The sequence below is a fragment of the Cervus elaphus genome, chromosome 20, assembly GCF_910594005.1.
Source record: "Cervus elaphus chromosome 20, mCerEla1.1, whole genome shotgun sequence".
Taxonomy (NCBI): Eukaryota; Metazoa; Chordata; class Mammalia; order Artiodactyla; family Cervidae; genus Cervus; species Cervus elaphus.
Window position 1 is genome coordinate 137,263,320 of NC_057834.1, and position 138,161 is coordinate 137,401,480.

At 56.3% G+C, this 138,161-nt stretch overlaps 5 protein-coding genes across 11 annotated transcripts; 4 read left to right on the forward strand and 1 right to left on the reverse strand.

The window, feature by feature from the left end:
- Window positions 1–9,746: 9,746 nt before the first annotated feature.
- Window positions 9,747–41,162, forward strand: SCLY (selenocysteine lyase). 3 transcript variants are annotated; one of them, XM_043877518.1, is made up of 12 exons: window positions 9,748–9,905; window positions 12,685–12,800; window positions 17,438–17,538; window positions 22,809–22,989; window positions 27,078–27,205; window positions 27,388–27,552; window positions 28,629–28,735; window positions 34,834–34,870; window positions 37,432–37,515; window positions 38,052–38,151; window positions 39,420–39,495; window positions 40,240–41,162. In XM_043877518.1, the coding sequence occupies exons 1-12, from the start codon at window positions 9,841–9,843 to the stop codon at window positions 40,391–40,393; spliced, it is 1,314 nt and encodes a 437-aa protein (XP_043733453.1). In that variant the 5' UTR covers window positions 9,748–9,840; the 3' UTR covers window positions 40,394–41,162. The 3 variants fall into 3 exon arrangements, with proteins under 3 accessions (XP_043733455.1, XP_043733453.1, XP_043733454.1); XM_043877519.1 differs by having other exon boundaries at window positions 12,688–12,800; XM_043877520.1 differs by lacking the exons at window positions 37,432–37,515; window positions 38,052–38,151; window positions 39,420–39,495; window positions 40,240–41,162 and adding an exon at window positions 35,953–37,415 and having other exon boundaries at window positions 9,747–9,905.
- A 950-nt stretch (window positions 41,163–42,112) lies between these two features.
- Window positions 42,113–64,443, forward strand: ESPNL (espin like). 2 transcript variants are annotated; one of them, XM_043877371.1, is made up of 9 exons: window positions 42,113–42,487; window positions 43,605–43,795; window positions 45,261–45,447; window positions 47,699–47,881; window positions 51,687–51,818; window positions 57,849–57,963; window positions 58,966–59,078; window positions 59,913–60,110; window positions 62,440–64,443. In XM_043877371.1, the coding sequence occupies exons 1-9, from the start codon at window positions 42,155–42,157 to the stop codon at window positions 64,027–64,029; spliced, it is 3,042 nt and encodes a 1,013-aa protein (XP_043733306.1). In that variant the 5' UTR covers window positions 42,113–42,154; the 3' UTR covers window positions 64,030–64,443. The 2 variants fall into 2 exon arrangements, with proteins under 2 accessions (XP_043733306.1, XP_043733305.1); XM_043877370.1 differs by lacking the exons at window positions 42,113–42,487; window positions 43,605–43,795; window positions 45,261–45,447; window positions 47,699–47,881 and adding an exon at window positions 52,338–52,409 and having other exon boundaries at window positions 51,505–51,818.
- Window positions 64,444–70,951: 6,508 nt separating this feature from the next.
- Window positions 70,952–84,650, forward strand: KLHL30 (kelch like family member 30). Its single transcript, XM_043878070.1, has 8 exons — window positions 70,952–71,060; window positions 72,818–73,634; window positions 75,676–75,814; window positions 77,656–77,742; window positions 78,265–78,420; window positions 80,041–80,229; window positions 81,183–81,328; window positions 82,557–84,650. Exons 2-8 carry the CDS (start codon window positions 72,861–72,863, stop codon window positions 82,806–82,808), a joined length of 1,743 nt encoding a protein of 580 aa, XP_043734005.1. The 5' UTR covers window positions 70,952–71,060; window positions 72,818–72,860; the 3' UTR covers window positions 82,809–84,650.
- Window positions 84,651–90,857: 6,207 nt separating this feature from the next.
- ERFE (erythroferrone) lies at window positions 90,858–100,482 on the forward strand. 3 transcript variants are annotated; one of them, XM_043876364.1, is made up of 8 exons: window positions 90,858–91,066; window positions 93,443–93,568; window positions 94,639–94,741; window positions 96,194–96,441; window positions 96,525–96,633; window positions 96,731–96,821; window positions 97,548–97,626; window positions 98,751–100,482. In XM_043876364.1, exons 1-8 carry the CDS (start codon window positions 90,896–90,898, stop codon window positions 98,847–98,849), a joined length of 1,026 nt encoding a protein of 341 aa, XP_043732299.1. In that variant the 5' UTR covers window positions 90,858–90,895; the 3' UTR covers window positions 98,850–100,482. The 3 variants fall into 3 exon arrangements, 2 of the variants coding, with proteins under 2 accessions (XP_043732299.1, XP_043732298.1); XM_043876363.1 differs by having other exon boundaries at window positions 96,525–96,629; XR_006335639.1 differs by having other exon boundaries at window positions 96,525–96,629; window positions 96,731–97,626; window positions 98,751–98,785.
- Window positions 100,483–101,808: 1,326 nt separating this feature from the next.
- On the reverse strand, window positions 101,809–127,227 carry LOC122676790 (ILK associated serine/threonine phosphatase). Of its 2 annotated transcripts, XM_043876365.1 has the most exons (12): window positions 127,033–127,227; window positions 119,916–119,981; window positions 119,397–119,453; window positions 116,353–116,472; window positions 114,947–115,073; window positions 113,749–113,855; window positions 113,311–113,404; window positions 112,941–113,028; window positions 111,472–111,593; window positions 105,118–105,237; window positions 103,535–103,616; window positions 101,809–102,056 (listed from the first exon to the last, which is right to left on the reverse strand). In XM_043876365.1, the coding sequence occupies exons 1-12, from the start codon at window positions 127,085–127,087 to the stop codon at window positions 101,916–101,918; spliced, it is 1,179 nt and encodes a 392-aa protein (XP_043732300.1). In that variant the 5' UTR covers window positions 127,088–127,227; the 3' UTR covers window positions 101,809–101,915. The 2 variants fall into 2 exon arrangements, with proteins under 2 accessions (XP_043732300.1, XP_043732301.1); XM_043876366.1 differs by lacking the exon at window positions 119,916–119,981 and having other exon boundaries at window positions 127,033–127,189.
- Between the last annotated feature and the right edge of the window lie 10,934 nt (window positions 127,228–138,161).

Consider the following 138,161-nt stretch of genomic DNA (forward strand, 5'->3'; position numbering starts at 1 on the left):
CCGCCATGTCTGGTGCACGGAGCAGGGGTGGGGGGTTGGGGGTGGCATCTCTGACCAGGCCTGTCAGGACAAGGGTCCTGGGAGAGGCACCCCAGTCACATACTTCTAACTGGAGCCCAGTGTCACGGGAGCTCCCCCACAGACCACAGAGCCACCCTTTGCTAGGTGGGTCAGGAGAGCAGCAGCTGGCGGTCCACACGCCCCGGGACACACTGCTCCCTGCCAGCTCCTGCCCGACTCCCTAGGTCACACCCCTAGCTGTCCAGGCAGCCCGCCTGGTGATGCAGATGGAGGTGGAAGAAATGAAACATGAGTGATGCGGGACAAAGACCACTCGCTGGACAGTGTGAAAGGGATAAGGCTCCCTGTCGGTTCTGACACACAGGTCTGCTCATCAGGGGTCAAGCAGTTCTTCAGAAGGGACACTCCCACATTCTGGATCATCCCTTTCTGTCCGGTGGTCCGCCCTCAGAGGCACCTTGCCCCCCACCCCATCTTGTTAAAGAGCCCACCCACTTGGGCCCTCTCCGTGGCCCATGGTGCCATCCTGGGTGCCTGCCCAGCGGGCCCTGTGGCAGCTTTTGGTGGCTGTGGGACACTGACCTCCGGGACGTCTGGTTTCTTGGTGTCTTTTTCACACCCTTAGGCCACAGTAACATTTCTGGCCGTAGTTCCTGTGCCCACCAACCCAGGACAGTTGGTGATGTCTGCTCTGCCAGGGGGTGGGGCTGCTGGGCCTCTGGGCACCCCGACCGCCCTGGAGCCAGCTGGGGTGGTGCTGTGTCCCCATGCCGCTGCTACTTAGAACTGCACGCTTCAGCTGCGTGGTTTTCGGGCACACTTTACATGGAGACGGCTCCAGGGTAGCCCTGTCAGGAGAAGCTCGCACCTCCCCCCACTTCCCTTCCCTTGGACAGACTGCCTGCCAGCTGCCTCTGGGAGGAGCCAGGGCCAGCGTTACTCAGGTGCTGAGCACTGTCCTCCTGGCTGGGTCTCTCCCTGCAGCCCGGGACATCGCGTGTCCTGCATGTGCTTTTCAGCTGCTGTGTCTGTGTTGTTGCCCAATGCCAGCCTCAGGGAGCAGGGTCTTGGGTAACTTCATGAGATGCCCTGCTTTACCCACCCTCCTCTCCAAGCCCTGAAAGCCTCAGAGGCCTGCCTGTCTGACCTCAGGCACTCAGACTAAGCTGGGTGGTGCATGTGCCTGGGTGGAGAAGTCTGCAGTACAAGATTTGTGGGAAGACTGTGCTATTCAGACTATTTGCAGTAGCTAACACTTTGAATGTCATCTTTGAAAGGAAGGCGTCCCTTCATATTTGCCAGTCTCAGTGTTCCATGTGTATTTTCCTCCGCCCTTGTTCCATTCCTGGGGACACGCAGGAAGACTTCACAGCTCCAGGAGGTAGCAGGCCTTCCCCACAGTGTGGCTACAACCAGGCTGGTCTCAGCAGAGTCCCAAGTCCACCCTCAGGACATCTGGTGGCAGAGGCAGCAGAAACAGATTGAACCGACCTGCTGGGCTCTGAAGCTTAGCAAAAACATCTGAGGCCAAACTCACAGGTGGTGGTGACCACCATGATGTGTCATGAGTCTTCAGGGGACAAGCCTGGGTTGCTCTGTTACCCCCACCCTTCTTTCTTTAAAGAACTGCTGTGGGAAAAAAATTCCTGTTGCCATCAGACCTTTTGCTGATTTGATGATCAAATCAAGCAGAATTTTTTTCATATAAGAAGTCCAACAAGGCATTAACCACCAACTGCAGGTTTCAGTTCAGTTCAGTCGCTCAGTCGTGTCCGACTCTTTGCGACCCCATGAGTCGCAGCACGCCAGGCCTCCCTGTCCATCACCAACTCCTGGAGTTTACTCAAACTCAACAAGATCCTTTCGCAGCGGCTACAGTCTGTTCCAGGGTCATTTCACGTCCATCCACTTAAAAATGTTTAATCTTGGAAAGTCAGGTTTGCTACAAGTTCATTTTCTTCATAAAGTGTGTGTAGTAAAATGCTATTGACACATAGCAAAATAATGTTTTCCTTTTCCTTTGCCGAAGAACTTGGAAAATGGGGAAACTGGTCACACCTATCCTTCCCTGCTCCTACAGCCCTGCCTCAAACAAATCCAGCAGATTGGAGGGGCCAGTTCAGAGGAATCCACATCACCTGCTGAAGTTCTCGCTCATGCCCTGGGGTTCCACGGGTTACCAAAGTGACTTACCAAAAGAATTGTGGTTGGGCAAATGTTCTTCAAAAAACCCAGATATGGAGGCATTTGGGGACCTTGCACTGTTGAGAATATCTGTTTCCTTGTGTCAAGCTGTATAAAGAACTGAATTATCTCTTTTTTAAAATCCATCTTAGGGCTCTTTGACTTTGATCACCAGTCACGCTGGGCCAGAGTTCTTCCGGTAAATTCACTGGTGTTTTGGTTGCCTTTTTTTAAACTTATGGGCAGTTATAAGAAATCATCGGTGCTGCAAGAGTTCCCAGTGCTGGAGGAGAGACTACGGACAAGCCTGTGCTCTGCACACTGGGCCAGATGGTGGTCGGGGGCCCGGGGGAGGGTTGGCCTCCCCACAGCTCATGGCCCAGGATGCTCTCTCCTGCACGACCCTGGGGAGGCCCTGCAGTCACTCCCACAGGCCACTCATGGTGCTTGATGGCGAAAGATCATTTTACTTAACCATTCATTATCTGACACCTCTTTCTGAAACGTATTCCGGGACTTCCTTGGTGCTCCAGTGGTGACGACTCCACGCTCCCAGTGCAAGGGGCCTGGGTTCAATCCCTGGTCAGGGAACTAGATCTCACATGCTGCAACTAAAGGTCCTGCATGCCACAATGAAGTTCAGAGATCCCACGTTCTGCAGCTAGGACCCAGTGCAGCCAAATAAAAAAATAAAAATAGAATTTACTCCAACATCAATAGCCCTATTCATCTGTGTCCTCCCGTCCCCTCACCTGGATGAGGGTGGGTGCCATGAGCTGGGTGCAGCACTCGGGAGAAAGAGCCTTGCTTCCTGCTCCCACACGGCTTCGTCCTCAAGTTAGAGTCTGAGAAATGACGCCCGTGTCCCAGGTGAGCGCAGTGGCACTGCCACGTGCCTGGCGGGACCAGTGACCAAGGTATGACAGACCGCAGTCCCCGCACAACAGCAGCGGGGTGGGGGGCCAGCCGCACACCTGCTGAGACTGGAGCAGACACGGGGCAGCCCTCGGGGCTTCCTACAGCTTTCCCGAGCCACATCTTCCCACACCTCCAGAGGAGGCACCGGCCTGGCACCCTGAGCCCGCGGCCACTGGGCCTGTCTTCCCTGCCAGCCGCCGCGCCCAGGACCCCAGCTTTCCTGCCGTAGGGAGGCCCGTCCACCCCCAGCCTCAGCGTCCCTCCTGGGGCTTCCTTCTGGATTCAGTTCAGGTGGTGCCCCCTGTGCGGCCGGTCTCACAGGCCAGTGGACAGTCCTGCGGTGTCCTCACCTCGCCTAGGCTTCCAGAAGCACCGGGGGAGGTCTGCACCTGCCCGCGTGTCTATTTCTGCCTGTCCGGGCATCGGTCAGTGCCTGGAGCACAGGTCCTCGTCTTCGCCGCTAGCAGTGACTGAGTCAGTTCTTACGAGTAGGTGCAGCGGGAGCTTGAGAGCATGAGTCTGCCAGAGGCAAGCCTGCTCAGGACAGGCCCCTGCCTGGGGCGGGAAACGCCGGCCAGCCCAGCCCACCCGGGCTGACAGACCCCCACCCCTCAGTGACAGGCGCAGCGTCTCAAGTTTGCTTTGCTTGAGTAAATGGGCCTCTGGAAAAATCCTGCTGAGAAAGAAGGAATAATATCCAGCAGACTTGGGATAAACATGATGCTGGGAACCAAGTGTAGGATTTAAAGAAACTTTTCCAGGGAGCAAAAAGATCCACATGCTTAGGAAAATGCACCTTTGACCCCAAATCAAAAAGTTCTAAGGTGACCTAGTGGTTAAGAATCCACTTACCAGTGCATGGGACACAGGTTCAATCCCCAATCTGGGAAGAGTCTACACGCAGCAGAGCCACTCAACCGTTGCCCCACAAATACCGAGCCAGCGCTCCAGGGCCCACAGACCACAGCTGCTGACTGAGCCCATGCACCACAACTGCTGAAGCTCCCACGCCTAGAGCCACTGCTCCACAGGAGAAGCCGCTGCAGTGAGAAGTCTGCACGCTGCAACTAGAGAAAGCCCACATGCAGCAAGGAAGACCCAGCACAGCCCAAAACTAGATTTTAAAAAAGTAATAATAAACGCACAACGGTGCAGGGCAGGATCGATGCTGGGAAAACAGATCAGTGATGTGGAGACAAACTTGGTGAACTCTCCAGGAAAGGACAATAAAGAGACAAAGGTCATCTGTAGAGAGGGCAACAGGGCAGAGGAGGCTCGTGCACTGGCTAAGATGGATTAACCTCCTCGGTGCCAGGAACAGGGACAAAGGTCAAAAATACACTCTTTACCATAAAGCACAGTATCTCAGTCATTCGAGAAATACAAGCAGGGCCACTTCACACCCAGGAAGACAGCTAAAATAAAATGTAAAAAACAGACATCAGGTGTTGCTGGGGATGCTGAGAAATTGGAATCCTCATACACTACAGATGAGAATGGCAAATGGGGCAGCTCCTTTTAAAAACATTCTGGAAGTTCTTCAGGCTACATATACAGGAACCACACTGAGACTTCCCTGGTGGCCCAGTGGTGAAGAATGTGCCTGTCAATGCAGGGGTCTCGGGTTCGATCCCTGGTTGGGGAACTAAGATCCCACATGCCAAGGGGCAACAAAGTCTGTACAGCAACCACTGAGCCTGCAGCTCTAGAGCCTGAGCGTAGCAACTAGAGAAAGCCCATGCACCGCAACAAAGACTATTTATCATCGTCAAAAACTGGATACAGGGTAAATGCTCGTCAAGTGATGAATGGGAAAATGAAATGTGGAATCCCCGGGGAAAGGAACAGTGAACATCAACAAAAAGGAATTACTTATGCCATGCTACAACATGGGTTGAAACCTTGAAAACAGTATCCTAGCTGAAAGAAGCTAGACACAAAAGGCCACATGCTTTATGATTCCATTTATATGAAATACCCAGACACGGCAAATCTAGAGATAGAAAGAGATAGAAAGTAGCTAGTTGTTGCTAGGGCTGTGGGGAAGAGGAAATGAGTACAGTGTTTCTTGTTGGGGGTGATGAAAATGTGCTGGGATTAGATGTACTTAGTTGCATAACCTATGAATACTATACACTTTAAAAGGGTTAATTTTATGGTATATGGATCTATCTCTTTTTAAACATTACGAAGAAATTAAGGTATAATACTGGAAAATGTTCAAATTATCCACAGGAAGACAAGCAAAGAGCTGAGAACCAGATGAAACAAATAGAAAATAAATAATAAAATGGTAGATTTAAGATTTATTACCACTTAATAATTATATGTAAATAGTCTAATACACTAAAAGACAAAGATTTGCCGAGTGGATTACTCTGGTTTGGGGAGATGTTACCATTGTGGAAAACTGAGTAAAGGACTTCGCATCATTTTTACAACTGCATGTAAACCTATAAGGGTCCCAATAAAATTTTTAAGTAAACTATACACCCAGCACCCAAGAAGGTAAAATTTACAATGCCTAGTATACAACACAAAACTTCAAGGTATCCAAGAAGCAAGTAAATAACATCCATGGTCAGAGGGGAGGAAAAAATCAGTCTATAGAAACAGAGTCTTATCAAATATGATAGCATTAATAGATCAGAGAGTTAAAACAACTCAAGATGATCAAGAAAAGACTACTCATGTTAAGGAGAGATGTGGAAAATATAAGACACAAATTCAGTTTTCTGAAGAAAAACACACGATGAAAAGTATACTGGAGGGGTTTAACAACAGGTTACATATTGCTGAAGAAAAGATTTATGAACTTGAAGACAGCAATAAAAAAATGAAAACTGGTGGGTGGCGGTACATCTAAGGAAAAAACACTCAGAACTTGGGTGAGCTGTGGGCAAACTTCATGCAGCCCAATAAACTTGTAATTGGAGTTCCCAAAGGAGCAGGGGAGAGGGAAAATTATTTGAAGATTTAATTACTAAAAGATTTCCAAGTTTATAAACACTCCAAGCCAACGGATACCAGGTCAACAACTTCAAAGCACAAGAACGTGAGGAAAACTACATCAAATCACATTCTACATTGTTTAAAATCAGTACCAGAGCAAAAATATTAAAAGCAGTCAAGAAATAAAGACACATAATGCATAAAGGAACGTAGAAAAGGGTGATTGCAGGTTTCCCGTTGGAAAGAATGTGAGCAAGGAAAACAGTGGAGAAAAAAAACTTTATTGATAGAAAAATCTCAAGTGAGAATTCTGTATCTGGGGAAGGTATCAAAGCTGAAGGCAAAATAAAGATGTTTCTCATACATACAAAAGCTGAAAGTCATGCCAGCAGATGAACACTGCAAGGAACTTTGAACAAAGTCCTCAGACATGATATCAAGTGGGAATATAGAACCACATAAGGGTTACACTAAGTTGACGCTTAGGCCAGATGTGGCTCCCAGTTGGACTGGCCAGTGCATTGTAGGGTGGTTAACGCATATATGGCCTTACGAGCTATTAACAGATCCCAGAAGCACCGACCACAGTGATGACAGCCAACGTTTTAGACATTGTTAAATGTCCCCTGGAGGGGAAAGAACCACTCCTGGTTGAGAATCACTTTTCATATTTTGCATCTGTGTTTTTGACCAATAATCTGAGAGAATTCCTCTGCTTAGGCATTTAATGCATTAATTCACTCTTTATGCCTGTTCTATTCAGCCTATTCATTGATTTTTTCAAAAACTGACTTTATTTTTCAGAGCAGTTTTAAAGGTTCCCAGAGAAATTGAGCAGAACAGAGTTCCCGTATCACCCTGTCCCCTACATGTCTAACCTCCTCTACTACTGACATCACACAGATGTAAGGCATTTGTTACAACTGCTGAACCTACACGGAAACATCACTGACATTCACAGTCCCTAGCTGACACTGGGGTCCACTCTTGGTGTCTGACATTATATGAGTTTCCACAAATGTATGATAACATGCATCTATTGTTATACTATCATGTACAGTGGTTGTACTGCCCTAAACATTCTCTGTGCTCTGCCTGTTCATGCTCGCCTGACTCCCTATCCCTGGCAACTCTACTGAGTGTTTCTCAAGCTTTCTTTTTTAAAATTTTAATTTCTGTGTGTGACGGTGGCAGGCCCTAACCTCGGTCCAAGGCTGGGGTTGCCTCACGCTGGCTCTCCCACTGCGGCACACGGGCTCAGCAGCTGCAGAGCTCGGCCCCAGTGGCTCCAGTTCACGTGGCATCCTAGTTTCCCCACCAGCGATCAGACTCACATCCCCCTGCGTTGCAAGGCGGATTCTTAACCACCGCACCACCGAGGAAGTCCCCTCTATTGAGTTTTTAAATCTCAATTATTATAGTTTCCATCCAGTTGGTTTTTTTAACTGTTGCTTTTTCTTATGACTGCCTTTTTAAAGAAACAAGATGCTCCCTTGACTCCTTAAAGGGGACGACAGAGGATGAGATGGTTGGATGGCATCACCGACTCGATGGACATGAGTTTGAGAAAGTTCTGGGAGTTGGTGATGGACACAGAAGCCTGAGTGAGCTGCAGTCCATGGGGTCGCAAAGAGTTGGACACAACTGAGTGACTGAACTGACTCCTTGGAGACCTTTCCTCTCTGAGGACTTACTCTGCTCTATGACTTTTTCCCCTTAGGTATGAGCTCTGTTTGCTGCATTTACTATTTCACTGCCACAGAGATGGCATTTCCTCAAATATTTGATCTTTACTGGGCACTGATTTCATAATTATCCTCTGCCGGCATCTGCTGCGTGTGTGACCAGCCCACTCGGAATCATGTGGCTGCTACCGCTTTTAGGATGAGTGGAGTCCAGGCCATGGTCCTGAGTGTGGGGCACTCTCACCTCTTGACTCCACCACTACCGTCGATGTATCCACCTGGAAACACAAACCCTCTAACTACTGCCTAACTGGTCCACGGAGGGCTGGATCAGTCCCCTTGTGGGTAGTCCCTGGCCCCTCCAGCTCCCATCCTGACAGCCTTCCATACAGATACAGAGAATGAAACCTGCCCCCGACCTGTCAACTTCCCCACCCACCTCTGCTCTTAACCTCCTACCTGCTCGCTGCCTCCAGGACTTTTTACCTCTTCATCTTCAGCCTTCTTGTTAGCTGCCTTCCTTCAGCCCCTTCATCCTGTGCCCCTTCTTACCTCCTTCCTCAGCCTTCTGAAGAGCTGGCTGCATCCTCCACCTCTTCCTGTCTCCTTGCTTCCTCAGTGCTGCACTCTCACCCTCCCCTGCTGCTCTCCTGAAATTCCTTTCACAAAATCAGGAGTATCTCCTGCCTGTTATATACAGTAGACACTTCAGACTTCCTCTCAACTACCTGTGCTCTTGACACTCTTCATTCTGTTTCCTCTTCTTTTCACTGGCCGTGAGCTTCTGTATATCTATTTGCTTCTTAAATTTTCATGTGTCTTTTGCTCCAGACTGCATTTGGCAAGACATGAGCTCGGTTTGCATGCAGGAATGAAAGGAAATAAAGAATCCAGAAAGGAAAGAGGCTTGCTGAGCTGCAAAAGACAACTTCTGGACCCTGCCAGGAGATAACATTGAACAAATCTACAGAAATCCAACTAAAATTCAATTTCTTGGCAAAGCACCCCTGCGTTCAATTCTGGCTCCATTCCTCCGCGTGTGAACGTGGGCAAGATGCTGGCCTTTCCTCTACCTGAACGTCCTCGCGTGTAAGGTGGAGCTGCCAGGTACCCACTGGATAAAGGTGATGCCAAGACGAAACTAGTGAACACACGAAAGGCGCTTGGAATACCGCCTGGCACACGCTCGGTGCTCAAACTCAGAAACTGTTAACTTGCCAAAAGGGCAAGAGACGGTGGGCGGCTCGTTAGCATTCAGGAATCTGCATCCTCGCCCTCACCGCTTTCGCAACCGACTCGCGTTACGGTTGACGGGATGCACGAACGCTAGACACTCCCATCCGACAGGTCGTGCTCCGCCGGCCTGGGCGCCTTCCCGTCCGGGTACCGGCGCTGCTCCTCCCCTCGCTCCCGCGTGCCCGGCGGCGCCCCCGCTGCCTAGGCCCTCCAGACGCCCTGCCCCGCGCCCCGGGCGGTGTCCCTCGGGTCTCGCCTGGTCCCTCAGACCCACCCTTGCGAGAAGAGCCCGAAGTCACCCGCGCAGAGGGTCGGGTCACCGAGGAGGCGAAAGGTACGGCCTACCGGCCTCGGCTGACGGCGGCTCCACCTCCAGCCGAGCGGACGTAGGCGGACCGGCGACTGGAGCCCCGCCGGCCCGGGTCGGGCACCTCCTCCTTGCGCGCCGCCGCCGTGACCACGCCCCCACGGCGCGCTTGAAGCCCCGCCCCCAGCCTGTCTCTTCAGAGCGCGCGTCAGGGGACCCTGTCTCCCCGCGGAGCGCCCCTCCTTGCGCGCCTCGCTCGCCCGCGCACCGCCGACGTGACCACGCCCCCGTGACGCGCTTGAAGCCCCGCCCCCAGCCCTTCTCCTCAGCGCGCGCGACCAGGGTACCCACCTCCCCGCGGGAGCGCCGCTGCAGCGCGAGGATTGGCCGAAGCTGCGCGGCTCAGCCAATCCGCACGGCCCCGGCGCCCGCGGCCCCGCCCCCTCCCGGCGGCGCTCCGAACCGTGACAGGCTCTGCCGGTTTGGGCCTCGCCTGAGGGGGCTGGCTGGCTGGAAGCGGGCCGCGGTGGGGTCAGGATGGAGGCGGCTGGGGCGCGGAGCAGGGACTCGCGGGGTCGAGCGGAGAAGAGCCCGCCCGAGAGGTGCGCTCCTTGAGGGGAAGGTGGGGAGAGCCGTCGGCGCGCTCCTCCAAGAAGCCCTCCAGGCGCCGCGTGGCGGTGGCGGCGGCGGCGGGTGGTCATTCCCCGAGGGGCGGTGGGCCGCCGGCCGCTCTCGGCGGAACGGGGCTTTCCCGGGGAGCGGGGCGCCAGCTGGCCTGTCACTCCCGCGCGGGAGGGTCCGTGCAGGATGCGACGATGACCGCCGGGAGGACGAGCGGCGCAACGGCGGGGCCTGGGAAGGGCTCCGGAGAGGTGACGCTCGGGCCGAAAACCGCAGGGACACTCAGGAGTCCGCAGCACGGGTTCTAGGAACGAGCCCGCGCGGTCCCGGGAGGGCCTGGGGCAACTGTCCACCGGCAGGATCCGGGGAAGACCTGGCGCGTATTGTCACTGCGATGGTGCTCCTGGAAGTTTGAGCAGATTTAATTTAATTATATTATAAGGGAAGTGATGTAATTTAATTACATTATAGGTTGGTGTTGTATATTTTACAGGACTCCTGGCTGCTTGGTAGGGAGTCAGGGTTTGCAGCAATCAGGAAAACCCGTTAGGAATTTTTTGCAATCATCTGGGAGGCAGAGGTGGTGTGGACCTCAGCGGGCGCAGGCGTGGCGGAGAAGCGAAAGTACCTGACAAAACCTGCCCGACTTGCTGATGCCTGCTCGAAGCGGGGGGGTGGGGGTGAGGGAAGGAGTCGGGGGGTGGGAGTGTTAAAAAAAGAAGCTCCCAGGCTTGAGCAGCTGGCAGAGTGGGGAGCAAGACTGGGAGATACCTCAGTCCACCGATGCTGGGAACTTCTTGCCCTGGGGGTGGGGGGGCCGGCGGGAAATGCTTTGGGTGTGTTTGAGAGAGTCTTCATCCTGAATCCAGGAATTTGTTAAATACTTTCGCAGGGGAGTGGGTAATCCTCTCTACCGAATGTGAGAAATGGGTTTGTATCTTTAACATTTGGGTCTAGGCCTAAATCTGACTGCTCTTTCTTTCGGTTTCATTTGTCTGGGCCGGAGAAAAGGGAGCTAAGAAGGAAAACGTACTGACTGAAGGCAGAGATTCACGATGCCTTTTCGTTTTTCAGTTACGAATCTAACAGACTTTACTTTTCCCATGCAATATTGATAACACTTTAAAGAAGCAGCACATCCTGGGGCAGAGTAATCTACCATGCGTTCGTCTGAAATTCAAGCTATGAATTAACTCAGCCAAGCAGAAGATTGAAGAGCTGTGGTCACTAGTAGTTTGAGGAACTTCAAAACACTTACTGGAAGTGAGAGCAGAGTTAGGGACACAAGCAGATTTAATTCTCAGAAGCAGGGATTCCTAATCCTAGGGTGGTCAAGAAATGCTGGTCATATTTCCCAAGCCCCAAAGCCCTGTACTTGGGCATCTTAGAGGCAAGATGTTGCATTCAAACACTCCATGGATTTTTAAAAATGTGTTTAGCAGCCACCATTGGTAATTGTGTTTGAATTTACGTGTGAATTGGCTTGAACACTATTGTTGACTTAAAAATCAGGTAAAATAATGAATAGTATCTGACAGGATTGTCTGCTATATACATTCATGAACGTTTCTGAGATTTTTAAGAAATTTTTATTGGAGTTGATTTTCAGTACTGTGTTAGTTTCAGTTGTACAGCAAAGTGAATCAGTTATATGTATACATGTGTCCATTCCTTTTTTTTAAGGTTCTTTTCCCATATAAGCCATTACAGAGTATTAAGTAGAGTTCCCTGTGCTTGAAAGTTTTTGATTCTGATAAATACACACACACACACACACACACACACACACAGAGGTAAATTTCACCTAGGAATCTTTCAGGGGCTGCGCACTTTCTTATGACATTTGTCACCTTATATGTCAAGCCCCTACTGTGTGCCAGCCGTTGTCCTCAGTGTTGGCGACACACCTGGGAGGAATATGGGAGCTCGTGGAGCTGCTGTTCGGTTACATTCTTTCAAGGCAGAGAATTAACAAGGAGCAAGACTCATGTGTTAGATGATGGGGTGCTGCGGAGAAGCAGGGGGACATAGAGCCCTGGGGAGGAGGGCAGGGATGGCTGCAGTTTCATTTAGAAACTAGCCTCATGAGGTCAAGTTGGAGCAAAGACCTAAAAAGTAAGGCAGTGGTGGAGGGCATCGTCATTACAGGCAAAGAAAACAGAAAATGCAAAGAGAGAAGTCCCTGAGACTGCAGTGCAGGGGACACAGAGGGGCCGTGAGAGGAACCGTGGGAGCCTAGGTCACCCGAGCCTCACGGCCATCACAGACACCACCGGGAAATACAGGAAAACTGCCGGTGAAGTGGTGAAGTTCAAACACCAGGGGAAAAGCCCTCAGGAATGTGCGACTCCCTGGGCCTGCAAGGTTCCCCCCTTGCATTAGAAGGAAGCAGCATGGGATGGAAAGAAGCTCTAGAAGTCTAAGTGGACAGTCTCCCAGCAGTGATAAAGGAAACTAGCAAATACTCCTCCTCCTATAAGCTACTTCAGTCATGTCCGACTCTGCGACCCTACGAACTGTAGCCCACCAGGCTCCTCTGTCCATGGGATTCTCCAGACAAGAACACTAGATAATCAGAAATCATGTATACATTTTCCGAAAGTGATGCACATGTGGGCATTCCTAAGCACACAGTGTAATTGCAGAAAAGCCCCCAACCTTGACATTGTTTGCTCCTGCTGACAACATAGACTGAGTGCAGCTGTTTTTCCACATTTCATCTTCTTGTCCTGAAGAGGCACATCTTTGTTTTCTCTCCAGCAGGAAAGTGTATATGGACTATAATGCAACCACCCCCCTGGAGCCAGAAGTGATTGAGGCCATGACAGAGGCCATGCGGGAAGCCTGGGGAAATCCCAGTAGCTCTTACCCAGCAGGTAATTCTAGAAGACATGCCCAGATCTGAGATGAGGGGGAGAGGCACTCTTGCAGGAACTCTACACCATATGGCATGACTCGGTTTTGAGTGGATTTTCTGTTAACCGCATGTCTTTAGCTGTAATTCTGGATAGTTTTTTTTTTTTCTGAAAAGACCAAATTTGAGCTTTGTTGATACCATAATCTTTCATCTTTAACATGCTCTCCTGTACCCCTTTCCCAGATGAAAAAGATGTATTAAGAGCTGCTTGTAGGGAACCTCCCTGGTGGTCCACTGGTTAAGACTCTGTGCTCCCAATGCAGGGGGGCATGGGTTTGATCCCTGGTCAGGGAACTAAGACCCTGTTTACTGCAAGGCGCAACTGAAAAAAAAAAGTTGTTTGTAATAACAGTATTTATTAAGACCCTGTCACGTATCTGTCTCTGTCGATCCTTACAAAATTTGCAAACTAGATCTTTTACATAATCAGGATCACATAGAATCCTGGCCTCCTTTTTTAAAAATAAAAATTACTTTAAAGTTCTTTCAGTTTAGTTCAGTCGCTCAGTCACATCCGACTCTTTGCAACCCCATGGACTGCAGCACACCAGGCTTCCCTGTCCATAACCAACTCCTGGAGCTTACTCAAACTCATGTCCATCGAGTTGGTGATGCCATCCAACCATCTCATCCTCTGTCATCCCCTTCTCCTCATGCCTTCAATCTTTCCCAGCATCAGGGTCTTTTCCAATGAGTCCATTCTTCGCATAGATGGCCAAAGTATTGATAGCCAGCATCAGTCCTCGCAATGAATATTCAGGATTGACTGGTTGGATCTCCTTGCAGTCTGAGGGACTCTCAAGAGTCTTCTCCAACGCCACAGTTCAAAAGCATCAATTCTTTGGCACTCAGCTTTCTTTACAGTTCAACTCTCACATCCATACATGACTACTGGAAAAACCATAGCTTTTATTAGATGGTGGACCTTTGTTGGCAAAGTAATGTCTCTGCTTTTTAGAATGCTGTCTAGGTTGGTCATTACTTTTCTTCCAAGAAGCAAGCATCTGTTAATTTCATAGCTGCAGTCACCATCTGCTGTGATTTTGGAGCCCCCCAAAAATAAAATCTGACACTGTTTCCATTGTTTCCCCATCTATTTGCCATAAAGTGATGGGTCTGGATGCCATGATCTTAGTTTTCTGAATGTTGAGTTTTAAGCCAACATTTTTACTCTCTTTCACTTTCATCAGGAGGTTCTTTAGTTCTTCACTTTCTGCCACAAGGGTGGTATCATCTACATATCTGAGGTTATTGATATTTTTCCCGGCAATCTTGATTCCAGCATGTGCTTCATCCAGTCTGGCATTTCTCATGATGTACTCTGCATATACGTTAAATAAGCAGGGTGACAATTTACAGCATTAATGTATTCCTTTCCTGATTTGGAACCAGTTTGTTGTTCCATGCTGTTGCTTCTTGACCTGCATACAGATTTCTCAGGAGGCAGATCAGGTGGTCTGGAATTCTCATCTCTTTAAGAATTTTCCACAGTCTGTTGGAAACATGTTTCTCATTTATTGTTGATTCCATGTAGAGCTTTAAGTTAGAGGTTCTGCAAAATAATTTGCTTTAGATCAGTAGTTACTTGGCTGAGTCACGTTTTATTTTGCAGATGGTGAGCTGAAGCTGTGCCTTCTTATTTAGTTTTATCAGGGATGCATGCTGTGTGCGTGCTAAGTTGCTCAGGAGTTTCCGACTCTTTGTGACCACATGGACTACAGCCTGCCACGCTCCTCGGTTCATGGGATAGGGCTTAACAATTGTTGTTGTTGTTCAGTTGCTGAGTCATGTCCAACTCTTTGAGACCCCATGGACTGATGGACTACACACTATGCAGCCTGTGGAATTCTCCAGGCGAGAATACTGGACTGGGTTGCCATTCCCTTCTCCAGGGGATCTTCCCAACCCAGGGATGGAACCCAGGTCTCCTGCATTGCAGGTGGATTCTTCACCAGCTGAGCCACAAGGGAAGCCCAAGAATACTGGAATGTATAGCCTATCCCTTCTCCAGCGGATCTTCCCGACCCAGGAATTGAACCAGGATCTCCTGCATTGCAGGCCGATTCTTTACCAGCTGAGCTATCAGGGAAGCCACTGTCTCCCGGAGTTTGTTCAAACCCATGTTCATTGAGTCGGTGATTCTATCTAACCAGCTCATCCTCTGCTGTCCCCTTCTCCTTTTGCCTTCAGTCTTTCCCAGCATCAGGGTTTTTTCCATTGAGTCGGCTCTTTGCATCAGGTGGCCACAGTATTGGAGCTTTAGCTTCAGCATCAGTCCCTCCAGTGAATATTCAGGGTTGGTTTCCTTTAGAATTGACTTAGCAGTGTTGTTTTAGTCACTAAGTCATGTCCGACTCTTTGCAACCCCATGGACTGTAGCCGGCCAGGCTCCTCAGTCCATGAAATTTTTCAGGCAAGAGTACTGGAGTGGGTTGCTGTTTCCTGTTGCAGATCTTCCTGACCAAGCGATGGAACCTGGGTCTCCTGCATTGGCAGACAGGTTCTTTACTGCTGAGCCACCAGGGAAGCCTCTGACTTAGCAATACTTGTGTACAGATTTACAGGCTTCTGTGGGTTTTCATGTCCATTTGCTTAGTAAACTTGGTAACTAAAAGCCTTTTCAAAATTAGATCGTAGTCATTCATTAACTTCATTGTTGGTTTATTTTGTACATGTATTCTGGTTAATCTTTTGGACTTTGCCTTGTAGCTAATCTTCCTCTAGAGAAACTGAACTTTCTGGTGCATAAAACTGGAGAATGTGGAAAACAATTGAGTGCTAATAAAAAGCATTTGTCATGAAGAAGTTTAGGAATAACCCTCAGGAAGAGGCTCTCGTCCTGCCCTGTGAGCGGTGGGCATTTTCTGTGTTTGTATAAACATGGAATCTTACCAGTTTTTCATCTGGCTTCTTTTGGTCAGCATAGTTACCTTGAGACTGACCTGTGTGATTGTCAGCAGCTGGTCTGTCTGCCCTGCCAGGTGGTGGTCTATTATGCTGTGCTCATGTTCTCATCTGCTGATGGGTGTGTGAGCCGTTCCCGGTTCTTGGCGGTTGTAAATGACACTGCTGTGAATGTCGATGTACGAGTCATGGTCATCGCCTCTTTTTTCTTGGGTAAACAATGTTTATACCATAAACACCTAGGAGTGGAATGGTGGGATCGGATGGGAAGTGGAGGTTAGACTTCTTAAGAAACCGCTGCCCTCTCTCCAAAACGCTTGTACCATTTTGTGTTCCCACTGGCGTGATGAGAGTTGCATTTCCTCCACAACCTCCTGACCACTTGGACTGGCCAGTCTTTTCATTTTAGCTGTTCTAATAGGCACATGACGGTAGAGAGGTAGCCCCACGAATCCTTACATAGAAGGGTCTCCAAGACTTTGTCGATAAGTGGAAGGGGGAGTTTTTGCAAACCAGTATGTAAATTATGAAACCCAGCTCTGAAAAGGGAAAAGAAAAGAAATGCTTAGACGAAGGTCTGTCAGTGGGTCGATAAAGGCTGCGGGCTGCCGCACACCACATGGGCCACAGGATTGCTGTGGGGAGGGGAGGTGGGGTAGGCAAAGGACCAGCCCAGCAGCTCCTCTGAGGGGCTTCTCAACAGAATCCTGGGGCAGGATGGGGAGGGAGTGGGTGGACGAGCCTAGAGGCATGCCCGAGGGCTCACGGTGTCCGTGGTGCTCCTGCCCATGTTGACTGATGCTGATCACAGTCTTTCAAGTATCCCTAATTGAACTGACTGGGTCTCCTAAACACTGCAGACTTTCCTAACTTGTAATGAAAACTTAACGCAGTAGTCTTAGGGAGTGTGTGGATGACTTTGTATATGTATTTTAACTGCATCTTTTTACATTTTTATCTTTATGTGTGTTTTCTATTTACATATTTATTATAGCGGTACCTGCTCAAAAAAGTATTTTTATAAATAAGACTGAATGGTCAAAAGGTCTGGAGGCTACTGGTCTGTAGTCGAAGTATGAATGGTCATGGACATCTCCAGAATTCCTGCCCTGAGCCCTTCTTTCTCCACCACGTGAAGCTCAGTTCCTGTTTCCTGCTCTCCCATGAAACTAGGGGTAGCTGGGCTCCGAGCCCAGGTTTGGAAGCAAATGGGTCCCTGGGGCAGTGACCTCTCTAGTGACTGAGGGGACCTACACTGTGACATATGCTGCTGGACTTTGTGTTGAGCAGTCATGGGTTCTATTTCTGCTTATTTTTGTTGTTTTGCAGCATGCTCTATTACTCCACCCTTTCCTTCTCCCATCTTCCCAAATGGGAAGCGGGGCAGATGGCCACAGATCCTCTCGCGTAGCGTCGGGTAAGAAGAAAGCCACTCTCAGAATTTTAGGGCTCCGGCCTCCTCCCCTGGCTGTCTCTAGCTCCTCCCAAGTTCCTTGAGTCTCAGTAGTTTCCCCTGATTAGCTGTCCCTTCACCACATGATATCTAGGCTGTCACTTACGTTAGTGAACACGTGTTGTCCTAGAACTGCCCACTAGGCCATCCTGCTCCCTCATGTCTGGTCGCTCCTTTAAATGTGTGTTGATTGGATTTGGTGGAGCCAAGTTACTGAATTTCCACTTTGGTTCCTCCAGGAAGGAAGGCCAAGGAGATTATCAACACAGCCCGGGAGAACCTCGCCAAGATGATAGGTGGGCAGCCTCAGGACGTGATCTTCACTTCGGGGGGCACCGAGGTAAACAGTTCAAAGTTTTGTGTTCTTTTAGCTGTCAGTTATTTTTTAAAAAGTATGAGGTGGTGCCCTCTTGATATTATTGTCTTTTAAAGAGTAATGCTTTGTCCTGGTATTTTGCAAATTAGCCTGATATTATTAGGCAGTATTTATCCTGTAAGTGAATTCCAGGGGGCTGATAGGATATTTGTTACCTAACGTATGAATTAACTTGCTTTGCATTGCTGTCTCAATAAAGAGAGTGTCTCCTTCATTTTGCCCTGGAATCATTCCTTTATATCCCTAAGTTTACCTTATTAAGAGGTTTGCAGTCAGAATGGCCATCATCAAAACATCTATAAACAACAAATGCTGGGGAGGGTATGGAGAAAAGGGAGCCCTCCTACATGGTTGGTGGAAATGTAAATTGATGCAGCCACTATGGAGAACAGTATGTGTGTGCTTAGTCACTCGGTCATGTCCAACTCTTTGGGACCCCATGGACTGTAGCCCGCCAGGCTCTTCTGTCCATAGAATTCTTCAGGCAAGAATACTGGAGTGGGTAACCATTCCCTTCTCCAGAAGATCTTCCTAACCCAGGGATTAAACCCAGGTCTCTCACATTGCAGGTGGATTCTTTACCATCTGAGCTACCAGGGAAGCCCTATGGAGGTGCCTTAAAAATTAAAAATAGAGTTCCCATATGATTCAGCAATCCCACTCCTGGGCATATACCCAGAAAAGATGAAAACCCTAATTCAAAAAGATACGTGCACCCTAGTGTTCATAGCAGCACTATTTACAATAGCCAAGACATGGAAGCAACCTAAATGTCCATCAACAGATGAGTGAATAAAGAAGATATGTCTATGGCTGATTCATATCAATGTATGACAAAACCCACTGAAAAAATAAATAAATAAATAAAGGGGAAAAAAAAACAAAAAATAAAAAATAAATAATTAATTAATTAAAAAAGAAGATATGGTACATATATATGATACATGCTGAGGGAAGTAACTCAGAGAAAGACAAGTATTATATGACATCTCTTGTACGGGGAATCTTTTTAAAAAAATGATACAAGTGAACTGATTTATAAAAGAGAAGTAGACTCTCAGAAAAGAAGCCATGGTTACCAAGGGGAAGCGGGGCAAGGAGAGAGAAATTAGGAATTTGGGGTTAACATATACACACCACTACATATGAAACAGATAAACAACCAAGACCTGGGCACAGCACAGGCAGCTATAGGCAGTGTCCAGTAATAACTTGTATGGAAAAGAATCTGCGAAAGAATGTGTGTGTAACAGAATCACTGCTGCACACCTGAAACTGACACAACATTGTAAATCAACCGTGCTCCGATTAAAAAAGAAAAACGGGTGTGAGGTTTGACCCATTTGAAAGGTATTCCTTTTTAAATTGATAGGAGATTCTCAATGATGGTTTGATGGCATCAAGGCCTCTACTCAGTCAGTCTTACCATCTCATTTCCGGAAAGGAAGGTCCCTCACAGGTGATGTTACTGTCCATATTTTAAAAAAAAGAATCTGTAGCTAGATTATTAGTAAGTAAATTTAGCAAAGTTATTAGATTAAAAAAAAATCAAGTGTATTTTTATGTACCATCAACAGCGCATATTTATCAGAGTACCAAAAAATATCAAATACTTAGGAAATAAATCTAGTAAAAAAGATTTTGTAAACCACTCCCCACCCCAATACATATACACATTGGGAAAGGAATAGAATTTATTACCGAGAGCCTTCAAAGAAGTTCTGAATAACGGAGCATATATCATGTTCACAGAGGGGAAGACTCAATATAACTGTGTCAGCTCTTTAAGTCTATGGATTCAGTGCAACGTCGGTCAGAATTCTGACTCCTTTTTTCATGGCGCCTCACCACATGGAAATATAAAATGCCAAGAATAGCCAAGACTTCTTTAGAATGCAGTGAATTGCTCTATGAATTAAGACAGACGGTCTTAGGGCAATGAGAGACACTGGTCCAGAAACAGGTCCATACCTGAATGGGCCCCTGTCACATGACGAGCCCTGGCCCTTGTGACGCTGAAGAGTGATAGATTTCCTAAATAAAATACAGAAACCTTTAACTATAAAAGATTGATAAATTCTCCCATCACCACAAAACAAACTGTAGCTCATCAGTGAACCCTGAAGGAAATCAGAAGACCAGCCAGGCATTGGGAGATGTTTGCAGCAAGTAACTGACAAAAGACTCGCATCCAGAATACACCTGCAGACAACCCAGTAGAAAACGGGCAAGAGACGTTAAACCCTGCACCGAGGAGACGCCCCTGTGGTTTCTACATGGGAAAAGGTTCTCAGCCTCATAATTGGTCAGGATCAAAGGTAAACAGCAACATGGGTGCCTCTGCCTACCTGTCAGGATGGAAGAAGCAAGAGGGCCAATGGCAGGAGGTATCGAGCACAGGGCAGATGGGGGTGCAAGCTGGAAACCACGCTGGAAGGTGGGTGAGCGCCGCCTGGCAAAGCTGAGGCCATGTGCCCTGTCAGCCAGCTGCTCCGCTCGGGGACATGCCCGAGAAGAACAGGGCGTGTGGACACCAAGGGCAGGTGGGACCGCTCGTGGAGCCTTCCTGACAGCTGGAGACCAGGGATCACCCACACATCCCTCCAAACAGCACTGACGCGTGCTCACGTCTCTGGGGGCAGTCCCAGGTGGAGGGTACCAGCCGGTGCCCTGCAGCAGCTGGAGGACTCCCAGGCGCGGCTCGGAGGGTGCCAGCCTGAGACTAGCTGACCCCGGCCGGAGGGGCCGGGTTAGGGGCGCGGGGCGCTGACAGGCCCCTGGGCAGTGACCACCCCCACACACCGGGTCCAGACTCCTGATGGCCCGCATGGAGCCGTCTTGATCTCGTCTGGGGCCAGGTGCCAAGCAGCCTGTTGGCCTGAGGGCACGTAGTGCATTTTCAGTTGTGACCAGCTGGTTCCCACAGAGGCTGCCGCCTTCCCAGCGCCTCCAGGGCGCGCAGCACAGAGTCCTGCACCCCTCAGTACCTGCAGGTGGAGCCAGTGTGGGAGGGCCCGGCACCTTCGTCTGTTCTCGGTGGGTCGGATCAGCTCTGACCTGAGGTGTGCAGCCCCCAGGGGCCCCCCTTTCTGGACCAGGAATCACTGTGTGGGCAGCAGTGTTCTCAGAAGGGGGTGGGGCTCTATAAAGAACCACCCGCCACTCAGAGAAGCGCATCCAAGCTGTCCATCCTGACCCTCTCCTCCTCATCACCCAGGTTGATGCGTCTCGAGTCTTGGGGTCCCTGCATCGGCTGCCTTGTTCTCCCCCAGGGCCCCCTATTTACACGCTCAGAGCCTTTGCAGTCCCCGCCGGGTGACAGTGTGAGGGCTCCTCGCCACCGAGCAAGCACAGCCCCCGCCTTCCCGCAGGTGGTGCCTTCGGATACCTGAATAGGTTGGATGTTCAGTTGAGAAAAAGATCAGTTCAGTTCAATTCCATTCATATGAAGGTCCCAAAGAGGCAAAATAAGCAAAATTGGTTAGGAATGCTTACACAGGAAGGAAACATGTAAAGACAAGCAGGAAAATGATTACTATACAAATCAGGGTGGCAGTTAGCTGGGGTGGGGGAGGTGGTGATTGAGAGCAAGTGGGGGGGTCCCTGAGTGGGGGCTGTGTTTTTTTGTCTTGATCCAGGTTACTGTTACTCAGATGTTCACTGTCATACTTTCTCATTAAACTTACGTTTCTGTGCTCTTCTGTATGTATGCTAAATTTAACAAGAGTGAAGTGAAAGTCGCTCAGTTGTGTCCAACTCTTTGTGACCCCTTGGACTATACCGTCCATGGAATTCTACAGGCCAGAATACTGGAGTGGGTAGCTGTTCCCGTCTCCAGGGGATCTTCCCAACCCAGGGATCCAACCCAGGTCTCCTGCATTGCAGGTGGATTCTTTACCAGCTGAGCTACCAGGGAAGCCCAAGAATCCTGGAATGGGTAGCCTATCCCTTCCCCAGCGGATCTTCCCAAGCCAGGAATCAAACCAGGGTCTCCTGCATTGCAGGCAGATTCTTTTTTTTTTTTTTTGCAGGCAGATTCTTTACCAGCTAAGCTACCAGGGAAGCCCATATATAATAATAATGAGAACAATAATACTGTTAATAATAATAAGAGAAAAAGATTTAACACAAAAATCTCCCACCCCATCTCCTCAGTTATCCACTTCCTGTCCCCACAGGAGGCCAGTACTGTTAGTTTCTGTCGAGTCCTGCAGAGACAGTCTCTGCCTTAAATGCAGCTAAAGGGAAAGGGAGGTCACTCAGTCGTGCTTGACTCTTTACGACCCCATGGACAGTAGCCTGCACCAAGCTCCTCCATCCGTGGGATCTTCTAGGCAAGAATACTGGAGTGGGTTGCCGTTTCCTTCTCCAGGGAATCTCCCCGACCCAGGGACCGAACCCAGGTCTCCCGCATTGTAGACAGACACTTTACCGTCTGAGCCACCAGGGAAGTCCAAATGCAGCTAAAGGTGTAGATAATTCTTATCTTCTCTCCTTCCTTTTTTACCTCTTCAAGGAAGGATGTGGCGGGGAGGGGTGTATGTGTGAATGTGTATGTGTCTTGCCCTTTTTATACAGACTGGAGGATGCTGCGTCCAATGCATGCTACCTTCTTTCATTTAACAAGTGCTTTTGAGATCTTTGGCGTCAGCCTGTGGAGTGGTCCCTCGATGCTGTTACATCTGCTTGGTGTCCACCTAACAATGTGTAATTATTTACCAAGCCCCCTTATTGATAGACATTGAAGCTTCTAAGATTTTGCTGCTTCATCTTTGTACACTTGATCAACTTCACGTCCATCGCTTTGCTTCTATGCAAGCGCAGCTGTAGGATCAAGTCCAGGAAGTAGACCTCCTGGGTCAGAGGGCTTATTTGATGAATGCACCAGGCGGCCCTTAACAGGGGTTACGTCAGTTCACACTCCCACCAGCGAGGGGTGCCTGGGCAAAATATGCTTTTTTAACAGATTTAGAAAATTTTAAATGTATAATGTTGCTTAACAACAGTAACAAAAATCAGAATCCACCAGAAGTGAATTCTGACATTTCTGAAAGTTGAAAACCCCCAGATCTTTGTAGTTGGGTCTTTCAGAAGGTGCAGCTCAGGAGCTGAATTTCTTTGAGACCATTTTTTTCCACGTTAGTCACAAAAGAAACTACAAATAAGAGCTATTGTTACTCGATGGCTCCCCTTGGGTGGTTACTGTAAGTAACCTTTCTGCTCTGTCTCTGCAGTCAAATAATTTAGTAATCCAGTCCATGGTGAAGCACTTCCACAAAGTCCACGCCGCCAACGGGGACACGGGCGGGCGTCCCAGCCCAGTGGACGGGGCCCTGCCCCACATCATCACCTGCACCGTGGAGCACGACTCCATCCGCCTGCCGCTGGAGCACCTGGGGGAGGAGCACGTGGCCGGTGAGTGACCGCTGGCCCCCCGGGGGCCACGTGAACCACCTGCCCTCCCGCACCCGCCCGCCGGGCTGTGCTGCGGTACAACGCTTACACGGCCTGTGCTTCCAGATTTTCCCTGAGGGACAAAGTGATGATCAGTGTGTGGAACCGGTCATTTATCACCAAATGACACATAGACTTTTGTGTGTGATCTCACACACACACACACACACACACACACACACACACACACACCACCATGATCAGTGTGTGGAAAGGGTCATTGATCACCAAATGATGCATACTCTTGTGTATGATCACACACACAGACACACACACACACCATGATAATCAGTGTGTGGAACTGGTCATTGATCACCAAATGATGCATAGACTCTTGTGTGTGATCTGACACACACACACACCCAGAGACACCACCATAATCAGTGTGTGTAACCAATCATTTATCACCAAATGATGCATAGACTCTTGTGTATGATCTCACACACAGACACACACATACACCACGATAATCAGTATGTGGGACTGGTCATTGATCACCAAATGATACATAGACTCTTGTGTATGATCATACACACATACATACCATGATAATCAGTGTGTGGAACTGGTCATTGATCACCAAATGATGCATAGATTCTTGTGTATGATCTCTCTCACACACACACACACACACACACCCCATGATAATCAGTATGTGGAACTGGTCATTGATCACCAAATGATGCATAGATTCTTGTGTATGATCTCACACACAGACACACACACACACCATGATAATCAGTGTGTGGAACAGATCATTTATCACTGAATGATACATAGACTCTTGTGTATGATCACACACACACACACACACCCCCCATGATTATCGGTGTGTGGAACTGGTCATTTATCACCGGATGATGCATAGACTCTTGTGTGTGATCACACACACACACCCCATGATTATCAGTGTGTGGAACTGGTCATTTATCACCAAATGATGCATAGACTCTTATGTGTGATCACACACACACACACACACCACCTCCTGGTTGCCAACTTGCTTACTCTCCTGTAGTCCAGTGCCTCATAAGACCTGAAGACCTGGAAAGAATTACCACTTTGCCCAATCCAGAGCCCAGCTCACCATGAACTCTGCGTTCTTTAAATGGTATGGTGGTAGTTTACTCAGTCAGTCGTGTCCAATTCTTTGCATCCCCATGGACTGTCTTGCCAGGCTCCTCTCTCTGTGGAATTCTCTAGGCAAGAATACTAGAATGGGTTGCCATTTCCTCCTCTAGGGGATTTTCCCGACCCAGGGATCAAATTCGCATCTGCTGCAACGCAGGCAGATTCTTTACCACCGAGCCACCAGGGAAGCCCCTTGTGTATGATAAGTAAATGCATATTTAGTAGCACGCCTATAAACGCTAACTCGTGCTTTTCATTGTTTGATTTTAATAATTAAATCTTGGCTTCCCTCCCTCTGGTAGAAAGGAAAAGGATCCAGTAGACATGACTTCTGGTGGTAAAAACAAGAATAAGTGCACTCCTGCTGGGAGCCCTTCTCTCAGCACAGAGGAGGCTTGGGCCTCCCAGGTGAGGGGCAGGGGTGGTCCGGAGCCCCCCAGGAGGTGCCCCTGCCAGGGAGTCTGAGGGTAGGTAGGGCTTGCCCAGCAGTGGCAGTGGCCGGGGTCACTTCCGGTCCTTCCTTCACTTTTCCTGTGATGCGGCATCCTGAGACACAGGGTGTCGAGACTAGTTTTTCAAAAACTAATTTATAAAAGTCATCGTTCTCAGAACAGCTGAGCTTGAACTCTGCCTGGAATAAGACAGTGCTCTTCTGTTCGGCGTTCGCCTTATTACCTGATCTGCCTGGAAACCCGAGGGGAAGCAGGGAAAGTGTTTGTATCTTAAGGATAAGGAGTGGGACAGAACTGCTTGGTCGGACCGTGGGCCTTATTACTGGTTTTCACTTTGTGATCTCTCCTGAGTGGACCACTTTAACTCAAGCAAGTCAGGTCCGACTTTCTTCTTTAAACTGTAATTCCTTTTCATCCCTGTCTCACTTGTAACAGGGAAAGGCAATGTAATACATTGTCATTGGTTACTATTACATGTTACCTCGTTTAAAATTACACAAGTTTTTACAAAGTACAGACACACAGGGATGGAAATAAAGATCTGCAGAAAGGCTTCAAGGAAAAGCAAAGGTTCTTCCCCAAAGCGCTAGTCCTGAGGCAGCCGCCCCTCGAGTTTGCTTTCAATTTTTCTCCCACTCAGTATTATCATTTTAGCTGCTTCCACTTTAATACTTACTTGCTTACAAACATAATCTCCATTTCTTGGTTTATCACTCGAGCACCTGTCTGTTGACGCCCAAGTGTGAAACGGGGACTTGACCTTGCCTGTCTCCCACCCCTCCACCCGGACAATGTCCCAGCGGGTTTGTTTCTGTTAACATCCGCTTTATGGAGACAGAACTCACACACTATACCCTGAACCCATTTGAAGTGTACATTTCAGTCGTTTTAAAGTGTATTCACAGAGTTGTGTGACCATGACCACGATCAGTTATGATGCCTTTCACGTCCCACAGAGGACCTCGTTACTTGTAGCTGAAACTGTTTCCCTCACCCCTGGACAAGCTGGTCCATAGTCGTCTCTGGAGATTTGCCCATTCTGACTCCCATGTGAAGGGAATCACAGGATACGTGGTCTTTGTCATTGGCTTCTTTCAGTTAGCACTGTGTCTTCAAGGTTCATCCGCATCATATCCTGTGCCAATCTTTACTCCCTTTTTACGGATGAATGATATTCACATTTTATCTGTTCGTCGCTGATGAACATTTGATATTAATATGATGAATAATGCCATTGGGAGCATTTGTATAGAGGTGTTTGTCTGGATATATGTTTTTGTTTCTCTTGAGTATCTGCCAGGAGTGGAACTGCTGGGTCATGTGGTAATTCTGTGTTTCACCTTTCCAAGGCTCTACTTGTTTAACTCTAACCTTTGTATTCCACCTGAGTTGCACCATTTTACATTCCCACCGTGGTGCCTGGGGTGGGGTTGGGCTTCCGATTTCTCTGGGTCCTTGCCAACGTTTGTCTGCTGTCAGTGTTTTTTATTACAGCTGTCCTAGCAGGTATGCAGGCGGCTCTAATGGGTGGGTTTTGATCTGCATCTCCCTGAGGGTTGATGATGATGAGTGGGTGCTCCTGTACGTAGTAAAGAGACAAAACTCCCGGCTAGAGTAGCCTTTCCTTTGCTCCCCTCTGAGCCCCACAGTGGAGGCACCAGCAGCACCCATTTCTTGCTGCCCCCCCGCCCCCACCCCCACCCCGGGAGCCTGCCTGGCCAGGCCAGCGCCTCTGCCGCCCACTTCTGGGAGTGGGGTGGGGGTCCTTGGGTGTCAGAACCTAGTCCACTGCCTGCCCTGGCAGTCGGCACTCCCCCAGCTCTCCGCGTGTGCACCCTGAACTCAGCTGACCTCTAGGTCCTTTCCTACTCTTTACAGAGTTAGTTTTCACCTGTCTACAACCTGGGTGGGTTTTCCCTGTTGGCATTAATCTGATGCCACCATCTCTCTGTATTCTGGGCATGGCTCAGAATTCCTCGTCCACAAGGTGCTGCCCATGTTGAGAAATATATCCGTCCTCTCATTTCAGTGGGACCTTGAGGGGAAAGCAGGTGTGTTGTCTTCAGCATTTTGCACCCGAAACTTGGGCTTAGTCACCCTGCCTGTCTTCCACCTGCAGTAGCAGGGGTCTAAGTGCCGAGTACACAGGAGGGGCTTAAGGAAGGTTGGGTCAGCACTGAGTGAGTGAAGGTCACGTTGCTGGCACCTCAAGATGCTTTTGTGAACTGAGGTGTCTCAGCTGCTCACAGGTCCCTCAGAGGAGATCAGAGGGTCCCCAGAGAGATCCCGCCACTGAGGCTCATTGGTGAAGCCTGCAAGCCATTGTCTGTGGGCCTGGTGACAAAGGGTGGCTCATATTCCTTTAGAGTCTTCTGAACCTTTACAATAAATTGCTTTTTTCACTGTGTCCCGTTCCACAGAGGAGGCCTTGTTGGGCTGACCTCATATTTGTGTCTTACTCCTCAGAGGTCACCTTTGTCCCCGTGTCCAAGGTGAACGGGCAGGTGGAGGCTGAGGACATCCTGGCGGCCGTTCGCCCGGCCACGTGCTTGGTGACAATCATGCTGGCCAACAACGAGACAGGTGTCATCATGGTGAGTCGCTGTCCTCCTGGGGAGACCGATGGGGACGCGGGCTTCCGGCCCAGCCTCCCCTTTTCCTCTGTTCTTTTGTCTGGGAACTTCTGCTGCACCCTCGTTCACGGCTCCTCATTTCTTTGATTCCATTTCTGTGGAATCAGAGTGACCCAGCCCGCTGTCTGCTCTTCCCTCTCCAGCCCGTGCCTGAGATCAGCCGGCGAGTCCGAGCCCTGAACCAGCAGCGGGCAGCGGGGGGGCTGCCGGGGGTGCTTGTGCACACGGACGCCGCCCAGGCCTTGGGGAAGCGGCGCGTGGACGTGCGGGACCTGGGCGTGGACTTCCTGACCATCGTGGGGCACAAGGTGTGTCCGCCTGGCCCCCTGCCCTCCTGCAGGGAGACTCCTCGACACCCGTGAGGCTCACCCCTGAGCAGAGCCCAAGGCACCACTCACCCTCCCTCACCTGGCGTGCCTGGCATGCCTGCCCAGCGAGGCCCTGGGTCAAGGTGCCAGGCGGACTGTGGCCCTGTGGCCAGGCAAGCTGTGGAGGGGTTGGGGAGGGTGGGGAGGTGGGGAGGGAGGGGGTGGAGGGGTGATCTCAGGTGGGCTTAGCCCGGGACGAGTGTCCTCTGCAGCTTCCCAGGTGGTGCAAGCAGTAAAGAATCTGCCTGCCAATGCCAGAGATGTAAGAGACACGGGTTTGATCCCCGGGTCAGGAAGATCCCCTGGAGGAGGACATGGCAGCCCACTCCAGTATTCTTGCCTGGAGAATCCCATAGAGGAGCTGGGCGGGCTGCAGTCCATGGGGTCAACAAGGAGTCGTACTCGGCTGGGTGACTGAGCAGCGGCGGAGTGTTCTCTGCGCTCCCAGCCCACCCCCACCCCCACCCAGGGACGGAAGACGCAGGGCTCATCAGTGAGGGCTCGTCTAATCTGACTCACAGGGCAGCTCAGACAGTGAAGGTGTGGTTTTAGCGACCCTCAGCTCTAGGCTGTGCTGGGGAATTCTGATAGTTAGCAGTGAAGACCCTTCTGAAGCTCTTGCGTCTCTCTCCAGCAGCCAAGAGAACTGGGAGTATTTTCAGTACTTTCTTCCCAGCTGGTTCCCAAGGGAGTGAGTGTGCCCATGTGACACACCGGCATGTGAAACTTCCCCCAAACGAGGCTGTGAGAGCGGGAGCCGCCCACAGGATAGCTCTCGGCCACCTCTGGCTCCAGCCCGTCCGTCAGCCTCCCCCGTGGCTGGCAGGTGCTCTCTGCCCCTGAGCTGGGGCCCAGCATCAGTGCCTGCCCCGCACCCATGTCTGGACGGGTCCCGGCCACGAGACCGCAGAGAGCAGGGCCCTCACGTTACAGAGCATCTCCGTGTCGCTCTCAGCACGTGCAGGAGAAGGTCCCCGAAGGTTCTTGTTGGATAAGTAACTGGCTTTTCCTTGCAGTTCTACGGCCCCAGGATCGGTGCGCTCTACGTCCGAGGGCTCGGTGAGCACACCCCTCTGTACCCAATGCTGTTTGGAGGCGGACAAGAGCGGAACTTCAGGCCAGGGTAAGGCAGGAGGTGAACGAGCTGTCTGCCCACTGGCCACGCCGTGGCCCTTCCGCCTCTTGGAAGTGCTGTGATAGACCCTCCACTGAGTCCGACATGGCTCCACTGGCTGACTCTGCATGTGGGACTCACACGCATGCCGTCTTGCTGGGGAGGAGTCAAAGCAGATGAAGCAATCTGTCTCGTGGCTGCTTCAGTGAGCCCAGTTCCTTCTGTTATTTGGGCCCGGCCGACAATAGAGGGGCCGCTGCATACCCCCCCAGCCTTGGCTGAGATGTGCTGCCCCCTCTTGACTGTGGGGGTGCACAGGGCCACGTGGAAGCACCTGGCTTCCTTTCTGAAAGCTCCTGTGTCCTCATGACTTGCAGGCAATGGAGGTGGGGCCAGCACCACACGTGTTGTCAGCAATGTGATAACAAGAGGGAGAGACCACACATGCGCTGGGTCCCTGGGGTTTCTTTTGCCTCCTTTATTCCAGAACTAAAGCAGAAGAAGCCAGCGACTAGAAACACCAGAAAGGGCTGATGAAGAAAGCCCAACAGCCCGCTCCCCAGCTGGTGGCAGGGAAAGAACAACCTAGCAAGACGGAAGGCTTCTAGACAACACATGCTGTCCTCCCACTGCCACCATGGACACCTGCCTCCACCCGCACCCACACCACGGAGGTGCCAGGGGCCCAGACTTCCACCCACACACGCTGTGACAGGAGCCCACAGCCTCCAGTGCCAGACAGGGCCCAGTGAGGAGCCAGGACGTCTGCCGCGCCACAGTGACGCACCCCCACCACGGTGTCAGCGGGGACCACATGGGGACCTGGGCTTCGGCCCACATCCATCACTGGCAAGGTGCCTGCTCCTCTCGGATGTTGACTAGGACTGAGCTGGGAGCCCGGACGTCTACCCCTGCCTGACAGTGATGAGCAGGGTCAGAAAGTGCCAGCTACTACAGAAGGGTTAACAGACATCAAGAATCATAAAATAACATGCAGACATTCAGGTTTCAGTTTAGAATTGCTCATCATATTAAGAACCAGAAAGACCTTAAACCAAAGAAAGGAAACTATCAATAGATGCCGACACTGAGGTGATAAAGATATTCAAATTGTCTAACAAGAGATTTTAAGGCAAAAACAATAAAAATGCTTTAGTGACCAATTATGAACACACTTGAAACAGAAGAAATAAAAAGTGTCAGCAAAGAAGAAGAAAATACAGAGAAGAGCTAAACTGAAATTTTAGAACAAACAGTTTCAACAACCAAAGTAAAAAGGCCATGGACAGGCTCACCAGCAGAATGGGGGCAACAGAAGAAAGACTCGGTGAACTGAAAGAACAGAATTAACCAATATAAAAAACAGAGAGGAATTAGACTGGAAAAAAATTGAGCAGAGCCTCAGGGACCTGTGGAACCAACAGAAAATCTAACATTCATTTCATTGAGGTCTGAGAGGGCGAGGAGAAGGAGGATGGGATGAAAAAGAACTTGGCAAAGAGACAAACTCAGAGATTCAAGAAGCTGAACAAAACCCAACCAGGGTAAACCAAAAGAAATATAAGACATAAAAAATAAACTTCCATAAGTGAAAGACAAAGGAAAAATCCTGAATACAGCCAGAGGAAAAAATAAACAACTCCTTACCTATAGGGAAAAAATAATTCAAATGACAGTGGATTACTCATCAGAAATCACAGAGGCCCAAGGAAGTAAGGCAAAATTTTCCAAGTGCTCAAAGAAAAGGCAGGCCTGTCAATCCAGAGTCATGTACACAGCAGAAATATCCTCAGGAACAAAGAAGGAATCAAGATGTTTTCAGATGAAAGAGAAAACTAACAGAATTTGTCACCAGAAAACCTATGCTAAAAATGACTAAAGAAGTTCTTTACACAGAAAGGAAACAGTAAAAGAAGGAAACTTGGAACAGCAGAGAGAAAAGAGCATGATAAGCAAGAAAATAGGTAAATAAAATAGACTTTCCTTCTCCTCTTGAGTTTTCTAAATTATGTTTGGTAGCCTAAGCAAAAATCATAGCACTGTCTGATGTGGTTCAAAATGTATGTGCAGGGAGCTTGGCTAGTGGTCCAGTGGTTAAGAATCCATCTGCCAATGCAGGGGACATGGGTTTGATCCCTGGTCCAGGGAGATACCCCATGCTGTGGGGCAACCAACCCCATGTGCCACAACTCCTGAGCCTGCATGTTGCAGCCACTGAAACCCACACTCCCGAGAGCCCGTGCTCCACAGCAAGAGAAACCGTCCCAGGGAGGAGCCCAGGCGCTGCGGCAGAGCGCAGACCCTGCTCGCTGCAGAGAAACCGTCCCAGGGAGGAGCCCAGGCGCTGCGGCAGAGTGCAGCCCCTGCTCGCTGCAGCTGGAGAGCAGCCCCTGTGCAGCAACAGAGACCTGGCGCAGCCAAAAACAAATAATTTTTTTTTTAATTTAAGTGGAAAAAATATTTACGATGATTATTTTGTGAATGGGGACGAATAACAGATGTATAAAGAGGTACATTTTCTATTCTTTACTTGAACTTCTGAAAACTGTTTAAGTAACTCACAGAAAAGTAGAAAAAAGAAAACAGAGGAAAAAATAGAACAAACTGAAACAATAAAATGGCAGACTGAAGCCTGAACATCAACTATTACGTTGAGTGTAAATGGAATAAATGTATCAATTAAAAGGCAGAGGTTGGCAGAATAAATTTTTGAAAACTGGCCTAACCATATGCTGTCTCTAAGAAACTCACTTCAAATATAGCAAGTTGGGAAAAAGTGTTTCATGTTAATCTGAATCTAAGGAAAGCAGGACTGTCTACATAACATTAGATAAAGGAGACTCCAGGGCAAAGAAAATTACCAGAGGGTGAAAGGAATAAAGAGTCAGTTCACCAAGAAGACATGGCAATCCTAATGTGGATGCACAAACAGTACAGCTTCAAAATGTGTGAGAAACAAAACCTGAACTGAAAGGAAAAGTAGACAAACCCACAATTACAGATGGACACTTCAACACCCATCCCTCAACAATGGGTAGACAACTAGACAAAAATTGGCCAGGACACAGAAGAACTCAGTAACACCTATCAACAGGATCTAATCAACATATTTGGACCTCTTTACCCAACAACAGTAAGATACCCATTCTCTTCAAATGCCACGGAAAGGACACGAAGATAAGTTCATATTCTGTGCCATCAAACAAACCTCAGCCATTGAAAGAACTGAAATTACACAGAATGTTTTCTTTAACCACAGTGGAATCAAACTAGAAATCAATAACAGGAAGATAATAAGAAAATCTCCAAACACTTAGAAACAACACACTTATGAGTAATCCATGGGGCAAATTACTGAAATGAAGGAAAATACACTTACCAAAATTTGTGAGACATGGTTAAAGCAAGGCTGAGAGGAAACGTGCAGCACTAAGTGCATATGTTAGATAAAGTGAAGCATCTCAGGTCAGTAAGCTCCCATCTGAAGAGCCTAGAAACTGTAGAGCAAAACAAACCCAAAGCAAACAGAAAGAATTAAATGATAAAGATGTGAACAGAAATCAGTGAAATTATGAACAAAAGTCACTTTTAAAAATCTATGAATTGAAGATCTGGCTCTTTGAAGACATCAATAAAATTGACAAATGTTTAATTTAGCAAGACTGATCAAAAAAAGAGAGAAGAAACAAATTGCCATTATCAAGAATGAAACAAGATATCACTGTGGGCCCTGCAAACATCAAAAAGAATAATGGAATGCTGTGAAGAACCCCACATACATGAATTTGATATGAAGAGTGGACTACTTCATCAAAAAATATAAGCTACTGTAATTCCCCTAATATGAGGTAGCCTTTCAACATACGCTGCTGGAACACCTAGACATCCCAGGTAAAGATAGAAATCAGCCCAAGTCTCACACCTTATGAAATGTAACTGAAAATAGATCATGAACTGAAATGTAAAACATAAAACCATAAAAATTTTAGGAGAAAATCTTCAAAAACTAGAGCTAAGCATAGAGTTCTTTCTTAGACTCGACACCACAAGCATCCATAAAAGGAAAAATTGATGAACTTCATCTAAACTTTTGTCCTGAAAAATGCTTTGTTAAGAGGATGAAAAGACAAGCTATACATTAGGAAAAAATATTTTCAAATGACACATCTGCCAAAGGGCTGGTCCCTAGAATACATAAACAAAAAACAAAATATGCAACTACTACACAACCTAGGAGTTTCACTCCTGGACATTCATCCCAGAGAAATGAAGACTTGTGTTCACAAGCAAAGCCTGTACCCAAAAGTGTTTAGCAGCTTTATTCATCACAGCCACAAACTGCAAGCCACTCAGATGTCCTTTAACGAGCGAGCAGTTAAACAGCAGGGGCACATGCATGCTATGGAACTCCTCTCAGGGCTGAGGGGGAAGGAACCACGGACACACACAACAGCTCGGAGGAACCTCCAGAGGACTTTGGCAAACGAAAATAGCCAAGCCCTCCAAGTTATAAACTCTGTGATATCAGTTTACATGACAAAATTTGAAACGTCCTCTGGGGTTAAGGAGGGAATGGGGCTGAGGGTGTGGGTGATGAAGAGTGGGCATGGTTACAGAAGGGCTGCGGCAGGGTCTTTGTGGCGGTGGCCACATCTCTATCTTGTCAGTGTCCAGGCTGAGATTCTGGCCTGCAGTGTTATTAACACCTGGGGAAACTGAGTACAGGATACACAGAGTGCCTCTGTGCTGTTTTTTCCAATGACATGTGAATCTATGTTCTCTCAAAATAAAAAGATTAATTAAAAAGAAAGGAGGGAGAGAGGGGAAACGAAAAAAAGGAAGAAGGACATCCCTGGTCGTCCGGTGGTTAAGAATCCACCTTGCAGAGCAGGGGACGTGGGTTCGATCCCTGGTAGGGGCACTGGGATCTCACACGCCACAGGGCAGCTAAGCCCGCGCACCACAACTCGATCCCACCTGCCACAAGTAAGATCTGACGCAGCCAAATAAATAGATGCTAGGAAAAAGGTGGGGAGAGAGAAGAAGCGGAACAGCAGCTGTGCCAGAGTCATACAGGCAGCTCCGTGGGTGGGCAGGTGTGGGAGCAGGTTTGCATGACTCTGGGTGGGGGTGGAGGGCTGGGCTCGTGCGGGGCCGGCTCCAGGTCCTACAGGGGCCTGGCCTTGTCGCCCTGCCCAAACCCCCAGGCAGTCCCAGCTCACAGAACTTGAGCGATGCGTCAGGTCCGACCATGTCATCCTACAGAGGAGGGCGACATTAGAGGTCTCACAGCCCCGGACGGAGCCCAGAGCCCCTGGATCGTCCCTGTCCCCCCCGCCCCGCCCCCTCCGGGTGTCAGAGCCTGTCTCGGGGACAGGCCTGACCAGTGAACTTGTCCAGGCAAGGTCAGTGGGACCTTATTTCCTGTACTGTCAGCGCTGTTCATCTGAGTTCATTTATCTTGCTGTTAGTAAACAAGCAGGAAACAGCTCCAGAGGTTTAAGAGAACTTCATTTAGCCAAAGCAGAAAGTTAAGTTACTGTTTTGGTTTTTCCTGAAATAGAGTGAAGCATTGTAGTTTTAGTTTGTTAGATCAACACGTGGGAACCACTGGTCTTCGGGGGTTTTCCTGTCCCCTGCACAGCCACACACGTGCACGCACGCATACACACACACACACACAACACCCCACATCTCTAGTCACCAAAGATTCACCCCATATTACAGCTGAGAGGCTGCAGGGAGCGGGGCGGGGACTGAGCCCCTGGACCTTGGCCGGGTTTGGCAGGGGGACCGAAGAGACAGGCTCTGGGGCCTGCAGCCAGAGGGGGGTTTCCTGCGGGGAGGGGAAGGGTCCAGACAGAGCTGTCACTTGGCCAGCCAGTGACAGCCAGGGCAGACTGCCCAGAGTGCACCGCATCTGCTCTCCCCAGGCCACAGCCACAGAGGGTTTGGGGGGGGCGGTTGGCAGCTGCCCTCGTTTAGGAAAGATGTTGGCCTGACTGTCTTTAATTGAACACCTGACTTTCATATGGCTGGGATTTCTTCCAGGAATGTTGGTTAATTACTTTGCATGGAAACGGGACTGAATCCCTTGTCTTTTACAGGACAGAGAACACCCCGATGATTGCTGGCCTTGGGAAGGTAAGCCCTGGGGACCTTGGACGGATGAAGCTCGCTTTGTCCATCAGCATGCAAGGGAACCTCAGTCTTCCTCCTGCGTTTCTTCCTCACTCTCACCCCATGTGCGGGGGCGGGGTCCCCACCCAGCGCACCTGTGGCACCAGCCAGGGGTCCTGCAATTCAGCCCATCCTGACACTATCCACCCTCAGGATGAGGGCTTGGTCCCACAAGACCCCCCCACCCCCGACAACCTCAGATGCCAACTGTCACCTGTGCTTGTGACCAACTGGCTGTGAATCAGAGATTCCCACGACCCACTCCTCGAGTTCAGTGAGTCTGCTAGAACAGCTCACAGAACTCAGAGGACTAGACCACTGACCCCAATAAACAGTTTATCATGAAAGGGTGTGATAAAGGACACAGGTGGACACTCTGAAGGGCAGGATGTGGGAAGGGGCATCCATGCCCTTGCCCGCACCCCCCTCCCAGCACCTCTGTGTTCAGCAACCTGGAAGCTCTCTGAAGCCATCATCCTCCCGGGGTTTTACGGAGGCTTCACTCAATCATTAACTTCGTTTCCAGCCCCTCTCCCCTCTCTGGAGGTGGGGCCGGGGCACTGAAAACCCCACGCTTCTAATCCTGGTTCTGTGACCAGCCCCCACCTGGAAGCCCACCCAGAGTCACCTCATTAGAGCAGGAAGCACTCCTGTCATCCAGGAAACTCCAAGGGACTTGGGAGCTCGGCATCGGGAACCAGAGTCCAAGGCCAATAATTAGAATAACGGCAGCTCCGTCATGCCGTGATGACTCGGGAAACTCCTGGGTCTCCGTCTCTGCAGGGCCAGGGCAGACCACTGGGTGTGTTCTGTGGGCTCACAGCAGTTTCCCAGCCGCTCCAATAGGCGGCCCAGGCTTCAGAGGAGGTCACGTTCATGATCCCAATAAACGGACCAGTGTATTAATAAGAGAAACCTCGAATTTTATTTATCAACCTGGAGACATGCTTTTTAGGATCCGTGGAGTGGGTTTCATGTACCTAGCATTTGAAAGGAAAAGGCTCTCTTTTCAAGTCTTATAAGAAACAGTGATATCATTCCCACAGGTTTGCTCTTCCCTGGATCCAGTTGCCCCCCCAACCCCACCCCCACCCCCCCAAGCCTGGCTGCCCACCCCCGAAGACGGGGACACAGTGCAGCCTCTTAAGGAGGCTCCTTCAGAGGACCAGACAGCGGCCCAGCAGCAGCCATGGCCCCTCTGACCCTGCTGTCACTCGGGGCGGGGGGCCCACCATCATCGCCCCTCACTCAGCCTGGACCCCCTCGGTGCACTCCGGCCAGGACTCCCGCCCCCCACACACTGCTCACCTTCCCCGGGAGGTGTGTATGTCCTCACCCACCGAGGCCAAGTCCAGGTTTCCCGGCTGCTCTCCGCCCCTTCCCCGTGTGGCTGAAGGCAGGCCCCTCCTGCTGTCGCCCCCTTCCCACCCCCCCACATCCTCTCATTCCTCTTCCGGTGTCCTCTGCCCCCAGTGGAGTGACCTGCACGCACCCTCCCGCCCCTCCTCCTGAGGTCTGCTGCTTGCTCTGCTCCCCTGAAGCCTCAGAGAAGGTCCCCATTTGCCTTGTGACTTCCAGAGAACGTGGGGCAAGTTCTCCACCCCCGCCCCAGCCGGGCTCATTCTCTGCTTCCTCTCCAGCCAGCCTCCTCTCCCAGCGAGGTGCTCACCCCCCGGGGGCTCTAACGTCAGCCTGGGCTCCGGTCTTCCACCTGCCATCGCAGGGCAGACCCTGACCTCTGGGGAGACCCACGTCCCCACCTGCTTCCTCAGCCCACGGCGTGTCCTGGTCTCTCTCCCTGGGGTGCCCCTTGTCACCTGGGCTCTTGCTGAGAAACCCAGGAGGGGCCCTTGGTCCTCCCTGTCCTCGCCCCCTGCACCTGACGCAGCAGCCGGCCCCGTCCGTCCAGCCTCCGCCACGGATGAAGGCCTGCCCCTTGTCCACCTCCACCAAGCCTAGGCCAGGTCACCCCCACCTTTTGTGTGGACGCCTCATGCATGCTCCACATGGCACCCAGCTGTGAACACACAGATCGGGCGGCTCAGACCCAGCTTCAGCATCCAGGTTTCGGCTCAGAGCCCGCTGTCGCGAGGCCTCCAGGCACCGTGCTCTCGCTCACGCCATTCCAGGAGCACTCGCCCTTCCCTCCTCAGGGCTCCACCCAGACGCCCTTTCCCAGGCTCCACGCTCTCTTCAAAGCACCCACCCGAGGTCAGACACAGCCGCCTCTTCCTCCGTCCTGTCCATCTGTCTCTAGAGTGGGCCGGGAGAGCCTCCGGTCACTGACTGGGGACTCCACAGTGCCCGGGGCATCAGGAAGCCTGACAGCTGTCAGATGCCAGCCAACAAGCGAAAGGCGGGCAGTCGGCACGCGGCTTGTGTCCGTGAAGTCCCGGGGAAGCAGCAGTTGGAGGCGACGTCGCCTCTGCCCTCAGGAAGCAGCCCCTCCGCTGCTGTCTGCGCCCCCCACCCCATCTTACCATAACTGGGGTGCTTCGTCACCCCACGCCCTCCTGTGTCCGCAGGCGGCCAAGCTGGTAGCAGAGAACTGCGAGGCCTATGAGGCCCACATGCGGGGTGTGCGCGACTACCTGGAGGAGAGGCTGGCGGTGAGTGCTCGCGCCCGGAGCCCTGACAGGCCGGGCCCAGACCCCCGGGGGTCACGGATGCGTGACCGAAACATACCAGGGACAAGACACTTGATGCTCCTGTGAAGACGATCCAAGTGTCCTCAGAATCTTTCTCTTCCAATTTACCTTGCCTTCCGCACTCAGTCTCCCTGAGTATTATAAGGAGATACTTACAGATAAAGCAATTCTGTGGGGCTTCCCTGGGGCTCCATGATAAAGAACCTGCCTGCCAGTGCAGGAGACGTGGGTTCCATCCCTGGGTCAGGAAGATCCCCTGGAGAAGGACATAGCAACCCACTCCAGTATCCTTGCCTGGAGAATCCCAGGGACAGAGGAGCCTGGCGGGCTACAGTCCGTGGGGTCACAGAGAGTCGGAGAGGACTTAGCTACTAAACAACAAGAAAAAACAATCATTCTGTGTTGAGGGTGAGGCTTTGTTTTCCAGAAAGTCTGAAGTTCAAACAGATGTGAAGAGGGGGACTTCGAAGACACGACACACTTTGTACATTTTTCAGGCTGAATTTGGTAAGAGAATCCATCTGAACAGCCAGTTTCCAGGCGCCGAGCGGCTCCCCAACACCTGTAACTTCTCCATCCGGGGACCCCAGCTCCAAGGTGAGGAGGGAGCAGGCTGGGCCGCGCCGGGCCTGGCTCGGGCCATCGGCGGGCTGGTCGGGGGCTGGGGGCAGGTTCGCCCCGCCGGGTGCAGTCTGAGGGGCTCTGACCACAGCTGCTGACCGGCTCAGGGTGCTGCGACCGCAGACGCAGAGGCGCTCAGCACGCACAGGGGCCCGCCCCAAAGGTGGAAGGGAAGGTCAGATGAGCAAAAGATTAGGCCACTGGGCCCAGCTTTGTCCACAACTTTTACAGAACGCTGTGTGAGGGTGGGGGAAGGAGATGCGGGCTACTAAACCCCGGCTGGGAAGGAGGCTGAAGTGCAGGTATGCGGGCTTCCTCTGTTGCTGCCATCCCCGCGGCCCAGGCCGGAAACCCTGGGGCTCAGGTTCAGGTTCGGATGATGCATCTCCCAGACGCCCGAGTCCCTGAGGCTGGAGTCCAGGGCAGAGCACCCTGTTTGTCTGGGAGGGGTTCCGGGGACCTGAGAGCACGGGGTGGTTTTAACTTCTTAGACGAGGTCATTGCCTCAAGGGTCTCCTGGGTCACTCCGGGGAACGAGGCAGCGTGTTCGGACCATGAAGGGGCCCTGGGGCAGCCATCACTGGACTGAACGCATCCTCTCTGGGAAGGAGGCTGTGGGAGGGGAGTTCCTCAAGTACCTTTCCCCCTTTTCTGGGGCAGACTTTATATTCCCTGAGGGCCTGTGTTAATTTAAATGAGACAGGCTCCTCGTTCTAAGTAAATCAGCTGTCACCGGTGTGTTTTTCTTTTGGCCACACCATGCGGCTTGTGAGACCTTAGTTCCCCAACCAGGGACCGAACCTGGGCCCTGGCAGTGAAAGCGTGGAGTTCTAGCCACTGGACCGCTGGGAAATTCCATCAGTGTGTTTTTTTTTAAATCTCCGTGCTTGTGAAGGAAGAAGGCTTAACAAGGCCTTAACAAAGGCAGCTCCCAGAGCTCCACCAGTAACACACAGAGACGTCAGGACGGACACTCTTACCAGGACAACACGGCACTCAGTAGGCAGCTGGTCAGGATGCTAGCCTGTCAGGGTACCGCGTCCTCGAGGCTGGTTTCAGGAGGCAGAAGGAGGCAGGAGGAAGCGCTTCCGCTGGGTCCCGCGGGGCCTCCCACCTGCGGTCAGAGGGGCCTGTGCCCTGGGATTTGCCAGGTGGCACCAGGGAGGGGCCTCCAAACTGGCAGCCGGGATGAGAGGCGGCCGCCGCCTGGCCTGCCCTCAGGGACCTGCGCTCTGTCTCCTCAGGCCGCGCAGTGCTAGCGCAGTGCCGGACGCTGCTGGCCAGCGTGGGGGCCGCCTGCCACTCGGATCTTGGGGACCGGTGAGTGCTCCGCACGGATATGGCCGCGGTATCTGGGGCGCGTCCCTGCTCCAGGCGCCGGGGAGCTCTGCGGCCTGGCAGGGACTGGGGTGGGGGGGCGGTGAGCAGGCATTGCGGGCGCTCGGGAGGCGGGCGATGGGGGGGAGCTGCAGCCTGGGGGTGCTGGGGCTGGCCCAGGAGATGGGGCAGCATCTCAGCGTGGGGCAGCCTGGAGGCACAGGGTCGGCGGCAGGCACCCACTTAGGCCTCAAGACAATTGGGAGCAGATTTGAGTTCAGATCTCTCCCCCTGCCAGGAGCAGGCTGAGGCGGGGGCGGTGGAAGGGGTGGGCTGATGTGGGGGCTCAGGCTCTGGGAGCAGCCAGGCGGGAGGATAGAAGGGGGTCTGCTTTCTTGGGTGGGGGCCTGCAGGTGGGAGGGCAGCCAGACGAGGCGGCCTGGGCTCAGGAGAGCGCAGGGATGAGGTCCTGACAAGCAGGGGCCCTCACTGGAGGGAGGCCGGGCGCCGGGGCCGTGAGAGACCATACAGCTCTGACCAGGGGCCGCAGCCTCCCGCGGTGCAGCAGGCCAGCCCCCAGCCTCCGCGGCGGCCACGCAGCCCCGCTAAGACCCGAGCCCGTTAAACGCCGCGGGGACGGAGGCCTCTCCCAGGGAGGGGGCCGTGGCTGCCTCCAGGGTGGAGTCTGCGGCTGCAGGGCAGGGGGCCCCCCTGCTGGCAGCGAGGCTGACCGCCTCCCACCCGCAGGCCGTCCCCGGTGCTGCTGAGCTGCGGCGTCCCCTTCGACGTGGCCAGGAACGCCATCCGGCTGAGCGTGGGCCGCAGCAGCACCCGGACTGAGGTGGACCTCGTTGTGCAGGACCTGAAGCAGGCAGTGGCCCGGCTGGAGGGCCAGGCCTAGTGCCCGCGGGAGCCCCTCCTTGTGCCGACACTGCCGCCCCACAGCACCTGGGGAAGGGGAAGTGCCGTGGCCGCCTCCCTGCTCCCCTCTGGGAGGAAGGGTGAGCTTGTCACGGGCACCCCCTTCCTGGAAGGTGGCATTTTTATCTGAAAGATACAATCCTAGCATTTATCACCGGCTGCTACCATGAACATAGGAAGCGTGATTTTCAGGGGCCGTCCTGGCCTCCCCGCACTTGTCTGCAGAGAGGGCAGTGTCGCCTCACCCCCAGACCCTCCTCAAGACCTTTCCAGAGGCGGGGGCTGGCTGCTGCGGTCAGGCCCCCTCCCCACGGGGCACCCCGCACTTCCCGCCCTGCCCATTCCGCTGGTCACCTGCTGGTCCCTCGGCCGTCGGCCACTGGGCGCCTCCCCACCGGCCCCCGGGTCCCTGCCGCCCCTTCCCTCTGATCACCTGCTCAGGGTTTCGGCTCCTCCATCAGCCGTGGGCGCCCTGTGAATCTGAGTCATCCCCGGACAGGCAAGCCTCCATCCCTCACGCCGTCCCCCCCAGGTGTGTTCTGGAGGGTTCTCGGATCTCCACAGATGCTCTGGGGTGTCTGATTCACGGCAAATGTTATCTGTGGAGACATTTATATAGGAGTGATTTTTTTAATTGAACAACACATTTAATGTGTGATTAAAAGGAGCAGAGAACTTCATGATGACATTGAGAATACAACTGTCAGAAATGAGATGAACTAATAAAAGATGCCGATGCTTGTTTTGGACACTTTGTGGTTTTTCTAGTTTTCGCTTTGTTGGGGGCAGCGGGTGTCTGTGCCGGCTTCGGGATGGGGTCAGACCCACCGGTCACTGAATAATCCCACATTATCTCCAGGACTCCAGCTTGAGATCATGTCTGCGGGAGCCCCACAAGGCAGCTCCCTGACACGAGTGAGCATCCAGCGGGCTCCAGGCAGAGGCCAGGGCGCCCCGAGCTCACCAGCACGCACTGTGGGTGTCCAGCCCCACTGCAGATAACGGCCTGGGAAAAGATGCTGGGCATCTCTGAAAGATGGGCTTGGGACCATGAACTCCGGCCCCTGTGGTTGGAGGGTGGGCTGAGGAGGGCACCTGAGGCCCTCAGCCTCCTCTCAGAGGCCTTCCTGTCCAGGGCCAGACCCTGGGCCCATCACTGGTCTGCAGAGCCACTGCCACTCAGAGGCGCATGGAGCCCCCAGTGCCAGCCGAGGCCAGGCTCCAGGAGAGCGTGGCCAGGGCGTAGCGGGCCCAGGTACCTGTGGGCGACATGGCTCAAACGCTTAGACTCCAGCACCTGGTGTAAGACGCCCAGAAAGGGCTTCCCTTGGACGCGTCTGCCCTCCTGGGGAAAGGGTCTGTCTCCCAGGAGGCCTGTGCACGGCCCTCGGAGGCTGTCCCTGGCCCAGAGGAAGCAGACTCTCGGGAGCCGACCACTTCCTGGAAAGGACACTAACTGTGAATACCCACTTGATGTGGGAAGTCTGTCCCAGCCCTCGAGCCACGTGAGGGGAGGCATGGTCCAGCCACAGGACAGTGCCCACCTCCTACCCGAACATGATGCGGGTGCTTCCCCTGCTCTGGGTGCCCCGGGAGCGGCTGGGGCAGGGCTGCAAGGCCAGGTCCCCAAGGCCTGTTCCCCCCCACCACCCCCGCCGCTTCCCATCTGCCCTGTGCGCGCTTATCGGGTAACCGGAGCTGCCAGCTGCGTCCCCGCCTGAAACAGGAAGCCCGGGCCTGCATGAGCCTCAGAGAGCCGGCTGGGTGGCCGGGGCGGAGGATGGAGGAGCAGCGGGCGCTCGTGGCCGCCAAGGACGGGGACCTGGCCACCCTGGAGCTGCTGCTGGAGGCAGGCGCCCTGGGCCCGCGCGTCACTGACGCCCTGGGGGCCGGCCTGGTGCACCACGCCGCCCGGGCCGGCCACCTGGCCTGCGTCAGGTTCCTGGTGCAGCGGGCCAAGGTGCCCGGCAACCAGCGCGCCCACAACGGGGCCACCCCCGCTCACGACGCCGCGGCCACCGGCGGCCTGGCGGAGCTGGGCTGGCTGGTGCGCCACGGTGGCTGCGGTCTTCAGGTGAGCGGGGCCCGCGTCCATGGGGAGGCGTGAGCGAGAGCCGGGTCTGGAGCCCCAGGCTTCCCCAGGGCCCTGGGCTGCTGCTCTCCACACACAGCGGCGTGTCTCCACCCCACGCCTCTCCCCAGCCCCAAACAAGGCCCCCGGAAGCCACAGACACCTCCTGAGCCGCCTGGTACTCCCCAGCGCCCAGCACAGAGCGGCCCCTCTCGTCCTTTCACCCCACGGCCCCCACTCAAGAGTACCCGGCCTTGCCAGTGTGGGGTCTCCTGGGGTCTCCTTCTTATCAGGCCTGATCCACGGGGCCTGCTTCCAAAGGGTCTAGAAAAGGGTCTGGGCAAACCACCCCAGCAGGCACTGGGGCTCAGGAGATGCTGGCCCACCCCGGGTGCTCAGGGACCCCGGTGGGGGCTCCGGGGCTCAGTGATGGTCTCCCCGCGGACATTTCTCCTGCCCGCCTCTCCCTGCCGGCCCCGTGGGTGTGGGTGAGCCAGCTGTGATGGAGAGAGAACTCCCTCCCGGAGCCCAGAGCTGGGTGGGCGTCTCTGTGAGGCGCTGGGTCCCAGGAGAGGGAAGACCCACGGGTCACACAGCCTGAGTGTCCAACAGCCGCAGCCCCGCCGTCCTCAGGGGCTCTTCCCACAGCCCCGAGGGCGGGAGCAGGGCTGGTCCAGAGCCTGGGAGAACGCCCAGGTGTGCGGATGCCTGCGGGAGAGAAGCTCCCCAGCAAGAGGACTCGGGGCGTGGGGTGGGCGCTCAGTGAGGGCGGGGCAGAGACCCCTGGATCACCCCTGGACACGAGGCAGGCTGCCCACCCTAGGCGAGCAGGTTGGGCTAGTGGAGCCTCCCCGATGGCGAGCAGAGAGAGGGAAGGGCAGGACTGCAGCCTGGGGGGGCTCGCATGTGCAGGATCAGGGGTTTGGACCCAAAAGACCTGCCTGGTCCCGGCCCTGCTGGTGACACCAAGCCGGTGGCCTGGCTCAGTCCAGGAGACCCCTTCGCACCCTCGCGCTGGAGCCAGGTGGAGGGGTGGGAGCTCTCCGGCGGGTCCTGAGCGGCTGCCCGGCAGGCCCGGGCCGGCCCGCCGCCTGCTCACCGGCCGCCTGCGCCCCGGTAGGACCAAGACGCGTCGGGCGTCTCCCCGCTGCACCTGGCCGCCCGCTTCGGACACCCGGCGCTGGTGGAGTGGCTGCTCCGCGAGGGCCACGCGGCCACCCTGGAGACCCTGGAGGGGGCCTTGCCGCTGCACCACGCCGCAGTCAGCGGGGACCTGACCTGCCTGAAGCTCCTGACCGCCGCCCACCGCAGGTGAGGGGCTGCGGCGCCGCCTGGCGGAGCGGCCGGGGGAGGGGGCGCGGGCTGCGGGGACGAGGCCGAGCGAGGCGGAGGGGGAGGGGCGGGGGCGGGTGGGCGGAAGGGGGTAGGGGGAAGGGAAGGGGGACGGGCCCCCGGGAGGGGCGGAGAGGGTAGGGGAGGGCGAGGGGGGAGGGGGACGCGCTCGCGGCCTGGGGGCGTCTCAAGGCCTAATGTCCCCCGCTGGGCTGCGAAGGTCGCTGCTCACGCCTCCCGAAGCGAGCAGAGTGAGCACTGGGCTTGGGGGCAGTGGATTCTCCCTCCACACGCCCGGTCCCACTGCCCCGAGTAGGCGGATGGGCGAGGTGGACAGGCAGGGAGGGGACCGGCTCAGCTAAGGCGGGGGCGGGGGGCAGCAGACCACCGCCTCTTCCCAGCCGTGGGCACGGCTGCGGTCCTGGCCCCACAGAAGACACCCGGGCGTATACCTGGCCGTCAGGGGGTGCGGCGTCTGTGGCCTGCCGCCCGCACCGTCTGTCCGCAGGACGGCTGTCCTGGCTGGGAGCGGGACTCTGTCCACCCCTCACCCGACCTGGCCTTTCTCCCGCGAGCGTCTGCCTCTGACCACACCTCTTCTCCTGCGGGGCTCTTGTTAGCTGGCCGGCCGTCCTAGTCACCCCGTGACAATGCTGCTGTTCCTGGGCCTTCCCGTCCTGATCTCTCCCCCAAGGCCTTTGAGACTCCCTTCTGCGCGTCCTCCCCAAAGAGTCCACACCGGCTGCCCCGGGCCTGGCCGCCCGCAGAGTGTGTCAGACTGGCAGTTTTAGAAGTACTTTCTGTCATTTGAAAACCGGGAGATTTCACATTAAAACATCCACATGCACAGGGATGGTCCGCTGCCCCAGGGCCCACATGCCCACCGGCAGAGACCGCAGGAGCTGGAGCGGAAGTCTTTGTCAACAGGGCTTGCGGGCCCGTTTGGGGGAGGGGGCTGCCGCTCCCTGCAGCGATTTGCAGGGCACCGAGAACTCACCTGGCCCCGCGACCACATGGAGGCAAGGCTGGCTGCGGAAACCTGACGACCCTGCCCATTCGGTCCACACGGGGACCTGGAATACCGGCACCAGGCCAAGCGCCCCGAAAGGCTAGTGTCCTGCTCACAAGGGCCCCCTGCACGGAGCAGGCCCCGGGTCCAGAGGTTCCCTGAGCTGCCCACGGCGGCCCCGCTGGGCCATTCACCCTAAGAGGAGACCCCTGTCGGCCAACCCCCTGCGGCGCTCACAGCTTGATGGCAGTGGGGGGAGCTGGATTCCTTGGGCCGCGCGCAACCTGGGCCACTGCCGTCTAAGCCCCTCAGCGGGTAAGGGGGTGGCCGCAAAGAGCCAGGTGCCGGGCCTCCGCGCCCGATCTGGGCCCTAGGCCAGAGCGGCTCCCCGAGACCCCCGGCCGAGCGCGCTCTGAAGTCCGGCCTCCCCCGCAGCGGCGTGAACCAGCGGACGCGCAGCGGCGCCTCCCCGCTCTACCTGGCCTGCCAGGAGGGCCACCTGCACCTGGCGCAGTTCCTGGTGAAGGACTGCGGCGCCGACGTGCACCTGCGCGCCCTCGACGGCATGAGCGCGCTGCACGCCGCCGCCGCCGGCGGCCACTACTCGCTCGTCGTCTGGCTGGTAAGGGGGCGCCGGGGTGTGCGCGCGGGGCGTGGGGGGGGCGTCCGCGGAAGCTGGCACCTGCTCCCGCCTAGCAAGCGGGGCCAGCTGGGGCCGAGGCGCCACCCCCTGGGTCTCGGATCGCCCACAGGAAGTTCAGGGACCACGGGGTGGTGGGCGGATCAGAAGTGCTTCCCCCAGCCTTAGAGCACCCACATGCCAGGCCCAGTCTAGGGCGCAGGGGGAGCTTTGACTAGGGATGGCCCTGGACTGGACCCTCCCCGGCAGGACTCCCCTAGGAGTCCTGGTGGGTGTCCCGTTCTCAGGGTGGGTTGCACAGGCAGTGCCTGGCCCTGCTGTTTGCCCACGTGTCCATGCCCTGCTACCCAGACCCTGGGGCAGGCCCCACGAGCCCCACCCTTCTTCCCTTCTGAACCATGGAGGCATCATCTGGGCCTCTTTCCAGAAGAAACACACAGTGACCTAGATGGGGGGAGGATGCCTTCTTCCAAGGCTTTTTCCAGGGCTGGCGACTTCCGCCTCCGCCCTGGAAAACCAGGCCTGTGGGGTGTCCCGGCGCTCTGAGGGTTACAGAGCGGGTGTTCATTACCCGGTCAGGGGTCAGATTGGGGAGGTCGCTCTGGGGAGGAGCAGGGGGGCAAGAGGTGGCTGGGGAGGGACTCAGTCCTGCTGCTCCACTTGTGCCTGGCACATGGTAAGAGCTGTGGGGATGCTGAGTGAGGGAAGGAAGGAAGGAGCGACTTCCTCTGGCCTCCAGCCACTCACCTTGGCCTCAGAAGCCCGCAGCAGTTGCCTCCAGCCTCCCTTCACCACCGCCTCTCCCAGGCTGGCCCTTTACCCCTGGAGCACCCGCCGGCACCCACCTTTGCACCGGCCGTGCCCCCCACCAGCTGCCCTTCTGCAGCTGCTCCCACGGGGCCAGCCCCACTCGTAGGAGAAATCTGCCGGCGTGGGCCCCGCCCTGGCCCTCATGTGGAGCTGTGCTTCCGTCCTCTGGCCTGTAGTTCAGATGGTGAATGAGAGAAACGTGCCTGTTCCCAGACCTGGACTCCCGGCGCTGCGGGGGCCGGGTCTGGCCGCGGGGGCACAAAGGCAGCGGGCACTCAGCACACACGGTGGGAGTGAGTCGGCGGGACTCGGGACGCGCGGCATCTCAGAGCAGTGGGGATGCCCGGGAGCGGCGGGAGGGCAGGCGGGAGCGAAGAACGTCCACCCAGCCCCCCGGGCAGCCCCACGGGGCTCATCCCAGGAAGAAGCAGCTGTGGCTGAGGGTCCCAGGGCCAGAAAGGCTCTTCCAGATGGGCTTCCCCACCCCCGCCTCCTGCAGGGTGGACCCTGGGGAGAGGGGCGGAGTCCAGCCTGGCTGACCCACTCAGGGATGGGGCCGCGCTCCCCTGGGGTAGCTGGCTGATGGCAGGCGCTCTCCTCCCAGCTCACTGTCCTTTTTCTAACAGACACGTTTGAATGTTGGATCAGCCAGCATTTGGCTGCAGTGACTGGGGAACTAAACCACCGAAAAGTTATCCCTTCCATATAGAAACACGGCAGGCCATCCACACCCGGTCACATCCTTGCTGTTCTCCTGGCCTCGCCTTCATGGAGAAGGTTGGCCACGTTCAAAGTAGGAAGGGGGAGAAAAAGGGGGTGACGCCATGTCCACCAGCCCTTCCGTCGGGAAGGCAGAAGAGCCCCTTCCGGCATTGCATTGGCAGGGGTCACGTGGCTGCCCTGGGGGCACGTGGTCAGGGCTGGGGGCCGGCGAGGGCTGTGAGGAGGGCTGGCCGGAAGGCTGCCGGTGCGGGGCCCAGGCCACAGGATGACCGGGCTCACGTCCAGCGTGCTGAGGACGGCTGCACAGGGCCTGCCCCCAGCACCCTGCGTCTTGGCACTGGAGCTGTGACGGTCAGGATGCAAACAGGCCTGGTGCCAGGAGGTCCCTCTCTTCATCAGCAAACACCTGTTTACTGGCCCTGGGGTGCTGCCCAAAGGCGTTCTTTATTTGAAGTGGGAACACCCCTGGAGGTGTTCAGCTTAAGATCTGGGCTGGGGCAGGTTTGGGGACTGTGGAATCTCGCAGTAAAACCACCGAGCTTAAAAAAAAAAAAAAAGAAAACCACCGAGCTTGCTGCGCCTCCAGGCTGCCTGGGGCGCACAAGAGGAGCCAGCCATGTCCCCAGGGCCCCCTTCCCCGGGGGGGAGTGGCTGCCCCCGTCCGGCCTCAGCTGGCCTGTCCCCCTTCCTCCACCCACAGGTCACCTTCACGGACATCAGCCTGACAGCTCGGGATGACGAGGGGGCCACCGTCCTGCACTTCGCTGCTCGGGGCGGCCACACGCCCATTCTGGACCGGCTCTTGTTGATGGGCGCCCCCATAATGAGAGACTCCTGGGGGGGGACACCCCTCCACGATGCAGCGGAGAATGGGCAGATGGAGGTAAGGCAGTGGGGGTCACGGGGTGGGCAGGGGAGCCTCCAAGAGCTGGCAGTCGTGGACTGCTTCCTGTGACTGTCACTGAACCCTCAACACAACCCTGTAGCATACATCTTATTATCCCCTTTTACCGAGCCTCAGCAGGGCAGCCATTGCCCAGAATGCAGACTCAGACCTCTCTGGGAATAAGGCCCAGGCTCTGCCCTCAGTGGGGGACCCGTCCCTTCGCTTGGAGCCCCCCCGGGTGCCGGCTCAGGGTTTGGTCTTCCTGCCAGTCCTCCCAGGAGGGGGTCTGCTGGCCCCCTGCTCTGAGCAGCCTGGGAGCAGAGCCCCCGGGGGGTGTGAGGTCAGCCCCTTTGCTGTGATCCAGATAAACCTAGGGGCGCACGTGGCCCAGGAAACAGCATCTGGGAACCTGGAGTAGGCAGGGTCGGTGTTCCGATACTTGAAATCCAGGCCTGGGAGTGGACCCGGCCGTGAGCCGCTGGCCCCTGCACTGGCACGACCTGCCCGCGGACCTCCTGCGAAGGCAAGGCTGTGTCTGAGCAGAGTGTGTCTGAGGGGAGCACGTGGGATGACTCCTCTGCCCGCCCTCCCCGGAACCACCCAGCAGGGCTCCAAAGTGGGTCAGTGCATCTGCGACGTCTCCTGGGCCTGCCCGCGGCCTTCCCACAGGCCCGCGGGCCCCGGAGAGGCTAGTCTAGGGCGGGTGTTTTATCAAGGTGCAGCCCGCTATCCCATTTTGGACTTCGGTTCTGGACAGCAGTTTCCAGCTGGAACCCCAAGTGTTCCTGGGCCCAGGTGGCCCATGAGCAGCCCAGGGCAGCCAGCCAGAGACCTGGGAAGGCAAGCGGTCCTTTTGACAAGTCAGAGAGATGTGTGGTGCCCCCATGCCCAGCAGCAAGGCCGAACACTTCTTCCTGACTTTCAGGAGCCCTGAGGGCCCCCTCCTGCTCCCCCCACCCCCCAGCCACACCCCCTCCTCTCACCCTGCAGGCCAGCACTCAGCCCCATGGGCTCACCAAGCAGATGATGTGGGTGGTGTCCAGAGGGGCCTGGGCGGGGAGGCCGCGGGTGGCCAGAAGGGCCCTGAGCCAGCACGGTGCGGCTCAGACAGCATCCCGCCCCCACTGGCCACTGCCTCCACAACCCGAGGGTGGCCTGAGCAGTGTCCTGCCACCTTTATTTTGAAGCGGCAATATCTGTTTTCAAGTGAAGTATTCTATAGGCATCCAGGAGGTTCAACAGATGAGCCAAGGATTCACGAGCTCCTTACCCTCCTCCCCCGGTGGGAAAGGAAAGGAACTCAAGCCTCAGAGCCGAGAACCGCCCTGCGTTTCCGTCTCTGTGTTGTGGAAATCCCTCTTCCCTTGGCTGTACTGGGTCTTCCTTGTGGCCCCCCACCCCTCCGGCTTCCTCCGCTTGTGGCGAGTGGGAGTGGGTCCTCGTTGGGGTGCAGGGACTTACCGTCATCGCGGTGGCTTCTCTGCTGCGGGCCCGGGCTCTAGCGCTTGCTGGCTTCAGGACTGGCAGCACACGGGCTCAGTACTTGCGGCACACAGGCTTAGTTGTCCTGCGACATGAAGGGTCTTCCCGGACCAGGCATCGAACCCACGTCCCCCTGCCTTGGCAGGTGGGTCTGTAACCACCGGACCACCAGGGAAGCCCCACGATAACTTCTCCACGCCATCTACGATCCAGCCTAATATCCGTCTCAAATCCATGTCTCTGGTTGTGCTATAACCAGCACGGAAGCAGAGTCCACACATTATTGATCACCTGTAGGGTCTTAAATTTGTTAACAGTTCCGGAAAATTATGATCATCCAGGAAATATAATCCCCACACCCCACTCTGTATTTTATTTTACTTTTTTTGTAAATTAATTTATTTATTTTAATTGGAGGCTAATTACAATATTGTAGTGGTTTTTGCCATACACTGACATGAATCAGCCATGGGTGTACATGTGTCCCCATCCTCAACCTCCCTCCCACCTCCCTCCCCATCCCATCCCTCAGGGTCATCCCAGTGCACCAGCCCTGAGCACCCTGTCTCATGCATCCAACCTGGGCTGGCGATCTATTTCACATACAGCAATATACATATTTCAATGCTATTCTCTCAAATCATCCCACCCTCGCCTTCTCCCACAGAGTCCAACCGTCTGTTCTTTACATCTGTGTCTCTTTTGCTGTCTCACATATAGGGTCATCGTTACCATCTTTCTAAATTCCATATATATGCGTTAATATCCTGTATTGGTGTTTTTCTTTCTGACTTACTTCAGTTTGTATTATAGGCTCCAGTTTCATCCACCTTGTTAGAAATGATTCAAATGCGTTCTTTTTAACAGTTGAATAATATTCCATGGTGTATATGTACCACAGCTTTCTTATCCATTCATCCACCAATGGACATCTAGGTTGCTTCCACGTCCTGGCTATTGTAAACAGTGCTGCGATGAGCATTGGGGTACACGTGTCCTTTCTATTCTGGTTTCCTCGGTGTGTATGCCCAGCAGTGGGATTGCTGGGTCGTATGGCAGTTCTATTTCTGGTTTTTTAAGGAATCTCCACATGTTCTCCATAATGGCCGTACTAGTTTGCACTCCCACCAACAGTGTGAGAGGGTTCCCTTTTCTCCACACCCTCTCCAGCATTTATTGCTTGTAGACTTTGGATAGCAGCCATTCTGACCGGTGTGGGATGGTACCTCATTGTGGCTTTGGTTTGCATTTCTCTGATAATGCCCACTCCGTATTTTAAAATAGATTCTTATTTTAGAAGAATTTAGAATCGTTTCAGAGTTGTAGAAAAGCGGAGGCACTGGCACAGACCGTCCTGCTCGAGTCCACATCCGCCTTCCCGCCCCTGCTCACAGGTGCCCGCTCTGGTGGCCATCACTGCGGTGAAGTCCTCCTCTCCCTGTCCTCAGGGCCGCTGCCCCAGACCCGTCTGGGCTCAGGCCCCACACCCAGTGCCCCCGCTCTCTTGTGACCGCTGCCCCCCAGGCTCTAGATAGATGGCCCGCTCCTGCGCCCCCCACCCCACCGCAGCCTCCATCACAAAGGGCCTTCATGCGCCCAGGCGCCTCTCGCTTTCCACGCTCCAGCCTCCTCTGCTCCCCGCTGCTGAGCGTCTGCCTTCCTCTCCTTCCGGTCCCTGGGGCCCAGCCGGGAGGGAAACTGGGGGCCCAGCGCCGGCTTGGCCAGGGGAGGGGGAGTGTGAGGCCAGAGCAGGAGCCAGACGCTCAGAGATGGAGACATCGGGGATGGAGTGAGGATCCCAGGAGCTCACCCCGGACCTGGAGCCAAGAGGAGGGGCTCGCTGAGCGCCAGGCCTGGCCGGGAGGCCAGGGAGCAGGCAGGGCAAGGTGGGCGAGGTGGGCAAGGTGGGTAAGGTGGGCGAGGGTACAGCCCGGAGACCTGGGGGCGGAGCCGTCGTCTTTAGCCTCTGCACCCCAGTTTCTTTGTGTGAGAATGGACACTCCTCCAGGACCTGCTGTAAAGATGGAAACCGGCTCTGTATTTAAACCCGAGGCCTGGGCTACAGGGGCAAAGTCAGGGTCAGGCAGCCTGGCTGGGATCCCACTGTGCCGCCTGCTTACTGTCTGGGCCCTCGGCGAGCCCCTGAGCGAGGGCGCCTGGGGCTCCTATGCCGGACTCATGGTGCTGGCGCCTGCAGGATCGCATGCTGCCGGCTCAGGGCGGCCCGGGTCAGGGCGGGAGCTCAGGCCTCGCTGTCTCAGCTCGGGGGTGCGGGGAGCTGGCGGTGCTCACGTGTGTCTGCCCCCCATGCCCCCCGCAGTGCTGCCAGACCCTGCTGTCCCACCGCGTGGACCCCGCCCTGCGGGATGAGGATGGCTACACGGCCGCGGAGCTGGCGGAGTACCACGGCCACCGCGACTGTGCCCAGTACCTGCGAGACAGCACCCGGCCGGTGAGCCGCGCGGCCCCTTCCCTCCCGGCCCCCCTGCGGGGAGCTCACCCGGCCGGCCTCCCTGTGGTCGGGAGGGAGGAGGGGAGGGCCTGGTCTCAGGGCTACAAGGGGGACCAGGGCTGGGCTGCGGCTGGAGCTCCGCGGAGATCTGCCCGCCTTGCAGGCCACAGAGCCCACGCTCACACTCAGGCCAGGCGGCTGGGTCGGGCTGAGGACACTCGGGGGTGGGAGTGGGGTCCCTCCCGGGTTCTCGGGGGCGTGACCCCAGGAGGCGGGCCAGCCCTGTGCAGCCCAGAAGGGACAGTTTCAGGCGGGCTCCCAGCTGGGCACGTGACCTCACCCAGCCTGGCCTCTGCAAGGGCAGGGACCCCGTGTGCCGGCCCCCAGCCCGTGCCTGGCCGTGTGTCTGCTGAATGAATGAAGCCGTGAGCATGCAGGTGTGCGGGAGCAGGCCTGCTCCATCGGTCCCGCCCCTCAAGGCCCCGGGCGGTGACTGACGCCTCGTCCCAACCTGCACAGATTTTGCCGCAGTCTTCTGTATTGGCCACCCCTTTGGAAGGTGTCCCTGGGACCGGCTGGCTGCCCCCTCAGGTGAGAGCTCTGAGGCCCACAGGGGCACCGTGCTCCCCACACCGGGTCCCAACCCAGGGCTGCTGCACCTCCCTTTCCCTTGGGGCATCTCCCCCAGAGTGTCCAGGACAACGGAGGCAGAGCTATCTTCCTCCGCGGCCCTGGGCCAGCGGGCTGGTCCTCACCTGGCCACCACCGAGACAGCCTGTCTCCACCGCCGAACACCCACGCCAGGGTGGCCAGGTTGGGGGCTGGGGGTGCTTCAGGGCACATGCGCTGGAGTCCTGGTTTGTCTCGGTATCCTAGTTTCAGACACAGGAGCTGCAGTCACTGCTTGAAGCAACCTGTTTACTAAAGTTTACTGATCCTTCTGTTGGCTATGGGCTTCCCTGATAGCTCAGCTGGTAAAGAATCTGCCTGTAATGCAGGAGACCCCGGTTCGATCCCTGGGTTGGGAAGATCCCTGGAGAAGGGAAAGGCTACCCACTCCAGTATTCTGGCCTGGAGAATTCCATGGACTGTATAGTCCATGGGGTCACAAAGAGTCAGACACGACTTTCAGACTTTCTTTCGATTGGCTATTGCTTGACAAGAGTTGTCTTTCTGGCTTGGGTTCCAGAAGTTGGGGGAACTCTGCGGGTTTCTGGTGTGGTGGACGGAGCTCTGTAGTCCGCAGGTTGGGGACGGCCTGGCCACCTGGTCCCTGGCCTGTGTGAGCCCTGGAGCCTGCTGTGGTCGGGGCTGGGCGACCCCTCTGCTGGCAGGGGCAGGTGCCTCCTGGCCCCTGTCCGGGGGTCCCTGGCTCGCCTCCAGCCCACGCAGCGGTGCCCACAGCCGGGCCTTCTGTCCGATCAGGACCTCTGTGCCCAGCCCCGCCTCCCCAGGCCCAGGCACACCAGCCCACCCCTCCTGGACGCTCTGCCTGGCTCTCTTATGGCTGGGGACTGTGGACGCCCTGCTGACCCCTCCACTGGGGGCTGAGGGACCAGCCCATGTCAGGTTTCCTGGGGTTCCTTCTGGTGCTGGCGGTCTCCCCTGGTGTCACCACAGGCTACGAGGCAGCGATCCTCTGCTCAGGATTCCCCACGCCAGCCTGGGAGGTCCGTGTAGCCTCCACACCCAGCCTGCAGGCCCACAGTGTCCAGCCCATCCACCTGCCCCGCCTGTGTGGCGGAGGGACAGGGTCGTCAGACTATGAGCTTGTCCCCATGAGCTGCTGCACCCGGGGCTGGCTGGAGTTGCCCCTGACCCCCCACATTCAGTCTCGGCCCCGCAGGAGGGCAGGCCGTCAGCTGGGGCCGCCAGGCTGGGGGAGGCGGGGGCCCGATGCAATATTGATGGAAACACAATATCCAGAGGTCGCCTGCGCAGCCTCTTCCCGTGTCAAGCTCAGAGGAGGTGGTGAAAGGCTGCCTTTTCCTGTCAATCCTGCCACCTGCCTCTGCTCCCAGGGCGTCGTGGGTCCCGGGAGAGGCAGTCTGGGAGGTGAGGCTGGGCAGGTGCTCCCCCGGCCGCCTGGACCACCCCACCTCCACCCTGGCCACGTCTTTCTCCTCCCTGGGCCTGGGGTCACCTCTGCACAGTGAGGAGGGCTTGGGCAGTGGCTAGAGGGGGCCCCCTGCTCCCCAGACCTCCAGGGCGTGGGCCAGGCTGCTGCAGCTAGGAGCAGCCATCCAGAGGGGTGAGCACAGCCCTCCACGCAGGGGGGAGCCCAGCCTCTCAGCTCGCCACTCCCCCACCCCTGTGCTCACCTCCACCAGAGTTGGAGCGACCCTTCTTGGCCGAGTGACACCCCCAAGTCATGAGCACCCGTGAGCCCCGGGTCTCTCATCTGTGTGACGGAACCGAGGAGCCTCGCTGGGGGTTAGAGGTGTGCCTTGAGCAACCGGTTTAGTGGCTAATTGCGCACCCCTGGGTCCAGAGGTGCCCTCAGACCCCTTCACTGTCCAGATGGGGAAACAGAGACCCAGAGAGGGCAAGGGGCTCCCCGAGGCAGACTGCTCTCCTCGGGGGAAGGGCAGCCGTAACCCAATCTCAGCCGTGGTGCCTGGGTGTCCAGCACCCATCCGTGGGTCATGATTTTCTCGGCCCGGGTGGCGTTACAGGCCTGTAACCCAGCTCGCCACAGCGGTCCTCCATGTATAATGCATGGCGGGCGTGGCACTGCTCAAATCTCATCAGAAACACAGAAAAAGAGACACCAGACCACAGGAAGGTCACCAACCCAAGGCCGGCTGACCACCAACCTTGGGCACGCCCAGCTGTCAGGACCCCAGAGGTCGGCAGCACTCCCCCAGGTCCCGTAGACTCGTCCAGGGCCTGGATACTCCCATCACTGGGGGCCGCCACAGCAGACCCCCGTGCTGGTTAAAATTCAGAGATCCTTGTGACACTGTGCTAACAGCAGCAAGGAGGTCTGTGCAGCGGTGCGCCAGGCCCTGCCAGGGGCTCCCGGTAAGTCCCAGCCAAGGCAGAGAAACTCAGGCCCAGGGGACACTGAGCGACTCCCCAGGGCTTCTCCTCGGGGAGAACTGGAGCAGAATTCGGCCTCAGGGACCCATGGCATGCGGCCTCCCAGGCTGCGGGTGCGGTGGTCTGGGGCCAAGGTCCGTTCCCCTGGGCCCTGGACCAATGTCCTGCCTTTTCCTTCTTCCTTCCACCCTAGCTGAGCCGTGCACTCTGCCGGGAGTGGAAGGCCCTTTCGCCTCACCCCAGATTCAGCCGGGGGTGCAGGGGTATGGTGAGCCCCAAGGGCTTCTAGGCAGGGGCGGCCGGGGAGGCTCTGGCAGGCTCAGCGCCTGGGGCTCAGCCCCACTCTGTCCGTCAGACCGTCAGCACCAGGTTCTCCAGCCGTCGGGTCTGGGGTCTGACTGGACCCTCCAGGCTCCTAAGCCACCTATGCCTGCGTTGTGGACGCGGGAAGACAGGAGATTCCCAGGTCTGCGGCACACGGCAGGGAGCAGGCGTCGTGTTTTGTCAGATTCCGCCCCCCCCCCACCCCGTAGTCCCGGGGTGACCGACCTGGGCGCGGATGGCTGCTACACACAGCTTTGTGTCACAGCCGAGAACCCCTAGCCGGGGCGCCCCCTAATTTGTAGCCAGCGTGAGCAGCCTGGTCTTCCTTCTGGGTCCCCTGTGCCAAGGCAGGTAGGTGAACAGCAGCCAGGGCTTGGCATCCTTGGCAGGGGTACCAGGGACCCCACTGGTGCCGCGCTTCCCCTAGAGGCCCACCCGCCTGCCTCTCCCTCCACAGCTGGTGGTCCTGGACTGAAGGGGCAGCAACTCGAGGGGCTCAGTCCTTGGGCTCCTCCAGGGGCAGGATCAAGGGGGCGGGGGTCTGAAGTAGGATTCTGGTCCCATCCCTGTCCCCACCATGGACCCCTGAGAAAGCACCCTGCCTCCCCGAATCTGTTTGCCCAGCTGTGCCTGAGGGCTGCCCTGGTGGACCCCTCTCTGCCGTCTCTTTTGTACAACCAAGGAGCTCTGGTCTTCCCCTCCCTCTCCAGAGGGTCTGCTCCCCTGGCCCCTGTCCAGGGGAGGGTTAAGGCCTGGTGGTAAGGGATCCCATGCCAGCCCAAAGCCCGCTGGGCCACCTGACACCTCCGCCTTCAAATATTAATGCGACGCCTCTTGCTCCCGGGGGCGGGCGCTGTGACAGCCCCGACGGCTCCAGACTGCTCAGCTCCCTGTGCTCACAGCCCAGTGCCTACTTCCAAAGGTCCTCTCGGGCTGGGGGCTGGGAGACGCTCCTGCCAAGGCTGGGCTCCTGGGCTCCCGGGACCAGTTTCTGCAGAGAGAGGTAGGAGGTGCCGGCGACGGGCAGATAAGCACTCGGGCCCCAGGCTCCCCTCCCGGTGGCCCTGGAGTGCAGAGGGTCCCGGGATGTGACCGAGGGCCCTGCAGCAGTGGCTGTAGCCACTGGGGTTCTTCTGAGGGGTCCCCCAGGCCACGGCGGCCACCCGACACCTGCGCCTCCTCGTCCGGGGGGGAGGGACCCGGCCCACCTGCAGGGGAGCTGGGGACACTCAGGTGGCCCAGGGACTTAACCCCAGCAGCGCCAGCTACGTCGTCAAGGGCAGGGCTCCGCGCGAAGCAGACACGTGGGCTTCTTGTTAGAAACCGATCAAGGATTTCAGGGCAGGGACAGGAGAGGATATTGAATGAAGCCGTGGCTCAAGCCACTCACTTGACACTGGGGCCAGCACTGGGCCCAAACCACACGTCCCTGTGGGGCAGGTTTGATCCAGCTCCTTTGCCCGGCCCGGGGCTCTGTCCAGCGCCAGCGTGGGGGCCCCAAGGCCCTTGCCCACCATCGCTGCCCACGGGAGGGAGCAGGCTGAGGCACTTCGGTCTGACGGTCAAGGGTGAGTGCCCAGCGGGCCCGCCATGGGTGGCCTTCTCTGCTGGAGCCCCGAGCTGGGGCGGTCGTGTGCTTTCAGGCATCAGGGCGACCAGGGGGGCAGCTGGGAGACAAGCCACCTGCAAGACGGGGTCGGCCCGCCTGCGATGCTCAGCTTTAAAACGCAGCAAGCCTGGCTCTGGAGTACTTGGAGGACGGCTCACGTCCTCATGGAGAGCTTCTCTGCCACCTGAGGAGGGGCTTGGGAAGGCAGGTGGCGAGGGCAGTCCTGCACACAGTGGCCTGAGCGCCCCAGTCTCTTCTGGGCCAGCCCGTCTGTCAGCCCGGCCAGCCGTCTTGGCTCCTGCTGGTCAGAGGCCAGAGCGGGGGCCTCACAGGGCTGAGCTGGGGACGGGGGACAGGGTTGGGCTGCCTCCAGGTCTAAGATTCTTCCTGGCTGCCCACCCGTCAGTGTTGGGCACAAGGGGGACGGTGGGGGTGCCCCAGACCTGGGGCAGATGTGGGGTTGCAACGTGGGGGCCCCTGCAGCCCAGACGTGGGCCTCCCTGGCCCCAGGATCCCCGGGACTGCGGGGTGGGTCCTGGGCACCGCGCCACTGCTCTGAGGTGCGGGGCTGAGAACACGTCCAGGTTCACTGGGATTCCCTGTGTGCCCGGGGCTGAGCGCGGGCGCAGGTCCAGGCAGTCTGTCTCAGCGCCGTCAGGGGACAGTCGGCAAGGTGTGTGTGTGTGTGTGTACACGTGTGCCCGCAAGTGTGCGTGTGTACACGTGTCCCCTGTAAGGCCAAGGAGTGCTGAGCCTGAGGGGGACGCCAGCCCCTGACCCGGAGCCGAGTTAAGCTGCCTCCAGAGGGCGCTCACGAGCTGGGCCTCCAGATGGGGGCTCACCCAGTGGGGGTGGGGGTGCGTGCCCCCGGGGTGGAGAGACATGGGGGGCATAACCTCCAGGGGTACCGCCCCTCGCCCCCACACACTTCCCTCTCCCAGCCCCACCTCGGAGACCAGGCCAGGGCTGGGTGCCCCCACCCCGGCCTGGCAGCCCAGGTCAAGGCCCCCGCCCCGCCCCCCGGCCTCCCGCTGACCAGGCCTGTCCGTCCCCAGGTGCCACTCCTGATGACCCCCCCGCCCCCGCCATTCCCCCCTCCTCCGCTGTCGGCTGCCAGACATCCCCCGGAGGATGGCAGAAGTGGAGGCACAGGCCTTGGGAGCCCCACCCGTGAGTAAACGCGTCCCTGGGAGGGGGGCTGGCCCAGGCCAGGGGTGCAGGGACTGGGCCCTGCTGGCCTCCGCCTCCCCCTGAGGTCCTCCGAGGGGGCTTGGGGTGTGGGGAGCAGCAAGGGTGGACAGCTGGCACAGAGGGCACCGAGGCCCGGGCTGGGGCCAGCCCCCCAGCTCTCCCGGGATTCTGTCATCGCCCTGCCACCTTGCTAAAGTGAGGACAGAATGCTCCATGACCACATTTAAGCTGCCTCCTGCCCAGTCCTCAGCGTCTCTGTGAGCCTCAAGCCCCCGCAGCCCAGCTCCCCTGCTGCTGGGGTCCCAGGTAGTCCGTCCTTCTCTGGGCCTCTGCTCGTCCAGAGGGACCGCGGAGGTCGGCTCTCTCCACTGCTATTCCTGAGACTCCTGCAGGGGGCAGGGGGGTGGTCCTCAAACCGCAGGTCACCACCAGCTAGGGGGACTGGGACCAGCATTTATCAAAACGAAGTAGAATGGGATAGCATGAAAAATGTCAGCAGGCCCCATGTGTCGTGAGGGTACGTGTGCTTCGTGGAATGGGTGGTAGTTATGTAGCCACGCATAGGTAGGGGTGTGTGTGTGTGTGTGCATGCGCACACACACGTGCAGTGGAGAGGGGAGTCATAAAAGGACAGGTCTGCTCTGATGGGGCTGCCTTTGGTCCCCAGACTACCAAACACTACACCCTTTCTAGCTCCTTCCAGGCCGTAGGAGAGTGGGGAGGGGGGACAGGCCATGGCTGGGATGAGGTGGGTAAAATGCAGGCTCCCCAGCTGGCCGGGCTTGGAGCTGGCCCCATGGACACCCATGGGATCGCAGCGACGAGTGAGTTTGCCCGGGGCGCTTGGTCAGGGGGCTGGCTGGGCCTTCAGCTCCCGGTCCAGTGGTCCTTCAGGAAGGCTGGCTGTGCCCCGGTCTGGGGTCCTCTGCTCCCCACCCCACCCCCGCTTCTCTGACACCAGCTCCCGTTTCCTCCCAGCAGCAGCGTCTCTCAGCCCAGCCTGGCCCGGCCAGCCAGACCAGCCTCCTCCGAGGGAGCACACAGCTCACACGGCGCCCCCGAGGGTCACCACCAGTGCCATGGCCGTCCCCACGGTGAGCGCCCCCGCCGTGTCGCTGTCTTCCAAGACCCCCAGCCCAAGCCCAGCTGGCCTCTCAGCATGGTCTCCTATGCCGGCCCTGGCCAGGTCACTCCGGGGGCAGCCAGGCACTTCCCTCCAGCTCCAGGTAGAGCCCAGGAGGTCCCTGGGATGACGGGTTGGCCTGGAGTCGGGGGCGCACCCAGCTTCTGGGGAGATGGGAGTTCAAGGCCACAAGTATATGTCCACCCATCAGAGTGGAAATGCCACTGTCTTCGATCCTAGGGGTCCCAGTGGGTCAAGCCCCTCACCCTGACAGATGCTGCTGTCACCGTACCGGAAAGCATCCGTCCATGGGAAGGCTGGTCCTGGCGCCCCCTGCTGTCCCTCGCCCCCACCCCCCACCCCAGCGATTCTCACTCGGGCTGGGAGCTCCCAGCCCCTGAGCTGTTCTGTGCAAGTCTGGCAAGTGCAGTCACAGTGCACACAGCACATTAAAGGCTCTGACAAGTCCTGCAGCCCACGATTGGCCACCAGGCTTTGTCTATGCAGCTGTTCCCCAAATGAGTTTCCCCATCCACATGGCATGCTCGGAGCTGAGTAGGGGGGAGTCTCTCAGCATACGAGCCTCCCCACACATACTGGGGTCACACAGAGACAGGGGGCCCCTGCGCTCCAAAGCCTCACACTTGAACAGGCTGCGGGTGCAGTAGTGGTCAGCTCCTCCGTCCTCCCTGGTCAGCCCCCACGCCCCTCCTCCCGCAGCTGTGCTCCTCCGGGCCGGCCCTCCCCTCCTCTCGGAGCGGCAGTCTCCTACGGGCCTCCTCGAATAGTGCCTGCATCCACATAGGGGGCGGAGACGGTGGCGGGGGGCGCCCCGGACAGCCTGGTCGCGCTGCAGCTGGACGGAATGCGCTTGGGCGACCTCGACGGGCTGGTGCCCACGCGGGATGAGCGCGGCCGACCCATTCCCGAGTGGAAGCGGCAGGTGATGGTGCGGAAGCTGCAGGCACGCCTGGGTGCAGCTCCAGCAGCCTCAGAGGCCCAGGTCCGGCAAGGTGGGGCCAGGGCCAGATGCAGGGTGGGGCCAGAGGTAGGGCGTGGCCAGACGCGGGGCGGGGCCAGACGTGGGGGCGGGGCCAGGCATGGGCGGGGGCAATGTGGGGGCGGGGCCAGATGTGGGGTGGGGCCAGACGCGGGGCGTGGTCAGACGTGGGCGGGGCCTGGAGGGCGTGGTGTCGCGGGAGGTGGGCGGGGCCCGGGTGGGACCAGGGTGTAGAGGGCGGAGGTGGGGCAGGAGACTGACTTAGTACCAGCAGGTAGACGTGGAAGGTGGGTTCCTGAGCCCACACCTCGAGTCCTGAGACCTGGGTACCCCACTGCGTGTCGTTCTGTGGCCTCGGCTTCCTCTTCTGCCAGACGATGAGGTTGAACCAGATCAGAGGGCTGTGAGCAGTGCCCCTTCAACTGTCTTAGGGATGTGTTGCCCACGTGTTCTTTGATCTCACGATTTGTATGTCTTGCCCGTCGCATGTCAGACTCTGTTCTCGGCAGTGAAGGGGCCCAGCCCTGCCCCCTGATGCTTCTGTGCCAGCAGGGAAGGCGGGGTGACTGGGCAACTGTGCTGGGGGTGTCGGGGAGCGGGGGAGGGAGGGTCCAACTGCTGTGGAGAGAAGGCAGGGGAAAGGGGAGGGGGCTGCTTTGTCCGGGTGCTCAGGGGCAGCCTCTCTGGAGAGTGTCCTTGAGCAGGAGTCAGGCAGAAGTGAGGGGCGAGCCCTCTGGGGATGAAGGACAAGCAATTGTGAGTGGAGGCAACAGTGAGTGAAGAGGCCCTGAGGCAGGGTGGGCTGGCCCAAGTGGCGGGGGGGCAGGGGGAGGCAGCGTAGAGGTGAGGTCAGAGAGGGGACAGGCAGGCATTCAGGACTTTCAGGGAGCCTTTGAGAATTTGAGCAGGGAAGGGCTCTGGTCTGACTTGAATTTTAACAGGCTCCCTCTGGCCGCCCTGTAGACAGCTGTTCTAGAGTTGTATCCTGAAGGGGTGTGGCTTTGTCTTGAATGATGTATTCTGCAGCCCTTTGTCTAGAGCTGCCCTGCCAGTACCGTAAGGCCAGCCATTTGTGGCTATTTCAGTTCAGTTCAGTTCAGTCGCTCAATCCTGTCCGACTCTTTGCATCCCCATGGACTGCAGCACACCAGGCTTCCCTGTCCATCACCAACTCCCGGAGTTGCTCAAACTCCTGTCCATCGAGTCAGTGATGTCACCCAACCATCTCGTCCTCTGTCGTCCTGTTCTCCTCCTGCCTTCAATCTGCCCCAGCAGCTGCGGCTATTTAAAGGATTTCAAGTGAAATAAACCCCCCTGCTCCTGAGTTAGCTGCACTTCTGAGGAGTGGCTCCTGCAGGGTTTTCGGCACACCTTCTCCCTCATCTCAGAAGTGTTGGGCGGCTCTGGTCTAGTGGCCCAGCTGGTCCAGGATGCCCATGGGGTTGGGGGTGGAGCAAGGCCGGAGTGGGTGGGGCATCCTGTCACAGCCAGGAGGCCCTTTAGAATCTGACCTTAGGGCAGAGCCAAGGGTGTGTGAAGAACTCAGGGAAACACAGAAAACAGGCCAAAAGGGCAGGGGATGGGCCTGGGCACAGCCTGGCCATTGGCTGCGAGTTCCCGGCTTGACGCTTGTGGTCCAAACACTCCCCAGTCTCCCCTCTCTGCCCCAGGCCTCGTGGGGGCTTATTGTGCCAAGTGCCCACCTGCACCAGATGACCCTGGGCTTCTTGGCAACTAGGCAAGAGCTCATGCTCCTCACCTGTGAGGTGGGGCAGACACAGGACCTCGCTCGGGGGGTCTCGGGGGAGTGACCGGGTGGGCACGCAGCCACCCAGAGGGACCCCAGCTGGGAGGCTCTGTGTCTGTTTCCCACAGACTGTGAGCCCTGGGGTCAGGCCGTATCCTGGCGTCAGGGGGAGCCCCGAGGGGTGATGTTCTGGGGTAGAGCTGGCCATACGCCATGAGAACTCAGAGGCTACCCTTCCTTGGGGACACTGTCCACCCGCAGGACATCCTGTGCAGGGATCCAGAGGGCCCTGGGGACAGCCTTTGACTTCACCACAGAGGAGAGGAGGAGGACTCGGGGGTGGCAGAGCAGAGGCACCCCTGCCCCTTCTGAGGGCAAGACTGGCTCTGCCCGGGGTGAGAACTGCCCTGAGCCTCGGGCTGGGGCCTGGGGCTGGCCTGTCACCTCCTTTACCCTCTGAGCCCAGGCAGGGGCCAGCCAGGGTCCCCAGGGCTCCCTGGGGCCAGGCCACCCAGGGGAGCTTGTGTCCGGCAGGAGCATGCCATGTGGGCTGCATCCCCGCTGACCTGCCCTCCCTGTGTCCAGGACGACGGCGGGCGTGCAGACCCCATGGAGCAGGCGGCCTGGCGGTACTCGCAGACGCACCAGGCCATCCTGGGCCCCTTCGGGGAGCTGCTGACCGAGGACGACCTGGTGTACCTGGAGAAGCAGATCGCCGACCTGCAGCTCCGGCGCCGCTGCCAGGAGTACGAAAACGAGCTGGGCCGGCTGGCGGCCGAGCTGCAGGCCCTGCTGCCTGCGCCCCTGGTCAGCATCACCGTCAACAGCCGCTTCCCGTCCCCGGGGCCCGGGCTGGAGGCTGCGGAGGCCGTGCCCCAGGGCTCCGAGGAGGGGGCCTCGCAGGCCACGCCCGGCGGGCAGGCCCTGCCCTTCTGGTGCAGCCACGTCGCTCGGCTGGTGCGCAGCTTGTCCCTGCTCCTGAGGGGCGTGAACGGGCTGGTGCAGGGCGAGGAGAGGGCCCCCCCAGAGGCCCCCAGGGAGGCCCCCAGCCCAGCCCCGGCCAGCCCCCCGAGGAGCGAGGCCCAGCACGAGATCCGAGCGTGTGGGGTGTCTGTGCGGATGCTCCGCGGCAACTTCGAGTCAGCCCCCGGCCAGCCCTGCACCCCAAGCCCTGCCCCCTGTGAGCTGGGGGCCCAGCCGGGGTCATGCCCGAGGGGCTGCTGGCCTGCCCCCATCCTGCCCTGCGGTGGCCAGATAGGAGGGAGGCCCGGGCTGGGCGACACGGAGGAGGCCAGCGACTCAGGCATCAGCTGTGAGGAGGCCCCATCGGAGGCGGGCGCCGCGCCGGGCCCGGACCTGGCCAGCCTTCGGAAGGAGCGCATCGTCACCCTCTTTCTCAGCCACTGGAAGAAATCGGCCTACACGCCAGCGCTCAAGACGGCGGCCTGCAGGACCCTGGAGGCCCGGCGTGCGGGGCCGCGGGGGCAGGAGGCAGCCAGGGACCCTCTGCCGCCCTCCCTGCCGCCCAGCGAGAGCCCGCGGCCCGGCCGCCTCTGGCAGCAGCGCAGCGTCATCGCTCAGCTGCTGGGCCACTGGAAGGCCGTCCTGGCCCACGTGCCTGCCCGGCAGCTGCGGCGGCTGAGCCGGCGGCCCCGCGGGCCCCTGTCCCCGGAGCAGTTCCTGCCCCACGTGGATGGGGCACCGGTGCCCTACAGCAGCCTCACACTGGACCTCTTCATGCTGGGCTACTTCCAGCTCCTGGAGTGCGACCTGCCGGCCGAGGAGCGCAAGATGCGCCACCTGCTGTGCTTCGAGGTCTTCGAGCACCTGGGCGCCCACGGCTGGGAGGCGGCCCGTGCCTTCCACAAGGCCGTGACTGACGAGGTGGCCGCTGGGCGCCGTGCCTGGACTGATGGCTTCGAGGACATCAAAGCCCGCTTCTTCGGCTCCAGCCACAGTCCCGCCCGGGAGGCGGAGCCCGGCCGCAAGTCCGGCCTGACCCCACTTGGGCCCCTGCCTCACGCGGGCCCCGGCGGCCCCGAGCCCGCAGTGCAGAGGCTGGGGTCCGGCCTCCAGTGGGGCAGCTTCAACAGCGAGGACATCTGTGGCTACATCGACCGGAGCTTCGCCTTCTGGAAGGAGAAGGAAGCTGAGATGTTCGGCTTTGGGGAGTGACGTGGGCCGGAGGCCTGCCTTCCTTCTGGAGCGGGTTTGGGGTGGTTTTGGTTTTTCTCTTCTCTTTTCCTTTTCGCCTACCTGGTGGCCAGGTGAGCCTTGGGACCAGGCCGGCAGGGACTCAGCGTGCTAGTTGCCACCCTCCATGTCTGCCCCCTGACGGCTTCCTCCTAGGCTACAAGACTGGGCTCAGAGCCCCCCTTGTCACCTCTGCACCTGAGAAGCTCTCTCAGGACCCCAGTCGCCCTGACCTTGGATGACTCGTGGGCTCTGCCCACGCCCTCGGCCTGCACGTCTCTTGGACGCCTCTGATGCCAGCCTGTTCCCCACTGGCCGTCCTCCAGTCCCCACTGAGTCACCAGGACGTCCCGTCTCTCAGGTCCTCCCGTGCCTGTGGTTCTGGTCACATCCTGAGCCTCTGTCTGCCCTCCTCCAATGCCGACTCCATTCCTTCTGGTGACCTTGGGCCATTCCCCTCCCCCTCCACGGCCCCCTCTCCCACCTGTGAAGCCTGGTGACCTTGGGCCTTGCCCCTTCCCCTCAGCAGCCCCCCTCCCCCACCTGTGAAGCCTGGTGGCCTTGAGCCATGCCCCTCCCCCTCTGCAGCCCCCCTCCCCCACCTGTGAAGTCTGGTGACCTTGGGCCTTGCCCCTCCCCCTCAGCAGCCCCCCTCCCCCACCTGTGAAGCCTGGTGACCTTGGGCCTTGCCCCTCCCCCTCTGCAGCCCCCCTCCCCCACCTGTGAAGTCTGGTGACCTTGGGCCATTCCCCTCCCCCTCCACGGCCCCCTCTCCCACCTGTGAAGCCTGGTGACCTTGGGCCTTGCCCCTTCCCCTCAGCAGCCCCCCTCCCCCACCTGTGAAGCCTGGTGACCTTGAGCCATGCCCCTCCCCCTCTGCAGCTCCCCTCCCCCACCTGTGAAGTCTGGTGACCTTGGGCCTTGCCCCTCCCCCTCGGCAGCTCCCCTCCCCCTCCACGGCCCCCCTCCCCCACCTGTGAAGCCTGGTGACCTTGAGCCATGCCCCTCCCCCTCTGCAGCCCCCCTCCCCCACCTGTGAAGCCTGGTGACCTTGAGCCATGCCCCTCCCCCTCTGCAGCTCCCCTCCCCCACTTGTGAAGTCTGGTGACCTTGAGCCATGCCCCTCCCCCTCTGCAGCTCCCCTCCCCCTCCATGGCCCCCCTCCCCCACCTGTGAAGCCTGGTGACCTTGGGCCTTGCCCCTTCCCCTCAGCAGCCCCCCTCCCCCACCTGTGAAGTCTGGTGACCTTGAGCCATGCCCCTCCCCCGGCAGCTCCCCTCCCCCTCCACGGCCCCCCTCCCCCACCTGTGAAGCCTGGTGACCTTGGGCCGTGCCCCTCCCCCTTTGCGGCCCCCCTCCCCACCTGTGACGTGAGGGAGGAGCTGAGGGAACAGGATCTGAGGGGCAGGAGGCCTTCCTGTCAGACTGGCCTTCCCTCCCGCATCCTCCTGGTCAGGGTGCGGAGTCCAGGGGCCTTCAGGGAGAGATATCCTGCAGCTGTGCGATGGCCCCACAGGCAGGAGTGGGGAAGAGGTTTCAGGAACCTTCCACGGCCTTCACCTCCCTGCAGAAGCCCCTCAGGACAGCTCTCTTGCCTGTCCTTCCCTGCCTGCAGAGCTGGGAGGGCTCAGGCCAGCTGTGGGGGATCGGGGGTCCTCCCAGGCTGCTGGCTTGAAGTCTCAGGGAGGGATGCCCGGGAAGAAATAAAGTGGGAGGCTCAGGCCGTCGGGGCTTCCGTGGGCTGATCAAGTGGGCGGTGCTGGCCAGGTTCTGGGTCCAAGCCCTCCTGCAGGGTCGACACCGGGCGTGAGTTTGCTAAATAAAGACCTGTTGCTACCGGCCTTTCTGTGCGTGCCTGTTGCCCCTGAGCCCAGAGGGGGCCCTGCTGGGGGCATACCCAGACCTCAGTGCTCAGCTCAGCCAAAGCCCCAGAGGCAGCATCCTTATCCCACAGAGCGTCCACGTCCTCATCTGTAAAATGGGGGTAAGGTGTTGACCCGCCCATCCCCGGGGTCCTGGTGAGGATGGACTGAAGCCCCGTATGAAGGTCTCTGTCCTAGGATGACAGTGATGCTCGCCAGCCATGTTAGTATTTTAAGGAGCACACGCTCAGGAGCACGGCCCTGGCTCTAGGCAGCCGCACGCATCCCGTACAGTGTTGAGGCCCTGGCTCTTGGCCTCGAAGCTTGACCTTTGGAGCCAGACAAGGGCTGGGCCACAGGACTCTGCCTCTGCCTGGGCTGGCGGGGTGCAGGCACAGGGTGAAACGGGGTGAGCCTGGAGGTGGGGGTCAGAAGGTGGTGGACGCTCTGATGTCTCCCTCCCCTGGGCCACCCACAGGACCCTGTTGTCTGAGGAGGCGGGACCAGGGTGGGCGGCAGATGCAGAGCCGAGCCCCAGAGGTGGGCTGCTAGCCAGGGCTGCTCAGGAGACAGTGAGCAGGAGGCCTGCATACCCAAGTTGGGGCACCCCCCCACTCACTGTGGCCTCGGGCAAAGCCCTCCACGGCCCCGACTCTCATGTTCCCATGAGCATCCAGGACTCCAGGAGGACCAGGGCTCCAGGTTTAGGTAGCAAGGGGCACTCAGACCCCAGCGAGAGGCCTGGCAGAGGCAAAGGACCTCTCTGCTGGGCACTCATGGGTGACTCCCTAAATGCCCCTCTGCAGGCACTCTGCTTCCTGGGGGCCTCCTTATAAATACTCTGTATCCTAAGAACACCCCAGGAATCCTGAGTCCCTTGGGCTGGGCCGGAGAAAGCTGGTTTGTTATTTAAAAGACGTTCCAAGTGATTCTGATGCTTGGTGACCTCGGAACCCCACTAGCAACCCACCTGTGGGAAGCAGGTGTCCACTGCCATGGGTGGTGGGTCGCTGGCCCAGCAAGGCCACACTCAGCTGTAGGGCCCTTTAATCTTGGTGTCCAGTTGTCAAAACCCCACTGAGGACTGCAGAGCCCCTATGTAGGGATCCAGAGGGTGCAGACTTCAGTGAGGTGACCAGACACAAAACAAGGTGCAGAACCAGAGGCTTCCAGAAGACTCGGGAAGATACTGGAGAAGGGGAGCCTGGTCTCTCTCCCCAGCCCATTGTAAACGTGTGCAGGACAAATGTGAAGAAAATGCTGTACCCGAGGTGGTACATATTTCTCATGATGAGAATAAATACTGTAACAGTGTAAGCTCTTTGAATGTCAATGCTTGGATTTAGAAGAGTCAAGCTCTTTTTTTTTTTTTTTAACAACTCTAAAGTTCTTTGGAAAGAAACCATGAACAAAGCTGGCTTCCCAGGTAGTGCTAGTGGTGATAAGGCATGAACAAACCAGCTGTGGAGGCCGGCCTACAAGAAGGCCTCCAGTGAGCCTGCCTCCTGACCACATCTGGTGGAGTCTCTCCCTCATTGTAGCTCAGAATATGGTGGAAGCCACAGACTGCACCTCCAAGTAGGTTATGAAAGACTCCCATCTTTGCTGCTGTCTTATCTCTGAGAGAAGCTGGCCACCGTGTTAGGAGTAGTGCTGTGGAGAGGTCGGTGTGGACCTCTGTCCCAGGCCAGCCTCTGTCCCGTGACTGATGTCCAGTGGGCCCCTTGGCACTAGCTATGGACAGATCCTGAGGCAGAACCACCCACTAAAGCAGTCCCAGAGCCATGAAACTGTGAGATAATAAACGTTCGTTGTTTTACAACACTAGACTTTGGGGTCATTTGTTATGCAGCAATAGCTAACTAATACAACAGACTAGACGATTTTAAATAGAAGAGTGACGAAGAGGCTTACATTTCAGGTATGAAGAGCAATAGTCCATTGATGGACTAATATAATAGTTACAATTATAGAGTAATAGTCCATTGATGGACTAATATAATAGTTATAATTATAGAGTAATAGTCCATTGATGGAACTAGGGTTGCTCTGACCCTAGAATATGCTCATTCAAATCAGCAGAAGAGACAATTCACTCAGAAAACATTGCCCTTTTTCTATAGAGTTGCTGCAGCAAATCCGTGGGGGAAAGAAGGGATTGTTAATAATAGTACTGAGAGTGTTGGGAACTATTTGAGGAAGAAAATATATGACCTTACAGAACCCCATGCCCCAAATAAATCCCAGATGGAATAAGAGATACTGTGAGCAAGTAAATCCGTGAAACACCCACTGAGGGTGTGGTCGGGTCTGGTTGTGCAGGACCTCACAGCGAGACTGGGCCAGGCTGAGCGTAGGGGGCGGTCTTACCTCCTGCTGGTAAGTGCCTCGGTCACCCGAGCTGGACGACCCTCTGTCCATGCATCGGGCTATAAAGACGATCGTGTGCTTTACCGCGGTCATCTCACGCTCCAGTCTGTTCCAGGGGAAGGCACAGAGGTGACACCGCACTCGTCATCACAGTCCGCATGGCTCACAACCTGCACGTCCATTACTAGAAGTGACCGGGTATCACTTCCACCTTCTTAAAGCGTGATGTGTCCCCATTATGATGGAATTAAAAATCACATGGTCCAAAGACTCATCACATCAGAAATGACTCACCACATCAGAAACGCTTGCCATAGAGCATCATGATAAAACAACACAGGACCCACCGCGGTCATTCTAACCCGGTATGTTCACAGGGATTGTCTTCTACCGGTTTTCTGCTTTGTGTCTTTCTGTGTTTTCCAAATCTCCCACCATGAACATGTGTTATTTTTATCATCATAAAAAGAAACAAGCAGCGTATTTTTAAAAATTGCCCCACTGGGGAGCAATCTGATGATGAGGATCTGTTGAGCCCCTGGTTTCGAGTTTCCCAAACTGACCTGTCATCCGAGGCGCTGGGTCCCCGTAGGGCGTCCATTCTTGGCGCCCAGCACTGTACACAAGGAGGGGGTGTGGGGGGAGCTGCCTGTGACCCTGGCCTGGCGTCAGCATTGCCTGCCCTGTCTCCTGTGGCCCAAGTCAGGGGTGCATTAACCCTTTGTGCTCTGCCCGCAAACAAAGTGGGGGCTGGGGTCGGGAGGCAAAAGCAATGCCTCTGCTCCTCCTCCAACGCCTTCTCTGGGGTGGCCCTGGACATGGCGAGAGCTGGAGACATCCCTGAGGCCCCCAGGAGTGAGGCTGATGCTAAGGAAGGCTAGGGGGAGCCCTGGGACTCTGGGGAAGGGGCAGGACCTTGGGCTGGGCTGGGCTATGACTGGGCTGGCCTGGGCTGGACTGAACTGGGATATGACTGGGCTGGACTGGGCTGAACTGGGCTGGACTGAACTGGGATGTGACTGGGCTAAACTGAGCTATGACTGGGCTGGGCTGGACTGAACTGGGATGTGACTGGGCTGGCCTGGGCTGGGCTAAACTGGGATATGACTGGGCTGGACTGAACTGGGATGTGACTGGGCTGGACTGAACTGGGACAAGACTGGACTGGACTGGGCTGAGCTGGGCTATGACTGGGCTGAGCTGGGCTGGGCTATGACTGGACTGGGCTGAGCTGGGCTATGACTGGGCTGAGCTGGGCTAGGCTATGACTGGACTGGGCTGAGCTGGGCTATGACTGGGCTGAGCTGAGCTGGGCTATGACTGGGCTGAACTGGGCTTGGCTATGACTGGACTGGGCTGAGCTGCGCTGGGGAGGGAAGTGTGGACTAAGGACACCTGTGAGTGAGCAGCTTGTGGGAGGCCCGGTGAACACGTGGTCGGGGAGGCGATCCCTGCAGTGTCCGTGTGATGACCACACTCTCACATGAGAGCAGAGACTGGGGCCGGCTCACAACCAGCGCCCCAGCAGGAAGCCGGGCCAGCCGTCCTGTGCCCGGGAGGAGACAGCTGTCCCAAAGCCGTGCTGTCCTGACACCCAGACACCCTGGGGAACTCCCTTACCTTGCCAGGAGTGGGGCCCATCACCCTGGTGCCCCCAGGCCTCTCTGCCCTGTAAGAGCATCAGCCAGTCCCCAGCGGGCTTTGGGAGGCTGGTCAGCCTTGGCCACCTGACTCCTCCATGTCCCAGCACACCTAGAAACTGGTTGTGCTGGTGAGGCCCAAGCGGGTACAAGACAGAGGGGCTGACAGGCAGAGGCCCCCAGCTGGCCTCCCTGGAAGGCCCGGGGCTGGGAACTTCTCTCTGACCCCTGGCATGAGAGATGCCCTGCAGGTCCTTGGGCTCAACCCCAAACTCGGTCAGGGCCTGTGACCCCAGGGCCTGCAGAGATCCAGATGTCAGGAGTTCCCCTGTGACACTGTGAACCCAGGCCTCCCAGGAGGCCACGAGCCTCTGCGGCTGTATTTTTAGACCATCCCATTTTTTGCCTTTCTTCGGCATCACAACTAATGAAGACAGCAGGGCAGGCCCAAGGCCAAGGCCGCGATACAAGCGGACAGAGCCTCGGGACTGCACACCCCTGTCACCAGCCTGGGAGGCGCCGCTCTGAGCCCCTCCTTCACCACCAGGACTCCCCATCACCAGGGACCCCAGGTTTTGAAAGTCTTTGCTGAGCAACCCCCATTTCCTCACCATGGTCACTTTTTCCCACTTGATGGAAAATAAGAGGCCACGTGCGCCCCTGTCAATATCCACAGGAAAGCTGACACATGCCGGGTCCTCATGACACCCTGGCCCCGAACTGGGGGCTCCGTGTGGCCCTTGAGTCCTCAACTCAGGCTTCACTGTGCCCCTCTTGCCAATGAGAAAACACAGAAGTGAGGGGGCCCACACCCCGGGAGGGGAAGCCCAGACGTGCTGCTCCCCAGGTGCTTCTTGCCGTCTGTCCTGGCCCAGGGGTCACAGGAGGCTCCCGGCCAGCAGGGTCATTCAGAGAGGAGCTGTCCCCTCTCTCCTCCCTCCTCCCCCTGCTGGCCACCCCCCCACCCGCTGCTGACAGAGGCTAAAAATACCCTTCTGTCCCCACGTGGCTGCCAGCCCGGCCCAGCCCAGTCCAGCCTGGCCCCGTCATATCCCAGCAGGTCCTCCATGCCCCTTGGCCAGCTGGGCAGTCGTGTTCTCCAGCCTGCGTTCTGAGACGAGGTCTTGGTGCCCACCGAGAGGTAGGATGAGGGGGGGCAGCCGGAAGAGGGAGCGGAGGACCGGGGCTGGGACCAGCAGGGGAGAGGGGCTTCTAGTGGACAGCCCAGTGGGTCTGGCGATCCCAGTCCTGGGTGCTGTGCAGAGAGACCTGCACACGGCCTAGACCCAGCCCTGGGGGATGGGGGTGGGGGCTCAGCGGGCCTGCTCCCCTCCAGGCCCTTCTGGAGAAGCGGGGGGAAGGCTGAATCACACCTCTGCCTGCAGCCAGGGCCGCGGTGTCCAGCCCAGGCCAGAGCTGGATTGAGGCCCTTTGTTGTCCTGACCGCTCTGCCCTCCTCACTCCCGGCCTGGCAGGCACTGGGTGGGGAGCTCTGAGCCCCCAGGAATGCTTGGTGGCGAGGTCTGCAGGGTGGCAGGTGTCAGCAGATGACCTGAGGCTCCCCGGGAAGGTGCCAGGTGCCCCTGTCCGCTGGCCCCCGGCTGCCTGGGGCGGGGGCAGCCTGACTAATCTCCTGCGCTCCCCTGGGAGGGACACGCTGCCTTCCTTCCAGCCAGAGGGCTTTGTGGGGAGAGGGTGAGGCAGGCTGGACGCCCACCAGGGCCCCGGACCCGTCCTGACCCAGCGGAGCCCAGGCAGGTTCTTGGGCCTCTGGGTGGGTTCTCTGTGTGCCTCAAGCTCCCACCACCAGCACAGCTGCCCTGGGGCGGCCACAGTGCAAGCTCTCCTTATGGGGCTTTGTCGTTTCGATGGCACTGGGTGGATCCGGCATTTTGCACTGGCCTTCGTTTTGTTGGCTGCTAAGGCGCCCCCTGGTGGACCCGCGGTGTCTCAGGGTGCAGCTTCTTGCTGTGTGGTCACTTGGGGGAAGAACAGCTGCACAGAACTTTCTTTTCTCTGGGGCGGTTTTCTTAGGGCAAAAATATCAGAAGATAGTAAGGAAATGTGCGCTTAATTAAATTAGCCCAGAAGTGCATTTTCTGGATCAGGCGATTCGAACTGAGATTGCTCTCTTTTGGTTGCTTGTCTTTCTTTACCAACCTACCGTCCAGCAACATGTAACGGGGGGGGTCCAGGGACCCGGGACCCCCGAGCTGTGTGGTCTTGGATAAGGGACTTGAGCCTCTTTTTGCCTCTGTTTCCTCACCTTTAAAGGGACGTAAACAGCAACTGGCTGGTGGGGTTCCCGTGAGGGCTGGTGTTTGTGCAAAGTCCAGGATGGCCTGGTCCGTGGGGGGCACCGGGAGGGCACGGCTGATGGCCCAGCCCTTTCACCTCCAGCCTCAGTCTGCAGATGATGAGGCTGGGACCAGAGAGGGGCATGGCTCACTCAAGGTCACCCAGCAAGGTCATGGCAACCGAGGTTCCCCGTAACCACGGGCCAGTAAGGACCCACGGGGCTGAAACTATTCAAAGGCAGATGCCCTTCCCAGCAAGGGGGGATGTGGGGATAGAGGAGGCCACTAGGAGGGTTTGGGGGTGGCAGGGGTCCCCGTGCTCCAGGGGGCCTGTTCCGCACAGTCCAGTGGTGTGGAGAGGGGCTGAGGCTTGGTTCTCTTGCTGGCGCGTCCTGCCCCAACTGCCTAGCCTCTCTAAGCCTCAACCACCTCACCTGGGAAAGACAGCGCCTCCACCTCCCAGGGCCTCGGGGCTGGCTTAGGTGAGAGGCTGGGTGAAGCGCTTCACACGTGGTTGATGCTCGGACCGACGTCAGCCTGACAGGCGACTCGGGCCGACGAGACGGTCCCCCTGGCTGACCCTGCTGGCTCCTCTCCCCAGGAGCCCCCACGCAGACGCCCTTGAGTAGGTGAGCCTCACGGTCATGGTGCGGAACGTGGACAACCTGGACTTCCACCTGCCCTCGCACGCCCAGGACGTGCTGGACGGCCTGCAGCGGCTGCGCTCACAGCCTAAGCTGGTGGATGTCACGCTGCTGGTGGGCGGCCGGGAGCTGCCCTGCCACCGCGGGCTCCTGGCTCTGAGCAGCCCTTACTTCCATGCCATGTTCGCCGGCGACTTCGCGGAGAGCTGCTCGGCACGCGTGGAGCTGCGGGACGTGGAGCCCGCCGTGGTGGCTCAGCTGGTGGACTTCGTGTACACGGGCCGGCTGACCGTCACCCAGGGCAACGTGGAGGCGCTGACCCGCACGGCCGCGCGTCTGCACTTCCCCGCCGTGCAGAAGGTCTGCGGCCGCTACCTGCAGCAGCAGCTCGATGCCACCAACTGCCTGGGCATCTGCGAGTTTGGGGAACAGCAGGGGCTGCTGGGCGTGGCCGCCAAGGCCTGGGCCTTCCTGCGGGAGAACTTCGAGGCCGTGGCCCGGGAGGACGAGTTCCTGCAGCTGTCCCAGGAGCGGCTGGCTGCCTGCCTGGCCGGCGACCTGCTGCAGGTGCAGCCAGAGCAGAGCCGGCTGGAGGCCCTGCTGCGCTGGGTACGCCACGACCCCCAGGTCCGGGCCACCCACCTGCCCGAGCTGCTCGGCCTGGTGCACCTGGACGCCGTGCCCAGGCCCCATGTGCAGCAGCTGCTGGCCTCAGAGCCGCTGATCCGGGAGTCGGAGGCCTGTCGGGAGGCCCTGGCCCAGGGCCACGAGGGGGTGAGTGACAGGCGGGGAGCAGGGAGAGGAGCCCCGAGACCCCACCTGCATGGGGACAGACAGGATGAAGTGGGCACCCCCAAGGTGTGTCCCCAGCCTGCAACTCCACCTCCCTGGGGTCGGTTCACCTCCTAAGTATATACTGCGCCCCTGTGTGTGCTACTTCCTGCCTGTGAGGAGAGGCGACCCAGAAGTGGTCATCCCCAGCCCACAGCGTGGCAGGGAAATCCCCTGGAAACACACCCAAGCAGCATGAGAAAGGCCAGTGCTGGACTTTGGGTGTCCTCTGAGGGGCAGGCAGCCAGGGAGAGCTTCCTGGAGGAGGCAGCATCTGAGCTGGGCTTTAGAGGAAAGATAGGAGCCCGTCAGGGGGAAATAAGCCAGGAAGAAGAGGCGAGGAGCACAGACAGGCATGGCAGCCAGCCACCACCTGCCCTTAGGAAGCTGCTCAAGCGTTTATGGGGTGCAATTTCCTATCTGGGCTGGCGGTAGGCCTGGTGAGAGGGCAGGTCCTTAATGAAGTGACAGGCCAGGCTGTGACTGAGGCAAGGAGCTGAAGTCTGTCTGCTCCCAGGCAGCCGGCTCCGGGCCTTGCTCAGAAGGACCTCTTAGGAGCCAACTCTGGGAACAGAGACATGGCTCAGGCCAGCGGTGGGGTGTGTGGTGGCAAATACTGGCCACTCCACGGCCAGGCACCACTGGCCTGCCAGGGACAGGGTGCAGCCGCTGGCCACCCGCCCACGAGGTGGTGACCCTGTAGGTGCTGCAGGTGGGGGGTCTGGACTTTGGAGGGCGGGCCAGAGAGGCAGTGGGACTCTGGGATCCAGGGAGCTCGCCCCCAGCGAGAAATACTCCAGCATTTCCTGCCACCCAGGGCCGTCCCAGGTGGCCACCCCAGCTGGCACAGGGGAGCTGGGCTCCTCGGGGAGGGGAGCCTACCTGGGGGGCTGGGGACAGGGTCTGGGGCTTGGTTCCAAAGGTGGTGCAGAAACACCTCTGCACGGCGGGGCGGGAACTGGGGAGCGGCTGGGAGGGAGCAGGCCTCACGCTCAGGCCCACAAGGACCCGGCTCCCACCTTTCCAGGTTCTGAGCACTTGCCTTCACCGGCCCACGGTGGCCATGGCATGTGGACGGGTATGCATGCACACTCATGCACAAGCACACACAGGGACGCACACACTGATGCTCACCCTACCACACGTGTGTACAAGCACACACAGGCACACACACACTGACGCTGACACTACACGTGTGTACAAGCACACACAGGCACACACACACTGATGCTCACCCTACCGCACGTGTGTACAAGCACACACAGGCACACACACTGCAGCTCACCCCATCACACGTGTGCACAAGCACACATGGACATGCACACGCTGCAACTCGCCCCACTCCACACGTGTGGACAAGCACACACAGGCATGCACACGCTGCAACTCACCCCACTCCACACGTGTGGACAAGCACACACAGGCACACACACTGCAGCTCACCCCATCACATGTGTGCACAAGCACACATGGACATGCACACGCTGCAACTCGCCCCACTCCACACGTGTGGACAAGCACACACAGGCATGCACACACTGCAACTCACCCCACTCCACACGTGTGGACAAGCACACACAGGCACACACACTGCAGCTCACCCCATCACATGTGTGCACAAGCACACATGGACATGCACACGCTGCAACTCGCCCCACTCCACACGTGTGGACAAGCACACACAGGCATGCACACGCTGCAACTCGCCCCACTCCACACGTGTGGACAAGCACACACAGGCATGCACACACTGCAACTCACCCCACTCCACACGTGTGCACAAGCACACACAGGCACATACACACTGCAGCTCTCCCCACCCCACACTTGTGCACTGATGCAGGGCCACACTGTGGACCCACAGCGGCTCCCAAATGCCCAGGCCACGGCCAGCCTCCGAAAATACCGTGGAGGCCTGCCGGCGCCCAGGCCCCTCTGCCCGAGGACAGGGCCTGCCACTGACCCCAGCCCCCTGGCCCCGCAGGCACTGCTGGCCCTCCCGCAGAAGCTGGAGGAGGTCCTGGTGGTGGTGGGCGGGCGGGCACTGGAGGAGGAGGAGGAGGAGGGAGCCGAGGAGCTCGCCCCCCAGGCCGGGAACTTCGCCTTCTACCACACCAAGGCCAGTGAGTACCCGCGGGGCCCACAGCCCTGGCACAGGGGGTCCTCTGTCCTTGAGGTGGGGGGTTGCAGAGGAGCCTGGGCCCCAGCAGGGGAGGGAGGCAGACTGTGGGGGGCACGGCAGACCCCTCTGCCTCCAGCCGCAGCCCTAACTCTGGGGTTCTACACACTGGGACCTGGGGAAAGTGGCCCCCGCCCAGACTGCCCGGTGTGGGAAAGTGGCCACTGGCCCGGGCGGGAGGGACAGCTGGCAGCTGCTTCCCCTTAGCAGTCTTGCTCTGTGTGCCTAACGGGTTCTCAGTCCTGGTGGAGCACAGGGAACTTGGGGTGCAGACAGCCTGGGGTATGACAGCCCAGGATCTGGGTCGGCCCAGTGGGGTCCCGATTCCAGTCTTTGAGCAGGTCACTTCGCCTCCTTGAGCCTCAGTTTCCTCATCTGTGAAATGGCCTTTGTGATGAGGAGTCAGTGGGTGGGTGGGGGGCAGGCCTGCCTCTCCTGCCCGGGAGCCCCTTCACAGGTCCCCCTCCACCAGAAAGGAGGGTGAGAGGGCAGCCAGGCTCAGGATTGGGGTGGGCGCCACACCAGCCCGGGGAAGTTCTTTGGAAATCAGCAGTTTGCTGGCCGCCATCCTGGGGCCACCGGGCAGGGGGCCACCACCCCATGGCGTCAGCGACTGGCAGGCTCCAGGAAGCCAGGGGCCGGCTGTCCCAGGTCAGGGGCTGACGGGGGGAATTTGGGGGCTGACGTCAACAGATGAGCTGGGAGCAGCTGTCCCTGAGACCCTGGCGGGGGGTGGGGCAGCAGGGCCGCTGGCAGGCCAAGGCCTGGTGACCGCTGGGCAATCCCCATCCTGGGGTGACACAGACGTGAGTCAGGGGGACATGGAGTCCCTGCCCAGAGGGGGTTCCACATGTCCTGAAAACCCCCATACGGCTGTAAATAGTAAACAGGAGTCCTCCCGGGGACATCCCAGAGGCCCGGTCTCTCCCATAGCCTTCCACAAGCACCCAAAATGTGTCCATAGAGAGTACTAAACATTTTTATTGCTCATTCTGTTTTTTTTCAAAGTCATCTCTTGATCTTGTAGCTTCATGGAGGCAGATCCATTACTGCTTCGTGCAGTAATGTGGGCACGTTACTCTGTGCCTCATCTTAGGGAAAATCGTTCTTACAGCCCCCATCAGCTGGGCAGCTGCCGTGTGACAGACGCATCTCCTGTAGTCCCCACCCACTGGGAGAGAAGTTAGCCCCATTCTACAGATGAGGAAACTGAGGCTGGGGTTTGTCCGAGGCCACGGCACTGGGGCAGGGGAGCAGGGATTGGGACCCACTCTGCCAGCTGCACGGCCGCATCTTGCCCCTCCCCGCTGCCCATGGGCCCAGAAGGTGCTCGGGATGAGAAGCAAGTGAAGATGCTTGTGTTATGACCCATCTGTGACTGGCGATCAGCCAGCCCTTAACCCCTCCTCCATCTGATTGGGATGAGACCTGACTCAGGGCCAAAAAGTCCAGCGGGGTCAGTGGGATTGGCTGCAGGGTCAGGGTGACAGCCAGCCCCTTGGAGCCTGGACCCCTCCTCCGCACACCCAGGGTGCCAGGCTCTGAGGGCAGCGGGGGGAGCCAGGTACCCCCTGGAGCCAAGCCTGGGGCATAGGGGCGCCTGGGGCCACCTTGAACCCACCCCACTGGGTGCTGCCCCCCACCTCTGTGCCTAGCTGAGTCCAGCCTCTGCCCCCATCAGTGAGGGGACATTTCTGCCCCCCTCAAGCAGAAGAGGTACTGAGCAGGAAGGGGGGCCCCACAGTGAGCCCAGCCACCCTGACACTGCCCCCCGTCTTCCGCCAGAGAGGTGGATGGCCCTCCCAGACTTCCCCGACCATCACAAGTGGGGCTTCTCGCTGGCGGCGCTCAACAACGACGTCTACGTGACAGGTGGGCGGGCGGGGCCCCTGTCCTGAGCCCCGTGCTGAGCTGACCCCTGAATGCCATGCCCGGATCGCTGACCATTTGGTCAAGACTCTTGCAGACCTTTTCATCCTACGGAGACAAGGAAATGTCAAGTCCATGGGTCCACAAGCGGGCACGGGGCAGTGTCATGGGCTCTGTCCTGCACCCAGGGTCTCCCCAGGAGGAAGCGTGTGAAGGAGGGGGTTGTCCCTCTGCTCTTATATCTTAGAAGTTGGGGGGGTCCTCGGGAGGTTTGGTTGAGAAAAAAGCTTCCGCTGATGGGGGCTTGAGACCTTGTCCCGCTTGTTTATGGGGTGTGGAGGGGTCTCTGCAGGTCACAGGGCTAGACCGTGCCACTGCGGTCACCCTCCCCCGCCCCCCCCGCCCAGCGTCTGGCAGGACAGAGGCCTGGCACCGGGGAGGGGGTGGGAGCCCTGGTGCTCAGCCCCCGCCCGCCCAGAGGCCCCAGGCCGGTGGGCGCCCAAATGGACACAGCCTCTCCTGCAGGGGGCTCTCGGGGCTCCAGGACGGACGCGTGGTCCACGACGGAGGCCTGGTGCTTCCCCCTGAAGGAGGCCGCCTGGAGGCCGGTGGCACCCATGCTGAAGGCCCGCACCAACCACGCCAGCGCCGCGCTCAACGGGGAGATCTACGCGGTCGGAGGTAAGGCCCCTCCCACGCCCCGCCTGCCCCCCGCCCCCAACACCTGGGCCCCTCACACCCCACCCCACCCCCACCCCACCCGCCGCATCCTGGGGTGCGACTCAGGCAGGAGTCTCGGGGCCCAGCTCCAGGCTGCTTCCATGTTCTCTGGGACGCAGAGAACAGGGCAAGGAGTCAGTCCGCCAACCCCGTGAGGAGCGGGGGCCTCAGCTGCCGGTGGGGCTGGCCACGCTCATCCCAGGACCCAGGGTTCAGCCCTCAGCTTGGGGTCACCTCCTCGGTGACACCCCTGGGGTGAGGGGACACATGGGGCATCCTTTTGCTGTCACCTGGCCCCCCACACACCCAGCCTGAGCTCAGGGCCTGCAGTATTCCCCCCGCACCCCAGAGGTGCAGCGAGGAGTCGTCCCGGGGATGCTGATGGTTAGATGAATAGTGAGAGACGCACTGGGTGGCTGAGCAAGAGTGTCCCATGGCCTCTGGAGGTGACAGCTGGCCCTAGGGACATCCCCGGAGCCCCACCTGTCCCGGGGACCCCCTTTCCCTCAGTGGCTGCCATGTTCCCCACCCGAGGACAGAGGGCTCGCACAGTGGTACAAGGCAGCTTGGGGCCCCGGGCTCTCAGAGACTGAGGTGGGCTCCAGGTGGGCGCCCACCCACCACAGCTCTGCGTCACCATCACATCCAGGCTGTCCAGGGCCGGGAACGTGCGTGTGTGCTAAGTCGCTCAGTCATGTCTGACTCTCTGTGACCCCATGGACTGTAGCCCGCCAGGCTCCTCTGTCCATGGGATCCTCCAGGCAAGAAAGCTGGAGTGGGTTGCCATGCCCTCCTCAAGGGGATCTTCCCGACCCAGGGATCGAGCCCACATCTCTTACGTCTCCTGCATTGGCAGGCGGGTTCTTTTCCACTAGCGCCATCTGGGAAGGGCTGGGTGAGGGGCTGCCTAAAAGTCCCCCAAGAATGACTTTCTCCATCCCAGGAAGGGCCTCCACCATGTGAAGGGCCTGGGGCTGGCGGCCTTCCGGGACCCCCATGGGCACCTCTCCAGGCACCCTGGGCTCTGAAGGGCTCAGAGTGGCTGGGCCTCACAGGGAGGCCCCATCACCTGCTCTGGAGTCGGGCATCCCTGGTCCAGGAGCCCACTCCCATGCCACTTCTAGGCGAGTGGCCTTGGGCAGACACCCTCCTCTCTCGGAGCTCTGCTCCCCTCTCTCTAAAATGGGTCACGTTGCCTGCGTCTCAGGGCTTCTCATGTGACTCAGTGGACAAAGAATCCGCCTGCAAGGCAAGAGATGCAGGTTCGATCCCTGTGTTGGAAAGATCCCCTGGAGGAGGACATGGCGACTCGCTTAAGTATTCTTGCCTGGAAAACCCCATGAACAGGGGAGCCTGGCGGGCTGCAGTCCGTGGAGTCACAAAGAGTCGGGCAGGACTGAAGCCACAGACCGCGCGCACACACGCCCGCCTCTCCAGGCTGTGCCCACCTCCCCCTGCCCTTGCCCGCCTAGGCACCCAGGGCGGCCCTGCAGCCTCCGCAGAGCCTCAGACCCTGCGTTTCCAGGAACCTTCCCTCGTCCTAGCCCCCGGCAGCCCTGACCCCACCCGTTGGCCCGGCAGGCACCACTCTGGACGTGGTAGAGGTGGAGAGCTATGACCCCTTCACGGACACCTGGACGCCCATCCGCCCGGCCCTCAAGTACGTCAGCAACTTCTCGGCGGCCGGCTGCGGGGGCCGGCTCTACCTGGTGGGCTCCAGCGCCTGCAAGTACAACGCCCTGGCTCTGCAGTGCTACAACCCGGTCACAGGTGGGGGGCGGCCGCGGGGCCCAGGGGGCGGGGCGCTGGAGGGACCCAGGGGCGGGGCGCTGGCGGGACCCAGGGGGCGGGGCACAGGTGGGACCCAGGGGGCGGGGCGCTGGAGGGACCCAGGGGGCAGGCACGCCATGACCTGTCTTGGCGACTGGAGGGGTGGGGACCCCGGGGATAGGTGTGGCCAGGGGGTGTCAGGGAGCGGGCAGTCGCAGGCCTCTTACAAAGGGCCACGGCCTCCCCAGCGATGGATGGGGCAGTGGAGGAAGGCAGGGGCCCACAGGGGTCACCAGCACGGAGCCACAGCCCCCCACAGTCTAGAGGCGTGGGGACAGGGGACCAGGAAGCCCCACCCCGGGTCCTAAACCTGTCTGGCTGCTGGATCTGCCTGGAACCGGCCTCGTGGGGAGGGGCAGCAGGCCTGGACCCCTGAAGCCCAGCGGGCACCAGCTTGGGCTCTAGGGCCGGGTCCGGGTTTGGGCCCCAGCCTAAGGATACAGGGCTTGCACAAGGCACCTCCTTCCTGGCATGGGCCAGGCCCAAGAGGGAGTGAGTTGAGAGGGAGTGAGTCCCCCGCCCCTGGGGTGATCAAGCCAGGGAGGGGGGATTCTTGAGCTGTTTCAGGGGGAAGGAGCCAGCTCTCTCTCTCCCTCAGGGCAGCCCCTCTGGTCCATCCTCTGGATGGTGGGGCTGAGGATCCCACAGGAGGCAGACCAGGCCCAGGGTCAGGTGGGGGCCCCGGGTACTGGACCAAGGGGCCAGCAGGATGGAGGCAGAGGCCTGGGGTGCCCACTCAGGCCACGGCCTCTGGACACCTCGCAGCCCCTCCTGAGGACCCGAGGATGAGGCCCCCCGGGGACCCTGCCCCCCAAAGCGGGGCGCCCCCAGCTGCACGGCCGGGAGGCCCAGGGACGGCCTCCCTGGTGATGGGGGCGGGCGTGTGTCCGCAGACGCCTGGAGCGTGATCGCCTCGCCCTTCCTCCCCAAGTACCTGTCCTCTCCACGCTGCGCCGCGCTGCACGGGGCGCTCTACCTGGTGGGGGACAACACCAAGAAAGTCTACGTGTACGACCCCGGGGCCAACCTGTGGCAGAAGGTGAGCCTCTCCTGCCCCCGGAGAGAGCAGGCCTGGGCTGTGGTCCCCGCTGGGGCAGGGGGCAGGGGATGAGGCCTGGGGACGCAAGGGCCCAGAGGGGCCCCCTCCCGAGGACCTGGGGCCGCTGGTCACTGTGGATGCTCTGTCCCCATCACATGGAGAAACCTGTCCTCCTCCTCAGGGGGCAAAACCAGGCTCGGCCAGGGGCGCTCAGGGGCCGGTGGACTCAGAGAGAACTCCTCCTTGCTGGTGCCAGCCAGGCCCGCGAGGGAGAGACTCCCCCACCCCAGGGGGTGATCAAGCCAGGGAGGGGGCTTCTTGAGCTGTTTCAGGGGCAAGGAGCCAGCCCTTGGCCCCCCACCCCACCCCCATTCCTGCTACTGCTCCCTCCTCCATCACCCCAGGGCAGGGGGCGGGGGCTCGTGGAGGCACCAGAGCCCTGGCCTTCCTCCGCATGTCTTCCCGAGAAGGAGGAGGGACAGTGCCCAGAGCCCGCGGTGGCCTCTGCTAGCCAGGCCAGCCGCGCAACAGCGGGGGCTCTGTGATCCGCTGACCGCAGCTGTCCCCTGGCGTCAGCGCCCAGCTGACCGGAGGCCCCCATGCCAGCAGCACGACAGGTGCAGGCCAGCCCTGCCAGGCTCTGCCCCTGGGCCCGTCACCAGGGCTGGCCCGGCCCACCGCCCGGCCCTGGGCCGGGGCCTGTCCTCCGCAGGCCTGGAGGTCTGCCGCCCGTTCCCGGCTCCACCTGGGTGGCCTCCCCCTTCCTGCCCTCCCCGGCTCTTCCGGAAGGGAACACACCTCTCTCCCTGGCCTGGGGAAAGCCGTGAGCCCTCAGCCCACAGCCCCCAGCCAGGGTACCCCCGAGGCCCCAGGCCGAGGCGAGGGCACAGCGCTGAGTCCCCCAGGGCATCTGTCAGGGTGGAAGCCACACCACATCCTCGAGAGAGAGACAGTCAGAGGCCCAGCCTGCACCCCGGGAGCGAGGCCCAGGTCCCCCTTGACCCTCTCGGCTCAGATATGGGCAAACTCGGAGAGCAAGGGATGGCTGGGAACGTTATCCCCGGAGCAGCGGGGTCTCCCCCGCAAGGGAAAGTCGCAGGGGTCCCCCGGGGGCAGCTGGGGGCGGGGCTGAGGTCCCAGGAGGCAGGTGGGGGGCACCCTGGATGGGGGTGGGGTGGGGTGCCCCTCACCGTGAGGCCGCGGGGCGCTGAGGGCAGACCATCCGCAGGTGCAGCCCTTGCACAGCCTGCACGAGAACGGGGCTCTGGTGCCGCTGGGGGACGCGCTCTACGCCACGGGCGGCCGCTGGCAGGGCATGGCTGGGGACTACCACGTGGAGATGGAGGCCTACGACCGCCGCCGGGACGCCTGGGTCCGCCTCGGCGCCATGCCCCGCCTCTGGCTATACCACGGGGCGTCCGCCGTCTTCCTGGACGTCTCCAAGTGGACCCAGCCCTTCGGGCCTGCCCCGGAGCCCTGAGCCGCCCTGCAGCCCCCCTGGAGCGGGCTGGCGGAGCCCCCACCCCGGGGGACGGGCCCCCTTTCACTCTGGTTTGTCTGACGGCTCAGCATCACCGGCCCCTCTGGGTCCAGGCTGGGCTCCGGCCATCGGGGACGACAGGGGACAGAGTCTTCGTCTCTGCGGCAAGACCACTCCAAGCTCAGAGCTGACCAGCAGCAAGGGCTGGGCCTCTGGACGCCTGGAAGGATGGGAGAAGCTGCGCGCCTGCCGTGGGGCGTCTGAGACCTCAGAGCAGGGAGCCGGGCCCTGGGGAGCAGCGTGAGAACTCGTGATCTGTCTGAGGACCAGCCGCTCTGGGCCATGTGTCCCATGGGTGGCGGTCAGAGGGAGCCACACAGATGGGGGTGACCACGGGGGCCCGGGAAGCCAGGGCTGCAGAGGGTGGGTGGCACCGAGCGAAGCACCCCAAGGTGGGGTCAGCGCCCGCCGTAGTGGGCCTGCTTCTACCTCACAGCTGTGTGACCCCGCTGGCCGCCCACCCTCTCTGCTCTCAGGCACACGGGGCTGGCTCGGGAGGGGTCTCCCAGCCCCCAGGCTTACACTGGCACCTGGTTTCCAAAGGCTGCTTCTGGGGAAATAGGAGGTCCAGCTCCTTCTGGGTCAGCCCCCCTGAAGGGCAGCACCCACAGAAACAAAGAAGGAGGTGAGGGGTAGGGGCTGTGATAGAGAGTCTTTCCGCTTGCCGGGGGTGGGGGGCGGGCTGGGGGCAGAGAGGGCGGCAAGGCTGCCCAGAGAGGGGAGCAGGAAGGGCCAGGGCTTCCCCTTTTCTTGGGGTATGTGCTAAATTGCTTAAGTTGTGTCCGACTCTTTGCGACGCTATGGACTGTAGCCCACCAGGCTCCTCTGTCCATGGGCTCCTCCAGGCAAGAATACTGGAGTGGGTTGCCATCTCCTCTTCCAGGGGATCTTCCCCGACCCAGGGATTGAACCCTCGTCTCCTACGTCTTCTGTGTTGGCAGGCAGGTTCTTTACTACCAGCACCTAAACGAAGGCGCTGCGTCAGAAGGAAGGTCCCCAGAGGGGAGCCTGCAGGGCTGGTGTCCTGCAGGGACTTCTGGGGATAGCTCCTGGGTGCTCCAGTGACTTGCCCTCAGGCGGCCTGCTGGGCAAGGAGGCCCAGCACGTGGACTGCCCAGAGTCCCCCAAGACGCACTAGGGCCCCTCACAGGGCAGGTTCGGGCCCCTGCCCCTCCTCACCCGTCCTGAACGAGGCACCGCGTCGGTGGCCACGGGGACGATGGAGGCCCCTCACCAGGCCCTCCCGCCTCGACACAGGCTCCGTGGGGGCGCCCAGCCTGGCTCCATCCCCGGCGCTGACCCGCCGAGCCCTCAAGCAGCTCCCGTCATCCTCCGGACCTGGCTTTCCTCTCGGGGGCCAGCCTGTGGGCTCCTCCAAGAATCCCTTGGGGACCGCAGGGCCCCCTGACGTTGCTGGTTCTGAGGATCGGATCCTGGGTCCCTCTGGCTCCCATAGACCCAGGGCCACTTTGCTCCCAGACTGACTCTTCCTGCCCATCTCTTCTGAGAGACCTGAGTGGGTCCCAGGACCCAGACAGAGCGGGGCGTGCTGAGGGTCTGCTCCCAAAGGAACACAAACCACAGCCCTCAGGACGCCTAGTCAGTCAGATGGTGAACGGGGTGGCTGAAACCGAGGACGGAGGTCTCTGGGATCCTTGCCGCTTTCTGTAAGAAAATCACCTGGAATATTTTTTAGACGCTGATCGAAGGTGCTATTTCAAAGACTCAGCATGTCACACTGGACTTTTTTTTTCTGATCAAACACGCATAGTTGAAAATGTCCTAGGGGAAGGCCTGATTTCTGCTCCGCCCGCCCTCCACTTTGGGGGGCCCGAGCTGCCGCTATTCAGGGCGCCTGGATCTGGCCCCTCAAGTTGAGTGATGGGAGAACTTGACAGGGGGCTGCGTCTGAGGTGGGGGCAGGCTAAGGCGACTCAGCGGGGAGCTCGGGGGGGCTCCCCGGACCACCAACGGCTGGGGGGCCGTCGCCAGTCCTCTGCCTCCAGGGCCTTGCAGAGCAGAGGCAGAGCCCAGAAAGGGAGCTGGGGAGGGAGAGGGCACCTGGGGGCTCCATGACCTCGGGCCAACCCAAGGCTTAGCCTCAGTTTCCACATCTGCACAGTGGGGGCAACCACATGATTTGAGGGTGGGGTGATGTCGGGCAGACGGCAAAGGCGGCCTGCCTGCCTGCCGGTCCCTTCCCCCACCAGAGGCCACTCCACAGGCTGCTGAGGCTCCCGCGGTTCTGGGGGCAGAGGGAGCTGGGCTTCCCATGACTTCATCGGCAGAGGTCCTTCCTCTGCAGGAAGAGACGCGAGTGGGAACGGCTTGGCTGCATCAGGCTGCTGGGAAGCCAGGGCCAAGGCCGTGACCTGAGGGCCCAGGAATGAGGCTTGGATTTCTGCCAGGCCTGAAGGCGCAGGGCTGGGGGGCCACCCCCCGGACGCTGCCCGGCCCCTGCCTGCAGCCACTCCAGCGCCTCAGCCCTGGGACCCATTACCTTGCCCGCAGACACTGCCCCCCTTTCTGCACCCACAGGACACTGCTGCCGGGGAGGGGCACGTGGGGCCCCCAGAGCCCCGTGGTGGGGGGTCCTTGGCCTCTGCGACACTTTGCTGAGCTCTCCTCCCCTCTGTGGGGGCTCTTGTGGAGCTGTGATCCCCCCAGAAGCACGCAGGGAGCCCCACCTGGAGGCCCCAGCCCTCTGCACGCTCCCGCCCTGGGGCTGGGCCGTGTCATCACCTCCAGAGAGTGTACAGAGGCCACTCAGCAGCGGAACAGATTCGATTTGGGTCCTCTGGCGGGTCTGTGACATCATAAGGATTGCTCACTGCTTGGGAAAATAACTGTTTTTCACATGGCAACGGCTCCGGTCCTCACTGCTGGCCGCACGCGGACCAAGGCTCCCTACCGTGAGCTGGAAACCATATCACAAGAATATCCAAACGATCATGTGAACCAAACCTGGCCCCTCCATCCCCCCATGTCCCTGGTGTCGCTAAAGGTGACAGAGCCTGAGGCTCACCTTCCCAGGGCATAGAATGGGACTAACAGCAGATGTGGTCCCGGGAGCAGCTGGCCTCAGCTGAAAAGAACACAGGCCAGCAACACAGAAGTGGAGTCCCCAGGCAGCAGGCCTCCCTCTGGGGGTGACCGTTACCAGCCACCTTACCCCCCAGTGAGTGGGATCCCAGACGAGGGCTCGGGGCTGACAGCTGTCATTGTGCCCATTGTACAGAGCAGCAAACTGAGGCTCTGAGAGATGCGTGTCTAAAGGCCCTGAGATGGGCCTCCTCCAAAGCCACAGGGGGCTGTGTGAGGACAAGCTCTGCCAAGCAGACCCGCGGCTGGGTCTGGCCGGGGCTCTGACTGTGCTCGGTCAAGGCCTCCATGGCCCGGGGCCTCTGTCTTCAGGCAGCTCTGAGGGCCTCCTCCCCCCGACAACATGATACGGTGACCCGGAAGGCAGGCCGGCCGGCCTCACTCACGGCTCCACGCAGCACCCTCTGGGGCCGCACCTCACCCACAGCAGGCCCTGAGGACACACGTGCATTCACCCCAACTCTCAGGCAAGGAGGCTGAGGCTCCCAGAAGCTCCTGGACAGGCTGGCCACCTTCGGGCAAGGGGCAGGGCCCAGGAGGAGCCCCTTTCCCACCACACCGGGCGGCTGCTCTGTGGCCTTGCTCCCCCCGCCACCCCTGCCACCATCCAGGGAAGGGAGAGCTCTGTGATGAGCCCCTGGTCCAAGAGAGGCAGCTGCACGCATTTTCCCAGGGCTTCGCTCGCAGCCAGACCCCTGCAGGAGACTCCTAAGGGGGGCCCATCTCAGGGAAAAGACAAAGCTGTAGTTTCAGTACCCTTCCAGCTCATCATCAGAAATAGGAAGGAGCTGGATGCAAAATGTGTGGCTGTGAAGATGTGACCATGCCCAGGGGGACGGGGGCCCAGCGCGGCCCCAAGCCCAGGCTGTGCGTGCCTGGTGAGCCCCGGCCGCACGGGCTGACCAGCTGGGCCATGGGAAGTGAATGCGACGCTGAGTAAGGACAAGCTTGTTCAGAATCATGAAGGTACCACTCAGCTGCACAAGCTGAGGACAGCCACCCCTCTCTGCCAGCAGACTGCGGGTTTCAGCAACGAAAACACCCCACACTCGGCATCTCACGGTCTCAAAGTCTTCCCCCCAAAGTGAAACAGAACAAAAATGTTAATACTTAATGCTGAAGCACACACCCAGCACACACACACATGTCATTACAAAGTTCCAGTGCCTGGTCTTCTGATAGATGTGCCTGTGGGGCCAGAAACAAGAAGCCACCCAAGAAAGCCTGAATTCTCTGAGGGCCTTCCAGCAACACCATCTACAAATATTAGAGCAAATGCCTTTGTTTGCAACAAAACTACTGAACGGTTGTCAATGGGATAAGTTCATATATTTTATTGAATGCATATAATATAAACCAGTATTTCTCACATGTCTTCTTGCAAAGCTGCAATTTATTTTTTTTAATAAATTATTTCTTTTAATTGGAGGCTAATTACTTTACAATATTGCAGTGGTTTTTGCCCATACATTGACATGAATCAGCCATGGGTGTACATGTGTCCCCATCCTGAACCCCCCTCCCACGTCCCTCCCCATCCCATCCCTCAGGGTCATCCCAGTGCACCAGCCCTGAGCACCCTGTCTCATGCATCGAACCTGGACTGGCGATCTATTTCACATATGGTAATATACATATTTCAATGCCATTCTCTCAAATCATCCCACCCTCGCCTTCTCTCACAGAGTCCAAAAGTATGTTCCTTACCTCTGTGTCTCTTTTGCTGTCTTGCATATAGGGTCATCGTTACCATCTTTCTAAATTCCATATATATGCGCTAGTATACTGTACTGGTATTTTTCTTTCTGACTTCACTCTGTATAATGGGCTCCAGTTTCATCCATCTCATTAGAACTGATTCAAATGCATTCTTTTAAATAGCTGAGTAATACTCCATTGTGTGTATGTACCACAGCAAAGCTGCAATTTCTATAGGAATCTCTATTTTTTTAATTCCATTGATACCTTTCCCCGCCCAAACATGTATAAAGACAGAATACCTGTGCAGTTCTAATTTGCCTGTAAGTCTCATAGAGTGAGTCTATGGGACACATAGACCACTGGGTAGGGGAAACACATTCTCAGGGTGGGAAGAGCATTTTTTTCTTTAAGAAATCTAAAACTACCATCACCCCCACCATCCTGTAGGAAAAGAGGCAGAATCAGAGGGAACAATTAACATCAAATTTCAGGCTTTTCCTAAAGTGTAGTGTTTCCTGTCCCCTGGAAACAGTCCAAGGGTGGTGGAGACCATAGGTGGTGCAGTGGGGTAGCAAGGATGACCCACGGCTCCTCCCCCAGGCCCCGGTTGCCACTCTCTGAAACAGGACGGGGTGGGGGTCTCCCCTCTTCTCAGAAGAGGTAGAAGTCATCCCTGGTGAGGGCAGCAGGGCCTGGTAAGGTGCCCTCCTCAGAAGTGCCCTTCCCCTGAGCCCCCTAAATAAGATGCAGTGTACCCTCCAGGTGCAGGGACCTCAGGGAGGCACAGGAGAGCCTGAGCCTGAAGTGCCAGCCTGGGGAGGGGAGTGAGAGGTGGGGGGAGTGAGAGGTGGGGGGGTGAGAGGTGGGGGGAGTGAGAGGTGGGGGGAGTGAGAGGTGGGGGGGTGAGAGGTGGGGGGGTGAGAGGTGGGGGGAGTGAGAGGTGGGGGGGTGAGAGGTGGGGGGAGTGGGAGGTGGGGGGGTGAGAGGTGGGGGGGTGAGAGGTGGGGGGAGTGAGAGGTGGGGGGGTGAGAGGTGGGGGGGTGAGATGTCGGGGGGTGAGAGGTGGGGGGGTGAGAGGTGGGGGGAGTGAGAGGTGGGGGGGTGAGAGGTGGGGGGGTGAGAGGTGGGGGGAGTGAGAGGTGGGGGGGTGAGAGGTGGGGGGGTGAGAGGTGGGGGGGTGAGAGGTGGGGGGGTGAGAGGTGGGGGGAGTGAGAGGTGGGGGGTGAGAGGTGGGGGGGTGAGAGGTGGGGGGAGTGAGAGGTGGGGGGGTGAGAGGTGGGGGGGTGAGAGGTGGGGGGAGTGAGAGGTGGGGGGGTGAGAGGTGGGGGGGTGAGAGGTGGGGGGAGTGAGAGGTGGGGGGGTGAGAGGTGGGGGGGAGTGGGAGGTGGGGGGGTGAGAGGTGGGGGGAGTGAGAGGTGGGGGGGTGAGAGGTGGGGGGGTGAGAGGTGGGGGGAGTGAGGGGTGGGGGGAGTGAGAGGTGGGGGGGTGAGAGGTGGGGGGAGTGAGAGGTGGGGGGGTGAGAGGTGGGGGGAGTGAGAGGTGGGGGGAGTGAGAGGTGGGGGGAGTGAGAGGTGGGGGGGTGAGAGGTGGGGGGAGTGAGAGGTGGGGGGGTGAGAGGTGGGGGGGTGAGAGGTGGGGGGGTGAGAGGTGGGGGGAGTGAGAGGTGGGGGGGTGAGAGGTGGGGGGGAGTGGGAGGTGGGGGGGTGAGAGGTGGGGGGAGTGAGAGGTGGGGGGAGTGAGAGGTGGGGGGGTGAGAGGTGGGGGGGTGAGAGGTGGGGGGAGTGAGAGGTGGGGGGGTGAGAGGTGGGGGGGAGTGGGAGGTGGGGGGGTGAGAGGTGGGGGGAGTGAGAGGTGGGGGGGGTGAGAGGTGGGGGGAGTGAGAGGTGGGGGGGTGAGAGGTGGGGGGGTGAGAGGTGGGGGGAGTGAGGGGTGGGGGGAGTGAGAGGTGGGGGGGTGAGAGGTGGGGGGAGTGAGAGGTGGGGGGGTGAGAGGTGGGGGGGGTGAGAGGTGGGGGGGTGAGAGGTGGGGGGAGTGAGAGGTGGGGGGAGTGAGAGGTGGGGGGGTGAGAGGTGGGGGGGTGAGAGGTGGGGGGGTGAGAGGTGGGGGGAGTGAGGGGTGGGGGCGGTGAGAGGTGGGGGGAGCGGGAGGTGGGGGGGTGAGAGGTGGGGGGAGTGAGGGGTGGGGGCGGTGAGAGGTGGGGGGAGTGAGAGGTGGGGGGAGCGGGAGGTGGGGGTGGTGAGAGGTGGGGGGAGCGAGAGATGGAGGGAGCGGGGGTTGGGGAGGCAGGCGGGTCACAGAACAAACAGCACAGGGAGCTGCGAGGGGCTGCCTGTCTTCAGGGAGGAGACTGGAGCTCAGGCCCGCCAGTCGGGTCCCCCAGTGGGCTGCCCTGATCTCGGGGGTCTGCGGGTATCTGGTCCCCAGTCCCCGGTCGGATCGGCCCCTGACCCCCGCGAGTTCGAGGCAGGGCTCCGTCCTCTCAGTCTAGGCCTCAGGGCGCCCGCTCCCAGGCGGTAGATCTCTTCCGCGCCCCCAGCCCCGCGCCCTCGAGGCCCCCGCAGATGCGCCTGGCAGGGAGGAACAGCGCGTCACAGCTCAGGGTGGGCCCAGGCCGTGGGAAGCAGGGAGGGGTCGCCGCCCGAGAAAGGGGCGCCAAAGAGGGGCTCTGACAGTCTTCGGGCTCAGATGTGATCCATCTAGTAAGACCCAGCCCAGCGCGCGGTCAGGGAGAGGCGTCTCGGGGTCCCCGCAGGAGGCGCGGGGGACAGAGAGGAGAGACGGGATATCCAGTGGCCGGGAGAAGGGTGTCCGGGTGCCCGCGAAGCAGAGGCTGGACAGCGCTCAGCGGGGACCGCAGCGGAGAGGAAAGGCGCCCGACAGGAGGGGGCGCTCCGGCCACCACCAGCCGCGGCTCCCCGAGCCCCTGCCTCCCCCGCGCGGCCCTCCTCGCAGCCCCTTGCTGACCCCGCGCCCCCCGACCCCGACTCGCGCCCCGCCCGCACCCCTCGGGCGCCCACGCCCCTCCCCGCACCCCGCCTCGGTGGGGCGGCCCGCCTCCCCGCACGGCCCCCCCGACGGCGGCAGCGCGCGCGGGAGCCGAGAGGCGGCGCTGGGCGGGGAGGCGCGCCCCGAGCTAGGCGGGGGATTCAAGCGCGTTATAAGGCGCGGAGCCCGGGGCAGAGTCCAGAAGCTGCGATCGCAGGCCAGAGGCATCCGCCGCCCGCATGGCCCCCGCCCGCTGCCCCGCGCGGGCCCTGCTGCTCGCCTACGCCAGCCTGCTGGCCGCCGCTGTGGGCCTGGGCTCCCCGGAGCCCGGCGCGCCCTCGGGGAGCCGCGCCCGCGACGAGCCACCGCCCGGGAACGAACTGCCCGCGGGGCCGGCCGCCCGCCCGCCGGTAAGACGCCGCCCGGCCCGCCCGGGCCCTGGAGACCTCGGGCCTCAGCCTCCCCTCCCGCAGCGCGCGCCCCTGGCTCCCCGGGCGCCCCGCGGGCGCCATGCGCTTGCTTCCACGGCGGCGGGGAGCGCGGCGTCGCGAGCCCGCGGGGGCCGGGACTGGCCCGGTTGTCCTCTTCTCTCTACAGGGGAGGGGAAAACGCTTAGCTTGCGGGCTTGGCACCGGAGGTCTGGGCGCTGGTCCCCTGCCCAGCCCGGCGCCTTAAGGGCCAGCCCTGACCTTGGCTTTTGGGGTTGTCATGAAAAGCAAAGTTCTACTGGACTGGGGGAAATGCCTGTTCTCTGGGGACTTTCAGGTTGGGAAGCTGGTAAAGTGTAAATAACTCCATCCTCCTGAAGTTGGGAAGAGGGTATCTGTAAAAGTGTGAGCAAGTCCCTGACCCCTGACCCCTCCCCACCCCGCCTGCCCCCTATCTCCTTGGTGCCTTCTCTGAAAATAAACAGCTGTCTTCCTGTCAACTGGGGAGGGAGGGAGAAAGTGTGTCTGGACGGTGTGCTGGGCTCCGATGTGTGTTTTCTGGCCAACGCTGAGCTCTGCCCTGCTCCTTCCTTTCTGGCTGCAGAAGCCAGGCAGTCAGGTTGGGGGCGACCAGGGGGTTGGGGCCTTCAGAGCTGCCGTCAGTGTGGGCGGGGCCTCCAGACAGGGAGGGGAGGGCTCCGGGGAGGGTGCTTGGAGCTTCTTTTCTCCGAAGATGCTGTGGGTGGTGCCCAGAGGCTCAGGTCGCCCTCTGCTCTCAGCATCACTTTGGGAACCACGACGCCCCCACTCGGGGACGCCCCCACTGAAGACAGGTGACAGTGGCAGCCAGCCCTGATCCCCCCCACCCCGGGGAGAGGCCTCCCCAGAGCCCTTGTTCCCATCGCCCCCTGCCATTTCCCCTGGACTGAAGGCAAAGCCTACCCCGACAGCCCACCTCAGCCCCTGGGGGCGCCAGGGGGCAGGGTTTCCAGAGGCTGGCCTGTGGTGGTCAGGAAACAGAGGGGCTTCAGGTGCTTCCAGGGGTGGGGGCAGGGGGGTTCTGGCCTTGGAGGCAGGGCTCCCTTCTGAGAGCCGCTGGAGGCTGGAGGCCTGATGCCCACCCACACTGCCACAGCCTGTCTCCCAGGCCCCCAGACCGATGTGGCTCCACCTGTTTCTGCCAAACTGGGGTCTGAGTCCCTCCACAGGCTCCTGGACCAGTGGGAGGGCTGGCCCAGCACACAATCCACCCTGGACACAGTCCTCCTCCCGGGTGTCCCCCCTGAGGGCGGCGTGGGACGGTGAACTGGGGTCACGGGTCCTCATGGAGAGGAACCACGGGGGGAGGCCTCGCAGGGCCCGGCACCCAGGGAGGTGTGGGGACACCCTGGGCACTCTGAGGCCTCCCCCTCCGACCCACGTCCCTCCATCACAGAAGCCCCATCCCCATCACACAACACCGGCTCCTGAGAGAAGGCCCTGGACCCCTGCCGAGTGGCCGCGAGACCCCTGAGTCTGCCCAGCTCCAAGATCCCAGGGTCCTCCCACCAGCCGCCCGAGTCAGTGCCCATGACCTCATCCAAGCCCTCTTGAGCCAGTTTCCTTCCCAGCTGGCAGCCTTGCCCGGAGCCCAGACTGTCCAGGGCCTGCCGCCCACAGGGCCGGATGCCTCTCCCTGGAAGTTACCTCCTGGAGCTCCACCATGTCAGGACTGGTCAGAATGCAGCCTGTGGAGGGGGGAGGGGTGGACATTTCTGGACCCCTCACTGTCCCAGCTCGAGGCTCGTGTCTCAGAAGCCCTAAGGACAGGGAGGGGCCTTGCGTCATCCTATCTCAGTGCTGGACACCCCACCCATGGTGCCTGAAACAGCCCGGAGAGGCAGGCCTTGCAGCCCTGAGGGCAGAAACTGGCCTCCCGAGAACTCCAGACCCCGGGGGTTGGTTGGGTGCCTGCTGGCCGTGGGCGGCCCTGCCTGAGCCCCTGGGGAGGCCGGTGGTCTGGTCCTCAGGGCAGGGCACGCACTGCAGCTCCCCTGGAGGGAGGCTGGGAGGGGCCCAGCAGTGCCAGCTTCCACCTGCCCTGAAGCTCTGCACCCCACCTTCCTCTGCCCACGCCCAGGGTCTTCCCCTGCAGGGTCCAGGCTGAGGAGTGGCTGTTCCCGGGGGTTGTCCTCCGCTGTCGGGAGGAAGGGGCCGGGGGCTGGGGCTATGCTGTCTTGGGGGGCAGTACTGTTGACAGAGACGGGGACCCAGGGGGCCGGAGGATGCCAGTCCTGCGACCCCTTGCAAAGCGTTCGGTCTGCTTGGCCGGCATCCCTGCCTGGGAGGCAAAACAACCCGCTGGCGGCTGTGTTCCAGGAGCCCCCCATGGAGCGAGCCCACGGTCTCATCGACCCCCGAGACACCTGGATGCTCTTCGTCAGGCAGAGTGACAAGGGTGTCAACAGCAAGAGGGGGAGCAGGGGCAAGGCCAAGAAGCTGAAGGTGAGCACTGGAGCCCAGCCAGTGTGTGTGTGTGTGTGTGTGTGTGTGTATGTGTGTGAACCTCCACCCACAGGCCTTTCCCCAACCCCCCAGTCTACCACCATCACCCCACATCCTCACTCACTGACCCCCGGTCCCACCCTGAGCATTTCCAACAAGCACAGACCCTCAGCCTCAGGCCAGAGAGCACAGAAGTGTCAAGTCAGGGGCCCATGTGACCCTGAGTTCGGGGTGCCTGTTCTGGCCATTTACCTGCACCCCTAGAATGCCAGGCAGCCTCCCTGGCTCCCCACTTTCTCTTCCCTTTCTGTATCCTGGCCTGGGAGGCCTGGGCTGGGCTGCAGGGCAGTCAGGGACCGAGCAGAAGGGACCTGCGGGTGGGCCGGAGTGACACAGTCTGGGGGCCACCGGGGGCCTGGGCAGCCGCTGGTGCCCACCCTCCTTCAGCCTGGGTGGGGCCTGGTCCCTGCTTCTGATGGCTGACCCTTGCTTTGGGCCCCAGTGAGGGCCGCGTCCCCTGCGGTGGGGCGCTCTGCTGCTCTGCTGAGTCCTGGCCTCCCTGCTCTCCAGGGCCGTCCCAGCGACGGAGTGCCAGGCTCTGAGCCTGGGGCAGCCCGGCGGCTGGGAGGCCACCAGGGCCTGACCCGTCACCCCCAAGCTGAGCTGGGGGGTCCCCAGGCTCCTCCAGCAGGGTCCCGGACCAGTCCAGTGAGGGCTCCTTGAGGGTCCCCCCACCCGGGGGTGGCTTGCCGACTGGGGTGGTGACAGACTCAAAGGTGGCCTGGAGCGCCCCCTGCGCCCCTCTCCCTCCCTCAGCCCCGGGGATGGGCTGCGGGCTCCTTCTTCCCAGCCTGGCCCCCAGTGCCCCACCAACCCCAGCCCTATGCCTGCAGCTTTCACTGCCTCCTCAGGGGAACTGGAGGCCAACCTCCCCCTCAGGGGTCAAAGCAGGAGTCTCCCTGTTTCCTGTAACCAGCCTTGGTGGCAAGAGCTCACCGAGAGGGTGCCCACGGTCTCCCCTCACCCACCCCACCTGTTCAGAAGTCCTCACTGTTAGCCTTCTCTTTCAGCTTGGTCTGCCAGGACCCCCGGGGCCTCCCGGCCCCCAGGGCCCCCCAGGCCCCATCACCCCACCTGAGGTCCTACTGAAGGAGTTCCAGCTGCTGCTGAAAGGTAGGGGGTGGGTACCACACAGATACACACCCCACTGGGGAGAGCAGGGTGTGGATACACACCCCACTGGGGAGAATGGGACCAGGATACACACCCCACAGGGGAGAGCGGGGGCAGGGAGCCGAGATACCCCAGACCTTGGTCTTGTTGACCTGTATCTGGGAGGCCACGGCTCTGGTGCTGGCCCGGGTCAGGGCTGTGTGTGGGTCGGGGGCTGGTGGGGGTAGGGGAGGAGTGGGTGAGGGGGCGGCTTCACAGAGGAGCATGGACTTGGCCTCTGTTCAGTAGGCCCCTGGGGACCAGCCTCCAAGCCCCACCTGGGAGGCCGCTGAGCCTGCAAAAGCTGAGAGATCCAAGCCCGCGTTCCCCAAGTGGGGACTGTGAAGGAGGAGTCAGAGCTCCTTAAGCTTGCAGAGTGCTCCACTGAGCCCTGCAGGGAGACCAGGGAGATCTCAGGCCTCTTTCTTCCCCTCACCTGCGCCCCGCCTCTTCCCCTGACACATCGCTGCTGCTGGCTGCAGAGCCCAACGGGAGGGCCCCAGGAGGCTGCCTGCTCGGGGTGGGGAGGACAGTCCCGGGAGCACTGGGAGGAGCATGTTGGGGCTGAGGCCGCAGAGGGCGAGAGTTGAGGGGGCCTCTAGCACCCAGGGCGGTGTCCCTGCATGGGCTCTGGGTACCGACTAAAGTTCATTTCACCGTGAAGAGCCGTTGAGTCTTTCCCCACTTCTATTTAATGTACTGGGGCTTCCTTGGTGGCTCAGACGGTAAAGAATCTGTCTGCCATGCTGGAGACCCGGGTTCGATCCCTGGGTCAGGAAGATCCCCTGGAGGAGGGCATGGCAACCCACTCCAGTATTCTTGCCTGGAGAATCCCATGGACAGAGGAGCCTGGTGGGCTACAGTCCATGGGGTCGCCAAGAGGCAGACACGACTGAGCGACTAGCAACTACACTTCATTTAAATAGACCAGCTTCAGCGGCTGAAGAACCTCCCCATTCTCTGCAATAATAATGTCTTTACACTTCTTTCCCCAAATGACGGGTCTGGCTTATCCTGCTGCACTTCGTGATTCAATAAAAATGTAAACAGAGCAAAAGCAGCAGCAGCCCCGGGGTGAGAAGCGGTAGGATAAACAGGTGAGGCAGGAGAACAGGGGTCCTGGGTGCACCAGCCCTGAGCTTCCCGGTAGCCAAAGCGTGAAAGGAAACGGGAGTAGCCGCGGGATCGGGAAGCCGGTTCAGAAGACTCCGCAGGCCAGAGCCGGTCTTGGAATCCACGGGACGTGGATTCCCGAGCGCGGGAGCCCGGCGCGCGGTTCCAGGGGTCATTGGTCACGGTGTCTGCGCTCTCGGCGGCGCCCGGGTTTGGGGCAGGGGTCCGGGCGGGACACGGCAGGGCGGGCCGCGGCGTGGGATGGGGGTCCCGGCGCGACCACTGCCCGCTCTGTGCCAGGCGCGGTGCGCACGCGGGAGTGCGCGGAGTCCGAGCCCGGCCCGCGCGTTCCCGCCGCGGTGCCGGCCGGCAGCCCGGAGGACGACAAGGAGGCGGCGGCGGGGGACGCGGGCGTGCTGGCGCTGCTGGCCGCGCCCGTGGCCCCCGGCCCGCGGGCGCCGCGCGTCGAAGCCGCCTTCCACTGCCGCCTGCGCCGGGACGCGTCGGTGGAGCGGCGCGCGCTGCACGAACTCGGCCTCTACTACGTGGTGAGTCCCGGCCGGGGCGGGGCGGGGCGGGGCGGGCGCCGCGCTGCGCGGCGGGCCCGGGGTGACCGTCTGTGCGCCCGCAGCCCGACGCCGAGGGCGCCTTCCGCCGCGGCCCAGGCCTGAACCTGACCAGCGGCCAGTACACGGCGCCCGTCGCCGGCTTCTACGCGCTCGCCGCCACGCTGCACGTGGGTGAGGCCCGGCCCGGGGCTGGGGGCGGGGTGGGGGTTGCCCCGCCGCGCTCGGGCCCCGCCGCCCGGTGATCACCACCCCCGCGCCTCCTCCGCAGCGCTGGCCGAGCCGCCGAGGCGGGGGCCGCCGCGCCCCCGGGATCGCCTGCGTCTGCTCATCTGCCTGGAGTCCCGGTGCCAGCACCATGCGTGAGTGCGCGCCCGCCTCTTCCCTCGGGGCTTCCCCCGCCTGCTGGCAAGGTTCCTCCAGCCTCCTGGCGGCCGCCCGCTTCCCCAAACCGACCCTCCGCAGCCCGCAGCCCCGCCCCGCTCTCCCCACCACCCCCGACCCCGCCTGCACCCAAAAGGGACTGACTATACCACCCGACGACCGAGATGCCAGCATCGCGTCCTCAGAGGCCTTCCCCGCCCGGTCTGTGCGGGATCCTCTCCGCCGGCACTCTCCCGCGGTATCCATCCTCCGGTTGATGTCGGTTCAGAAGGGCTGGGCCGCTGGTTCTGTACCCCAGCGCCGAGACAGCCCAGGCGGAGAGCTGGTGTGCCACAGTAGTGGCAGAAGGCGTACAAGAGTGAAGTTCACATCTCAGTCTGGTTTGGAAAGCTGCGCTCCGATTGGCCTGAACCCAGACTCCCTGCCGCTGCCGGGCACCTCCAGCCGCGCCCCGAGCGGAGTCTCCTGTCCCATGAGAGCCTGGACTTGCGGCCCTGGCGGCACACCCTCCGTCCTGTGCGCGTCAGTCCTGTCCTCACTCCTGCTGGGGACCCAGTTCAGATACCACCTCCCCCAGAAGCCTGGCCAAGGCTGCTGCTTCCGTGGCGTCGGGCTGGGAGTTGGGTGATGGGGAGCACATCTGGGTGGGGTTGGGGGTCTGCGGCCAGGGTCTCAGGCACCCCCTCTATCTCCTTTGGCCGCAGCTCCCTGGAGGCTGTCATGGGGCTGGAGAGCAGCAGTGAGCTCTTTACCATCTCAGTCAATGGCGTTCTCTACCTGCAGGTGTGTGGGGCAGGCTCCGCCGTGGGGGGACCACCGCTGGCAGGGAGGGGTGCTGGTGGGCTCGGGAGCTGTGGGTGCAGTGCCCCCGGCCTCCAAGCCCTGACGAGGGTCAGGGCAGCACGGAGTACTCATGCTAGTCCCAGCAGAGCCAAGCTGTGTTACTGGGTCTCCCTTCCCCACATCTGCCCTGTCCCCAACACCTGTCCTCTGCTCTGCCCCTCCATCTGTTTTCTGACCTCCCAAGCATTCCATGCTGGCCTCAACAGGCCCTTCCAAGAGAACTCAGTTGGGCAGGGGAGGACAGCGACAGAGGTCAGCTCTCCCAGGGAGGACAGCACGGACCCCTGGCCCTCTGAGACTGTGGGAAGCAGACGCGGTTATTCCCACACAAAACTCCGAGTGACAGTCTAGAAAGACTGTGGGGATTTGGGGCAGGTGGTCAAGAAATGGATGAAAAGGTTTTCCTGGAAACAGAAGTCTAGTTGCAGATGTGTTGAATAACAGCTTACATGCAAATGGCCTTAAGTAGGCCAGGCCTGTTCTGAGCGCTTCACATAAATTTCTCATCAACCCACAGTGATTTGAGGTGGGTAAGGGCACAGAAGGCTTAAGTAGCTCACCCAGACTCACCCAGCAACGGCAGGATTGGAGGCCAGGCTGTGGCTGCAGGTGCTGTGGCTGTGTTTGCTGAGAGGTCTGGTCCCTGCATGATGACCTCAGGCGGCGTGGTGGGCCTGTGGTCCTGGGGTGGAATGCCTGGCTTCTGCATTTCTGGGAGCTCCTGCTTCACATCTGGGGATGTGACCCTGTGGTGCCTGGACCACATCTGGAGTAGCCAGGCCCGACTACCGGCCTCACAGTGGCTCTACCAGAGGGGTCAGCGGCCAGGCCTGTGGTGGGAGGGGCGCCCTCCCGCCTGAGTTTTGCAAAGAAAGCTTGACTCTGGCCCTGAGGGAGGTTCGCCCCCACATGCATAAACTACAGGGAGCCCCCAGCCAGCGCAGGAGGCTGATGGAGCTGGGGAGAAAGCGCAAGAACGGGGGTCAGAGGTGCTGGGTTTGAGGGCGAAGCGTCTGGGCTGGCGGGGCCACAGCACCCAGGCTGACCACGGAGCCTCCCCGCAGGCCGGGCAGTACGCCTCCGTCTTCCTGGACAACGCCAGCGGCTCCCCCCTCACGGTGCGCGGCGGCTCCCACTTCAGCGCCATCCTCCTTGGTGTGTGAGCGCCACACCGGAGTGTGAACAACCCCAGGGGCACTGCTGGAGTGGCAGACACCACGGGCAGGAGGGAGCCCGCCGGACTGCCTGCCCTGGCCACCGCAGCTGAAGCCAGAGATGACACTACGGGCAGCCCGCGGAGGCGACACGCACGCTGGCGGTCCCAGAACTCCGGATGATCCCGGGACGCCGTCTTTCCCAAGGAGGGGTTTCAGCATGCCCAGGCGCGCGCATTTTTGTCCCTCCCCAGCTGCAGACCTGGGCCCCTCCTGGCCGCCCCGGGCAGCTTGCCCAGGTGGCCTGAGTTTCATGGCTGAGGTCCGGCCACACCTTTTCCATCTTTCCTGGGGCTCTCGTGGGCTGCCCGCTGGGCGTGCCAACAAGGAGGGGAAAGGCCGCCCAGCCTGCCTGGCGTCCACCTGCCCCTTCCCAGCCGTGCCTTTGGCTGCCGTGGACCTCAGGGCACTGCTTGGCCTGCAGGGGCCACAGGGCCCGAGCCTGTCCTTGCGGCCCCTGGGCACAGCAGCCTTGGGCACCAGGGACTGATAGGGGCTGACGGGGACAGTGAGTCCGGAGCTGTTCTCACGTGTGCGCGAGAATCTATTCATGAGCTCGCCTGGCTTCCCCACCATCCCCTCCTTTGCAAACCCTCCCCTGGACCAGGTCGTCTTGCCTGTCCCCTTGAGGCCCTGGCGCGCTGCTCAGGCCCACCCACCAGAGGAGAGAGCTGGAACATCCTTGCAGACTGGGGAGGGCCAGGCTTTGCGCCCTCATCTGGATGGGTGAAGCCGCGGCCCCCGCAGGCTGGCAGCTCTGGGTGCCCAGTCAACATGGTCCAGCCCCGCTGGGTCCATCCAGCTCTGGGCTCTTCAGAGTGTCTTCCCCAGTCGGGTGGCACCGTGGCCCCAAGTTCAGATGGGCGTTGTGGGCAGGCTGGGGAACAAGTGCTCTGCCCTGACGCAGCGGTGATGGGATTCGGGGCTGGGGGATGGTGGCTGTTTCCATGAAGAGACAAGCGTGTCTGAGAGTTCCTGCCATTTCTTGACACAGGGCCCCCCTGGCCTGCTGAGGAAGTTACCCCCACCCCCGTTCCTGCACGGAAAACAGACCACAGGAATACTGGTACCGCAGGAGCTCCTGGGGGCCAAGCTGGTCTGGCAAGGGTGCGTCCAGGCCTGGGAGAGGCCGGGGTGATGACTGCAGTCACCCTGCTCCTTGGCCTCCTAGCTGGCCCGGGGGTGCGCAGGTGCCCAGGAGCCCTTGGCTTCCAGCCCACAGTCTGACTCCAACGGGAACCCCAGGCACTGCACACACAAACCGGCCAGTCTGTGCCCTTCGGCAGGCGTGCTGCCCTTCGGCGGGCTGGGCACAGTTCTCAGTAGGACGCACCCCCACCCTACCAGGAACGGCCAGCCGGCTGGCGTCCTGCCTGCCCACCCCCGCTCCTAGATAAGGGGTGGTGTGGCCACACCCTCTTCTGGATTTCTCTTTACCCAGTGGGTACAGATACTTTAGAAAAGCTTTCACCCTGGGGAGACCCACGGTCCTTCTTTTTCTTGATATAAGTGTGTTATACAGCAATTAATTGAAGTATTTATTGTGTAATGTTGTCAGGTGAAATATATTTATGTATAAAAACTGCCTGTTTGAGAATTCTTTTATGTGGTTATACAAAGTTACAAAAGCAAAGGGCCGACCTTAAAAATACAGACTCGGGAGTCCTTCAGGCCAGGCTCCTGAGGACAAGGGGCGACCTCCAGGAGGGGAGGTGGAGGGGAGGTTCCCCCTGGGGTTGGAGGGGGGAGCATGGGTTTGGCCAGAGAAGCCCCACGCCAAGCCTCTCCCAGCTCCAGGACAGTGGCACTCTGGCAATTAGGGACACGGGCTCAGACTGGTGCCTTGTAGGCTGTAAGGAAAGGTTTGACTGAGTAACGTGCGCGGTTTCCCCGGTCTGAGACGCCGAGGCTCTTTCCTCCTGTGACGGCACACTGCTTCGTCCCACCGCTCCGCAGAGAGGGAGCCCGGCTCTCCACGCTGGGAAGGGGCGTGCTGGAAACGTTCCTGAGGTCCTTGCAGCAGGGAGGCCGGTCCTTCCAAAGGCGCTGACGAGGTGATAAGGCCTGTGTGCAGGCTGGGCGCGGCCCGCAAACGTGTCACAACAGCTTCAAAAGCCAGCCTCCGGAGGCTTACATCATCCCGGGGCAAGCACTCACACAGAGACCTGAGGCCATTCACTAAGGAGCCTCACCAGCAACACCAGCGTCCTGCTCTGTGAGGAAGGGCGTGACAAGAATTTTCAAGTTTGTTTTTCTGGGTAGGCTCCTCACGTGTTTTTAGCGTCTTGGACCCAAGTGTTGCTGTGAAGCCCAACTTCAGCCCAGCCCAGAGCCCAGTGCGTGCCCCCAAGCCAGGAGGCCAGACCTCAGGCCACACGGGGCTGCAGCGGGACTGCCCAGACCTGGAGACGCACGTGTTCCACACCGTGGGCAGCCAGATGGCGCCTGTCATCGCAGGATGGGAAATGAGCAGACTCCGGTGTTTTGGAGGGCCTGGTGCGGGCAGAGCCCTGCAGGGCGACAGCCTCAGCCATCAGCCTGACCTCCTGGTGGAGCCTGGGCTCACGCTGCGCTAATGCTTTGTCACCTTATTTTCGTCTGCAGGGCTGAAGGCAGTCAGCGCCCCCAGCAGCCCTGGGTTCCGGCGCTCGCCTGTCTAAGCCAGTCACCGCCTCAAACACCAGCTTGTGAAATGCCACTTTCCCCACCAGTTATCGGGGGGCGGCAGCACGGGAAAGGTGCCCTAAACTACAAAGCGCTGCGCGGTGAGCAGTCACGGCCATGACTACTGGCCAATCCGAGAGGCCTGTAACGCCTTTAACAAGGGAAAACCCAAAACACGTTCAAAAGCAAATACGACCTCTGAAAGGTCAAGTGTTGCTCAAAACATAGTAAGATAACTCAGAAGTCTAGAAAAAACACCTTTATTTACAGCCATGGGCATCCCACAGGAGTACACGAAACACATAATGTGCACAACACAAAAGCGAACCTCACAGTCAGGGCCGCGCCCGCTCAGAGCCCGATCCGCACCACCATCACCGTGACGTTGTCCGCCGAGCCCCGCTGCACCGCCTTGTTGGCCAGCCTGTTGCAGGCGGCCTCATAGCGGGCGTCCACGGTGGGCTTCCCTTCCCGCCACTGGATCTTCTCGTCCTGCCGAGCGGGGAAGGGGCACTAGTGAACAGGGACCCGCGTCCCACCACTCCTGAGACGCACCCCCGAGGGACGACTACCCCAAAGTCCCTGTGGTGGGGGGGCGTGGGAGAAACTGAGCGGTGAGTGTCCTGGATGGAGCTCCGTTCCCCCTGGGGGCACAGGAGGAAGGGGGCCAGCTCCCCATGGGGACACGGGAGGAAGGGGGCCCGGGACTGCACAGGGAGGAAGGGGGCCCGCTCCCCACGGGGACATGGGAGGAAGGGGGCCCGCTCCCCATGAGGACATAGGGAGGAAGGGGGCCCGGGACTGCACTGGGACACGGGGAGGAAGGGGGCCCGTGACTGCACAGGGAGGAAGGGGGCCCGGGACTGCATTGGGACATGGGGAGGAAGGGGGCCCGCTCCCCACGGGGACACGGGAGGAAGGGGGCCCGCTCCCCACAAGGACATAGGGAGGAAGGGGGCCCGGGACTGCACAGGGAGGAAGGGGGCCCAGGACTGCATTGGGACATGGGGAGGAAGGGGGCCCGCTCCCCACGGGGACACGGGAGGAAGGGGGCCCGGGACTGCAAGGGGACACGGGGAGGAAGGGGGCCCGCTCCCCATGAGGACACGGGAGGAAGGGGGCCAGCTCCCCATGAGGACATGGGGAGGAAGGGGGCCCGGGACTGCATTGGGACATGGGGAGGAAGGGGGCCCACTCCCCACGAGGACACGGGAGGAAGGGGGCCCGCTCCCCATGAGGACATGGGGAGGAAGGGGGCCCGGGACTGCAAGGGGACACGGGGAGGAAGGGGGCCCACTCCCCACGAGGACACGGGAGGAAGGGGGCCCGCTCCCCATGAGGACATGGGGAGGAAGGGGGCCCGGGACTGCATTGGGACATGGGGAGGAAGGGGGCCCACTCTCCACGGGGACACGGGAGGAAGGGGGCCCGCTCCCCATGGGGACATGGGGAGGAAGGGGGCCCGGGACTGCAAGGGGACACGGGGAGGAAGGGGGCCCACTCCCCACGAGGACACGGGAGGAAGGGGGCCCGCTCCCCATGAGGACATGGGGAGGAAGGGGGCCCGGGACTGCATTGGGACATGGGGAGGAAGGGGGCCCACTCTCCACGGGGACACGGGAGGAAGGGGGCCCAGGACTGCAAGGGGACACGGGGAGGAAGGGGGCCCACTCCCCACGAGGACATGGGGAGGAAGGGGGCCCGGGACTGCAAGGGGACACGGGGAGGAAGGGCGCCCGCTCCCCACGAGGACATGGGGAGGAAGGGGGCCCGGGACTGCACAGGGAGGAAGGGGGCCTGCTCCCCACAGGGACACGGGAGGAAGGGGGCCCGCTCCCCACGGGGACACGGGGAGGAAGGGGGCCCGGGACTGCACGGGGACACGGGGAGGAAGGGGGCCCGGGATTTCTCCTCTGAAGCCCAAGGGCAGCCGGAACGACAGGCACCCACCCCCTTGTGAGAGTGCTCACCTCCAGGCAGGACAAGATGAAGTTCACGGCTTCTTCTGGGGTAAAGACCTTGAAGAGGCCGTCACAGGCCAGCAAAATAAACCTACAACATGGAGAAAAACATAGATGGGTTTTAGCACAAACTTTACAAAATGGCCTGGCAATAGAGATAAAATATATTTGGCCAACTCCTCAAAAGCTACACATTTTTAAACCAATTTAACTTCTACGAGATCAAGGTTAAAGGCACTTAAAAAGTATTTTGTGTGAGACGGTATACATCAAAGCTGAGACTACACTGTTCACCAGAAGTTAGGGATCAACCCAATCCCGGTTTCTCAGACAGACTCCAGGAACATCACTGCGTGAGATCCATCAGGTGGGACGGTAAATACATGGTGAGTGTCGGTCAACACAGGCCTCTGGCCATTTCCCAAACTGGACGGACGCTTGGACTTGAGGAATGTCAAGCACTCACTGCCCATATGAAGGGGGACAGCCCTCCGCATTCCCTGCTGGAACACAGGCCTCCGTCCCTTTCAAAGTCCCCCCGACCGCCGAGGGGAGGCTCTCCAGCAGGGACGGAGGGGCGGGACAGTTCCGGTCCTCCTGCTCGCCTCTTTCCTCATTTTAACACCCAGGTCCTGGTTTTCCACCTCTGACTGGGCACTCACTCAGCAAGCATTTACAGGCACATGGTTTGTGCTTGGGACCCGGCAGGGCCCCAGCCCAAGCACTGCCAGCCCCTTCCGCCGAGGTGAAAGACCCCGGAGAGGGGTTCTGCTCTGCTGCAAAGCGAGGGGTTCCCACAGCAGGGACCACACGGGGCCTGGTCTCAAGGGGCAACGAAAGACTTTCCCGAGGCGTCACCTGGGCAGCTGGAGGAGCAGGTGGAAATGTGACCCGAGGGGCTGAGGCAGGCGCAGAAAGGCGCCCCTGGCAGCACTGGCCTCCTGGCCCCTTGCTGCTGCCTCAGCGCCCACACCCCCGATGCAGGCTGGTGCGCCAGTGCCTGACAGGCCCCTGGGCCCCGTCCACCTTCCGCACTGACCTGCGGAGGCCTTCTCCCGCAGGCACAGGGCATTATTCTCAAGCAGCTCAGAAACAGAGGCTGGACAAGAGATCTCTTCCTAGTTTGGCTCCGCTTAAAAACCTCCCACGATTCTCCCGTTATGAGCTAAACCCCAGACTGCTCAGCAGAGAACACAAGCCTCTGCAACCCGTCCAAGTGCCTGCCACCACGTCCCACTGTGGCGTCAGGTGGCCACACCTTCACCCCACCCCACTGCACCACCCTGGTGTGTGTCCCCTGCGGGAAAGCCCTGCTGTCCCCAACACGGGTGTCTCCCTCCCGCCACGGCTGAAGGCTCCCGGAGCAGCCCGCAGCCCTAAGATACACGGGACTGTGCATGTGTTCATGTGTAGTCAGACTGGACCCACGATAGCAGATTGGGATGTTACTGATCCCTGCACGTGGAGGGCCCAGCACAGTGCCTAGGACATGGCCGCCCGCCCTCTCGCCACCCCAGGTTCAGTACGCGAGCTGGAAGAAGTCGGAAGAGAAACAAGAGGAGGCGGCCACCCCGTGCCCCAGGAGAGCCTACCTGTCGTTTGGGGTCAGCTGGCAGCGTCTGATGTCCGGCACCGAAGTGACCCCACAGCGCTTGTACTGCCCGTCCCCGATGGAGCGGGACACCTCCAGCACGCCCAGGACACGCCCGTCCCTGCAGCGAGGGGTAGGCACATCAGACCCCACCTGGCAGACCAGGGGCCCAGGACCCAGACCCTGACCTCAAAAGCAGAGAAGTGGGCCAGAGTGAAGGACGTGAGCTGTGGCACCCACACCCCTCAGCCGCCAGTCACACAGCACTGCAGCGCTGCGTGGAGCCTTCCTGTCCCGGGTCGTCAGCGGCCCGCCGCCTGCAAGCTGGTGGCAGCAGCGCCCCCTCGGCCTGGCTCGGGGCCGACCAGGCCTGACCCGCGGGTCTGCCCACAGCCCAGGGGCAGTGACTGGGTGCGGACCTGGCTTTGTCTGCTTCGTTTGTACCTTAAAGTCACAGGGGCTTCCCTGGTAACTCAGTTGGTAAGGAATCTGCCTGCAATGCCGGAGACCCTGGTTTGATTCGAGAAGGGACAAGCTACCCACCCACTTCAGTATTCCTGGGCTTTCCTGGTGGCTCAGCTGGTAAAGAATCCGCCTGCAATACTGGAGACCTGGGTTCGATCCCTGGGTTGGGAAGATCCCCTGGAGAAGGGGAAGGCTACCCACTCCAGTATTCTGGCTGGAGAATTTCATGGTCTGTGTAGTCCATGGGGTTGCAAGGAGTTGGACACGACTGAGCGACTTTCACTTTAAAACCACCAGAGTTAGAAACAGCTGAGATACAGGGATATTTTGCATTTCACTCTAATTAGATTTGGAAAATACCTGCAAGTGACTATTCCTTGATTCAGAAGCAAGTGTTCTTTACTTGGGGTATGAACATGATTTAATGACTTAAATATAAACAGGAGAACTCTGGGCACCACTACACCTTCACTCATTCTACTTTCAGAAGAGGGGAAGGTGACTGCAGGGCCTAAGACAGCCAGTTAGTTCCGTCGGTAGGGAAAGCAGCCCCATGCCCACCGCTCCCAAGGACAATCCTGGCGGCGTGCGCGCTCTGCCCCTTGGGCAGCTCCAACGCCCAGCACCCAGGCTCTCAGTGTGAGGCCAGAGGAGACGCCACACTCGACAAGGGGCTCCAGAGAGCTCAGCCAGCCACAGAGCTGTGCGCGGAGGTGCCGCATCACCACGGGGCTCCCCAACGGGGAGCGCGCCCTGGAAGTGAGCCACCCGCCCAAGGGGCCGGAACCGCCCGCCGGTGTCAGGATCCCGCCTGGCTCCCGGCCTTTCACTGGCCCTCAGAGTCCCCCTCCCGGTGGCCACCGCCAGGTCACCAGCAGCAGAGACTTGTGCTGGTATCTGTGAGCAGCTGAGCAGTCTTCCCAGGTACAGACAGCAGAACAAAAAGCAAGAGGGAGCAAAGGGCGCCAGCGCAGAGCTGAGGGTGAAGAAGTGCGCGGGGGTCCCTCAGCCCTCCAGAGGTGGCAGCTTGGAGCCCGCGGACCAGAGTGCGTCTTCTGGAGTGAGGGCCGAGGGGCTGGGCACACTTCCTCCTCCTGAGTCACAGACCCAGCTTGTTTCAATAAGACTGTGCGCAGTGGCCAGGCCGAAGACCCTGGTACCACCAGGACAACTCGGAGCGCACTCGCGCTTCCGAAGCCGACCCGGTGGGCTGGCTGCCGCTCTGCCTGCACTCGGCGCAACAGGCTGTGTGAGATGTGTGTGGTGCGGGCGCCAGCCGGCTGCAGAGGCCCAGGCCGACTCGGGCTGTGCGTCATGGGAGCACAGCCACACCACCTGCCCTCTGTGCCCAGCGAGCCCAACAGGACCGCTCCCAGCAAGGGCTGCCCGGAACCAGCCATGTGGGTCACGGACTGCGCCCGCCCCAAGCCTCCTCGACAGCCCCTCCACACACAGCCAGTTTCCCATACGCAACACAGGACGCTGCACGCTCTGCGTCGGCCTCTCCCCCAGCAAACTGCCGAGAATCCGCTCTTCTCCCACTGTGCTCAAAGTTCTCCCCTGAGACCACCATGCTGGGCAGGGAGTGGGTGTTCAAGTCCCAGCCCACGAGCCAGTCTGCCTTCCCTGGGGACCTGCTGTCCACAGGCCGGGGCTCCTGCCTTCTAGCACTTGCGAATTTGCTCCACGCAGTGTCCTTCCCGTCTCCCTTCCGTCCGCCCATCAGTCAGACAGCGGCTGTCCTATTGGCGCCAAGACAGGCACCAAAGCCCGCTGGTTGCAGCACCGTTTCTGCTGGTGTTTTGTTCCGGTTTATCCTTCACAACGGGAGAGGGCCACAGAGACCAACACCCTGGCTGCCCGCTGAACCTGCTCTGACTACAGCGCCTCTGGCCCAGGGACACTGTGGTCTCAACAGGCTCGCAAAGCTGAGGCTGGGAGGTGGAAGCTCCATTTTCCTCTGACCATCCCAGGACGGCAAATGCCAAGGTCTGGAGTATCAGCAGGGTGGGTGCTACAGGGCAGGACTGCACCTGATTCCAGAACTGTCTCCCTGTCATCAGAGACTGTCCCAGACACACAGCACTCTGGACCCGACAGCAGATGCTACAGGTGTAAGCTTCCCTTCCTCGTAAAATAAACATCAAGCTGTCTTCACTTTCTCCGAGGAATTCTCCTGAGCAGCGTAAAGCACTGCACGTACAGTCCACACCCTTCAGTGTAACAAAGCAGGAAAATAAAAACACATGTGTGGATATGCGTGTCTCTGTAAGACACACTGGCAAGACTCAGGAGATAAGGTGAAGAGAACGAGACCTGGAAGCACCTCTCTGCTCTGTATTTTAGATCGCTGACCATGTCAATGTAGGCTTTCTTTTTTTTTTTTTTTCAATGTAGGCTTTCTTCATGTTTAAAATCATGGTAAAAATATGTGACATGATATTTGCCATCTTCATTTTCACTTTTAAGCGAACGGTTGAGTGGCATTAGGTACATCCACAGTCTTGTGCAACCATCACCACCATCATCTCCAAGCCTTCCCATCCCCCCACCAGGACTCTGTGACCACTAACCACCAGCTCCCCTCCCCCACCACCCCATCCTACCTTCTGTCTGGATGGCCTCTGACCACTTGGGGGGCCTCATATAAATGAAATCATGTAGTGTCTGCTCTTCTCTGTCTGGCTCACTCCACTTAGCAAAATGTCCTCAAGGCTCATCCATGTGACAGGATTTCCTACCTAACAAGGCTGTATAGTGTTTCCATTTCATGGAGGGACCGTATTTTGTTTCCTCTTCATCTAACGATGGACACTTGGGTTGCTTCCACCTTGTGGTTATTGTGAAAAGTGATGCTATGCACATGGGTGCACGCTTGTCTGTTCAAATCCCCTTCTGAATTCTGGGGCATATAGGCCCAGAACTGGAACTGCTGGATCACATGGCAGGTCTATGTAATTTTTATCTTTATTCTTTTTAAAGCACTGATTTACAATGTTGTGATGGTAGATCTAGTTTTAATTTGTAAGGAACTGCCAAGCCGTGTTCCACAATGGCTGTGCCATTTTACATTCCCACCAACAGTGCACCAGGGTTCCTATCTCGCCATGTAAATGCTTCATAATAGAGGGTAAGAAAGCCCTGAAGTTGAAAACAAAATGAAACTAATAATCATGACAAGCCAAGTGTAACAAAACCGCAGTGAAAATAATTATTCCGTGTTTACACACAATACTCGGTATATCCTCAGTGAGACACAGACGAAGACAAGAGAGCCACAGGGAGCTCACGTTCATTAATAGTGATGCTGCTGATAATTCAATTTCAAAAGGTTATTTTGGCAAATAAATATGCGGTGTTATCAGGAACCAAGATTTTCAGGATAAAAGACACTACAACTACTGACTCAAAGAAGTTAAGAGAAAGCCCTATAAACACTCAATTCGAATGAGAAGTAGCAATCTAAGCTCACAGGCTACAGAGAGCACACGTGTGTGTGTCCTGGTTCTGTCCTGAACAGACGTGAACTGAGGAACCTGCAGCTGACGCCAGCAGCCCCAGCACATGGAGCTGTTTTAAGACAGGCAGCCGTGTGGAAGGCGCTCCCTCCCGCGGCCCACAAAGGGCACGTGAGCAGCAGGAACACCCTGCCTCTACGGCTGGAGTCAGCGCCCGGGGTCCAGAAACCCACCTGCAGTGACTCCTGGAGCAAGGAAGGCGGACGGAAGCAGCAGAGAAGGGAAAGAAAAACACCAGTTTCCACAAGAGTGGGTGGCTCCCACTCTGTAATGGTGATGGAAGAATTCAACACATACCCTGCTTTCAGGGAGAAGCTGGTTCAACCCCTGTTGCGAAGAAGAGCCTCTCCTAACAGGCTGCCTGCTACCACGTGCAGGAGCAGCCAGAAGCCGGTGGTCCGCTTTGCTGGCGCTGTGAAGTGGCTGATTCACACAAGATCACTGAGGGGTGCTAAAAGCGGCAGCTGAAAGGCTGACGGGCAGCAGTCACAAGGGGCCAGAGTGGGTCTCCCCAGACTACCGGCAGACACACACGGAAACATGCCCTCCACTCCAGAGCCATCTGCTACCGCATGGTGGCCAGCACGGAGCCTGCATCTCCAGCAGTGATCGCACACGGCTACTGACACGGGGGCAGTTAGAAGCGCCTGGCATCCCCCATCAAATCCCCCACGTTTACTGAAAATGTGTAACCTGAATCTAAAGCAGCCTGTAGACCTACATTCTGCTTTATGAGATGTAACATACAGGCGCCTCAAATGACACCATGAGAAAACAGTGCTGGTGACCCTATCCAAGGGCTGACTAGGGACATGATCCAAGCCAAAGCAGAGATGGTTCTTCATGGAAATACGCGAGTCCAATGCTGACCAGACCCTGGTGTCCAACACAGACACTCCGGGGACAACTGGGGAAATGGGGGCACAGATGGAATGTTAAGATAAGCTAACACAAACTAAGGAATGATTATTTTCTTAGATGTTATGTCTGCAACTAACTTTTAAACAGTTCAGCCACACACATACACACATATAAACAGACAAAACAAATATGGCAAAATGTTAATTATTCAATCTAGGTAGTAGATATTTAAATGCTTACTATTTTAATATTTTTTCTGCATGTTTGAAAATCTTAATAATGAAAGTGAGAGGGCATGGACAAAAAGTAAAAGCGTGCCAGCCCCAGCCTTGGGCCGGAGGTGGGTCACAGCCCAGCCCTTTGGTCCGGAACAAGTCACCCCTCCTGTCTCTGAGCACCCCCACTCACGTCTCCAAATTGAGGGGCACACCCTAAGTCCACATAGTGCTTAATAAATGGAGACTGGGAAACAGGAAGTAAATGCAATACAGCTGATCTTACTTTCAGCCATAGGAATGCTAATGTCAAAATCTTTTCAAGGAGCTCAGGCAAATGCAGAATTTTAAAGGTGATGCTACTAACACCAGTGCTGGGGTCACATCCTTGGGCATTAACTCCCACAAGCAGTCACGGGGGCTCAGTCAGTCACGGCACTGGCCAAGGTCAGAACCCCGTCTGTAATTCTGTCTTTGCTCACGCAGCCAGCCATAACCCAGACCAAAATCACCTTTTACTAACCCTGGAGTTTTTTAACCAACCCTAAGAATTCTGACTCCTCTCGAGACCTCCCTGCACCACCAGCTAGAAACAGCCTGCAGCGACAACAAAAACTGCCCCAAGTACACAACAGAAGAGAAATGACACCTCCTACTGCCGTCTCACACTGGCATCTCACTTCTCCCTTATCTCCAACAGGCAACGAAGTCTTAAAGGGCTCAAACGGTAAGATGAACCAGAAAAGACCTCTGGTGATATTCCTAATGCAGCATCCTTAGCCCTGCTTAACCACCTGAGAGATGGCAGATGACAAACTAGAGCTGGCACAGTCTTCAAAGATGTAAAGAGAGATGAAACAACTGCGGCAGACCAAGCCAGGCAAGAGCGCCCCCTGGGCCTGAGAAGTTGCTCCCCAGAAACCCAGAGGTGATCAGCTCATGCTACTGTCCTAACCACTTCAGATTTTCTCTCTGGAGAAACTGCCCAAACTGTAGCTTATTCAGCTGTGACAAACAATAGTTTTTATGAGAGTTCCTAGGACCACAGAAGATGCTGCAAATGGTGAACGTGAATTAGAGACAGGAATCCTCCTTTTGCAGACGTAGGGAGGCATGTTTCTCGCACACGTTGTTTGTTCCCACTGGGACATACGTGAAATCCTACTTCGGCTTCACCCAGTTAGACCGCAGGCAGTCTCATCGCGCTGAAGACTGCACAGGGCAGAGCGCCCGCCCGCGGAGGTCTCTCGCGCGTCCACAGCGGCCCCTCCCGGAGCCCCCGCCACCCTCTGGTACCTGACGTTCCCTCCGGCCTTCTGTATTCTCATCCGTTCTTCATACTGGGTTGGATTATGTTCCTTGCTGAGGCTCAAGGCCGCGTGTCTTTGACTCTCCTCATTGTAACGACAAAGGATTGCCTGGGATGACAAGAGGACACCAGGTGTGAACTGAACAAGCCCAGCGCCCAACAATGCCAGGGGAGAGCACAGTTAACAACTGACTCTCAGATTCAGCCTCCTGCTGACAAACTTGAGTTCAGAGGTCCAGCGTCAGAAGTATCAAGTAGCAAAGTGGTGTCACACACACACAAACACTAAGGGAGAGAACTGCTGAGTGACCACAGCCCCCTGCTCCCCTCACCAGGTCACTGTCTTCCCACCTGTGACGTGAAAAGGAGGTCCCTAAACAGCACCGAGGTCCCTTTAGGCGCTACCATTCCCCGAGTCTACACTGGCCCATCTGGTGGGCTGAGCAAGCACACGTCTGCGTGTTCCCATCACCGTGTTTACTGGGTGGTCACTTCCGGACAAACTTTTTATTCTACGGAGGGGGAAGCCTGAGGCCCAGAGGATAAGCATCAGGCCTGGAGTCACAGAACAGGGCCAGGACTCAAACTGGGTCTGACTCCAAAGTCTCTCTTTCTGGCTAATTCATACACGTGCTATTTTTAAGTCCTCTGGTCCAAACGCCCGTGTACAAGAGGCAGTCCCACCAGAGAGATCCACTAAAGGGTCACCCCAACACAGACCCCACTGGGGCAGGGCTTTCATCTGGGATGCTCGCGGCTCCCAGTGCCCCGTATCCCAAGTCACCCTAAAAGCAACAGGGTGGGGAGCGGCTATGTCCGTGTCTGAAGATGCTTTAAGAGTGGGAAGGTCACTCTGTCCGTGACCGCTGCACGGGCATGGAGGCTGGCTGACAAGCAGGCGGCAAGGGAGGCGACCGTCCACTCCTGGCCGGGGAGGCAGCAGGGACCACACAGGCCCTACGGAGCCCGCCCTCTGGCTCTGAGTCAGCCTCACAGCTGGGACGTGACGCAGGCTGTCGTCGTGGGAAGTAGCCAGGTTTTCTCCCTCAGCCCTGGTGCTGGGCTCAGTGGACATTCATCCCATCACCAAGCACTCTTCCAGTCACAGCTGTTGAGTTATTTTGAAATTATATAATTTGGAGAGGCAGGGGCTAATACTTTTCATTCATTACTATCTGAGGACAAAGAAATGAAGACAAATAGTTGTTTAAATATAAGTAGTTTTACTTGAGGGCCAATTAAATTCCAACTTACAGCTCTGTACCTGTTTGACAGATAGGGTATAAGTCTTCCCAGAACAAACAGCCTCCAGTTTAGCGGCCATTCCCTGACCCAGAACTTTTAACTGCAACAGAGCCCCCTGTAGCAACCCCGCCACCGTGGCCTTATTCACCAGTGCTGCCTACAGTCCCCTCGGACGTGCTGCTGTCTCGGGGGCGGCACCACAGCCACATACCCGACTGTCCCCAAGGTTGGCGATGTACAGAGTGTTGTCTACGGCCAGAACACACGTGGCGGTGGACCCGTCCTTCCAGGCTGGCTTCCTGAGGGGGAAACACATCAGAGACACAGTCACCACCAACGCGCCAGCACTCTGAGACTGAACTTCCAGAGCTGAAACGGAAGTGTCCTGCTTTTAAAATGGACGGTTTCTTTAATACGTGTTTTTTTTTTAATTCAGATTTCATTAAGCTTTAAGAGCTTACTTCGTGCTAGGAGTTTTTCGGACAACAAGCGTTAGCATTAAACCGTACTGGAAGGCCTGAGATGCGTGTAGGAAAACAACACGCCCCCTCCACCACAGGTCTTCATGTGGTTACACTTACTGGCTTGAGGCTTGCTTAAGGAACTCTTCATCAGTATGCTTGAAGGTGTCCAGAAGGCATCTTTTCACGGTTTTCTCTACACTGATTACATCTCCTATTGCAGAGGGCAGGAAAGAAAACAAAGTCTTAAGGAAGGAAGATTATCCTCCCGCCACCATCACTGTGTTTCTGCATTATGACCAAGAACAAGCTGTGCTTCCTCCACTGTAAGTGGAGGTGTTAGTAACCTCCCAAGTACAGAGACAAGAGGTGCCATCGCCCAGAGACACAAGCAGCTCCACAGTGGGCCCGCTGCACGGCCCCTGCTCCCCTCGGCGCCACCCCCTCTAAGCCATGCTCTTTCGATCAAGGATTCTTTTAAAGCCAGTGACGTCTCACTCACCAGCACAAAGAGCCAACCCCGAGATGAACGCGAACAGATTGAGTTCTGAGCCTCACCTTTAGGAAATTTCCTGATTAAGTTCTGATGCAAATTCTGTGCGGCAAATTTTGAGGCTCGAATTCCTCCATGTCCATCAAAAACAGCAAAGTATGAAACCCGAGTGCTGGAATAATGAACTGAGAGTCAGCAAGATCCTCAGGCAAAGATTACTCCTCTCCATTAAAGCTTTTAACTCGAACAGCAAGCAGTAACAGTACCTGAGACAATACTGAAGTAACGTCCATGACATTTTAAAATTAAAAATTCACACTTACTTCAAAAATCAAGATCTGTTAACTCTGATTTTTCACTAATATTCAGAACTCTTTTCTATTTACAGCAGATTTAGTTTTCTACTTACAGCAGATTTAGTTTTAAACACCAACACACAGATAAACACAGATAAATTACTGATCCAAGACAGTCAAGAACATTTGTAAGAGGACAGGTAGTTTCAGAACTGCTACTCAAACTCTGACGGATATCAGATTCTTAAAGCCTACCCCACCACTCCTACTCCTATTCCCCTTTCAAGTTGGCCAAAAAACTCACATACATAAATAGCATTAAAAAACTGTTTCAAGAAGGAAAGAACAAATATGCTGTGAGAAATGACATTTACTCTGCAGAGCTGTTCTTTTCCTCAAACGTTTCTAGAATCCCTTCTCAATGTGGGACATCATGAGCCATGAAACAATAAACTTATTTTGCTGAGCATACTCTTGAGGCCCATCCATGTTGGTGCCAACAGCAAATTTTATTTTTTTAATGGCTAACTGATATTCTATTATGTGTGTACATATATTCCAATATATAATATTATATATAATGTGATATATATGTATACATATGCCTCTCATATGTGGTTTATAACTCAGAATCTTACAGTGTAGCATCTACTAGTTATGGCTTGGTGTCCCCCAATTAAATCTGTTCCCAAAAGACGTGCCCCCGAGGCTTCCCCAGAGGCCCTCTCCTGGCTCTAAAAGCAACTCCAAGCAACTCCTGCTCTTGGTGACAAGGGCTCTTCCTCCATACCTTTTCCTTCACTTTAATTGTATGCAACTGCAGGAGAAATTTCACAGTCTGTCTTCCGCTTTTTTGGTCTCCTTCTGGGCCCTCACTACCGCACCAGCTCTCCTGATGCCATTCACTGCTGTGCCAGCATCAGAACAGACTTCTACACCACCCGGGCTGCCAGAGCAGGGCACTCACATGAGGGAGGAGGGGGGCCGGCACTCCTCAGTGATGTCATTCAGGATGACGTGGGCGTCCTGCATCTCCTCCCGCTCACCCTTCCGCTCAGCCACGTAGCCTTTCAGGCCGAAGATCACCGAAGAGGCTACGGAAAGGAGAACAAAAAGCCAATACAAAACTGTGCCCTTCTCTCCAGACGCCCTAGTCCCAGAGCAAATGAGAGGGAACTGTGGCTGTTCTACCCAGCAGTGTCCGAGAGCTGCCCTGCCAGGCATCTCCCTGCTACAAGTGGCAAGTCTGCTACAGAAAGCAGACCACTGCTGATCGGGGTGGCCTCTGCAAGGCTGAGCAGCGGGAGAGGAGACAGCAGCCGACAGCAAGTCAGGACAGAACGGCTCCTCCAAAGAGAGCACTTGGTCAAAGCACCAGAGCAAGGAATGTGCTGTCACCCCACAGAAGTGAGACTGGAACCAGGGCAAGGAGCTCCTTGCAAATCTTGTCTGTCAATAATTTCATGAGGACGGAAAAATCTAGTTTAGAGAAATGCAAGTAAGTAGTTTATCCCAACTGCCCTGTTGGACACATTGGAAATATGTTTCCATGCTTGAGGATGGAAGACTGAACAAATGGAAAGATCAGTTGCTTTTACTTTAACTGAGGAAGGAAAAGGAAAAAGGGAGTTCACTGGAGGTGCAGAAATTTCTCTTTAATGGCTGGCTGGAGCTCATATTCTGACACTTGAGAGCCACGTCAGTGATAGATGTCCTTCCTGAAGGGCGGCTGCTGGCAGGCACAGCGCTCTTCAGGCTCTAGGCAGTGACAAGCTACGCTGAAACCTGCATCCTCACACACCTCCGCGGGAGCCCGCAGCCTCCGCCGGAGATCACTTATGGCATGCGACCAAGTGGCTTGCTTGGCTGGTGCAGTCAGTAAAAACCCAGAACGTCAGCTTTCTCTCTAGCTGATACTCCTCACTTATTCCTCATGCACTGTGACACTTTACAAAGCTGACAAGAAATTTCAATTGCTCTTTCCAGCGTCAGGTCATCTCTTGGGACGCTGCCTACGAGCTCTTCACAGAATTCCAAGTACTAATCAACAGGCGGAGGGCAAGGACATGTGGTTGGAGAGAGACTGGGGACCCATACACTAACCACAGCCAAGTAAACCTGTCTCTAACCCCTGAAGGACTAAGGCAGGTTTCCTACCTGACTGAAGGTGAGTAAGAGATGGAGCGCATGGAGAGCAAAGAGTGAGGAAGCACGCGTGAACTTGGAAATCCGTGTGCAAACAGGGAACCCTATCCACTTCTTAAACACAGACACAGAAAGGAAGTGTTATCACTGGAAAGCTAAGCTTGATTTTGCTCTGGGTTGTCTTACAATATGAAGTCTAATACATTTGTTTTCAAACTGTCTGAAAACCTTTACAAACTTTCTTTTCCACAAGCTCTTCACTGCCATTCTTCTCTTCATCAGAGGTTTTTCTCTTTGCTCCTTTCCCTTCATTCTTTACCACCTGGGATATCGAAGTGTCAAGAGAACCTGGAAATATAAAGTAAAAACCAGACAGAAACACAGCTATAGACTGTTAAGTCCCGAGCAGACCTGGTCCCCTCCCAGCCCTCGGAGATGAAAGGACATTCGTGCGAGGCCTGGGAGAGAGGGAGGCTCAGCGGTCATGGCCATGACTCTGAGGGGTGGGGCAGTGCCCTGGGTGCCAACAGAGGGGGGCCACAAGTTAAAATCCAGGCCCTGCTCAGAAGGCTTCGGGGGGACACGTGAGAGGCTTCTCAGTGGCAAAAACACATTCATACCTTGGGGCTATGGCACACACATGGTATTTTATATCCACAAGCCCTTATGTATACATTTTCCAAAACCTGCCAAGTGAAACATCCTGAACCAGCTCAAAAAAACCAACAAGGACTTAAAATGAGACCAATATCAGGCTCTAAGAACCGTCTGTATCCTGAAAGGCAGAACACTACTGCTGAAGCCATTCCCACTTGCAAAGGGATGAACGTCTAGTCAAAGTTAAGAACTAAGGGCACCTGCAGTGAGTATGCACTGTGGAACGACAAAGTCTAGTTTTAAGTCTCAGTTCTGCCACTTACAAGGGGTGTACCCTTAAGGCAAGTTACTTAACCTGCCGGCCTCAGCTCCTTCATCCATAACAGGGAGAAAACTGTCCTCTCAGAAGGCTGTTTAAAACTGATGGGGAGAACGTATGTAAAGCTTTCATCACAGTCCCTGGTCCATCAAGTGTCCAATGAATGGCCCTAAGTATTCTCTGCACGTAGGTATAAAAGCATACAACCATTTATTATTCATACAACTACTCTTTGCCAGACCTTTCTGAGTACTGAGGGGAAAAAGGAAACATTCTTGCCTTCAAGAATAATCAGTTACTTGCAAAGGACAGATTTCTGCAACAGTGTAACACACACATCCTACCCCACATGGTAAGGCAAATTAACTAGGACAATGCCATGGATCTCTCAATGGTCTCTCCATTAGCCTCCTGCCACTTAGTGTTTGTGTTCCAGTTTTCCAAATGTGTATGAAAAAAAAACTTCCTTTCTTTTAAATTGCAAAACAGAGAAATTTTTTAAACTGTTATTGCCTTCAAAGTGAATTACATTGTAATCAGAGAAAGTGGTCTACATATGATATTGATTCTGTACTAGGACTTACTTTACAGCCTAGAATGTAGTCAACTTTTGTAAATGGCTCTGGCCTGCTTGAGAAGAAAAGTATGTCTTCTCAAGAAATCCTAAATATTGGATACAAGATTGGATTCTACAAACCCTGTTAATAATGGTGCTGAAGTCTTCTAAGTTGCTATTAATTTATTGCCTTTTGCCCTGAGGATAACTAAGACATAACTATCCTGAACCCTCCTTTCTTTAACTGAATCTGTTAAGAGCCCTAGTTGCACACATTTAACTTTCATTATAACTAAGAGTACGGTCTTTATTAGGAAGGTTTTAGGGTAAATTGTATGAGAATGCTGTAATTTTTTTTGTATGGACACAGCCTGAAAATCTGAGAATTCTTGTGAAATATGACTGTGATACTTTTTCTAAATACAGAAATGTGTGTGTGCTAAGTCACTCCAGTCACGTCTGACTCTTTGAGAGTCTAGGGACTATATCCAGCCAGGCTCCTCTGACCATGGGATTCTCCAGGCAAGAATACTGGAGTGGGTTGCCATGCCCTCCTCCAGGGAATCTTCCTGACCCAGGGATTGAACCCACATCTCTTACATCTCCTGTATTGGCAGGTGGGTTCTTTACCACTAGTGCCACCTGGGAAGTCCAAATATAGGAAAAATACTAATTTAATCCATACTTGGTTAGACTAATTCCAATGACTCAGTAGCAATTAATTAATAATACAGAAAAATACACCTGAAAAGCAGTAAGAGTTCTATCTGACAACATAAGGAAGGTTTTTTCACACTAGAAGATACTCACATATGAGAAAGGACAGCCTGCATCCACCCTGCCACATCCACCCTGCCCCCCCCACCCTGCTTTGGGGGAGGTTCCATGTGAGAAGTACTCAGACGGAATAACAGACTCATCATGTATGACAACCTACAGGAATCTGCTCTGTTTTCCCCTTCTGTTCAGTTGGGATGTAAAAGGAGAAGTTAAACATTTACAGAAACAAGTAGAGCCAGTGTTAATGGGCTTGACAAAAATGAAATAAAATCAACAAAAAGAATGTTGAGAACGAACATAAAAGCACTGGCTGGAAATTAATTAACTAAGGTCTTAAATCTCAAGAATTCAAATTCCTGCACACGGTTTGTACCAGTCAGTAAAGCAGTGTCATTCCAACTTCACTTAAAGATCAAAATTCTTTTTCTTTTGTAAGTGGTATAAAACAGAAGACTAATTTATCAGGGATACTGAAAATATTTTTTCAGTGTGAAATGTGAAAAGTACTTCACATATAAATGTGGAAAGTACTTCACATATTCAGATACTTTTCTGCTGGATACATCTGGATCTGTCAGGAATATAACAAAGCAAAACCAGAATGACAGACTCAGGTTTTTTTTTAAAGAACCTTAATAACAAAGGTCAAAATAAACAACCGAATTCTTAAAATTCCAAGGAGTAGAAAATAATCACCAGAAAGTGACGCAGTATTTATGTAAATTTTTTGCTTCCCAACTGATGGTATCTACTGAGTTTAGTTTGTTTGTTTATTCGTTTTGGCGGGAACCTAGTTCCCCAACCAGGGGTCAAACCTGAACCCTAGCAGTGAACGAACTGAGTCCTAACCATTGGGCCGCCAGGGAATTTCTGGTATCTATTTAGTTTTAATAAACTTTATGTAGTATTATAATTTGTCATCCTAAGGCTTTTTACAGCTATAAATAAATACACTTTATGTAAGAGTAAAACATTATGTTATTTCCATCAGCACACTGGACTAGCTTCCCTACCACTTACCTGAATCGCCACTGGTGGCTGGCGGGAGATCGTCAAAAAGCAAAGGTCCCCCAGAGCCTGAAACACAGCAAAACACCGAGTGAGCCCACAAAACCAGGGTGGGGCTCCAGTTTCAGAATCCATCCCACCAGGATACCTACACAGGTCACTGAAATAAACTCAAAACTCTCGTGTCAATCCAGTGGCAACTCATACTGTGCACACAGCGTCCTGAAACTACTTTAAGTCTCATCATTTCAAAGGAGACAGAAAACCTGCCTTGGAGTTCAGTCTTATTTCACTAGTAAAATAGACGCTCAGATGAACCAGAGAACACTGCTCAATATCTTCACGCAGTTTCTCAGGGCTAGCAACTAGCGGATTTTTCTGCCTTACCTGATGCCATGGATTCAAAACTTAAGACAGTCCAACACCTAAAACATCTGTGTGTTGAAAATGGGGGAAAGGGAAAAAGATTGAGACAACTACAATCCCAGGATGACACGTTGACACACACCTGGGAGAGCCTGGAGACTGTACCTGAGTCAGTACTGCTGGCCGGAGGGAGACCATCAAAGAGCAGAGATCCTTTCTGAGCTTCTTTCCCTAGAACACGGAACACCTGCTTAGAGAGCACTTGGACACTGGCCAGGTGGGGCTCGAAGGGGGAGATCTTCTGAGATAAGTCAGCTATTAAACTCAAATCTTCTCCTCTCTGTTGGACAGAGTAACCGTTTCCAAAAATACTTTCTCAACAGTCATTTAATATGGACATTTGTTTCCAACAGTTATAGTCAATATACAAGCAATGAAGATGATCCAATAGGAATTTTAAGGGCTACTGAGTGTTTTAAGGAAAACAAGTATTCTTGCTAATTTCAGTATTGAAAGGAACAAATTTTAAAAAACCTTTCTTTAAGAGTGAATCCTGAGAAGAAAAAACTGATTCTAGAGCAAAACAATAATTCTATCTCGGTACCCAGATAAAGGGACTCTTCAAAGATCTACCGATCTTAAAAAATCCTATTTCAATAACATTCTGAACTAATTACCAAGCAGAATCTTAAACACACAAGCAGAGAGACGGTGAGAGGTCTGAATCTGTCTTAACCTGGTATCTCCAGCACAGAGCCCAATTCAATAAATATCTATGAAGAAAATGAGGAATTTCAGATACTCCAAGATAAACTCAGGAGAAAGCTAAGAAATCTTTCTACTTAAAAACCTAAAGATTTACCTAACAGAAGTACTTGTCTTAAATGTTTTATACTCAATTATCCCTTTCCACATAAAATTTAATCATTATTCCTTCTCCAGCTTTCCTCAAAATTTCTACTGAAGTTACAAAATATACGAACCAGCCCACAGGAATGTGGGGGAAACAACGGGCTAAAGATGAAGATGTGGATGTCCACGTCCTCTGAGATCGAACACACTGATCTTGTTCCTCAGAGCTCAAGTACAGAAATGCACCCAATTAAAAACCTACTCAAAAAAAAAAAAAAAACCTACTCAATATGTGTGCTCCGAAAGTTTCATCCATATTGTCTTTTTGCCTAGAAACGAGCTAGGTATCAACTCTACTTTTTTAAAAACTAAAAATTTTAAGCAAAATTTATAAACTTCAAGGAAATAAATTTCTTTAGGGGTCTTTAGGTCAGAAGTACATTAAATACCTGATAAATTCCTAATTTAACAAAAAGTAACTCTTTTGCTTTATACCCGTAACACAAACAGGAAATAGTTATTCCTTTAAATTATAATTTTTTCCCTTAGGATTAGCATAAAGACATTAAGTAATTACAAGTAGTTTCACTTTTCTCACAAGTGACATACTCTATGGGAAGTATTCCAAAAACAGCATTAGAACATTAAAAGGCATTCAGGATAACCATTTACTCACTGTACTATTCCTCTTACAAGAATCACTAATATTTCAGCAGGCTACTTCCAAAGGGAACTCAAACCGTACTAGTCTAAGCATAATCATGTCCATTTCAACAGACTTCAGACCGAACAGGATGACCCAGAACAGTCGCACTATATTCAGCAGGGTCAGAGCACGAGGCACCTTGGGACAGAGGGACATTGCTGGGAGGAGGCCGACCCGAAGAGCAACCAACCCTCCACTTATGCAGGGCCAGATTTTAATTTCTGAATTAAACTACCTCTCTATACCAGGTCTTTCCAAATCCAGTGTCCAATGGGGGGAATCCTCTTTTACCCAGGTAAAACATTTTCGGTCCTGGCAAGCATTCCTCATAACAGGGTTTCCAGCTCAGCACTAGCCCGGCCGCTCTCCTTTGTTGACAAGTTAGTTAAGAGAGTGCCTCACACCTACCACCAGCCCCAGAGAATAGCCTCTCTTCCCCTGCTGAATGGCGTGAACCTCAACTGCTCTCTATCACTCTAGAATATTCTGAGTGGTACTGCAATTAAACACAGTGAGATCATCTCAGAGTGTTGTTGGCCACAACTGAGAATGGCTTATGCAAATGATAATTAACGTTCACTGCCTGCCAAGAACTACTCTAGTGCTCTACATATTTTCATGGATTGAATTCTTATAATAATCTTATGAGGTGGGTACTATTATTATGGTTACTTACTGATGAGGAAACTGATGCACTTGCTTAAGTAACTGTCCAAGAGAAGAGCCAGTGAGAAATGGAGGTTGAAACGCAGATAGCCTGCTTTCCCAGCACATGCTCTTTGTGAGGTGTTATACTGCCTCCTCGCTGTTACAGGAACTTCACAAGGATCATTTACCTTTTATACAACCCCCCAAAGATAAGCCTAAGGCTCTATAAGATCTCTGGAGTACCTTTTTGCATCATCGTAAGGATCAAAGTTAAAATAGTTTGCATCTGGATTCTTTAAAAACAATCTGTACATCACAGATGCTATAAAGGGAACTTCTGGTTCCCTAGCCAGAACCTTACATTCTGTGTTGGATAAATAGTAATTCAAAGTATCTGGGGCTGCAATCACTGGACTAAGTGTGACTTTGACCTTACCTTTAGAAGTGGTCCCTGAGTTCTAAATACAAGAACTCTCATAAAGAAAGAAACGAGACAGAAAACAGGTTTTCCATGACACTTAATCTCATCTGATTTTTTTTTTAAAGTTATTTACATTCTGAAGCTAAGTCTACTGAAAGTTACATATTATGCTGACAAAAATACTCTTGATCATTTTCAGGTTAGCAAAAAGTTGCTACTTATAGCAACAGAAACCTTAAATATTTTGCCTAACTTGCTTCTTGTACCTGAATTTTTAACTATAAATGCAACACAGTTGACCTCCTCATCCATGGATACAAAGGGTCAACTGTACTACACCATTTTATATAAGTGACTTAAGCATCCTCGGATCTGGGGATATGAAGAGGACTCCAGACCCGATCCCCCGCAGAGAGTGACAGACAACTGTGTATGTTTTCCAAATACCACAGATGTATTAGAAAAAGGCCCACTGCTCCACCTATCCCCACCAGAATAACACCTTAGTGTATACTTTCCATTTCCCTTTATGCTCATGAATTGAATCGTAGATGTTCATTTTAATTTTTAAAAGGTGTAAGTACGCTATATACAATGCTGCTACTGCTAAGTCACTTTAGTCGTGTCCAACTCTTTGCGACCCCATGGACTGTAGCCCATCAGGCTCCTCTGTCCATGGGATTCTCCAGGCAAGAATATTGGAGTGGGTTGCCATTTCCTCCTCTGGAGGATCGTCTCAACCCAGGGATCGAACCTGTGTTTCCTGCGGCTCCTGCACTGCAGGCAGATTCTTTACCATGAGCCACTGCCACCATTATATACAATACTCTACACATATCATTGTTCATGTAAGCCATCAGGGCACGCTCCAGACCAGCACACTGGGTCTAAGGCTTCTTTCCAACAGTCGCCCACTATCCTACAATACACCGGAAGCACTGCCACTCACTTGTCCGGGTCCTTTACTGATGGGCATGTGGAGTGATTCTGGTTTATTACATGACAAATAATGCCGTAATGAACAACCCGGGATTTATAAGCTCATTTTATCTGCCAGACTGCTAGTAAGAAAGTAAACAAAGAAATCTGACAAATGCCAAAATGTGTTCCAAAAAAAGTTGTGGTAACTTTCACTCTCAATATGCTTTATGAGAATGTCCATTTCTCTGAATACTCATTACCATCGTGCCAATTTTTAAATCTGACCAGTGAAAAACATGGTACACCAGTGACCTGCTATTCCTTCCCAGTGACTGAGGAAGCTAGCACCAATTCCCATCGATGGGTCGCCTGCATTTCTCTGTAAACTGTCAGGATACATCCTTTGACCATTTTTCTAATGGGTCACCTCTTTTTCCTGTTAACTTGTCTGAGCCTTTCCCTTACCAGGGGCAGTGACTTTTAGTAACGGTACCGCAACTATTTTCTCTCAGTTTGTCTTTTGCCTTTGTGCTACTTTGGCTGCAAAAACTTTTTACTTTTACATAGCTAAATCCATTTTAATTTTTTTATGACTTAAGTTTTTTCTTACTAACCCTGAGGTTTTACAATTAGTGCAAGTTTTTTCTACTATCTTAGCCTTTATTTTATATTTTGATCTCCAATTTCATAAAAAGAAATATTTTGAGGGTGCCTTGCAAAGCAAGTATTTATTTAGTCGTCGACAGCAGACCATCAGTTTTAAAGTGTACTGGTGTAGTGAAAGAACCACCCTATAAAACTGAAATCAGATTACGACACAAATGACTTTAAACCAAGACACCTTTAACTTGTTCAACTACCAAATATAAGCTATCAATATTCAAAGACATCAATCAGCATTTTAATGACTATATTGCAAAGAGTCCGACACGACTTAGAGATCGAACAAGCAAAGAAATTCCATCTCCATCTGATACGAACAAATACACATCCTCTTTTAAGTAAGTATGTATACTGTACATTAGAAACTTGATTTCACTCAGCAAGCAAAACCTGTTAAGGGTTGGGATGAAAACCCTTAATTCAGCTCAAAATCTGAAAACATTTATTGTATTCTTTCCATATTTTTCTTCAGATCATAAAAAGTAAGAGGCTTGGTGTAGGAACATTAGATGTGATGTTCAAACCAAAAATCAAAACACCAAATAGAATACACTTGACATGATCAGGAGTGGATACTTCTTCCCTTTGGACACTGGGCGTTTTGACAGAATCCATTTGAGAGTGCATTTTCCCCCCTTTTGAACAGCTGTGAAAGTTAACTCATAGAGTGACATCTACAAAGCACTAGCGTCTATCAGTACTGAGCACAGAGCCTCTGCTCTCCCCTACACACGTACTCACTCTCTCTAACCTGTGGTTAACAGTAGGATGCAACACTAATTTTTCAGATGCAGGAACAGCCACAGAAGACAGTAAGGGCAGAATTAGGATTTGAAACCAGTCTGAGTACATGCCCCAAACAACTCTGCTGGGGGACTGTGAAAATGATTAGGTCTTTTTATTGTTCCTGCATTAGCTCAGAAATTTGTGACACCTGCACATCCTTTAAGGGCTGTGACGGTGGCAGTCTAGCCTCCTCTCTCCATCTGCTTCAAGAAGCCAACTTTACTTTCCTCTCCTTCACTCTAGATTCAATGTTATCAACAATTTTTCAGAAACAAAAAGTATGACATTTATTTTTTTGACATTTGATTTACATTTTCAAAAATCAAAGTACTTTTACAAAATCATAAAATCAGTTTCTATTCTTGTTCAAATGACTTTTTTTTTTTTAACCTGTTAAGTTTAATCTTACTGGTTTTAACTAAATGCCTATCAAGATAACTTTGGGTTCTGATTGTGTACTCACTTTGGTACTTATCCCTCTCAGCGTCTGTCATCAACAAATTCAGAAGGCATGCCTTCTTTGCCTTTAACACACTCGGTCAAGGAGAGCCTGTGACAGTGCCAGCACCCTCCTCACCGGCCGGAGGCGGGTCACTGATCCACTCCTGAGGGAGCCCGGCTTTAAACACCACGCAGCACCTCTGCCACCCTGTCGTCTCAGCCAGGGTTGGGTATGTCCTTCCAGGCACCAACTTAAAGAATCGTCAACTTTTGGATCATTCAGGGGTCCCTTCCACCTGAGTGGACCCGAATTAATTTCAGGTAGAAAGTGATGGCAATTAAAGAAAATGACAGGCATACAGGTGCATCTGCTAAGGCAAACTCTGCCCCAAACACACTCGGACAGAAGTTATCCTCCATCAATAGAGTCAAAAAGACTGCATACACAAGCCAGAGTTTTCACCCACAACGAGAACAATCTAGAAAAGAAATCTAGGGAACAACCCACAAAATGAGATGTTCTGCCGGGAAAATTAACAGTGCCGTTATTGTGACTAACGGCCTCCTAAGACTGGCCTGGCGTCCACATGTGACATGCCAGAATCCAAGCCCTACGGAGGGCAGAACAACCCCTTCTTGGGAGACTTCTTCACGGATCCAAGTCGCAGGTCGCACTACTTCTCCACATTGCATGCACAGGCAAACCAGAGAACCAAACGTTCCCCCCAAAGCACACTGTTCCCTTGCCTAGAATCTCTGCAAATTACAAGTCCATCCATCTTTGGAAGCCCGAGTCCAGCACCACCTCCCAACCAACTCTCCGTTCACGGATCACAGACACCCCTTTCCCCGGGCACTGAGCAACTCCCAGTCATTAACTTTGTCCCTTTTCGATGTCAACCACTCGCATTCAGAATTCGGCTTCTCTGAAAGAAAGCAAACGCTGGGTGTCAGTCATCTTCGTATGCCCCTAGGACAACAGCAGTTGCCGAACCAGGGTCTCCAGACCCCCTCCGGGACTGTCCAACAAAATCCGCTGCGGATTTCGTAACACAGAGGCCGGGCCCCACCTTCCGGGCTTGCAAGCTGAGTGGGGCTGAGCTGGGCCTGGAATCTGAAAAGTGTTCTGAAGAGTTTTCCACGTTTCCTGCCACCGACTTAGACTAGGAAATTAAAAAAAAAAAAAAGTCCTAAACCACAGCATCCAGCTGAATGTCTTGCACCTGAAAACGTGAACAGGTCTTGCCAAATTCAGCCTGGGAGCGGTTATAACCCGCCGGACAGAGGACCAGGCGTGGTGGTCCCCGCACGGCTACCCCGTGGAGCTCCCACCCCCGGCCTCCGGGACGCGCACGGCGGCCGAGGTCAGGGGGCAGCCAGGGGTGGGGAGCGGACCCGGGCGAATGGTCTTCCCTTTGGGGAGAGGGGACTTCCGGGGCCCAGAGGGAACAACAACTACTACTCCGAGTCTTGAGACAAGATCGGAGGACGGAGAGAGAACGAATCCTCTCTTCTGAGCCTCAGAATCACGAGCAGCCGAGCCGGGACCACCTCAATCGCCGGGGTACACACAGAACACAAAGCACAGGAAACGTCGAACCGGGAGAGCGCCCGGGACCACGAGCTCCCCAGGCGGGCGGCCGGGACGCAAGCCGGCGGCGCGGGGCTCCCGTGAGGGGAAGCGGCCGCGCACAAAGGGCGCCGGGCCGCGCGCGGCCTTTCCTCCTGCGCAGCGAACATGGCGGAGGCCCGGCTCCCCGCGCCGGTGCAGGCCGCGCTCGCCCTCCCGCGCGCCCGCCCGCCCGCCCTGCTGGCCCTCACCAGCCCAGCGGCCGCCCGCTTACCAGCAGCCGGCCGCGGCGAGCGCTCGGGCTCCGGCAGGTCCCCGAACAGGTCCATGACGGAGGCTGGACAGCGGCTGCGGCAGACGCGCAGCCCGCGAGCGGCGGCGGGCTCCACACCCTGCGGCGGCTGCGGGGCGGCGGCGGCGGCGGCGGCGGCGGCGGCGGCGGCCCGGGAGCCGTCAATCACCCGAGGGCGGGCCCGGAACGCCACCAATCGGCGCACGGCATGGCCCTGTCGCCCCAGAGGCCTGCGTGAGGGCGGGACGGGGGCGGGGCGACGGCGCGCAAGCGCACTGGCCTCGCTTCCGCCGCGACAGCGAGCTGGTAACCCGGCTGACTTGCTGACAGTGAGGCCGACGGCGCCATGTTCCCCGCGCGCGCCTGTCCTGGGCTCCTCAAGTTTTCTCTGGACATGGGCGTTGGATTCCGAGAAGGCCCCTTTCAGAAACACAAGTCTGCGCTCAAGGGCCGCTGTAGTGAGCCCTGGTGACCCGGAAGACCCGGGTTTTCACGTTGGTTCCGTCCCGCCATCCCTGGCCAATTTGAGGTTGAGAAGCAGAATCCTGTTGGAGCGAACCCTTGAGATGCATGGTGGAGAGGAGGCATCTCTGGACTTGTCTGCTCCCATCCGATCACGTGGGGAAGAGGGGAAAACAAGCGTCCATGGCGGTGACATCAGGGAGCTGGCGTGGCACACACAGCTGGCCTCAGTGTTCTACTGAATATACAGAGTTCCATGAAACGTAGACATCAGGCTCTGATGTTAGATCCACGGCAAAAACGAGGCCCTTCCATACTTGTCTGAACACAGACAGAAGAAGAACATTGTCCAAGCCACAAAAATGACCAAACCTCTTTCTGTCTCGGCCAATCAGAGTGACTGCTCATTCTTTACCAGTTACAGGTTTAACTTTTCTCTATTCTTCTTGCCTCTGTGATGCAATCTATGAAGACATCTGGTCAAGGAATTGCTTCCTTTTCCTGACATCGAATCCAAAGTGGACTGGCTTCCTTAAATGTTTCCCCCACATCAACTAACACAACTGAAATGTTGTAAATATCAGTAGTTGCTGTTCAGTCGTCCAGTTGTGTCCGACTGCGACCCCATGGACTGCAGCACACCAGGCCTCCCTGTCCCTCACCGTATCCTGGAGTTTGCCCAAGTACATGTTCCTTGCGTTGGTGATGCCCTCTTCTACTCCTGATCTCAATCTTTGCCAGCATCAGGATCTTTTCCAATGAGTTGGCTTTTCACATCAGATGTCCAAAATACTGGAGCTTCAACATCAGTCCTTCCAGTGAATATTCAGGGTTGATCTCCCTTAAGATTGACTGGTTTGATCTCCTTGCTGTCCAGGGGTTTTTCAGGAGTCTTCTCCAGCACCACAGTTAAAAGGCATCAATTCTTTGACATTTTGCCTTTACGGTCCAGGGATATATCTACACATCCCTTTACTGCGGTTTCCCATGGTGATGGTCTCCCTCGCTGGGATGAAGCACAGCTCCGTGGACTACTGATTACTGATTTCTGGTGATCTCTGGCTAAGGACATTGTTGGCCCAGCAAGCCTTCAGGCTGCACATCTACCCAGCTGCTCACTCGCTACTGTTTGAAACCCTCAGGGCACTCTCCTCTTCCTTTAGCAGATGAACTGCCTCTTCCCTGCAGGCGTGCTCTAAAGGAATAACAAAGCCCTGTTTCCTCACCTCTCTCCCACTTTCCTGCCCACCCCAACCTTGCTTCACTTCATCACTTCTCCAGACACCTCCTGCTCAGCTCATCAGTGAATTCCCACTGTGATGCTAAAAGGAACTGAATTTTTTAGTCCTCAGCATACATGAATCCTTGCGGCATTGACACCATCAGCCTCTCTTTCCGTTTGGTTTGTGGGACATGTCACTGTCTTTGTTTGAAAGTGTTCCCTGTCTGCTTTGCAGGCCCACTTCTTCTGCCTGGTTATTCGTTGAGGGAATTCTTTAATACTTGATCCTGGGTCCTCCTCACCCCACACTCCCTCCTTCAGCAAATCTCATCCACACATGGCTTGAGTTTCCGATTATCTAAACGTGGTTTATTCATTTGTGTTTCCTACCAGCTCCAGATCCATACATTCATATATCATTCACATGATATCTCAGGGATGTCTCAAAAGTCACTCAAACTCAACATGTCCCAACTGAAATTGTGAGCTACAGTATGAAGAGGGCCACAGCAAGGAATGGAGGGTGGCCTCCAGTCGGCAGAAAAGGAGGCCTTCAGTCCAAGAGCACGTGAAGAAATGAGTGCTGCAAACGGCTACATGAGCATGGAAATGGGTCCTTCCTAGTCAAGCCTCAGATGAGACCCCAGTCCAGGCCAACACCTCAATTGCAGCCTTGCAGAGGACTCCTGACCCAGGAAAACTGCAATAACAAGTGGATGTGGTTTTAAGCTACTAAATTTGTGGTAATTTGTTACATAGCTGCTGCTGCTAAGTCTCTTCAGTCATGTCCGACTCTGTGCGACCCCATAGACGGCAGCCCACTAGGCTCCTCCATCCCTGGGATTCTCCAGGTAAGAACACTGGAGTGGGTTGCCATTTCCTTCTCCAGTGCATGAAAGTGAAAAGTGAAAGTGAAGTCGCTCAGTCGTGTCCGACTTAGCGACCCCATGGACTGCAACCTATAAGGCTCCTCCATCCATGGGATTTGCCAGGCAAGAATACTGGAGTGGGTTGCCATTGCCTTCTCCATTGTTACACAGCAGTAGATAACAAATACACCCTCCATCACCAAGTCCTACCAGTTTTATCCCCTGAGCCCCATGCCCACCAAACCTGTGTCACCAAATCACAGCTTCCTTTCTGGCTTCTACTTCAGAACTTTCCTCAACTCATCTTTCTCTGTCTTGTCCCAGCACATTTTCTCATGTGGGTCCTTTGGCTTGGGATCTTTTTCTATCCCCCTGCTTCTAGGAAATCTGATTTATTCCTTAGACTTTGGTCATCAAATACTCAGGAAAACCTTTCTTGAGTGTCCGAAGTACAACCCCCACTTGACACCTCTCCTAAATGGGTTTTGTCATGGTTGCAGTTTTACAGTTATTTCTGTCATTTTGTCCTCAGTGACTGCATCTTCTATCAGAATGTAAGCTGTAGGGGCAGGAACTATGTTTAGTTTTGCACATTACTGAACCCCCAGCACCTGGCAAACAGTAGATACACTGCCTAGATGAATGAATGATCAAATGGACAAAATGAATGGACGGATAAAGTGTCTGTTTTTTAAAGGAGTGTAATTTATTTATTTTTTAAGAAACATTTTATTTATTTGACTGCCCCGGGTCTTGGTTGTGGCACCTGGGATCTTTGATCTTGCTTCGCAGCATGCAGTGTCTTTAGTTGCAGCACGTGGACTCTAGTTCCCTGACCAGGGATGAAAACCAGGTCCCCTGCAATGGGATTGCAGAGTCTTAGCCAATGGCCGACTAGGGAAGTCCAATAAGTCCATTTTTGATGCTCAGGGTTTGTAATACAAGCCTTCCTACCTCCAGAAAGTTGGGAATTTTGGAGCCAAAAGTGCTGCCTCCTGTGTACTCATTCAGGATGACCCAAACTAAGCTCAGTTTTGCTCTTAGAAAAAGATGATTAATTTCTGATTTTGAGACCTTAAACTGTCTAGCAATAAGAAAGGTACCTGATGTCCTAGGACAGGTTCAGCTGCCTAAGCAGCAGATGCTGTTTTCCAGAGTTTGTTGCAACAACGTTTCCTGTTCCCTGTGCTCCTCTAAATAGCATTCTGCCACTCCTCTCATCAAGAGGTAGGATCTGAGCCTCCTCCCCTCCAACCTGGGTGAGCTGTGACTACTTTGACCAACAGAGAGAGTGGACGATGCACCATTACATGTTTTCAAAGTTTAGGTCATAAAAGACCACACAACTTCTGCCTGCTTCTCTGAAATGCTTGCCCTCAGGGAAGTCAGTCACCAAGTAAGAAGTCCAGTTACTCTGAGGCTGCTTGACAGGAAAAGCCACACACATAAGCACTGCATTCAACGACGGCCCTGATGAGCTGGCATTGCCAACAGCCAGCAGTGACTGCCAGCCAAGTTCAGTGAGTCATCTTGGATGTCCATCCCTGGGGAACCCTCACACTAGGATTCTGAGCCCCAGTCAACATCTGACTACAACCTTATGAGAGACCCTGAGCAAGCATCAGGCTAAGGATCAGGCCTGGCTAACTGCTTTATGAATTCTGACCCACAAAATCACAAGCTAAATAAAGTTTCTTTTTTTTAAAATGAAGTATAGTTCATTTGACAATAATGCATTAGTTTCGCTTTGCTAAGTGATTCAGTTTCATATATATATATATATATATATGTATATATACATATATATATTTAAAATATATATATATTTGTTGTTGTTCAGTCACTCAGTTGTGTCTCTTTGTGACCCCATGGACTGTAGCATGTCAGGCTTCCCTGTCCTTCAGTATCTCCCAGAGTTTGCTCAAACTCATGTCCATAGGAGTCCATGATGCCATCCAACCATCTCATCCTCTCTTGCCCCCTTCTCCTCCTGCCCTCAATCTTTCAGGGTCTTTTCAAATGATTCACCTCTTTGCTTCAGGTGGCCAAAGTGCTGGAGCTTCAGCTTCAGCATCCAATGAGTATTCAGGATTGATTTCCTTTAGGATTGACTGATTTGATCTCCTTGCTGTCCAAGGGACTCTCAAGAGTCTTCTCCAGCACCACAGTTTGAAAACATCAATCCTTTGGCACTCAGCTTTCTTCATGGTACAACTCTCACATCTGTACATGACTACTGGAAAAACCATAGCTTTGACTATACAGAACTTTGTTGGCCAAGTGATGTCTCTGCTTTTTAATATGCTGTCTAGGTTGGTCATAGCTTTTCTTCCAAGGAGCAAGCATCTTTTAATTTCATGGCTGCAGTCACCATGTGCAGTGATTTTGGAGCCCAAGAAAATAAAGACTATTACTGTTTCCATTTTTTCCCGAACTATTTGCCATGAAGGGATGGGACCATATGCCATGATCTTAGTTTTTTGAATGTTGAGTTTTAAGCCAGCTTTTTCACTCTCCTCTTTCACCTTCATCAAGAAGCTCTTTAGTTCCTCTTAGCTTTCTGCCATAACAGTGGTGTCATCTGCATATCCGAGGTTATTGACATTTCTCCTGGCAATGTTGATTCCATCTTGGGCTTCATCCAGCCGGCATTTCACATGATGTACTCTGCAAATAAGTTAAATAAGCAGGGTGACAATATACAGCCTTGAAGTACTCCTTTCCCAATTTGGGACCCATCCATTTTTCCATGTCCTGTTCTAACTGTTGCTTCTTGACCTGCATACAGGTTTCTCAGGAAGCAGGTAAGGTGGTCTGGTATTCCCATCTCTTGAAGAATTTTCCAATTTGTTGTGATCCACACAGCCAAAGGCTTTAGCGTGGTCAATGATGCAGAAGTAGATGTTTTTCTGGAATTCCTTTGCTTTTTCTATGATCCAGTAGATGTTGGCAATTTGATATCTGGTTCCTCTGCCTTTTCTAAATTCAGCTTGTACATCGGGAAGTTCGCAGTTCAGATATTGTTGAAGCCTAGCTTCAAGAATTTTGAGCATTACTTTGGTAGCAAGTGAAATGAATGCAATTGTATGGTAGTTTGAACATATATATATAGAGAGAGTTTTCAGATTATTTTTCATTTAAGGTTATTATAAGACACTCAGTTAACTTCCTGTTATGCAGTAAATCCTTGTTGCTTATCTATCTTATGTATAGTAGTTTGTAGATACAAACTAATCCCATACTGCTAATTTATCCCTCCCCCCTTCCTGTACACTTTGGTAACCATGTTTGTTTTCTACATCTGTGAGTCTGTTTCTGTTTTGTATATAGATTCATATGTATTATTTTTTAGGTTCTACATATAAGTGATATAATTTAATGTTTGTCTTTCTTCACTAAGAAAGTAAGTCATTTGAGTTAATTCACTAAGTATAATGGGTCTTCCAAGTGTTGCTAGTGGTAAAGAACCTGCCTGCCAATGCAGGAGACACAGGAGATGTGAGTTTGATCCCTGGGCTGGGAAGATCCCCTGGAGGAGGGCGTGACAAGCCATTCCAGTGTTCTTGCCTGGAGAATCCCATGGACAGAGGAGCCTGGTGGGCTACAGTCCACGGAGTTGCAAAGAGTCGGACACGACTGAAGCAGCTAAGCACACACGCACACACCAAGTATAATCCTCTCTACGTCCATCTGCAAATGGCAATACGTCATTCTTTTTTATGGCTGAGTAATATTCCGTCATGTATATGTACCACGTCTTTTTAAGCAGATCATCTATTGATGGGCACTTGGGTTGTTTCCATATCTCGGCTATTATAAATAGTGCTGTCGTGAATGCTGGGATGCATGTATCTTTTTTAATTAGAGTTTTCATATTTTCCAGATATATGCCCAGGAGTGGGAATGCTGGATCATATGGTAGTTCTAGTTTTAGTTTTTAAAGGAACTTCCATTCTCTTTTCCATAGTGGCTGCACCAATTTACATCTCCACCAGCAGTGTAGGAGGGTTCCATTTCTCCACACTCTCTCTAGCAAAGTACGTTTTTTTTTAAGCTGCTAAGTTTGGGGGTGACTTGTTACACAACAGTAGTAGCATGAAGAGCAATTTTGTACCCAGAGTGGGGTGTTAATACACCAAAAACTCAAAATGCACAGTACTGTCCTGGACTGGGCAGCAGGTGCCTGGAAGGAGCTGAGAAGACTCCTGGTGGAACCCTGATGGGCCGCAGGCTGTGGATGATGCTCAAAGTGAGAACCATGCTGCTGGAAGATGGAGAAAAAATTACTGTTAGACACTGATGGAAAGCTTAGCAAAACTGTTGCCCACAATAATGTAGGAAGTAGAAAACTGTGCCCAGTGAACCGACGGCTCTAGCATGGAAGATTTCCAGGAAAAATGTTGGAAGTCCCAACTGCACCTGAGCGACAGGTCTGAAGCAAGCAGGGCCAGGCCAAGCGCAAATGGAGAGGTTGCTGTAAACTGCCGGGTTTGGGGTCCACAGGAGGCCGCAGTGGTAACTGAACAGCCTTGTTATTCAGCCTTGTTTTGTGCACTGTGAGAAAGGACTGGAAAAGGAAGAACATGACAAACAACTGTTCTGTTTTCTGTGGCAGTGGGGAAAGGAATTTTCTAGCAACTCTGGTTTGGGGAAATTTGAGTGTCAGAAAATCTCTCACACTGTGCAAATTTAATTGGCAGTCCTATTTTTATTGTGAAACACGTCCTTTAAGGAAGGGGGAGAGGGACCTCCCTGGTCATCCAGTGCCTAGTAAGATCCCAGCTTGCAATCCCTGGTGGGTAACTAAGGTCCCACATGCTCTGGGGTCACTGAACCCACGCTCTGCAACTGGAGTGGCTGTGTGCCCCAGCGAAAGACGGTGCGGGAAGGCCTTGCACGCTGAGACCAAGACCTGATGTGACCAGATTAATTAACCTGTTAATTAAAAAGAGGATGTGGGTTCGATTCCTGGTCAAGGAACTAAGATCCCACGTGCCTGGCACACAGTACCGCCAAAGCACAGTGGGAGCGGGGCAGAGAACTGAGACCGCCACTGCCTGCCTGGGACCAGGCACTCGTCTCTCAGCAGCTTTGGAGGAAAGTGGTACTGGCGATGGGTAGGGCTGCAGAAGGCGTCCCTGGAGTCTTCAGGTGAGAACCGGATAGCGGTTGTGTGAGAAATCTACCTAAGGCTGAAGAAGGAACAACCAGGACGGGAAAGCTGCTATTACCTTTCCCCGGTGCCACAGAAGACAGGACAGTTATTTGTCTTGTTTCGTTTGTTTTGCCAGTCCTTTTTCACAGTGCACAAAACAAGCCTGAATAACAGTGGTGCAATTATTATGGCTGCATTCTTGCTGTTCACACAGGGCCAGGAGTAGTTCCTATATCCACTAGCCAGAGTGGGAAGTCTTCTTTGAAAACTGGGTGTGATGCTGAGATGCCAAAATAAATTCTCTATGGGCAAAGGGCAGAGCTGGAAGGCATGGGTGTGGGGCTGCCAGGCCTCCACAAGGGGTAGAGAGGACTTGGGTTGGCAGGTGGGACAGTTAACTTGGGATCACTTCATAAGGGTCCTGAATGCCAAGAGGGTGAGTGAAGCTTGATGGGGGGATCATAGACAATTTTACCATTAGCAAAATCTCAGCCTTCCCACAAGGTGATGGGTGGGTGCAGCCTCTCCTGCGTCTACCTACCCGCTCTCCCCGACCCCCTCACCATCTTCCATCTGTAGCCATTCAGAACTATAGACCCCTGTTATTAGGGCAGAAAGAGCCCCAGAGGACTTGTAATCCCACCACTCCACGTTAGAAAGGCAACGTGGCCCACTCTGAGACCCCCTGTTTTCTTGATCTGAAATGTTGGTGTGCCCGCGGGCCTGGCCCTCTCTTCTCTGCAGTTTCCTGTCTTCTGAAGTCATCTTCATTCTTTCTGTGGCTTTAAAGACCCCAAAATTCTGATGACCTGTTCATGTAGGACTCTTGTCCTGACCTCTTCTCAGAATTCTGCGTACATACATACATCCCCAGCCGTCTGCTCACTATCCCCGCCTGGATGGCTAACAGACATCTCGGATTAAACATGTGCCAAATACAGCTCCTGCTCTTTTCCCCAAAACTTGTCCTCCCCAATCTTCCTCATCTCACCATCCACCCAGAGGCTCCTACCGAAACCTAGGTGTCATCCTCCATTCCTACCTTCTTTCACCCCCGTGTCCAGTTCAGTGGAAGGTCTTGCCTCTCCTACTTGGAAACCTTGGACATCCCATTTCTGCCACCATGATCACACACACCAAGCCCTGCTATTTCTTTCCTAGATGAATGAGATTGTCTTCTCTCTCTTAGACTCCTTGCCCTCCCGATTTTCCAGAAAAAGAGAGAAATCTTTGAAAACATGACTCAGTCTATTGCCCTCCTGGCTTTAAGTCTTCCAATTGCAAGACCCTCATCATGGGCATTTAGGTGAGCAATAGTAATTTTATATTTGTGAATATAATTTGACTTTCCATAAATGAGACTTGGTCAAACATTTTCTGAAATGTTTTAACTAGAAAATCATATTTACCAGGAAAATTTCATCCTCTATTCACTTAATACTATGAGAAACAGCTCAAAAAAAAAAAAAAAAAAGAAAAGAAAAAGAAATAGCTCATCATTTTTTACTTCTTATATAAAAAAAGGTCTTTACTACTCTATCTCCATTTTCTGCTATTTTGAGTAATTAATTTCTGTGGGTTTTTTGAAAATTATACTGGAGTATAATGGATTTGCTGTGCTGTATTAGTTTCTGCTGCACAGCCAAGTGAATCAGTCACACATGTACACACATCTATTTCTTTTAAGATTCTTTTTCCATACAGATCATTATGCCTAAGAGCTGACGATTTTGAACTGTGGTATTGGGGAAGACTGTTGATAGTCCCTTGGACAGCAAGGAGATCCAACCAGTCCATCCTAAAGGAAGTCCATCCTGAATATTCACTGGAAGAACTGAAGCTGAAACTCCAATAGTTTGGCCACCTATGTGAAGAACTGACTCACTGGAAAAGACCCTGATGCTGGGAAAGATTGAGGGCAGGAGGAGAAGGGGACGACAGAGGATGAGATGGTTGGATGGCATCACCAACTCAATGGACGTGAGTTTGAGCAAACTCTGGGAATTGGTGATGGACAGGGAGGCCTGGCCTGCTACAGTTCATGGGGTCGCTGAGTTGGACACAACTGAGCGACTGAACTGAACTGAACTGATACATAACAGAGCTTAAGGAGCTTCCCTTGTAGCTCAGTCAGTAAAGAATCTGCCTGCAATGCAGGAGACCTGGGTTTGATCCCAGGGTCAGGAAGATCCCTTGGGAAGGAAATGGCAAATCACTCCAGTATTCTCGCCTGGGGAATCCCATGGACAGAGGAGCCCGGCGGGCCACAGTCCATGGGATTGCAAGAGTTGGACACGACTGAGCAACTAAACCACCAACCACCACCATATATAATAGAAGATTTACCATTTCAGCCATTCTCTTTCTTTCTTTTTTGCCACATCATGTGGCATGTGGGATTGAACTCGGGTCCCCTGCAGTGGGAGCGCAGAGTCCTAACCACTGGTTGCCAGGGAAGCGTGAGTTTAGCCATTTTTAAGTGTGCAATTCAGTGGCATTCACAACATTGTGCCACCAACATTATCTATTCCCAGAACTTTTTCACTATCCCAAACAGAAATTCTGCACCCGTTAAATGACATCTCCGATCCCTCCCTTCCCCCCACCCCTGGTAACCCAATTCTACTCTGTTTCTGTGGATTTGCCTGCTCTGCTGCTGCTGCTGCTAAGTCACCTCAGTCGTGTCCGGCTCTGTGCAACCCCATAGACAGCAGGCCACTAGGCTCCCCCGTCCCGGGGATTCTCCAGGCAAGAACACTGGAGTGGGCTGCCATTTCCTTCTCCAGTGCATGAAAGTGAAAAGTGAAAGTGAGTTGCTCAGTTGTGTCCGACTCTTAGCGACACCATGGACCACAGCCTACCAGGCTCCTCTGTCCATGGGATTTTCCAGGCAAGAGTACTGGAGTGGGGTGCCATTGCCTTCTCCATATATAAATGGAATAATAAATCATTTGTTCTGTTGTGTTTGGCTTATTTCACCTAGCAAAATGTTTCCAAGATTCATCCTTGTTGTAGAATGTATTGAAACTTCATTAATTTTTTTTTGGCTAAATAGTATCCTATTGTATAAATATACCACATTTTGTTTAACATTCATCTATTGAGGGACATGAATTGTTTCCACCTTTTCTCTATTGTGTATTATGTATTCCCAAAGAAAGGCAATGCCAGAGAATGTTCAAATTACCACACAATTGCACTCATCTCACACGCTAGCAAAGTAATGCTCAAAATTCTCCAAGCCAGGCTTCAACAGTACATGAACTGAGAACTACCAAATGTTCAAGCTGGATTTAGAAAAGGCAGAGGAACCAGAGATCAAATTGCCAACTTCTGTTGGATCATCAAAAAAGCAAGAGAGTTCCAGAAAACCATCCACTTCTGCTTTATTGACTATGCCAAA

What these genes read in the sequence shown, in the direction of transcription:
- SCLY (XM_043877518.1), top strand. Translation starts at nt 9,841, where the DNA reads ATGGAGGCGGCTGGGGCGCGGAGCAGGGACTCGCGGGGTCGAGCGGAG. An exon ending in CAGTAGCTCTTACCCAGCAG is followed by an intron (nt 12,801 to 17,437) that starts GTAATTCTAGAA and finishes TGGTTCCTCCAG; the next exon opens with GAAGGAAGGCCAAGGAGATT. An exon ending in GGGGGAGGAGCACGTGGCCG is followed by an intron (nt 22,990 to 27,077) that starts GTGAGTGACCGC and finishes CTTACTCCTCAG; the next exon opens with AGGTCACCTTTGTCCCCGTG.
- ERFE (XM_043876363.1), top strand. Translation starts at nt 90,896, where the DNA reads ATGGCCCCCGCCCGCTGCCCCGCGCGGGCCCTGCTGCTCGCCTACGCC. An exon ending in GGCCGGCCGCCCGCCCGCCG is followed by an intron (nt 91,067 to 93,442) that starts GTAAGACGCCGC and finishes GCTGTGTTCCAG; the next exon opens with GAGCCCCCCATGGAGCGAGC. An exon ending in ATGGCGTTCTCTACCTGCAG is followed by an intron (nt 97,627 to 98,750) that starts GTGTGTGGGGCA and finishes GCCTCCCCGCAG; the next exon opens with GCCGGGCAGTACGCCTCCGT.
- KLHL30 (XM_043878070.1), top strand. Translation starts at nt 72,861, where the DNA reads ATGGTGCGGAACGTGGACAACCTGGACTTCCACCTGCCCTCGCACGCC. An exon ending in CTTCTACCACACCAAGGCCA is followed by an intron (nt 75,815 to 77,655) that starts GTGAGTACCCGC and finishes GTCTTCCGCCAG; the next exon opens with AGAGGTGGATGGCCCTCCCA. An exon ending in CAACGACGTCTACGTGACAG is followed by an intron (nt 77,743 to 78,264) that starts GTGGGCGGGCGG and finishes CCTCTCCTGCAG; the next exon opens with GGGGCTCTCGGGGCTCCAGG.
- ESPNL (XM_043877371.1), top strand. Translation starts at nt 42,155, where the DNA reads ATGAGCCTCAGAGAGCCGGCTGGGTGGCCGGGGCGGAGGATGGAGGAG. An exon ending in CGGAGAATGGGCAGATGGAG is followed by an intron (nt 47,882 to 51,686) that starts GTAAGGCAGTGG and finishes TGCCCCCCGCAG; the next exon opens with TGCTGCCAGACCCTGCTGTC. An exon ending in AGGCCTTGGGAGCCCCACCC is followed by an intron (nt 57,964 to 58,965) that starts GTGAGTAAACGC and finishes TCCTCCCAGCAG; the next exon opens with CAGCGTCTCTCAGCCCAGCC.
- LOC122676790 (XM_043876365.1), bottom strand. Translation starts at nt 127,087, where the DNA reads ATGGACCTGTTCGGGGACCTGCCGGAGCCCGAGCGCTCGCCGCGGCCG. An exon ending in GGAAAAGAAAGTTTGTAAAG is followed by an intron (nt 115,074 to 116,352) that starts GTTTTCAGACAG and finishes TCCTTTCCGTAG; the next exon opens with CCTCTTCGGTGATCTTCGGC. An exon ending in CAGCTGACCCCAAACGACAG is followed by an intron (nt 103,617 to 105,117) that starts GTAGGCTCTCCT and finishes TCCATGTTGTAG; the next exon opens with GTTTATTTTGCTGGCCTGTG.